This window comes from Lolium perenne, chromosome 6 (genome assembly GCF_019359855.2).
Source record: "Lolium perenne isolate Kyuss_39 chromosome 6, Kyuss_2.0, whole genome shotgun sequence".
In the NCBI taxonomy this organism is placed as follows: Eukaryota; Viridiplantae; Streptophyta; class Magnoliopsida; order Poales; family Poaceae; genus Lolium; species Lolium perenne.
Window position 1 is genome coordinate 169,642,928 of NC_067249.2, and position 144,179 is coordinate 169,787,106.

At 45.0% G+C, this 144,179-nt stretch overlaps 5 protein-coding genes, 3 long non-coding RNA genes and 1 pseudogene across 10 annotated transcripts in view; 4 read left to right on the plus strand and 5 right to left on the minus strand.

Annotated features, from left to right (window-relative positions):
* Window positions 1-38,146: 38,146 nt before the first annotated feature.
* On the plus strand, window positions 38,147-55,020 carry LOC127306961 (receptor like protein kinase S.2). Its single transcript, XM_071822336.1, has 22 exons — window positions 38,147-38,810; window positions 44,578-44,698; window positions 45,017-45,275; window positions 45,381-45,609; window positions 46,382-46,532; window positions 46,644-46,850; window positions 47,568-47,654; window positions 49,753-49,795; window positions 49,904-50,233; window positions 50,335-50,563; window positions 50,650-50,773; window positions 51,044-51,724; window positions 51,875-51,922; window positions 52,057-52,118; window positions 52,256-52,310; window positions 52,414-52,453; window positions 52,552-52,883; window positions 52,983-53,120; window positions 53,226-53,377; window positions 53,491-53,559; window positions 53,899-53,984; window positions 54,445-55,020. The coding sequence occupies exons 2-22, from the start codon at window positions 44,579-44,581 to the stop codon at window positions 54,651-54,653; spliced, it is 3,651 nt and encodes a 1,216-aa protein (XP_071678437.1). The 5' UTR covers window positions 38,147-38,810; window position 44,578; the 3' UTR covers window positions 54,654-55,020.
* LOC139832554 (uncharacterized) lies at window positions 42,159-43,547 on the minus strand (annotated as a pseudogene).
* Window positions 55,021-55,139: 119 nt separating the features above from the next.
* On the minus strand, window positions 55,140-58,631 carry LOC127306963 (vacuolar-sorting protein BRO1-like). The gene is made up of 2 exons (XM_051337660.2): window positions 57,960-58,631; window positions 55,140-55,849 (listed from the first exon to the last, which is right to left on the minus strand). The coding sequence occupies exons 1-2, from the start codon at window positions 58,557-58,559 to the stop codon at window positions 55,406-55,408; spliced, it is 1,044 nt and encodes a 347-aa protein (XP_051193620.1). The 5' UTR covers window positions 58,560-58,631; the 3' UTR covers window positions 55,140-55,405.
* Window positions 58,632-62,601: 3,970 nt separating this feature from the next.
* On the plus strand, window positions 62,602-66,441 carry LOC127306960 (uncharacterized). Of its 3 annotated transcripts, XR_007854996.2 has the most exons (4): window positions 62,602-63,011; window positions 64,053-64,228; window positions 66,098-66,245; window positions 66,305-66,441. It is a non-coding gene; the product is annotated as an uncharacterized lncRNA (long non-coding RNA). The 3 variants fall into 3 exon arrangements; XR_007854997.2 differs by lacking the exon at window positions 66,305-66,441 and having other exon boundaries at window positions 62,603-63,011; window positions 66,106-66,299; XR_007854995.2 differs by lacking the exon at window positions 66,305-66,441 and having other exon boundaries at window positions 62,604-63,011; window positions 66,098-66,299.
* A 3,837-nt stretch (window positions 66,442-70,278) lies between these two features.
* On the minus strand, window positions 70,279-72,310 carry LOC127306958 (uncharacterized). The gene has a single exon (XM_051337656.2). The coding sequence runs from the start codon at window positions 72,152-72,154 to the stop codon at window positions 70,790-70,792; it is 1,365 nt and encodes a 454-aa protein (XP_051193616.1). The 5' UTR covers window positions 72,155-72,310; the 3' UTR covers window positions 70,279-70,789.
* Window positions 72,311-103,238: 30,928 nt separating this feature from the next.
* On the plus strand, window positions 103,239-104,785 carry LOC127306956 (BTB/POZ and MATH domain-containing protein 1-like). The gene has a single exon (XM_051337655.2). It carries the CDS (start codon window positions 103,383-103,385, stop codon window positions 104,445-104,447), a length of 1,065 nt encoding a protein of 354 aa, XP_051193615.1. The 5' UTR covers window positions 103,239-103,382; the 3' UTR covers window positions 104,448-104,785.
* Window positions 104,786-123,631: 18,846 nt separating this feature from the next.
* LOC139832839 (uncharacterized) lies at window positions 123,632-125,732 on the minus strand. The gene is made up of 3 exons (XR_011747442.1): window positions 124,560-125,732; window positions 124,397-124,483; window positions 123,632-123,822 (listed from the first exon to the last, which is right to left on the minus strand). It is a non-coding gene; the product is annotated as an uncharacterized lncRNA (long non-coding RNA).
* Window positions 125,733-125,764: 32 nt separating this feature from the next.
* Window positions 125,765-126,898, minus strand: LOC127306957 (uncharacterized). The gene is made up of 4 exons (XR_007854994.2): window positions 126,752-126,898; window positions 126,314-126,414; window positions 126,026-126,121; window positions 125,765-125,936 (listed from the first exon to the last, which is right to left on the minus strand). It is a non-coding gene; the product is annotated as an uncharacterized lncRNA (long non-coding RNA).
* Window positions 126,899-142,453: 15,555 nt separating this feature from the next.
* Window positions 142,454-144,179, plus strand: part of LOC127310245 (BTB/POZ and MATH domain-containing protein 1-like) — a 2,017-nt gene continuing 291 nt past the window's right edge. Inside the window, exons 1-3 of the mRNA XM_071822337.1 lie at window positions 142,454-142,587; window positions 142,902-143,177; window positions 143,743-144,179. The exon at window positions 143,743-144,179 is cut by the window's right edge and continues 291 nt beyond it. Coding sequence (XP_071678438.1) covers window positions 142,512-142,587; window positions 142,902-143,177; window positions 143,743-144,179 — 789 coding nt within the window. The 5' untranslated portion in view covers window positions 142,454-142,511. The remainder of the gene's footprint in view (window positions 142,588-142,901; window positions 143,178-143,742) is intronic.

The window sequence follows — 144,179 nt, forward strand, 5'->3', positions numbered from 1 at the left end:
TCTTACGGCTAAATCAAAAAAGTACTGAAAAGCTCGAGTCGCCATGGCTAGGCCCTTACATCGTCACGGAAGTAATCGAAGGAGGCGCATACAGGATCAAGGACAAGAAGACAGGGGTTCCCGAGAAAAACCCCGGGAACATGGCGCAGCTCAGGCGATTCTACGCCTAGAGTCGAAATATAGTCCTACTCTGTAAAAATACAATGTACTGAAACGCCCGCGAGTTTTCAGACGCACTCTTTTCCTTTTCAGGGCATCGAGTGGGGCCGGAAAGGTTTTTAATGAGACGGGCTCGCGGTGCTGCAATATAATAAAGATAGTGGAGATATACTTCTTGTTCTTTCGACATGCTCGGGGGCTAAATGCCTTTAAGGGTACAAAATATACACAATATAGATGAACTAAACTTACAAAAATATTTCGCCTTGGTACAGAATACCTCGCCAAATAGAAAACCAGGGGCTAACACCCATAAATATAGTATCAAAATTTTATCGCTTTGGTTCAAAAACCTCGCAACAAAAATATAGAACGTCGCCACCAAGACACTCGGGGGCTTGATGACGAAAAATAGAAAAAATATATACATCGGTGACAGCTTTACAATATAAGATCATGACGCACCAAGGAGAAAATACAGCAAAGGAAAAACTCTCAGCGGATGCCTAACACATGGTCTATGGTTATTCGTTCATTGGAAGAACGAGTACTATGCTCAGCATAGCTACCCTTCACAAAGAACTCAGCATCCATCCGAAGAAGTTCATCCATCATATCTTCGGCTAGAGGAGTCACAAGATCATCAATTTTGCTCATGTTTCTCTTCCTTTTTGACATCTTGGCCAGGCACTTGGAAACAATTTGATCCATGGGCAATTTCGGATAGCAAATCTTTATCATCATCATAGCAAATCTTGCGCCAGCTGAGAGTTGAGCCCGCACAAAGCCATGGATCCGAGGAGCATCTCCAAATTTTTTCCATCAGAGCAGGAAGAGTTTCTGGCATCTTGTTGCGAGGGAACATGGTTCCATAAACTAAAAACAAAGTCTTCGTACAGAAGTCGAGGAAATCACGGACCTGAGCCGCGCGATCTTGGAATCTGACAATTTGGCGGGTACGTTCAGGAGTAACCCAAAAGTTAGAACCATGTTGTGCAGCAAGTCTGAGCAGAACATTGGCTCGGGCTTCAACACGTTGATCTTCGGCAGCAGTATCCAAAAATGAGCCTGGTCCAGCGAAGAAATTGTCAAGGAAGGAAAAATAGCAAAAACAACATTAAGCATGGTTATGAACAGGAAATATACCTGTCATGTCCAGGCTGGCGTCAGTCATTAGTTGAAGCATATAATTTTCTCGAGAAGAAGCTTCGGTAGCCTCAGCAACAGCAGCATCCTTTGCAGCAATGGCATCTTGAGCCTGTTAAAAAGCAAGTTTTTCTCTCTCCGAAGATCTTCGAGACTGTTCCATTAGCACAAGCATCTGTTTCTTCATGGATTGAAGTTGTTGGCGAAGTTCTTGCAAATCTTGCGACAAATGTTTACTTGAAGAACCTTCGATAAGGTTATTATCGACAAGGGTTTTCTTCGAGAAAGAAGAAGCAGGCGAAGTATCGGCAGAACAAGGATTGGCGGAGTAGTTATCAAATATCAACTGGAAAAGAAAGTCTCAGGATCAATGATAGTGCAAGATAAAATTTCATTGATCTTCAGAAAATTTACATAGATATTACAGGAGAAGTTCTTCAGAAGGGCTATTGCGAATATTGTCTCCAAAGCTACTATGGCGACAACAGCAAAAGAAATAGGAAAAATAAAAAAAAAGAAGGAAAAAGAAGAGGCATTCAACTAGACCTCCGGCTTCGATGAGCTAGGAGTCGAAGATGGCTTGATTCCGAGATAGGCCAGGATTTTCTTCGTGTTGGGCTTTGCCGCCCTGATCAGCGATCGCCATTTTGTGGTCTCCATCTGTTCTGTGTCGCCTACTTTCGTCCAGTCGATAGTTTGCTGGCTGTCAGCGACCAAGGCGATAGTGCTTTCGACAGCAATCTTCATATTTTCTTGGCGCATCTTCAGTCCAAGATCTTCTGGTGGATTGAAGTCCTTGGCAAGAGCAAGAAAAGTCTTGGGTTCCGTTTTCTTCGGGAAGAAGTAAGGGAACAGCCGTGACAATCCTGCATCAGCCTGTTCAATGCCTTCACGAGTTTCTGTTCCATGAAACTCAAGGACAGAGAGTGCGTCGAGAAGAGGATCGTTGTCGGGATCTTCAAGCTCAAATTCTTGGTTTGTTTTACCTGTCGAAGAAAATATATATTGGTCAACAAGCAAGCAAAGAAAAGCAAGGTTAAAAACGACAGAATAGATCGAAAAACTTACTGACAAAGCGCCGATTCTGCGAGTTCAAGCGCTTGATGATCGATTTTTCACGAGCAGCCTGTGCGGCCTTGTGCTCGTTCAAAGAAGTTTCGGCAGCATGCAGCCTTTTCTGCAGATCTTCGACACCAGCAGCTTCTGCCTTGGCCTTATCAGCCTCTGCTTTAGCTTTGCCAGCATCAAGTTCGGCCTTCTTGCGAGCCGCCTGCTGGCGTGTAGTTGACGTGGGAGTTAGAGATCTTTGTGGTGTAACTTTTCTTCAGATCCCCGGCAACGGCGCCAGAAATTTTGCTTGATGCGCGTGGTTGACGTATTGTCTTTTCGTTCGACACGCGTCCGTTGGGAACCCCAAGAGGAAGGTGTGATGCGCACAGCGGCAAGTTTCCCTCAGTAAGAAACCAAGGTTTATCGAACCAGTAGGAGTCAAGAAGCACGTTGAAGGTTGATGGCGGCGAGATGTAGTGCGGCGCAACACCAGGGATTCCGGCGCCAACGTGGAACCTGCACAACACAAACCAAGTACTTTGCCCCAACGAAACAGCGAGGTTGTCAATCTCACTGGCTTGCTGTAACAAAGGATTAGATGTATAGTGTGGAAGATGATTGTTTGCAGAGAACAGTAGATCGAGTATTGCAGTAGATTGTATTTCAGTATAGAGAATTGGACCGGGGTCCACAGTTCACTAGAGGTGTCTCTCCCATAAGATAAACAACATGTTGGGTGAACAAATTACAGTTGGGCAATTGACAAATAAAGAGGGCATGACCATGCACATACATATTATGATGAGTATAGTGAGATTTAATTGGGCATTACGACAAAGTACATAGACCGCTATCCAGCATGCATCTATGCCTAAAAAGTCCACCTTCAGGTTATCATCCGAACCCCCTCCAGTATTAAGTTGCTAACAACAGACAATTGCATTAAGTATTGCACGTAATGTAATCAATAACTACATCCTCGGACATAGCATCAATGTTTTATCCCTAGTGGCAACAGCACATCCATAATCTTAGAGGTTTCTCTCACTCCCCCAGATTCACGGAGACATGAACCCACTATCGAGCATAAATACTCCCTCTTGGAGTTACTAGCATCAACTTGGCCAGAGCATCTACTAATAACGGAGAGCATGCAAGATCATAAACAACACATAGATATAAATTGATAATCAACATAACATGGTATTCTCTATTCATCGGATCCCAACAAACACAACATATAGAATTACAGATAGATGATCTTGATCATGTTCGGCAGCTCACAAGACCCGACAATTAAGCACAATGGGGAGAAGACAACCATCTAGCTACTGCTATGGACCCATAGTCCAGGGGTGAACTACTCACACATCACTCCGGAGGCGACCATGGCGGCGTAGAGTCCTCCGGGAGATGATTCCCCTCTCCGGCAGGGTGCCGGAGGCGATCTCCTGAATCCCCCGAGATGGGATTGGCGGCGGCGGCATCTCTGGAAGGTTTTCCGTATCGTGGCTCTCGGTACTGGGGGTTTCGCGACGAAGGCTATTTGTAGGCGGAAGGGTAGGTCAGGGGGCGTCGCGAGGGGCCCAGGAGACAGGCCGGTGCGACCAAGGGTGGGGCCGCGCCGCCTACCCTCCTGGCCACCTCGTGGCCCCACTTCGTTGACTCTTCGGTCTTCTGGAAGCTTCATGGCAAAATAGGACCCTGGGCGTTGATTTCGTCCAATTCCGAGAATATTTCCTTACTAGGATTTCTGAAACCAAAAACAGCAGAAAACAGCAACTGGCACTTCGGCATCTTGTTAATAGGTTAGTTCCAGAAAATGCATAAATATGATGTAAAGTATGCATAAAACATGCAGATATCATCAATAATGTGGCATGGAACATAAGAAATTATCGATATGTCGGAGACGTATCAGCATCCCCAAGCTTAGTTCCTGCTCGTCCCGAGCAGGTAAACGATAAACAAAGATAATTTCTGGAGTGACATGCCATCATAACCTTGATCATACTATTGTAAGCATATGTAGTGAATGCAGCGATCAAAACAATGTAAATGACATGAGTAAACAAATGAATCATATAGCAAAGACTTTTCATGAATAGTACTTCAAGACAAGCATCAATAAGTCTTGCATAAGAGTTAACTCATAAAGCAATAATTCAAAGTAGAGGTATTGAAGCAACACAAAGGAAGATGAAGTTTCAGCGGTTGCTTTCAACTTATAACATGTATATCTCATGGATATTGTCAACATAGAGTAATATAACAAGTGCAATATGCAAGTATGTAGGAATCAATGCACAGTTCACACAAATGTTTGCTTCTTGAGGTGGACAGAGATAGGTGAACTGACTCAACAATAAAAGTAAAAGAATGGTCCTTCAAAGAGGAAAGCATCGATTTCTATATTTGTGCTAGAGCTTTGATTTTGAAAACATATAGAGAGCAATAAAAGTAAAATTTTGAGAGGTGTTTGTTGTTGTCAACGAATGGTAGTGGGCACTCTAACCCCCTTGCCAGACAAACCTTCAAAGAGCGGCTCCCATTTTATTTTATTTTTGTGTGGCACTCCTTCCAACCTTTCTTTCACAAACCATGGCTAACCGAATCCTTCGGGTGCCTGCCAACAATCTCATACCATGAAGGAGTGCCTTTTTATTTTAGTTTTATTATGGTGACACTCCTCCCCACCTTTGCTTTCTCAAGCCATGGCTAACCGAATCCTTCGGGTGCCGTCCAACAATCACATACCATGGAGGAGTGTCTATTTTTATTAATTAATTTGGGACTGGGAATCCCATTGCCAGCTCTTTTTGCAAAATTATTGGATAAGCGGATGAAGCCACTAGTCCATTGGTGAAAGTTGCCCAACAAGATTGAAAGATAAACACCACATACTTCCTCATGAGCTATAAAACATTGACACAAATCAGAGGTGATAAATTTTGAATTGTTTAAAGGTAGTACTCAAGCAATTTACTTTGGAATGGCGGAGAAATACCATGTAGTAGGTAGGTATGGTGGACACAAATGGCATAGTGGTTGGCTCAAGTATTTTGGATGCATGAGAAGTATTCCCTCTCGATACAAGGTTTAGGCTAGCAAGGCTATTTGAAACAAACACAAGGATGAAGCGGTGCAGCAAAACTCACATAAAAGACATATTGAAAACATTATAAGACTCTACACCGTCTTCCTTGTTGTTCAAACTCAATACTAGAAATTATCTAGACTTTAGAGAGACCAAATATGCAAACCAAATTTTAGCATGCTCTATGTATTTCTTCATTAATAAGTGCAAAGCATATGATGCAAGAGCTTAAACATGAGCACAACAATTGCCAAGTATCACATTATCCAAGACATTTTAGCAAATTACTACATGTATCATTTTCCAATTCCAACCATATAACAATTTAACGAAGAAGAAACTTCGCCATGAATACTATGAGTAAAGCCTAAGGACATACTTGTCCATATGCTACAGCGGAGCGTGTCTCTCTCCCACACAAAGAATGCTAGGATCCATTTTATTCAAACAAAACAAAAACAAACCGACGCTCCAAGCAAAGCACATAAGATGTGATGGAATAAAAATATAGTTTCAGGGGAGGAACCTGATAATGTTGTCGATGAAGAAGGGGATGCCTTGGGCATCCCCAAGCTTAGACGCTTGAGTCTTCTTAATATATGCAGGGGTGAACTACCGGGGCATCCCCAAGCTTAGAGCTTTCACTCTCCTTGATCATGTTGTATCATCTCCCTCTCTTGATCCTTGAAAACTTCCTCCACACCAAACTCAAAACAACTCATTAGAGGGTTAGTGCACAATCAAAATATACATGTTCAGAGGTGACATAATCATTCTTAACACTTCTGGACATTGCACAAAGCTACTGAAAGTCAATGGAATCGAAATATCCATCAAGCTTAGCAAAACAGGCAATGCGAAATAAAAGGCAGAATCTGTCAAAACAGAACAGTTCGTAAAGACGAATTTTATTGAGGCACCAGACTTGCTCAAATGAAAATGCTCAAATTGAATGAAAGTTGCGTACATATCTGAGGATCACTCACGTAAATTGGCATAATTTTCTGAGTTACCTACAGATAATTTTGCCCAGATTTGTGACAGCAAAGAAATCTGTTTCTGCGCAGTAATCCAAATCTAGTATGAACCTTACTATCAACGACTTTACTTGGCACAACAATGCACAAAACTAAGATAAGGAGAGGTTGCTACAGTAGTAAACAACTTCCAAGACACAAATATAAAACAAAATTGCTGTAGTAAAATAAACACATGGGTTATCTCCCAAGAAGTGCTTTCTTTATAGTTTATAGCCATTAAGATGGGCTCAGTAATTTTAATGATGCACTCCCAAGAAATAGTAGTTGAAGCAAAAGAGAGCATCAAGAAGAAAATTCAAAACACATTTAAGTCTAACCCACTTCCTATGAAAAGGAATCTTGTAAATAAACAAATTCATGAAGAACAAAGTGACAAGCATAGGAAGGCAACACAAGCGCAACTTCAAGATTTTCAGCATATAGAGAGGTATTTTAGTAACATGAAAACTTCTACAACCATATTTTACTCTCTCATAATAACTTTCAGTGGCATCATGAACAAACTCAACAATATAACTATCACATAAAGCATTCTTATCATGAGTCTCATGCATAAAATAATTACTACTCCCAACATAAGCATAGTCATTCTTATTAATTGTAGCGGGAGCAAATTCTACAAAGTAGCTATCATTATTATTCTCATCACCATAATCATCAAATGTAGGAGGCATATTGTACTCATAATAAACTTTATCCTCCATAGTAGGTGGCACCAAAATACCACTATCGTCATAAATGGGAGGCAAAGTATCATCAAAGTAAATTTTCTCCTCCATGCTTGGGGGACTAAAAACATCATGCTCATCAAAACCAGCTTCCCCAAGCTTAAACTCTTCCATAGCATTAGCAATAATAGTGTTCAAAGCATTCATACTAATAACATTGCCATTAGCACGCATATAAAGTTCCATAGGTTTTTTAATTTTCTCTTCAAACACCTCATGTCCTAACTCAAGATAAATACTATAAAGATTTCTAATATTTTTGTTGTTTTCCATTAAGCCTAACTAGTGAAATAAAAACATGCATGGAATTAAGTAAAGTAAAACAAGTAACTATTTTTTTTGTGTTTTTAATATTGAGAACGCAAACAAGATAGTAAATAAAGTAAATGCAAGTAACTAATTTTTTTGTGTTTTTAATATAATGAGCAAACAAAGCAGTAAATAAAATAAAGCAAGACAAAAACAAAGTAAAGAGATTGCGATGTGGAGACTCCCCTTGCAGCGTGTCTTGATCTCCCCGGCAACGGCGCCAGAAATTTTATTTGCTGGCGTGTAGTTGACGTGGGAGTTAGAGATCTTTGTGGTGTAACTTTTCTTCAGATCCCCGGCAACGGCGCCAGAAATTTTGCTTGATGCGCGTGGTTGACGTATTGTCTTTTCGTTCGACACGCGTCCGTTGGGAACCCCAAGAGGAAGGTGTGATGCGCACAACGGCAAGTTTCCCTCAGTAAGAAACCAAGGTTTATCGAACCAGTAGGAGTCAAGAAGCACGTTGAAGGTTGATGGCGGCGAGATGTAGTGCGGCGCAACACCAGGGATTCCGGCGCCAACGTGGAACCTGCACAACACAAACCAAGTACTTTGCCCCAACGAAACAGCGAGGTTGTCAATCTCACTGGCTTGCTGTAACAAAGGATTAGAAGTATAGTGTGGAAGATGATTGTTTGCAGAGAACAGTAGATCGAGTATTGCAGTAGATTGTATTTCAGTATAGAGAATTGGACCGGGGTCCACAGTTCACTAGAGGTGTCTCTCCCATAAGATAAACAGCATGTTGGGTGAACAAATTACAGTTGGGAAATTGACAAATAAAGAGGGCATGACGATGCACATACATATTATGATGAGTATAGTGAGATTTAATTGGGCATTACGACAAAGTACATAGACCGCTATCCAGCATGCATCTATGCCTAAAAAGTCCACCTTCAGGTTATCATCCGAACCCCCTCCAGTATTAAGTTGCTAACAACAGACAATTGCATTAAGTATTGCGCGTAATGTAATCAATAACTACATCCTCGGACATAGCATCAATGTTTTATCCCTAGTGGCAATAGCACATCCATAATCTTAGAGGTTTCTCTCACTCCCCCAGATTCACGGAGACATGAACCCACTATCGAGCATAAATACTCCCTCTTGGAGTTACTAGCATCAACTTGGCCAGAGCATCTACTAATAACGGAGAGCATGCAAGATCATAAACAACACATAGATATAAATTGATAATCAACATAACATGGTATTCTCTATTCATCGGATCCCAACAAACACAACATATAGAATTACAGATATATGATCTTGATCATGTTCGGCAGCTCACAAGACCCGACAATTAAGCACAATGGGGAGAAGACAACCATCTAGCTACTGCTATGGACCCATAGTCCAGGGGTGAACTACTCACACATCACTCCGGAGGCGACCATGGCGGCGTAGAGTCCTCCGGGAGATGATTCCCCTCTCCGGCAGGGTGCCGGAGGCGATCTGCTGAATCCCCCGAGATGGGATTGGCGGCGGCGGCGTCTCTGGAAGGTTTTCCGTATCGTGGCTCTCGGTACTGGGGGTTTCGCGACAAAGGCTATTTGTAGGCGGAAGGGTAGGTCAGGGGGCGTCGCGAGGGGCCCAGGAGACAGGCCGGCGCGGCCAAGGGTGGGGCCGCGCCACCTACCCTCCTGGCCACCTCGTGGCCCCACTTCGTTGACTCTTCGGTCTTCTGGAAGCTTCGTGGCAAAATAGGACCCTGGGCGTTGATTTCATCCAATTCCGAGAATATTTCCTTACTAGGATTTCTGAAACCAAAAACAATGAAAACAAAGAATCGGCACTTCGGCATCTTGTTAATAGGTTAGTTCCAGAAAATGCATAAATATGATGTAAAGTATGCATAAAACATGTAGATATCATCAATAATGTGGCATGGAACATAAGAAATTATCGATACGTCGGAGACGTATCACCGCCTCACTTTGCTCTAATTTCTGAGCAAGCGTTTCGGCAAGTTTGTTGGCCTCTGCAAGTTTTTCTGCCAAAATAGTCAAAAATAGTCAACATATCGATAACATAGGAGCAAGAAGACATGAACAAAAGCAAGCAGGGAGTCATTACCTTCGGTCTTGCTGGCGTACTCGCGATACCCAATGAATTGGGCACCGATGCGAATAAGTTCTTTGATCATGGGCTGTCAAAGAAGGAAAAAGGAAAAAAAAAAGCATAGGTATGAGAAAAAACACGACGGCACAAAGGAGCAAATAAAGAAAAGATAGATAATAACAAGAAAGAAATTACGGACTTACATCATCCAAAAGAGGACTTGAGGAGCTACCCAATTGCAGGGTAGGCTCCGTGATTGTTTCAACCCTTGTCCTTTTTGGTGAAGGGACAAGGGGGCTTGAAGGAGGAGTAGGAGCGTCGAGGTTTTGTTGAGGAGGCGAAGATTCTTCTCCTTCAACGTGCACCTCGGAAACAACCAGAGTGTGCGACGTACTTGTTCGAGCAGTCGCATCAAAAGCTGGTACTTCTTCCTCGTCATCACTACGATTAAATGGCGGCAGCATAAAAAGCAAGATAGACAAAAATCTTCGAGTACAAATATAAAGGGAAGTAAAAGGTGACTTACGAGCTGATGAGGGCCTCAAGGTATGGATCATAAGCTACCTTCTGACGTGAAGGAGCAGCTTCTTCGGCTTTGGAAGTGCCGGAATCTTCGACATTAGCCCTTTTCCTTTTGTTCCTTGGAGAAACAGCAGGAGGAGGAGACTGTGCCGACGTGGTACCCTCCGATTCAGCTTCCTTTTCAGAAGAACCCGCAGATTTGCGAGAACCTGCGGGTTCACTAGCAGGGACAGGAGCATCTTGGTTGTCTTCGTTGACAACAGCACGTTCTTCGACTTCCCCACCTTCAGGAAGGGGAGGAAGCGAGACAAGATCTGGATGGTTCTATATGAAAACAAGGGGATATGTCAACAAAAGAGATATGCAAAGGATGGCAAATCAAAATGAGTAAAGTCGACAAAAGGTTACCTCGGGGAGCGCATTGGTGGCGCTGAATGGTTTTACGCGACAAGAAGAAGGGACAGGATCTTTTTTGCTGAGGGAGGAGATTTTTCGGACAAGCTTTTCTAAGTCCTTGACCTCTAAATCCGCCGACAACCGATCCGCATCCTTGTCGCCAGCATACTTCCAGAGAGGGTATTTGCGAGCTTGAAGGGGCTGCACTCTGATTCTAAGGAAATACGCCGTGATTTGGATACCTGACAGCTCTTTGCCGCGAGTGTTTTGCAACTCGTGGATGCGAGTCATCAGTGCCTCTGTCGATATTTTTTCTTCCTCGGTAGCCTCTGCATCCCAGGAGCGGCGGCGATAGATTTTCTCGGCACCGTCGAAAGGAGGAATGTTGTCTTCAGCGCATCCATGGTTCTCCTCCTGAATGTACAGCCACTTCTTGCGCCACCCTTGAACTGAGTCAGGGAATTTGACGTCGAAGTAATCGACTTCGGGGCAAACAGAGATAACAACGCCGCCTATATTATAGGCGATATTGGGAGAGCCATTGCGGCGACAAAAGAAAATGCGCTTCCATAGCGCCCAGTTAGGTTGGACGCCAAGGAAGGCCTCGCAGAGGGTGATGAAAATGGAAATGTGGAGGATAGAATTGGGCGTGAGGTGGTGAAGCTGTAGACCATAAACGAAAAGCAATCCTCTAAGGAAAGGATGAATGGGGGCAGAAAGGCCGCGGATGAGATGGTCGATAAAACTTACCCGATACCCCATTGGAGGGGTTGGGTAGCTTTCTTCACTAGGGAAGCACAACGCCTTGGGCTTCTTGCTGATCCCCAGTTTTTTCAAGAGGTTGATGTCCTGGGTGGAGATCTTGGACCTCTCCCACTCCGCGCTTCCCAGATCTACGGCAGCCATCGACGATTCCGGCGTGCTGTGTCTGGTCAACCTACGCGGTGGCATTAACAATGGCGCAGGAATGCAGCTTGGAGAAGATGAGCTCAGGGAGTTGTGGGGCGCAGGAGGAAGTTTTGCAGAGGAGAGCAGGAGAACGGCGCGAGCGGAAGTGCTCGAGGAAGAAGAAGGGGATCTTATATAGAGGTGCGGCGAAGCGGCGGACCATTGGATGAAAAAAGTGTGTGCGGCAGATGATAACCACGTGGAACAGGGGTAAAAAAGTATTTTAACCTTGGAGAAGTTACAGTACGTGCGCCAGGGAAAGCGTAGGACGTGTGTCCCCCACTTGCACGACGCGTCAAGATAATGGATAATTTGGGCCCGCAAGGCAGCGGGAGAAGACTTCTCGCGATTTTCGGACTTGCAATTGTGGCTATCGTCAGCAATAACGTCACTTTAGTAGGAGAAAAATTCGACTCAGCAGCTTCATAAAAAGGCGACATGGAAAAATATTGGAGAGCCTTTGATCAAATACAAGTTTTTGATCAAATGCTCGGGGGCTACTTTGGAAAAATGAAAAAAATCAAGAAAGACAAAATAGAAATGGCGTGAGCCTATGATCAAATACAAATATTTGCTCATAGCCTCGGGGGCTACTCCCATCGGGAGCGCTGTTCGCGCACCCGAGAAATTTGAAAACTTCGGGAGAAAAAGAAAATATAGCAGCATAAGGCGTGGAGCCTACACCCAAGCACAAGTCCTTGGCTGTAGCCTCGGGGGCTACTCCCATCGGGAACGCTGTCCGCGTGCCCGATGAAAATATAAGAAAAAAGAGAGAAAGAGATGGAGAAAAAAAGAAGAAAAAGTAAGCATATTTCGAGTTATATGCATAACTCTACATATACTCCCATCGGGAAAGCAATATAAGTCATCCGTTGACTCAATAAAATGTGCCATTCCAACAGCCGAATAAGCACTCGACAATATATTCTCAGAACGCCAAAGTTGCGATCAATTTCCGAATGCCGCAAATTTGCGAAGGTAAGACCCCAGATCCGTTCTGTGTGGCGAGGCGCCGTCTCTGACGTCGGTTTGCTACTTTTATCCGTATCAACAGATACGAAGAAAAATCCTAACGGACGCGTTAGGTACCCGATAAATATGACTGGGAATCGACAGAATGGTAAGACCTTAAGCGGCACATGTCGAAGTTTACACCAGTATCCCGAGATCATGTCCAGGGACGTGATCTTGAAGTAGGTTTTTGAGGATTGCCACTAGAGCAGTTAACTAGTACCTGATTCGTCAGATGAACTAGCCCCAACTACCATTATCCCTGTACAATATAGAAATTCATATAAAGAAATATAGAGAAGTTTTAGGTTGTCGAGTAAAAATAAACAATGGAGATTTTCCCTGACTCTGCGATTCAAGCAAAATCTCGGGGGCTACTGACATAGGCATCCACAATGGGCCTGCCGAAGATAGTACCCTGGGTTTACTGAAGGCCCACGACCCGAAGAATATGAAGATTCGGAAGCCCAGGTTGATATTAAGGAAAGTTAGAATTGTAATAGGGGTGGTGTTTGTAATCTTGCGGGATGAGTTGTAAACCTTCCCGGACTCTGTAACTTGTACAACACGAATCCCTCGGCTCCACCTCCTATATAAGGGGGAGTCGAGGGACAAAGAAAGCATCGAATCATTGTCTCTCAAACCCTAGTTTTCATAATCGTCGAGTACTTTTTGGCTGAAACCTTCGAGATCTACTTGCCCTCTACTTCCAACGAAACCCTAGTCTACAACCCGTAGGCATTGACAAGTTAATCCCTTGTCACCTAGGGGAAGCTAGCCGGATCCATATGAGAGAAGGTTAGGCGGATCCGTAGCATGCACAGCTGGAAAAGCAACTTGAGTTTTGATTCCGCTATGCTTAGCCAGCACCAACCCTTGGGGGCTGCGATTCAAGCTCAGGTGAAAAGTGTGTTTCCTTTCGAGTATCAGTGCTAGAAATTTCCGCCTAGATGCTTGGGATTTATGCTATTCCTAAGTCACATAAAAAGATAAAGCTACTCTAAGAGCTCCAAGCCGGATTTTCAAGTAAATTCACCTTGGCGCTCGGGGCTACATCGATGAAGTTCTCTTAGGAGCAACAAGCTGAAAAAATTCCACCTTGACGCTTGGGGGCTAAGTTTCTGAGCATCGAGTCTCCTTGGAGAAAGCCGACTCAACGCTCGGGGGCTACATATGGTTATGTCAAGAAAATTTAGAAGATGGCGAAAATCCGGCTAACTAGTCGGATCCGCACCTGAATTTTGGGTTACCGGATCCGAGCCTATATTTTTGGTAGTCGGATCCGCACCTTGATTTTGGTAGCTGGATCCGCACCTGAATTTTGGTAGCCGGATCCGCACCTTGATTTTTGGTAGCCGGATCCGCACCTGAATTTTGGTAGCCGGATCCACACCTCAACTTTTGGTAGCCGGATCCACACCTATATTTTTGTTAGCCGGATCCGCACCTATATTTTTTGGTAGTCGGATCCGCACCTTGATTTTGGTAGCTGGATCCGCACCTGAATTTTGGTAGCCGGATCTACACCTTAATTTTTGGTAGCCGGATCCGCACCTATATTTTTGGTAGTCAGGTCCGCACCTTGATTTTGGTAGCTGGATCCGCACCTAAATTTTCGTAGCCGGATCCACACCTCAATTTTTGGTAGCCAGATCCACACCTATATTTTGGTAGCCGGATCCGCACCTACATTTTGGTAGTCGGATCCGCAACTATATTTTGGTAGTCGGATCCGGACCTATATTTTGGCTAGTCAGATCTGAACCTACATTTTGCTAGTCGGATCCATACCAAAGATTACGTTGGATGGTATCTCCGAAGAATCTGACCATTGGATCATGAAGTTTCCGACCAATACTTGGTTGGAGATATGAAATTTGGAGTCCTTCAAGATTCTCTATTATTCGTTCAAGCCAAAGGATGAAGATACCTGCGCAAGCTGAGCTGGATGGAAGAACGGTGAATCTTGGAGAACTCCGAGGGCTACTGTTGTGGATATACTTCATAGGTATACCATCGACATGGTCCGATTCCGGCAAGACCTGGTGGCCCACAGAGGATGGCATATGGCCCACCGGGCGGCCCAGTTGTTGTTGATCAAGAAGGAAGACGTCCAACCCAGGAACAAGGAGCTGGATCCCAACCGACCTATGAGGTAGCCGGATCCGAACCGCCTTACGAAGGTAGCCAGATCCGAACCGCCCTACGAAGGTAGCCGGATCCGAACCGCCCTACGAAGGTAGCCGGATCCGAACCGCCCTACGAAGGTACCCGGATCCGAACCGGCCTACAGAGGTACCCGGATCCAAACTGACCTACTGAGGTAGTCGGATCCATGAAGGCCCATGAAGGTACCCAGATCCGAAGAGGTCTAGGCCAGGAGTCAGATCCGTGAAGGCCCATGAAGGAAGCCGGATCCATGACGACAAGTTAGGAATAGGTGGATCCTTGACGTACACGGCAAGATATTGTACCGTAGTTAGGCAACCTGTAATCCGGCTAGGACTCTCCATGTAAACCCTAGATCCGTGAAGCCGGATCTCGGGAGCCCTAGAGGCACAACCACAACTCATTGTAACAACGCGAAAGCGCCCAGATAATTCCAGACAAGCAGCAGTAGGCCCTGTCATCGAGCAGGTGTTCCGAAGCTGGGTAAATTGCGTACCACCGTTCCGAGTGCTCTCCGCCCTATGGCCCCTACTTCTTCTCCCCCTTGTGAGGATACCTCCTCCATGGTATTGTCGAATAGGCAACGACACCGACGTTCCACAGTGTAGCTTGTACCGGTAATCCGGTACCTTCTTAGCCTATTCCGGTATACCCCTCCTAGGATACCGGCACGAGTCCACTTAGCCATAAGCTTAACTCCATTGTTCTTGAATAATCATTAAACCGGTACCTTACCAGCCTAAACTAGGCAAGTCTGGCATGCCCTTGGCATACCGGGGGTCATCCCCCCAACAACGGTGCCGAATCTCACACTTATAGAGTCTTCGACAAAGTCTCGGCTATTGTCATTGAATCTTGTAGTGTGACATTCGAAGAAAATGATGGCTCCCAAGTGGGGCAAGTTGATGTTTGTGCAGATGATGAAATACCTCAAGACGCCATAGTAAGAATGGGGACGGGAATTCACCTACCCATTGAGGGACACGGTGTGGACCCTCGGGAAGGACTATGCTCTACTCAAGTGGAGCCCTCATCCTCACAAGCTCAACAAGCTCCGGATCTTGTGGACAATGGTACACCAACCGAATAACAAGCTCAAGACCCTCCCTCTCATGAGCAAGATCAAGGACAAGATCAACCTAATGAGATTGATGGAGAAGCACCAAGTGTTGAACAAGAACAACCCAATGATGATGGTGCAACCCCAAATGATGTCCAAGATCGACCTCATGATAAAGAGCAAACTCAAGAAGTTGAGCAAGCTCAAATTGATGGTCAAGACGAGGATCAAAATAGTCAAGAAGACCAAGTGATGTCTCAAAGATCTTTTGAAGACATTGAAGCCTGTCGCAAAATAATAGTTGCAAGAACTTTGGAACTTCGAGGTCACACTACTGACAAAGTTGTTGGTGACTTGAGGAAGCAAATGACCACCCGGAGACAACTAGCCAACTTTAGTGATCATCAAGCTTATATCTCCATGGTGGAACCAAAGAAATTCTTTGATGCACTTGAAGATCCGGATTGGTTGGATGCTATGCATGAAGAACTCAATAACTTCAAGCGCAACAAAGTATGGAGATTAGTAGAGAAGCCCAAAGATTGCCGCAATGTTATTGGCACGAAGTGGATATTCAAAAAAAAAGCAAGATGAACATGGTATTGTCATTCGAAACAAGGCAAGATTTGTGGCTCAAGGTTTCTCTCAAGTGGAAGGAATTGACTTCGGTGAAACCTATGCTCCCGTGGCTCGCCATGAGTCCATCCGTATCCTTCTTGCATATGCTTCACACCATAACTTTAAATTGCAACAAATGGATGTTAAAAGTGCTTTTCTTAATGGACCTCTAAAATAATTGGTCTTTGTTAAGCAACCTCCCGGGTTCGAGGATCTCGAGTTCCCTAACCATGTCTATCAACTCGACAAGGCACTCTATGGCCTTAAGCAAGCCCCACGTGCATGGTATGAGCACCTTAAAGAGTTGTTACTAGACCGTGGATTTCAACTCGGGCTAATCGATCCCACTCTTTTTACTAAGAGGGTTGATGGGGAGCTTTTCATTTGCCAAATATATGTTGATGATATTACCTTTGGCTCTACTAATAAGGCTTTCATTGAAGAATTTTCAAAGCTTATGACCAACAAGTTTGAGATATCCATGATGGGTGAATTGAGGTTCTTTCTTGGATTTGAGATCAAGCAATTGAGAGAAGGAACATTCATTTGCCAAGCCAAGTACATTGAAGACATGCCCAAGAGATTCAATATGAAGGACTTGAATGGTGCAAAGACTCCAATGGCAACCAATTGCCATCTTGATCTTGATCCCGGTGGTAAGGACGTGGATCCAAAGCATTAGACAATGGTAGGATTGCATTGCTCCAGTCCCACTATGTGGAAAAAATATTGAGTCTTTTCGGTATAGCGTATACAATTCTTCTCCAACGTCTTACGATTCTAGTGTGCCAATTCGAGAGAATTCAAGAATTGCTAGGATCACTCGCGATCTTCACATATGATTGGCTCGCTTATGTATTTAGCCAGCGCCATGAGGCCTAACATCTCTTTGGCCGTGAGAAAACTCATTTGATTTGTATCAAATCCTGGTGATTTGTATCAATGCCGTGAGAAAACTCATTCGAGACAGTTTTGCGCTTTGAAAGGCACTACGAGCTATGGTATTCACTATACTAGGTACACAAGGGTACTTGAGGGTTATAGTGACTCAAATTGAATATGTACCTGATATGGATGAGACTAAGGCCACAAGAGTGGTTATTTGTTTACACTTGGTGGCGGCGCTGCTTCCTGGAAGTTGCAAGCATACCATCTTAACGAGGTCAGCAATGGAAGCAGAATTCAAAGCATTAGAGACAACCATTGTTGAAGCAGAATGGCTACGTGAGCTCTTGATGGACTTACCTGTAGTTGAGAAACCAATACTCGCTATCTCAATGAACTATGATAATAAAAATGTGATCATCCAAGTGAACAATTCTAAGGATAATATGAATTCATCAAGGCATGTGAAGAGGACACTGAAATATGTCAGAAAAGAGACTCCAGAGTTATTGCGCTGGATTACATCCAAACGTCTAGAAACTTGGCATATCCCTTCACAAAGGGTTTATCATGCAATGTAATAGAAAATGCATCGAGCGAGATGGGTTTGAGACCCACACTATGAGTTTCCATAGTGGTAACTCACTCTATGTGATCGGAGATCCCGTGAATTAGAGTTTGAAAGAAAAACTGTTGGTTGGCTAGGAGGAGAGTATCCCTACATTTAATTTACCTTTCCGTGAAGATGCAGTACTCTCCTAATCTGCATGACATGAGTCTGATTGTTAAACATCGTAATCTATGTGAGTTGGTTGCTCCCTAATAAACTCATGAAAGGCCTCAGAGTACGAATATAAGCTCCAAACTGCACGAAATCCTCACGGAAGCCATGTATTGGTCTAGGCTTTGTGTGAAGCTAATGCACATGAAACCTGTAGTTCAAGGCATAGTCCATTATATATTGAAGTTGCAACCTAATGTAATATAAAGTTTTATGTGAAAGTTCAACTTTACAGTCTCCACTATGCACTGGTATATAAACAATGTTCTGAACATAATTGTGTGGTACAAATTCTGAAATTCTTCTTGGCCCATTCATGTATGGCAATGGGTGTGACTAAAGTTTAGTCCACACTGTTAGTTCAGAGAGATGTGGAGTGGTTTACAAGGGGGTGTTCTAGTCCTTATAACTGAGTGAGAAGAGCGAATCCTCGCGTGCTCCTCCTCCTCCAACGCCCACCTCGCCACACCTCGCCATGACGCGGGTTGCAGAAATCCACTCGAGCCGAGCTTATATTTTTTTGTTGAGGAGATTAACCATGTTCTTGATTACAAGTCATTACAAACGCGTTAACGCAACCATTTCGTTCTAGTTTTTTTTTTGATCGTGAGTGTCCCGACTCGGATGCGGGTCTCACGACCTTACCAATCCGCACTACATAAACTCGGACGCAAGCCTGAACGACACATGCGTGACCGCCTCTTTCCAGAACCTTGCCCGACCGCCTTCATCTTCCTCGTCCCGTCCTTCAGCGTGGACCGACATACGGGGCAGTAGGACTCCGGAACCCGTAGAAACACGACGTCAACTACGGGCAATACGGCGTCATTCGATGATGAGTTCCCGAATGACAGACTTCTTCCCAGACATCTGTTGGAGATATGCCCAAGAGGCAATAATAAAGTGGTTATTATAATATCTTTGTGTTTATGATAAATGTTTGCATACCATGCTGTAATTGTATTAACCGAAACATTGATACATGTGTGTTATGTAAACAACAAGGAGTCCCTAGTAAGCCTCTTGTATAACTAGCTTGTTGATTAATGGATGATCATGGTTTCGTGATCATGAACATTGGATGTTATTATAACAAGGTTATGTCATTAGTTGAATGATATAATGGACACACACCCAAATGAGCGTAGCATAAGATCAAGTCATTAAGTTCAATTTCCTATAAGCTTTCGATACATAGTTGTCTTAGTCCTTCGACCATGAGATCATGTAAATCACTTACACCAGAAGGGTACTTTGATTACATCAAACGTCATTGCGTAAATGGGTGGTTATAAAGATGGGATTAAGTATTTGGAAAGTGTGAGTTGAGGCATATGGATCAATAGTGGGATTTGTCCATCCTGATGACGGATAGATATACTCTGGGCCCTCTCGGTGGAATGTCGTCTGATTAGCTTGCAAGCATATGATTTTATCTTAAGAGATGACATACCGCGGTACGAGTAAAGAGTACTTGTCAGTAACGAGGTTGAACAAGGTATGGAGATACTGATGATCAAACCTCGGATAAGTAAAATATCGTGTGACAAAGGGAATTGACATCGTATGTAAATGGTTCAATCGATCACTAAGTCATCGTTGAATATGTGGGAGCCATTATGGATCTCCAGATCCCGCTATTGGTTATTGCTCGGAGAAGAGTCTCGACCATGTCTGCATAGTTCGCGAACCGTAGGGTGACGCGCTTAAGGTTCGATGTCGCATAAGTAGATTTGAATATGGTATGGAGATGAAGTTTGTTCGGAGTCTCGGATGTGATCCAGGATGTCAAGAGGAGGTCCGGAATAGTCCGGAGAATAAGATTCATATAAGGGAAGTTGATTTCAGGGTTTCGGAAATGTTCGGGATTTTTCCGGTGGTTGACTGGAAGGTTCTAGAAGGTTCCGGAGGGGTCCACCATGGGGCCCACGACCTAGGAAGCCTAGCATGGGCCGAGGGGATGCTCCCTGGCCTAATGGGCCAGGGGCACATGGCCCCCAAGGCCCAGGCCGGCCAACCCCCTAGGGTTTCCTAGGGGGGGATCAACTTGGGGGAGGGGAAAGCCCTCTCCCCCCTCTTGGCCGCCGCCCCCACCCCCCAACCCTAGATGGGAAGGGGGGCCACCTTGGCCGGCTGGCCCCCTATATAAAGAGGGGAGGGGGTGGCCGGCCACACCCCCCATCCATTGCCTCCTCCTCTGGCCGCCTCTCCCTCCACCATACGCTGCTCCGGCTTAGGCGAAGCCCTGCAGCTTTTCTTCCTCCACTACCACCACCACGCCGTCGTGCTGCTGGAATTTGGAGGAGATCTACCACACCTCCGCTGCCCGCTGGAACAGGAGAGGAAGGAGCTTCATCGACACCGTACGCGCGACCGAGTACGGAAGTGCTGCCGGATTGCAGCACCGGGGACGATCGTCTACACCAACAACGAGATTAATCTCGTAGGCTTTGGAATCTTCGAGGGTTAGTCTCATCTCCATCTCGTTGCTTCGATCTTGTAGATTAGATCTTGGGTGTTCCATAGATTAGATCTTGGATTTATTCGTCTTTGCGGTAGAATTTTTTTTGTTTTCTATGCTACGAACCCCATCAGTGGTATCCGAGCCATGTCTATGCATAGATCTGTTGCACGAGTAGAACACAATGGTTTTGTGGGCGGTGATGCTGTTGTTGCTTTAGTTTGTGTACTTTTCTTCTTGCGGGATGGTGGGATGAAGCGGCCCGGGCTAACCTTACATGACCGCGTCTCATGAGACTTGCTCCACGCTTGACATGCAACTTGTATTGCATAAGTGGCTTTGCGGGTGTCTGTCTCTCCCACCATAGTGAAGATTGTAATTTACACTTCTATTGTCAACACTAGTATCACCGTTGTGGTTCATGTTCGTAGGTAGATTGGATCTTACTCGAAAACCCTAAACCACGTAAAATATGCAAACCAAATTAGAGGCGTCTAACTTGTTTTTGCAGGGTTTGGTGATGTGATATGGCCATGATGTGATGATGATTATATTTGATGTATGAGATGTTCATTATTGTATTATGGCAACCGGCAGGAGCCTAATGGTTGTCTTTAATTTTTGTTAAAGACCTGCGAGTCTATTCATCATGTAATAGCTTTATTTCAAGTAGTTGTTATAGTAGCTTTAAGTGATGGACAACCATGAAGCGGCGCCACTGACCTTGACGCCATGCTGGTGATGATGGAGATCATGTCCGTGCTTTGGAGATGGAGATCAAAAGCACAAAGGAGAAAGGCCATATCATATCACACATTATGAATTGCATGTGATGTTAATCCTTTTATGCATCTTATTTTGCTTAGATCGCGACGGTAGCATTATAAGATGATCCCTCTCACTAAATATCAAGATAATAAAGTGTTCACCCTTAGTATGCACCGTTGCTAAGACTTGTCGTTTCGAAGCATCTCGTGATGATCGGGTGTGATAGACTCTACATGTGCATACAACGGGTGCAAGCCAGATTTGCACACGCGGATACCAAGGTTGCCTTGACGAGCCTAGCATGTACATACATGGTCTCGGAACACGGGATACCGAAAGGTAGAGCATGAGTCATATGAATGATATGATGAACACTTTGAGTGTTCGCCTTTGAAGCTACATCTTTTCTCGTGAAGATCGGACTTGGTGTAGTGGATTTGGTTCGTGTAATCACTAAGACAATGCGAGGGATGTTGTTTTAAGTGGGAGTTCACCTAGTTAATTTCAAAATTAAAATTGAACTCAATTTATCATAAACTTAGTCTAAACTCTTTGCAAATATGTTGTAGATCATGGCACCCCCCTCCATCAATTTTAACCAGTTCCTAGAGAAAGAAAAGCTTAAGGGCAATGGTAGCAACTTCACTGACTGGTTCCGTCATGTGAGGATTTTCCTCACTGGTGGAAGCCTGCAATATGTGCTCGATGCACCGCTAGGTCCCCCACCACCTCCTGCAGTGTCCGAGGACATAAAGAATGTTTATGAGACTCGGGCAACTCGGTACTCCAAAGTTCAGTGTGCCATCTTGTGCAGCTTAGAGGCAGAGCTCCAAAAGCGTTTTGAGCACCACGACCCCTGTGAGATGATGAGTGAGCTCAAACTTATCTTTGAGACTCATGCGGCCGTGGAGAGCTATGAGGCCTCGAAGCAGTTCTTTACCTCCATGATGGAAGAGGGCAGCTCCGTTAGTGAGCACATGCTTGTCATGTCCGGGCATGCGAAGAAGCTCAATGACTTGGGGATGATGATCCCTAACCAGCTGGGTATTCATCGTGTCCTTCAATCACTACCACCAAGTTACAAGAACTTCGTGATGAACTACAACATGCAGGACATGAATAAAGATTTACCTGAAATCTTTTCCATGCTGAAATCTGTTGAAGTAGAGATTAAGAAGGAGAACCAAGTGTTGATGGTCAACAAGACCACCAGTTTCAAAAAGCAGGGCAAGCCTAACAAGGGTAACTTCAAGAAGGGCGGCAAGAAAGTTGCACCGCATCCTGAGAAGCCTAAGGCTGGTCCTAAACCTGAGACTGTGTCCTATTACTGCCAGGGGAAGGGGCACTGGAAGCACAATTGCCCCAAATACTTGGCCGATCTGAAGAGCGGCCACGTCAAAAAGAAAGGTATATTTGATATACATGTTATTGATGTCTATCTTACTGGTTCTCGTAGTAGTGCCTGGGTATTTGATACTGGTTCGGTTGCTCACATTTGTAACTCGAAATAGGAACTGCGGAATAGACGAAGCCTGGCAAGAGACGAGGTGACGATGCGCGTTGGAAATGGATCCAAAGTCGATGTGATCGTTGTCGGCACGCTCCCTCTACATCTACCTTCGGGATTAGTTTTAAACCTTAATAATTGTTATTTGGTACCTGCGTTGAGCATGAACATTATATCTGGATCTTGTTTAATGCAAGACAATTATTCGTTTAAGTCTGAGAATAATGGTTGTTCAATTTATATGAGTAATGTCTTTTATGGCCATGCACCTGAGCTGAATGGTTTATTCTTGTTAAATCTCGATAGTAGTGATACACATGTTCATAACATTAATGCTAAGCGAATGAAATTGAATGATAATTCTACTTATATGTGGCACTGTCGTCTTGGTCATATTGGAGTGAAGCGCATGAAGAAACTCCATTCCGATGGACTTCTTGAGTCACTTGACTTTGAGTCACTTGACAGATGCGAAGCATGTCTAATGGGAAAAATGACTAAGACTCCATTTTCTGGTACAATGGAGCGAGCTACAGACTTATTGGAAATCATACATACCGATGTGTGCGGACCAATGAGTGTAACATCGTGCGGTGGTTATCGTTATGTTCTAACCTTCACGGATGATCTGAGTAGATATGGATATATTTACTTTATGAAACATAAGTCCGAGACTTTTGAGAAGTTCAAGGAATTCCAAAGTGAAGTAGAAAATCAACGTAACAAGAAGATTAAGTTTCTGCGTTCTGATCGCGGAGGTGAATATCTGAGTTATGAGTTTGGCATGCATTTAAAGAAATGCGGAATACTTTCACAGTTGACACCGCCGGGAACACCACAGCGTAATGGTGTGTCCGAACGTCGTAATCGAACTCTCTTAGATATGGTTCGGTCTATGATGTCTCTTACCGATTTGCCGTTATCGTTTTGGGGTTATGCATTAGAGACAGCCGCATTCACTTTAAATAGGGCACCATCTAAATCCGTTGAAACGACACCGTATGAACTATGGTTTGGAAAGAAACCTAAGCTGTCGTTCCTTAAAGTTTGGGGTTGCGAAGCTTATGTAAAGAAGTTACAGCCTGACAAGCTAGAACCCAAAGCGGAGAAATGCGTCTTCATAGGATACCCTAAAGAAACAATTGGGTACACTTTCTATCACAGATCCGAAGGCAAAATCTTTGTTGCCAAGAACGGATCCTTTCTTGAGAAGGAGTTTCTCAATAAAGAAGTGACTGGAAGGAAAGTAGAACTCGACGAGGTTAATGAACCTTCTCTCATAGATCAGAGTAGCGCAGTTCCGGAAGAAGTTCCTGCACAGCCTGCACCGATAGGAGAGGAAGCGAATGATGATGATCATGAAACTTCGAACGAGGAAGCTACTGAACCTCGCAGATCGACGAGGGAACGTACCACTCCTGATTGGTATGATCCCTGTCTGAATGTCATGATTGTGGACAACAATGATGAGGACCCTGCGACGTATGAAGAAGCAATGATGAGCCCAGATTCCAACAAATGGCAAGAAGCCATGAAATCCGAAATGGGATCCATGTATGATAACAAAGTATGGACTTTGGTAGACTTACCTGATAGCCGCAAGGCTGTCGAGAATAAATGGATCTTCAAGAGAAAAACAGATGCTGATGGTAATATTACTGTCTATAAAGCTCAACTTGTCGCAAAGGGTTTCCGACAAATTCAAGGAGTTGACTACGATGAGACTTTCTCACCTATAGCGAAGCTAAAGTCTGTGAGGATTTTGTTAGCAATAGCTGCATTTTTCGATTATGAAATTTGGCAGATGGATGTCAAAACGGCGTTCCTTAATGGTGATATTGAGGAAGAGTTGTATATGGTACAACCCAAAGGTTTTGTTGATCCTGAAAATGCTGACAAGGTATGCAAACTTCAGCGTTCCATTTATGGACTGAAGCAAGCATCCCGGAGTTGGAACTTACGCTTTGATAGAGTGATCAAAGACTTCGGTTTTATACGGACTCATGGTGAGGCCTGTATTTACAAGAAAGTGAGTGGGAGCTCTGTAGCGTTCCTGATATTATATGTAGATGACATATTATTGATTGGGAATGATATAGAACTTTTAAGCAGTGTTAAAGGTTATTTGAATTAGTGTTTTTCAATGAAAGACCTTGGTGAAGCAGCATACATTTTAGGCATCAAGATTTATAGAGATAGATCAAGACGCCTAATAGGCCTTTCACAGAGTACATACCTGGACAAGATTCTAAAGAAGTTTAGAATGGATGAAAGCAAGAAAGGGTTCTTGCCTATGTTGCCAGGTAAGGTCTTGAGTAAGACTCAAGGTCCAGCTACAACAGAAGAAAGAGAGAGGATGAGCAAGATCCCCTATGCTTCGGCGGTAGGCTCTCTCATGTATACCATGTTGTGTACTAGACCGGATATCGCACATGCTGTTAGTTTGACCAGCAGATATCAAAGTGATCCAGGAATGGAACACTGGACAGCGGTCAAGAATATCCTGAAGTACCTGAAAAGGACTAAGGATATGTTTCTTTGTTATGGCGGTGACCAAGAGCTCGTTGTAACCAGTTACACCGATGCAAGTTGGAACACCGATCCTGATAACTCTAAGTCTCAGTCTGGGTACGTGTTTATATTGAATGGTGCGGCAGTAAGCTGGAGCAGTTCCAAGCAGTGCACGGTGGCGAAATCTTCAACAGAATCTGAATATATAGCGGCTTCAGAGGCTTCATCGGAAGCGGTATGGATGAAGAGGTTCATTGTTGAGCTTGGTGTGGTTCCTAGTGCATTGGACCCGTTAGTCATTTATTGTGACAACACGGGTGCCATCGCCAATGCAAAGGAACCAAGGTCACACAAGAAGCTGAAGCATATCAAGCTGCGTTTTCATTCGATTCGCGAGTACATCGAAGATGGTGAAGTAGAGATTTGCAAAGTACACACAGATCTGAATGTTGCAGATCCGTTGACTAAAGCTCTCCCTAGGGCAAAGCATGACCAACACCAGAATGCTATGGGTGTTAGGTACCTTACAATGTAATCTAGATTATTGACTCTAGTGCAAGTGGGAGACTGTTGGAGATATGCCCAAGAGGCAATAATAAAGTGGTTATTATAATATCTTTGTGTTTATGATAAATGTTTGCATACCATGCTATAATTGTATTAACCGAAACATTGATACATGCGTGTTATGTAAACAACAAGGAGTCCCTAGTAAGCCTCTTGTATAACTAGCTTGTTGATTAATGGATGATCATGGTTTCATGATCATGAACATTGGATGTTATTAATAACAAGGTTATGTCATTAGTTGAATGATATAATGGACACACACCCAAATGAGCGTAGCATAAGATCAAGTCATTAAGTTCAATTTCCTATAAGCTTTCGATACATAGTTGTCTTAGTCCTTCGACCATGAGATCATGTAAATCACTTACACCGGAAGGGTACTTTGATTACATCAAACGCCATTGCGTAAATGGGTGGTTATAAAGATGGGATTAAGTATTTGGAAAGTGTGAGTTGAGGCATATGGATAAATAGTGGGATTTGTCCATCCTGATGACGGATAGATATACTCTGGGCCCTCTCGGTGGAATGTCGTCTGATTAGCTTGCAAGCATATGATTTGATCATAAGAGATGACATACCACGGTACGAGTAAAGAGTACTTGTCAGTAACGAGGTTGAACAAGGTATGGAGATACCGATGATCAAACCTCGGATAAGTAAAATATCGTGTGACAAAGGGAATTGACATCGTATGTAAATGGTTCAATCGATCACTAATTCATCGTTGAATATGTGGGAGCCATTATGGATCTCCAGATCCCGCTATTGGTTATTGCTCGGAGAAGAGTCTCGACCATGTCTGCATAGTTCGCGAACCGTAGGGTGACGCGCTTAAGGTTCGATGTCGCATAAGTAGATTTGAATATGGTATGGAGACGAAGTTTGTTCGGAGTCTCGGATGTGATCCAGGATGTCACGAGGAGGTCCGGAATAGTCCGTAGAATAAGATTCATATAAGGGAAGTTGATTTCTGGGTTTCGGAAATGTTCGGGATTTTTCCGGTGGTTGACTAGAAGGTTCTAGAAGGTTCCAGAGGGGTCCACCATGGGGCCCACGACCTAGGAGGCCTAGCATGGGCCGAGGGGATGCTCCCTGGCCTAATGGGCCAGGGGCACATGGCCCCCAAGGCCCAGGCCGGCCAACCCCCTAGGGTTTCCTAGGGGGGGATCAACTTGGGGGAGGGGAAAGCCCTCTCCCCCCTCTTGGCCGCCGCCCCCCCCCCCCAACCCTAGATGGGAAGGGGGGCCACCTTGGCCGGCTGGCCCCCTATATAAAGAGGGGAGGGGGTGGCCGGACACACCTCCATTGCCTCCTCCTCTGGCCGCCTCTCCCTCCACCATACGCTGCTTCGGCTTAGGCGAAGCCCTGCAGCTTTTCTTCCTCCACTACCACCACCACGCCGTCGTGCTGCTGGAATTTGGAGGAGATCTACCACACCTCCGCTGCCCGCTGGAACGGGAGAGGAAGGAGCTTCATCGACACCGTACGCGCGACCGAGTACGGAAGTGCTGCCGGATTGCAGCACCGGGGACGATCGTCTACACCAACAACGAGATTAATCTCGTAGGCTTTGGAATCTTCGAGGGTTAGTCTCATCTCCATCTCGTTGCTTCGATCTTGTAGATTAGATCTTGGGTGTTCCATAGATTAGATCTTGGATTTATTCGTCTTTGCGGTAGGAAAATTTTTGTTTTCTATGCTACGAACCCCATCAACATCAAGACCTCTTCGGGAACCTCAACATGAGCGACAACACCGACGCGACTGCTGTTGCTGCTGTCGCCACAACCACAGCCAATGCCAGCGCTGCAACGTATGTGATTCTGTGTTTCGTGATTCAGTTTTTAGTATAATTTCATGTGTTCTGATATTTGTGGTAGATGGAATCGGTTTATCTTTTTTAGATGCGGTTTGTTCATCTACTTTCCTTATCTGCATGATTATTTTACTTGTTGTTTCCATACTCATGGTTTATCAGTTGTTTATTGGAATTAAATCATATAGCAATTTGCTTATATATTTCAACAATATACACAAAAAATTATAGAGTTTTTTTAAAATTTATTTGAGTAGCAAGTTATATATTGAAGAAGCTCTATCTAAATTTATTGTCTGGATTCCTCTTCAGTCTCTTTTCATAACCAGACTTACACACAAAACACAGACACAAAATTACACGAATTATGACGTGAGGTTGAAAGTTGGAACAAAAGCACTTTATGAGTGAAGGCTTGAACTTTGACTGATTGTTTCTGCCACCGCAATCTGTTTATGACCAGCCGCGTCGGCCTACCCTTGGAAGCCTCGACGCTAAAGATGGAGATTTGGTGCACATAGGCACTAGTAATCTCGTTTTTTTCTAAAAAAATTATATTTTAAAATTTTAAATGAACCTGAAAAAAATTTCGTATATAGCCAAACATGAAAAAAAAATCAATTTGAAATATTTTATATTTCAAGCTACATAAAAATGACAAAAATGTAGATCTGAGTAATACACTTTTAAATCTCCAAAACATATCAGATTTTGTCATTTTTGTCTAGAACAAAAGAAAAAGAAATTCGGGGTTGAGATTTTGCATGATTGTGAGACAATCTCTAAAATTATTTTCAGATTTTTTGTAACTTACTAAAATATTCTTTAATTTTTTAAAAATGGCGAGAGCACTAAACAAATGATGCCTAACAGGAGAAGCCCTTGGCAGTTTTTATAGTAGAATTAGTGAGTAGAACCTGGTTGCGAGTAAGGAGACTCAAACTCTTACCGGCAGGCATGCATCAACCCATACCCACCATCCGGCTATGGCTTGGTTCTCAAGAGCACTAAACCAAAGGCGCTTTCCGCTGACGCCAACCCTTTGTTTACCTCTTTGTGCATTTTCCTCTCTCGAGCAAGCCGGTACACAGTACCAAATCGATGAAGGATTGGGCAGATCAAGAACAATTAAAAGCTATGGGGAATATGTTAACCATACTAAATTTGGGAATATGTTAAATGTAATTACCTGGCTTTTATTTCTTGAATCACACTACTAAATTTGCCCAGATAAATCCCTTCCATGCTCTTAATCACCACAAGGCAGTCTGAGGCTAGTCTCACACATGACTGATGGAGGTCTAGTGCCAGCGCCATTGCCTCACGACAGGGACAGGCCATGGCCTCCAGAACTGCTGGCGCTGGGTCACTAATTCCTTGAACAACTACTGCCGAGGCTCCTAGAAAACGCCATTAGAGTCACGGCAGACCGCAGCCACTGCCCCTGCATTGCCTGTTGTCTTCACAGCAGCATCTACATTGATTTCCGCTTGCCCCGGAGGTGGTGCAATCCACTTCTTCGAAGCTACCTCAAGATCATGCAAAAACGACTCCACAAATAAGTGTGTGGACAGAGGACTCTGGAAAATTCCTTCGTGTATGGCTCTCCTCCGAGCGAACCAGACTGCCCATAGAGTAACAAGGCATCTCATTAAATCTTCATGTTTGAGTGTTCATCATCGCTGTTAGAGATATATTTGGTATAGGTATATTAGGTAGTCTAGGATTTGTAATCTCTACCTACCATATCTCTAGGAGAGCTATCTTAGCCTCCAAGTCTGTACCACTATATATACTCGCCCATGAGGCGCAATACAACATCCATCATATTCCGCCAATCTCTCTCCCTCTCTATCCTTCTACATGGTATCAGAGCGGCGCCGATCCTAACCTAGCCGCCGCCCAAGCTTCCGCGCCGCGCCGCCCCCGGGGAGGTCGATCTCCATGATCTACTCCGGGGGCCGCGCAACCCGTATGAGGGTTCGTCCGCCGATCCGTTGATCCGCTGCCCTCGAGTCTTTTTTTTCCAATCCGTAGATTGGTTTTCTTTTTGCTCCGCCGGTCGCTCGACCGGTGTTTTCATTTTTTGGTTTTGCCGATCATCGATCGGATTGAGTCGCCCACCGCCGTCGTCATCACGCGCCTCTACTCCAACCTCGGCATCGACTGCACCGGCCATCTTCATCAACCGCGCGGCACGGCCGCACGCGTCACACACGGGATGCCTACGTGCGACGCAGCAGACTGTCTCGCCCGCGCGGTCTCCATCGCTGGTCCGTCTTCGCCGTCATCGCCCAGGACATCCCACGTCGCCAACGACTCCAATCTGCGGCACGTCGTCCACGCCATGGCGCGTACAACGCCGCCGTCGGTCTGATCAACCGACCGCGCGCACGTCTCCGCCAAGCACGTCCCCGAGCACGCGCCTACCACCGATCGAGCTACGGGCTGCCGCTGCGTCGCCCCTTCGGGCCGCAGCGCCGCCGCCTTTGGTCCATGCTACCGGCCTCCAACGCGCCTTCCAAGGCGTGTACGTTGCTGGTGGCCTCCCGCCGCTGCATCGACTCGCGCCCTGCAGCTACGCCGGCCCCTCGGGCCGAGACGTCGCCGCATGCAGTCTCCTTCGCCGTCCCCGCGCACCGACGTTCCAGGCTACTACCGCGCCGCCCCATCGGCGCAGGTCGCCACCGTCAGCGCAAGGTCTACGTCAAGCCGCCGGGTTCCTCCTCGCCAACTTCGAGTACCGCCGCCGCACCTCCACAGGTACCCTGCATGACCACTCTGGTCGTCGCAGGCCTCGCCGACCACCTCTACAGTCTAGGCATCCAGCATGGTCACTCCTGGTCACCACTGGTTTCGCCGCCTTCTACGTCTCCGTCCACCATGACCTCGCGGTCCATGATGGTCCCTTCCCTCGCACGCCCGGTATTGGCAACACCGACGCGTGCCTTCGTCCCCGACGCGTCCCCGAGCCTGGCAAGCTCGGGCCAGCGCCTCGTCTTCATCGGCTTCGACAACGTCTTCATCGGCATCGACTCTTCTACGACTGCCTCGACCGCGTCGCCGACTTCGTCTTTGCGTACTCGGTTCTGGCAAAACCGGAGTATGCCTTCGTTCCCGACGTGCGCCTAGTTCTGACAAAACTAGGGCAGCACCTCGTCCTCGACGGCTCGGACTGCATCGACTTCGGCATCGACAACCTCCACGACTGCCTCGACGCGTCTCCGTCACTCTCCTCGCGCACTATGCGCTTGCGGCTTCATGTGCGGCTACCTCGACACCGGCACCCGACCACGACATCGACCACGGCATCCCCTCGCGCGGCTACCCCGACCAAGGTTGCAGCACCCACGCTCTCGGCTACCTCGACATCGGCATAAAGGGCTACCACCTCGCTTGCGCCTCACCAGCCTCCTCTCCAGTCCAAGCATCCGCGACGCAACTCCGTCCACGACGCTCCCGCTACGACTGCGGGGGAGTGTCAGCCTTCTGGGGTCCACTTCGGTTTATCTCCAGTCTGACCGTCCGCGACGCTACTGTTGTTCACGTCACTACCGCTACGACTGCGGGGGAGTGTTAGAGATATATTTGGTATAGGTATATTAGGTAGTCTAGGATTTGTAATCTCTACCTACCATATCTCTAGGAGAGCTATCTTAGCCTCCAAGTCTGTACCACTATATATACTCGCCCATGAGGCGCAATACAACATCCATCATATTCCGCCAATCTCTCTCCCTCTCTATCTTTCTACAATCGCAAAGAGCCATAATGTTGGATCAGATTCAGTGGTCCGTTCCAAATGTGTCCGGCTGCAAGCCCGGTTAAAGGACTAAAATTGTTGTACTATGGGCTGGCTTTCTTGTAACGTACCTGCGTGACAGGGTCGGGCCTGGTGAAGAACAGGGAGCTGACGTGGTGAGAACGCCTCTCTGTCCTGGATGGCGGGGCTTCCAGCGCCCACTGCCGCCGCCGCCGCCGCCGCCTTCCCTTGGCCCACGGGCACCCCATCGCTGGCACCGCCCTGCATCGGCGCTGCTGCTCTCAGCCTCGGTTCATCTCCTCTACGGCTCTATCGTCGTCTTTTAAACATAATGCCATCGGCCCGGCTTTATATATATAAAGCCATACGGCAACCACATAGTTCGAATAGCATACACGCAGGTTCCTGGGACCAACACAACTCACATCTCAAGTCCACACATCATCAGCTAACACGATACAAGAGGCCAACTCACACACACACGGCACCACCGAGCTCGGGTATAAATCCGTCTTCATCCGTCTTGTGCACGCGTCGTCGTCTGGAGCCTCCTAACCCCTTCCATCACCACGTCCAGAGTCGCACGGTCCCTCTGTCTGATCAGAACCCTCCAGCGCTGCATATAGGAGTGCATGTGGAAGAAAACATCAGCGGGGTTACTAATAAGCTTTCCTTCCATAGCTAGTTTGTTCCTAATATTCCAAAGCGCCCAACATTGGGCCGCGAAGGTGAACCAAGCTAGCCTACGTAAGGACCCCGAAAGACTCTGAGCTAGAGCGATGAACTGCCCAGCCCCTGCTGGGTTCCAGTTACACTGCAGGAGCTCCCTTGCCCCCGCCCATGCCAGTTTGGCAAGGTGGCATGAGAAGAAAATATGGTTACAATCCTCGTCCTCCCCACAGACAGCGCATGCCCCGGACGTCGGGCCATTCCTCTTAGCCACCTGCATCCCAGACGGAAGGCGGTTCCTGATGAGCTGCCACAGGAAAACTCTAATCCTGGGCGGAACTCTCGTCTTCCAAACCTCTTTGAAGTGCGTCACCACCGCCCCTTGCGACAGGCGCCCGTAGATGGACTTGGTGGAGAAGCATCCAGACGGCTCAAGGGCCCAGGATACCTCATCCTCCCCGGTCGAGAAAGGGTGGGGGTCGAAAATCCTACATAGGTTCTCCCATTCCACCACCTCCGCTGTACCGAAGGTCCTCCGAAACCTGATGTGCCACCCATTGGCATCCCTCACTCCCGCAACTGTGGCAAAGTGGTTGTCACAACATTGGAAGAGGCGAGGGAACAGGAGCCTCAGGGGACCCTTCCCCGTCCACCAATCGAGCCAGAAGTACGTGCGTCTCCCGTCCGCAACCTTGTGTCTCGCTCCCAGCTTGAAGTACCACTTGATCTTCTGTATGGCATTCCAAAACTGGGATCCCTTCGTCGGCACAAGTGGGGAGAAGATATCATTCCCTCCCAGGTACTTGGCTCGGAGCAGGTCTGCCCATAGACCCTCCGCTCCCTGGTAGAGCTTCCAGATCCACTTCAACATCAGCGAGATGTTCATGAGTTTCGTGTTGAGGATTCCCAATCCTCCCAACTCCTTGGGTTTGCACACCGTCGCCCAGTCGACCATATGGTACTTCCTCTTGTTCCCAGCTCCCTCCCAAAAGAAGCGGGCTCTGGACTTATTCATTTCCCCATGTGTCGCCTCGTGGAGAAGATAAATCCCCATCGCGAACATCGGTAGGCTCGACAAACATGAGTTAGTCAGCTCAAGCCTCCCAGCCGACGCCAGAAAAAGCCCCTGCCATGGGTCAACCCTATGACCCACTTTCTCCGTCAGGAAGTACCAGTCAGACACCGATAACGCCTTGTCCGAAACCGGAAGGCCCAGGTAAGACATTGGCAGATTCCCTAGGTTGCAATTAAGCAAATCCGCTATTCTACGCCTCTCCGCATCGTCAACCCCTGTGACAATCGCTTCACTTTTTGTGAAGTTGATCTTGAGACCCGACATGTTCTCGAAGCAAAGTAAGAGGAGCTTCAGGTTCGCAATCCCAATCTCCGAGGGCTCAATCATGATCATCGTGTCGTCAGCGTATTGTAGATGGGTGATTCCCCCTGGAATCAGGTGGGGCACAACCCCCTGAATGTGCCCACTCTCCTTGGCCCTGGTTAGGATAGCTGCCAGGGCATCCACCATGAAGTCAAAGAGAATGGGGGACAGGGGGTCTCTCCTTGGCCCTATCGTCGTCTTGGTCGCCGCCGCCTCGCCGGCGTCTTCTTGGTCTGCACTTCTTCCTCCCGCTTCAAGGAAGAGGTAACCGTTTTCTTGTTCACTGACAGCTGAACATATCTATCCAGACCGAATCAACACTTGCAGTCCCAACATTTTGTGTTGCCATATTCCTTATCAGCAATAGACCTGAAGATGTCGGCGGTGCGGAGTTCTCGTCGCGGCCGTAGTCACTGATCCTATACAACCTGAACCCGACATTCTTTTGCTTCTTCTTGCTTACTTAGTCGTAATTAGAGATGTCCCATCATGCGACCATCAGTACTGCTATTGGCAAGGAAAGGACTGCAAACTTACAGATTATTTACCTGATACTTCAGTGAATTTTATTTTACATGAACATCTATCAACTAGTATTATTATACTTAAACACTCAATTGGTTTTTGGAGTCTTAGGCCTCGTTCGCTTAATCCCACCCTGGCCGGGATCTGAGTTCAATCCCCGTGGGTCAGCTGGGATCTGACTGGCCGGGATTTAATCCCCGCACTCGCGAAAAATGTGTCCGGTTAACCGCTGCCAGGATCCCACCCCTGCCAATTCCATGCCGATCCCGTCCATTTTGCGGGGATTTAAAACATCTAGCCTCACCCCGTGGAATGCCCCAACAAGCCCTACCAAATTTTTGGCATGACCAAAATTTTGATAAGGTCTTGTTGTTTGGATTATAGCCATTTCTCTTCCAAATTTTTGGTAGAATAGTGCCTCTGTTTGGTTTGCAACCAAACTGACTTGGTATGCATTAACAATTTAAATTGGCTAGTGTATGATTTGATTTCAGTTCAATCAAAACAAGTATTAATGAACTGTTTTTTAAGAATGCAGACAAGAAGAAAAAGGTCTTGAGCCAGGAAAATCATAAACGACTATTGCAGTTTTTTTATGGGATGTTTCCTGGTACGAGTAGTAGTTAGCAGAATGCTTTAACAAAAACAAAAAAAACAGCCCTGGATCATTGTTCGCCTATAGCAAGGAAGGAAAACACACTAATTACATAGGGCCTACCTTGGAGAGTCGGGTGAGCGGGGCTGCCAATATTTTGCCGCAGGATTTCCGCGCCGTCAGCTCGCCCTCGCACGGGGGAATATTACACAGGCGAGCTCGGGTACATTTTGGCGAGCCAATACCTTGGCGTGAGTCCAAACTCGACCAAATTTCGTGGGCTTGCCAACTTTTTTGGTATGTTAGGCATTGGCTATAATCTGAACACACCTAAGTGCCCCTGTCTGCCTCCAATTTCGCTACCAAGAAGGCAAGAATCTTGATGGATGAATCGGTAGCTTTTCCTTGTTCATGCATATGTGGTACTGGAGATTGGGGATCTAGTGGAGAGTAGCGAGGCATACCAGTATTCTAGATTCCTCTTGCCTCTCACGAATAATCCAAAGTACATGATTTGGGAAGCAAGGTAGCTACCCATACATGATTCTTGTTCTTTATTCTACTTACTAGTTATTACTTCCCGTGAGAACACGCTGAGAATTCTTGATTTCTCTTGGCACAGGTTAAAAAATGGATAAATGATTATGCAATAGGAAGTTCTCTCCATGTTTCATCAGTTGACATGTTAACAGTTTACTAGTTTGGAGTTTTCTCCATGTTTTTTCAATCGACAGTTCATTTGTTTCTACCCACTTTGTATTACCTGCTGAGACTATCAACATGTGATACTCAAAACTAGGCTGTCAGGTGACAAACTTCCCTATAAGGTATCTTGGTCTACAGCTCGCCCTTAGGCCTCTCACAAGGGCGGAGTGGCAGCCACTATTGGACTCGGTGGTGCACTTCCTCCCAGCCTGGCAGAGAGGTCTCATTGCTAGGGCGGGGAGGCTTATGCTCATCAAGACGGTCATCTCGGCACGCCCAATTCATCACATTTTGGTGGCGGAACCCCCGGCTTGGCTCCTAGAGGAGGTGGTCAAGTACATCAGAGGGTTCTTCTGGGTTGGGAAGAAGCAGGCGAATGGCGGCCATTGTCTCGTCGCATGGGACAACATCTGCAAACCAACACATTTTGGAGGGCTGGGAGTGAAAGATCTCCGGCTGCACGGTCTAGCTTTGAGAGTTCGTTGGGAGTGGTTGCAGAGGACTGATCCGAGCCGTCCTTGGCAAGGTCTGAAGATGATGCACGATACGGAGGCTAGCAAGGTCTTTCAGAGCCTTACCAAGATTACAGCAGGCGACGGTTCAAAAGTATGGTTTTGGCGGGATAGGTGGATTAATGGAAGAACATTGGAGGATATTGCGCCTTTGGTGGTGCAGCTAGTGCCTACGAGGAAGAGAAACTCCAGAACGGTCGCGCAGGCCCTTTTGGAGAACACATGGATATCAGACATCGAGATGAGCCTGACAGTGGAGGGATGCGCGCAATGCATCAGGTTGTGGGAGGAGTTGGAAGGGCTTCAAAGGGACACCCAACAGCCAGATTCTTTCACTTGGATCGGATCCACTTCGGGGCTTTACACGGCTAAGGATACATACAACTTGCTCTGTCAAGGAGGAATCGAGTTCAACATGCATGGGCCACTTTGGAAATCCTTCGCGCCGCTCAAGTGCAAAATATTTACATGGCTTGCTCTCAGAAACCGACTTTGGACTTCGGATAGAAGATGGAGACATGGGCTGCAAGATCATTCGGAGGCTTGCTTCACATGTTTACAGGGAGAAGACACGGTGAACCACGTGCTGGTGCAATGCCCATATGCCAGGCAAGTCTGGTTTGGTTGTCTCATCGCGGCTGGGCTACACATCACGGAGCCAACTACAGACTGCACGTTGGAATCCTGGTGGGAGGCCGCTAGGAGGTTGGTCAGGAAAAGAGACAGGAGGAGCTTTGACACCTTGGTCATCCTCTCGGCTTGGTCGATTTGGAAGCAGCGCAACGCAAGGGTCTTTCACAACACAGGCCATTGCAATCCCCATCAACTGATTGACAAGATCAAGGCGGAGTTCATACTTTGGAAATCTGCCAAAGTCGGAGGGAGTTCAGTCATGCCACGAGAGTAGTTCATAGTGTGTGAGTGGGGAGTTCACCAGCTGCGCCGTTCGCGGCGAAGTTCTGGTTCTTGTAAAAAAACTTTTCTTGCCTTCTATAAAGATCTGGTACGCCTTTGGCGTACCCTCGAAAAGATACTCAAAACTTATACCATGTATGGAAGAACATCACGGTCATTTATGGTCAGGCTCTGAAATTGTCCAACAATGTTTTAGGATATACATTACTCCCTCCGGCCATTTTTAATTGACTCAAGTTTAGTACAAAGTTATACTAAATCCGAGTCAATTAATAGAGACCGGAGGGAGTATATGATATATTTTGAGGCGAACAACACTTCCTGGGTGTGGCGAACATCATCGCAAGCATAGAGAATGGTAGTGCCAGGACTAAGATGGCAGTCAGTTGAGGTTAACAGTAAAGCTTGGTGATTAAAACCAGACCCTTTGTGATTGACATGTCAATGAATCATTATCAAATCGAGACCTTTGTTCTATGATGAACTTGTGTGATTCAGAATGATGAAGGATTTCCCTCTTACTCCCTCCGTTAGGGATTATAAGGCCTCCACGTATCCCTATGTCGTAAGTTTAACTGATGATGTAATAAAAGATATATATTATAAAACATATATCATTAGAAAGCTTAGATGTTCTACTTTCTAATGACATAATTTTTGTATAGTACAATTCATGTTATGTTAGTTAAATTTACGACCTAGGGACACGTGGAGGCCTTATAATCCCTAACGGAGATAGTACCTGGTAGCAGCTGTTGGTAAAAGTATTTGCACAAAATATTGTGAGGCCTCAGATATTTTTATGATGTTAACTATTGCCACAGACGCAAGCCATGGAGCTACCTCCGTGACGTCGTGCATGTCACCAGTCCGAAGAGGCAGCGGCAAGCCAAACATTTCTTTGCGAGGAACATCGACGTGCAGCTGGCGCCCTAGCGCTCAAGCTCTGGAGCATCGAGCCGCGCAACGATTGCATCCTCATTTGGGAGCCATACATGGCGGTGCACCATCGCTGAGATGTCGGCGGTGGGCGATCGGGATGGAAGACATGCACGATGTGCTCGTGGCAGCATACTCGTTGGGCATGAGCGACAGTGGAAGGAGGTGTCCGGCCAAGGTCGGGAACAGGATCCTGATGGTGATGTTCCAAGACACCTCGAGATACATGGGAGGATCACGGAGCAGCAAGGTGTTGCTTTTCAATGGCAAGGTGAACCGAAAGAGCTTGGTGATGGCGCGTTCACCGGGGCGACAAAGATTCAGAGGCAGAGCATGCCAATAATAGGAACTGCACATGGAATGCTTCTAATGCTGATCGTAGGTAAAAAAGATCCGAAACCAAACAGTAGCTCAGGCATATGCTATATTCGATGTGAGTTGTGACTGTGAGTATCCAAGCTATACAAAAGTGATGGTCTGTGGAGTGTAGTGTGTCACTGTTGAGATACAATACAAGGAGGCGTTGAGGTTTAACCGAACGATACATAATGGCAGGGATTATGGCGGTAAGGGAATAGTGGCGATTGGGGGGTTGTTCCCTGGGTGGATTGGATCCATAGCAACAAACGAGGCCTTAGAGGTAATAATACTCTCCACCTACAACACAGATAAAACAATTGGATTTTCTTTAGGTTTTGTTGTTTAGATGGACAAGCTAGGTAGACTTGATTGGTATACAAAGTCTTAGTTTTCAATTTACAATGTCACGTTTCCAATAAATATTTTTGGCAATGCCACCAACCGCCATTATATGATGGTGTTTGGCAGGTATAAAAGGCTCTACTCCACATGCACGTTACTAGCCATAGAGTAGGTGGTGATTAAAAACTAATCCATTCTATCTCCTAGTCAGCTATAGGGCTGGTCAACATCGCACACATCAATAATTGGCACGTATGAGGATGTTGTGTAATGTGCAATATATTGTAAAGAAAAAGCAGAAAGGCAGTAGAAACGACAGCTTTTCCAGCATGATGCCAAGTAGCCCGAGAAATAATGGAATGAGAAGCTCGGCCTCGTGTGGGAGCTCCAAATAAATATGGCCGTCTAGCTCTCTCCGGCCGGACGGTGAGCTGGTAGCTTCATCTGCATACACAGCGTGCTCTGCTGCTCTCCTGGACTTACTGGTAAGTGCCTAGTGCTGTTTTTTCAGGTGGCATAATTTCAGACATATGCTAGATCTGAAACTAAGGAGTCCACTACAGCTGTATATTTTTTTTTGTAATTGGCATAGATCTTCAATAATTACTTGCGACTTTGTTCTATACTACGGTTTATCGCCCTGTGATTTATTTCTTACGAAAAATATAAGTATTCCTCTTTAGTCGACCGGTAACTATTTCTGTGCCTTTGGGAGTATCAGCGAAAGAAATGTATTTTAGCACCCGCCCAGTCTATCGGCTGTTCTTGTTTGCCTGTTCCTTTGCAATGCAGCTGCTCCATTTCCAGGTGTTGAGAGATATAAAAATAGGAGCCAGCTGCAGCTTGTTTTTGATAGGAATAGACAGCTTGTATTCCACAGGGGCCAAAGGCCACAATATGTAGTACATGTACAGGTGGAAATATACAGGAAAACCCCCTAACAAGTGGGGAAATACAATATACAAATATAGCTCTAACACCCCCCCTCAAACTCATGGTGGATCCACAACACTGAGTTTGGAGAGAAAGAAATCATGTTGTGCGCGAGTCTGTGCCTTTGTGAAGAAGTCTGCCACCTGCAACTCTGAAGGCACATAATGAGGCGCAACAACCTGATCCTGTACCTGAGCACGTGTATAGAAAGCATCAACACCAATATGCTTGGTCAGCTCATGCTTGACCGGATCACGTGCAATACTGATAGCACCTGTACTGTCTGACAAAAGTGGAGTGGGTGTCGTAACAGAGACCCCAAAATCTGCAAGCAACCATCGTAACCAGGTCACCTCAGCAGTCACCGAAGCCATAGCCCGCAGCTCAGCCTCAACACTCGAACGAGAAACCGCTACCTGTTTCTTCGTCTTCCAAGCAACAAGCGAACCACCAAGAAATACACAGTAAGCAGAAAGGGAACGACGATCCGTAGGATCACTCGCCCACGTAGCATCAGAGTAGCACTGGAGCTGGAGAGAACTGGAGCTGGGAAAGAATAGACGACGAGTCATCGTGCCACGAAGATAACGAAGGACACGAAGAAGATGACTGTAATGAACAGAAGTAGGAGCTGAGACAAACTGACTCAGAATATGAACAGGATAAGAGATATCAGGTCGAGTGACAGCAAGATAAACAAGACTCCCAACAAGATGGCGATAACGAGTGGGATCAGAAAGAGGATCACCATCAGAAGAGCGAAGCTTAACATTAAGCTCCATAGGAGTCTCAACAGTGCGCTCATCCACAAGAGCAGCACGAGCAAGAAGATCCTGAATATACTTTTCCTGAGAAATGGAAAAGCCATCAGAAGTGGAGGAAATCTCAATCCCAAGAAAATAGCGAAGAGGACCGAGATCAGTCATAACAAACTGATCACGGAGACGGGCCTTGACAAAGGCAATATACTCAGGATCATCACCAGTAATGATCATATCATCAACATATAGAAGGAGAAGAGTGCGACCACGAGTAGAAGTATGAACAAAGAGCGCTGGATCATGAAGACTAGGAGAGAAACCAGCAGCAATCACAACAGAGGCAAAGCGCTCAAACCAGGCACGAGGGGCCTGTTTGAGGCCATAAAGGGAGCGTCGAAGACGACAAACCATCCCGTCGGGAACAGAATATCCAGAAGGAGGCTGCATATAAACCTCCTCACTCAACTCGCCATTAAGAAAGGCATTCTGAACATCAAGCTGGGACACAGACCAGCGTCGAACAGAAGCAACAGCAAGAAGAGTACGCACAGTGGTCATATGAGCCACAGGAGCAAAAGTCTCATCATAGTCACGGCCTTGCTCCTGCTGAAAACCACGAGCCACAAGACGCGCTTTATAGCGCTGAATAGATCCATCAGAGCGGGTCTTAATTTTATAGACCCACTTACATGTGATGGGACGAACACCAGAAGGAGGAGAAACAAGATCCCATGTGCCAGTGCGCTCAAGCGCAGCGATCTCCTCAGCCATGGCAAGCTGCCATTCAGGATGGCACACGGCATCCCGATAAGAAGTCGGCTCATAGAGAACAGAGAGACCGTACTGACTAGGGGAGTAACGGTTGGGAGCACGACGCAGACGAACAGGCCGTGAAGAGCGGTGGTCATCACCAGAAGACAACTCATCAGAGGAGGAGGAAGAAGGATCAGCGGAAGAAATGTCCGAAGCAGGAGAACGAGGAGAACTAGGGGAACTAGACGGAGGAGAAAATGGTGCCGAAGGCACAAGAGGCGCATCAGGATGAGGAGTAGGATGAGAAGAAACAGCGAGAGGTGTGTCAGGAAAAATAAGAAAGGAGAGATCATCCACCGGGTAAGTACCGGAGGTGGGACGAGGATAGAAAGGACGCGTCTCATCAAACGTGACATCACGAGAGATGCGCATCCGACGACCAACGGGATCCCAACAGCGATAGCCCTTATGCTCATCACTATAGCCGAGAAAAACACACTCAACAGACTGAGCGGTGAGTTTGGTGCGTTCGCGAGGAGGAAGAAGGACATAGCAAACACAACCAAAGGAACGAAGATGCGAGTAGTCTGGGCAAGTACCAGAGAGACGCTCAAGAGGAACACCACCCTTCAGAGCAGCAGAAGGCTGAGTGTTAATGAGGTAAGTCGATGTAGCGACAGCCTCAGCCCAAAAATGCGGCGGAAGAGAGGAAGCAATCATCATAGCACGAGAAGACTCAAGAAGATGACGATGCTTACGCTCGGCGACACCATTCTGAGCATGGGCGCCGGGACACGAGAACTGCGCAAGGGTACCCTGCTCAGCAAGAACACCACGCAGGTGCTGGGAGATATACTCGCCTGCGGAGTCAGCACGAAACACACGAATAGGCGTGGAATACTGAGTACGAACCATGGCTGCAAAACGCTGATAAATAGAAAGCACCTCACTGCGAGAGCGCATAAAGAACAACCAGGTGTATCGTGAAAAATCATCAATAAACAAAATATAGTATCGATGACCCCCTTTCGAAGGAAAGGGAGCCGGACCCCAAACATCCGAATGAACTAAATCAAAAGGTCGCTGAGATACAGACGCACTAGTAGGATAGGGAAGCTGAATCTGTTTACCTAACCTACAACCCTGACACGAATGTAAAGACACATCTCCTGAGACAGACCCCAGAAGGCCACGACGAACTAATGACGATAAACGGGAGCCACAAAGATGACCCAGCCGATGATGCCACTGCTGAAAAGAGCCAGTGACAGAAGCAGCAACCGCAGGAGACCTGGCAGAGGAAGTGGCAGTGGAGGGAACGCGAAGCCAGTCTAACTCCCATAGTCCCGGAGACTCAATGCTGTGAGGGCCAGCTCCAACCAAAGCCTAGGTACGACGGTCCTGAACAGCACAAGAATCAGCATCAAGGATGACACGACAACCAGAATCAGTAAGCTGACTAGCAGAGAAAAGATTCATCTTAAGACTGGGAACATGAGAAACATCAGGAACAGTAAAGGAGGAAGTAGAAAGAGTGCCTCGACTAGAAACAGGAAGAGAGGTACCATCAGCCGTGATAACACGGACAGGAGAAAAAAAAGAGCGAAGAGCAGAAAGGATAGAAGACTCAGAAGTCATATGAAAAGAAGCTCCAGAATCCAGATACCACGGGGATGACGTACCTGACTGTGTAGAAGGTGGTGGTCGCGCTGTGCCCGAAGAGCTAGACACAGAACCAGCAGTACCCGACGAGGAAGAGCCTGTAGCAGCAAGCAGACCACGAAGACCACGGAGAATATCCTGATCAGACAGCGCAGCAGCAGAAGAGCCTGAAGCAACAGCAGAAGAGCCAGATGAACCACCCTGTCGACGAGCAAGATACTGCTGACGGAGGTGAGGATGCCTCGTCCAGCAGCCAGAAACATCATGTCCAGGCTTGCCACAGTGAGCACAAGGAGGACGAGGACCACGAGGCTGCTGAGGCTGGCTGTGACCCTGGGTCGGCGGGGCAGAGAGCAGTGGCGGTGCTAGAGAGCGCGACGAAACAGGAGGACCACGAGCAGCAAGAACAGAGGGAACCTCAAGCAGACCAGCACCACGAAGACGAGTCTCCTCAGCACGAAGCTCAGCCAGTACCTCAGAGAGCGGAACACGACCACGTGCCACCAGCTGGGCACGACGCGGCTCAAACTCCGGGCGGAGCCGCGATAAAAACTCAAAGACGCGCTGAAACTCCAGATCAGCGCGCACAGCCAGGCAGCAGGGACAGGTGGCACACACAGGTGTACGAAGAGAGTCAAGCTGACGCCAGATAGCAGCACTCTGAGTGTAGAAAGCATCAATAGTGGAATCACCCTGCTGAAGAGCATGCTCCTGACGAACCACAGACGGATAAAGTGCATCTCCGTACGGCTGATAGCGCCGGCGAAGATAAGCCCATCGAGCAGCAGTGGGAAGAGCCATGAACTCAGCAGCATACTGGGGCAGAACACTAGAAGTGAGAACAGCAGCAGCACGAGCATCCTCATCTATCCACTGAGTGTAGTCGGTCAGATCCAGCCGGTAGGTCGCAACAGCAGTAGAATGCTCCTGAACCTTCCGGACATACTCCTCCTGAGCAGTAGCATCAGCACTCTGAGCGGCATCCTTGACCGCCTGAGTGGCATCAGGAGCAAGAACAACAGGCGTCGGAGCAGTAGGCGCCGTAGGCGCAACGGGGCGCGGTGGACAGGAGACCTCACCGGAAAGCACACCCCAAAGGCGAAGACCGCGCATGTGGACGCGCATGAAGGCAGCGAAATCAGGATAATTCGCGCCATCAAAAATCACCGGGCAGCGAGGAATCGCGACGTAGCCCGATGCAGAAGACATCTCTTTCAATTTTTTTTTTTTTTTCAATTTTTTTTTTTTTTTTTTTTTTTTTTACAGACGGACGGCAGAACGGGCCGACCGGGGCCGAAAGTGGGCGAGAGCAGAGATCGAAGATCGATCTCGATCTCGATCGGCAGTCGACGGACCGACGGGGAGACGAGGCCGGCGGGGCGGCAAAGGTCGGCGGGGTGGCCGGCGGCGAGAGCAGCAGGAGGCCGGCGTGACCGGCGGCGGGAATCGGTCTGGCGGCGGCGGGGCGAGGCCGGCGGCGGCGGGGCGGGTCCGGCGGCGGCGGGGCGGGATCGATCCGGCGCGCGGGGGCAGGCGGAGAAACGAATCCGGCAGTTTTGGCGATCGGGGAGCTCGGGTGTGGGGATTGCGTGGAGATTCAGAGCTGGGGGGCGATTTTGGTGGCAGGGGATCGGGTGAGACGAAGACGGCGGCCAAATCGGGAACCGGTGAAGAAGACCGGGGCGAGCTGACGGCGGTCACAGGAACCCTAACGTGGGCTCTGATACCATGATAAGCTTAGTCCGAACTGATGGAAAGGGCTAGACAATCTACTTTATACATGTCAACACCCCCTCTCACGTGTGACGGGGAGACGAGAAGACAAGTCAACACGTGTAGAGAGGCAAAGAGACAGCGGAAGGCCGGGACCACACGGCAGGAGGCTGCGGGGAGAGGAGATAATTTTTAGAATAAATTGGGAAAGCCAGGATTTGAACTCGAGACCTGGGGCTCTGATACCATGATAGGAATAGACAGCTTGTATTCCACAGGGGCCAAAGGCCACAATATGTAGTACATGTACAGGTGGAAATATACAGGAAAACCCCCTAACAAGTGGGGAAATACAATATACAAATATAGCTCTAACAGTTTTAATTAATTAGCACACGTCTTCATTATTTAACTTAATTTGTACATGCAGCATGGAGAACAAGGGGCATCATGAGCCAAGCAGGCTACCATACCAATTGTTAAAACAGGTTACAAATGATTTCCATGAGGAGCGATTCATTGGAAGCGGTACATTCGGAAAAGTTTACAAGGTATGAACAAGACAATGTTTGCCTCTAGTCTACTACCCATGCCAAATCTAGGTGTAGAGTGTAATATGTGAATTTTTCAGATCACATATTAATACATCATTTCATAGGAAAATCCACTCACAAATACTGCATGGTATATTTTTGTTTCTAGGTATTACGAAAATGTAGTTACCTCTACAAGCATAAATAGGAAAAAGATGTATGTTGAATAAGACTAGATAGAGCAAATCATATTGCTTGTAGTTCCTACATTTCTAAATTATCATCACTGCTATATCACAAGAAGAACGACAGGTATTAACTAGACATGTCGGACAGGGTGTGAGTGAAAATGGTGCACAGATTGCCGTGAAGGTACTACATAACATTTCAGGACCAGATGATAAGGAATTTCACAAAGAGTTTGACAATCTTAGGGGGCTCAAGCATCCAAATATTGTAGAGTTAGTGGGCTTCTGCAATGAATCGGAGGAAGAACTTGTGGTGTTTGAAGGGAAGCAAGTTGTTGCTGAACGTTTGCGTATGGCGCTCTGTTTTGAGTATGTGCACAATGGTAGCCTTCAAAAGTGTATTTCTGGTAATTAAGTCGGTCCACATGTGCATCAATATTTATTTCGCATGTGAACATTTATTCTTTAGATTGCATTGTTTGATCATAATTGTTTACTTTGCTTTGTTGCAGATGCAAATATGGGATTTAACTGGCATACACGCTATAGGATAATCAAAGGAATATGCGAGGGTTTAATGTACCTTCATCAGGGACTGGAGTATCCCGTAATGCATTTCGACTTAAAACCAGATAATATATTGCTAGACAAGAATATGATACCGAAAATCGCAGATTTTGGTTTAGCAAAGCTCTTCGGCGAAGAAAACACAAAAAGGACGATGAATTCTGTAGGTACATGGTAAGCATTCTATCCAGCAGTTGGGCCTATCTAAATTTAGAAGTTTTCCGCGATGCTTATTTTTTTTATCCTTTTATTTTGAAAAAGGTTATATTAAAGAAAATATTAAATGCACCTATGATCATTGAAATAGTCTGTCTCACTCACTTTGTTCATTGTATTTAAAATACACAAATTACAATCAAACCCTAGGTATGAGTGAACGAGATGGAGCCTGTAGGGTGTAGCAAGCTAGCCAGTAAAATTGGATTTATTTTTTCCTGGTAAAATAGTATAAAAAATATTATGAAGGAGAACCATAATTAAGATAAAGTGTTTCTTCCCACCTAATATCCAACTGCATCTAATCTTCAATTTGATTAGCTTTCTATATATGTTGCTTTAATATTGGTGTTTGTTTCTAAAAGAGACTATTGAGAAGCAAATATCTCATTAATGTGCTGATTAGCTTCATTAGTGTTTGTTTCTTCCCACCTAATATCCAACTGCATTTAATCTTCAATTTTATTAGCTTTCTGTATATGTTGCTTTAACATTGGTGTTTGTTTCTAAAAGAGATTATTGAGAAAAAACCCCTCATTCATGTAGCTTCATTAAGTGTTGCACTTATTTATTCCATTTCTCTTTGACAACTTGTTGCTTTTTGCAAAAAAATTAATAGTCGTTACACTTGTTAGATGCATTTGCTTGATGTACAATATTTTTCTAATGAAATATGTGTCTATGTTGTTGTGTCTATCTAACAAGTTGTACCATACATGATGGCATGCAGTGGATATTGGCCGCCAGAATACATAAAACATCAAATTATATCAAAAGAGTTCGACATATTTAGTTTGGGTGTTATCATTGTAAAGATAATGACTGGACATGAAGGCTACACTTGTATTGCCGACATGACAACCTGCAAATTTGTTAAGCATGTAAGAACATTTTTATCTTTTTGCCATTTTCAACAATCTATATTCAAAAAGCTCGAGGTTATATTTTACCTTTTGTGCTATCTCATTCTAACTTCAGTTCCAATATTGGAGGTACATGAAAATTGGAGGAACAAGCTATGTCAAAAATTGAGTCACACATCATTAGAAGTATACTGCAATCAAGTAAAGAGATGCATTGAGTTAGCACTAGATTGTTTGAAATCAAACCGACAAGAAAGGCCTACTATACAAGATATTGTTTCTAGTTTGAACGAAACAGAACCCATGATAAGTGACCAAGGACTGCAGATAGAACAGGTGCCATCACTTTGTGACAGATATAATTCAGAAATTATGTTATATTTTATTACAATGCATACTGTGATATGTTTATCATCAACAGGGACCTCACCTTCAATTTTTCAAGCTAACCATTCAGATCAAATTGGCAAACTGTAATTATTTCAATGGGTCTTTTTTTGTACCCATTCCTTTTTTGCAATTTTTTTTATACCCATTCAAATGATTAGCTCTCGCGAAGGATTTTTAACTACCATGTCACCCAATTAGTTTGTCTTTGATCGAGTCTTGCCATTAACTTACTGTTGAATTATTGGTACAACTCGGAATGATTTAATGGTATACTATCCCTTAAAAAAATGTATGGATGACTTTCGCTACTTTTTTTAAATTATAATATGCTTAAAAATGGTAAAATAATAAGTGAGTCTAACCCACTTTGGTTAAGAGAGTGGATGTACAACTCAATCACCTCGGGTTCTAGCCCTCACAGATGTTGTGGAGGCCTGCTCCTAAAGTTTCTTCATCCGCATACTTATACACATGCTAGTGGTCAGAATTCTAAGATTGCAACTACACGCATATAATTTTTTTAATACTAGTGGTCAAAGTTGTGAAGTGTTCACTATACACCTTATATTTCTGAATGGACGGGGTATGTGATAATTGCAACAATAGGATGAGCTCAGATAACATTATCACTTATGTCCTTGTTTGCTCTCTCTATGTATATAGTTTTATAAAGAGGATGATGGTGAACCCGCCTTCTCTTCCAAAAGCAGCAGGAACAACACCGCCATCAACTCGGGCCTGCTTCTACAAGTTAGTGCTACTTTTAGCAAATAGTTGCAACAAATAAGGTCCATTCTAAACCAAAAACTATGGTACTTAATCAGATTTGATACTTGCACTTGTCAATTAAATCCTCTAATAATGTCTTGGTGTGAAAAAAGAGACGTGTAAAAATAATTGAAGGACATTATCCACACTCTTCATTCTTGTGCCAAACTTCAAATTGGACATGTATTTTCAAATGGAAGGGATGTTATTTATCCACCTAATAAGAGTGTAATCTACTACAAGTCAGTCCATGTGACAAGAGTTAAATTATAGATTTCCATAAACAATTAGATTCGTCTACATTGTTATAATCTAAAACCACCACAATCGATGGTGCAGAGAATTTTTTTCGAGAAAATGCGAAGGACCTTTGCAATTCATTTCATTGAAAAGATAGAAGTTTTACAATCATCCTAGGAGGTGGTTACAAGTGATTGTACAGAAAACTAATGAACATCCCAGGTTGGCGGCATGATGACGCGCAGGCCCTGGGCGCCCGCTCGAGACCAAGGCCTGGCTTCCTCCTTGATCAGGGCAACTCTAGTGTTGATGGACGGCTGGGCCTTCTCGAAGATGCAGTTGTTGTGCTGTTTCCATACCATCCAGGGTATGAGCAAGGTTGCAGATGCCAGACCCTTGCGCATAGGCTTTGGAGTTCTCTGACAGGCATCCATCCACCAGTCCAGCAGGGAGGCAGTATCGTGGCTTGGCGCGTCGCATGGCAAGCGCAGCCAGGCAAGGGCCTCGTGCCAGACTTGTCTGGTGAAAGAGCACTCGACAAGCAAGTGGTGTATCGTTTCTGGGGCCTGATTGAAGAGGGGGCATGCAGCGGGATGTTGCAGTCCTTGTCGAGCAAGCCGATCGGCAGTCCAGCATCGGTCCAGGTCGGCAAGCCAATGGAAAATTTTGACACGCGGAGGTGCCCAGCATTTCCAGATCATCTTCCAGGACGGCGATGAGGCAGAACCGTGGAAGGATACGAGGTAGCAAGACTTGGCGGTGTAAGTGCCACTCGTAGTCCACTCAGTGGCGGACCTAACCGTCCCTAAGCCCGGGAACGCACCCAGGCTTTCGGCCGGCCGTGCAGCTTATTTTGATGAAAATTAGATGAAAATTTGACCGGGCTTATAGTGCCCAGGCTTGATAAAAATCTTGGGTCCGCCACTGAGTCCACTTCTACAGCAGGTTGTCCGACACGTCTGTGAGTAAGGTGTGCTCAACAGCGTGCCATAGCAACAAGTATTACCCGATTTCGTGTATTCCTAGGACCCCATGAATGTCTATGGCCCAAGTATTTCCTCGCAAGCCATCCGAAACAGTTCAGATCTTCGTGCATCGCCTGGGAATGCACTCATAGAGTGCAGGTGCTATCTCCTTGACAGCACGTCCGGCGATCCATCGATCCTCCCAAAACAGAGCTTGTCTGCCGTTGCCCAGCGACATCGTGGTGTGGAGAATACCAGCACTAAAGCACCGGATCCCATCAGAATTCTGATGGTGCAGAGAATAGGTCCTACATAAATGAAATGTGATGTAATTTTATCTTGTTCACTCCACTCCAAAAAGAAAGGCTTATAAATTTAGTCAAAACTCAACGCTTTGTAAATTTGAGCAAATTTATAGACAAAATATGAACATATGCACTACCAAATCAAAACCATTAAATCCACTATAAAAGATTTTTTTAGTGTATTTATTCGATATCTTAGATGTTGGTATTTCTTTCATATATCTGGGCAAACTTATTGAACTTTGACTTTTGACCAAATTTATAGGCTTTATTTTAGGAACAAAGATAGTACTCCCTCCGTCCATTAATACATGTCCGAAGGTTCGTCCAAATTCAGATGTATCTAGGTACTAAAGAGTGTCTAGATACATTTGAATTTAGACAAACTTTTGACATCTAAAAATAGTCAGAGGTAGTATCATTTTATTGACATATATAATAGGTGAGAGCCTACAAAAGTTTCGTGCGGAAATGTGATCAGACGTGTCTTTTAAAAAATAGACAAGGCGCAGACTAGTTTTTCTTTTATGTACTCCACCAAGTTAATTACTTAATTTGTGAATTGACCAGGTCACGGTGGAGCTAGCAGATCGTACCATTTGGCTGTGGATATGCCATTGAGCTTACTAGAAGAGATTACAGATAATTTCTCTCAAGAGCGAGTACTTGGCAACAGTGGGTATGCGGTGGCTTACAAGGTATGTGCTATTTACATTTTCAGTCCATCGATCGAAAGATTACTCCTCTTGTTTGAAAATCCGTGTAGTAAGACAGCGATGCCAAATTAATTTGCAGGGAATCTACGAGAATGGACAAGTCATTGTTGTGAAGAAATTTAGCTCACCACGAATTAGTGATACAAGGTTTGCTCGGGTGATTCAATGCCTTATGAAGGTCCATCACAAAAATATCGTACAATTCATTGGCTACTGCGTGGATACACAAGAAAATAGGGTACTGTACCATGGAAGACTTAGATTAGCTAATATTCAAAGTAGGTTACTATGCTTCGAGTACTTGCCAAATGGAGCAGTTGACCAGTATATTTCAGGTACATAAGACAAGGCAGTACATGGAGGATATCAATAGTAATATTTATTTGTAATTTCATAGAAAAATGCTTCTTGATACAATTTTTGTTTACTTCTCCAGCAATAAGCCCTGGACTCGATTGGCATGCACGCTACAGAATAATTAAGGGCACTTGCGAGGGCTTAAGATACCTCCACATGGAACGAGGCCTTGTGCACAAGGATGTAAGACCTGGCAATATATTGCTGGATGAGAATATGATGCCAAAAATAAATGATTTTGGTATGTTAGTGTTTTCAAGTGGGGCCGATGAACGTGCCAAGGCCGGTGCTACTAAAATTCGATCGATGTAAGCAAAAATGCCTCTCATCTTGTATGCTGAGGTGAAAATGCATTTTCCTGGCACTAATCCTATTTCATGGCTCTACAACACAGCGCATATATGGCACCAGAATTCATTCATCGCCAAGTAATCTCTTTCAAAAGTGACATCTATAGCCTGGGCGTCCTAATCATTGAGATAATGACAGGAGAAAAAGTCAATCTTGACACCGAGCTGGTAGGAAAAGTTTAACTAATGTTGTGTACGATACTCATGCATATACTATTATACTCCCTCCGTCCCATGAAACATGTCTTAGATTTGTCTAAAATTTGGATGTATCGAATATGTGTCCGCTAGAATTTCCTTACGAGTTGAACTTAGATAGAGATATGATAGCCATGGTAGTTGATAATTTGGAAACATGCATGGTTACTTTTTTCTGGAAAGTCATTAATTGCGTCAACGTTGTGTATGTATGTGTATTCCATCCAATTTGCTGCGCAGGTGAATGAAGCCTGGAGGAAGAGGCTACAAAAGGCAGTCAAGGGCATGCTATTGGAAGGATATTGCCAACAAGTGAAGAAATGCTTGGAAATAGCTTCCTTGTGCGTACAGCACGACCCGAGAAAAAGGCCCTTCATGGACAATATTGTCAATATGCTGAACGAAACAGAAACCTCCATTCAAGAACTAGCACTGGTTCGCTCTGAACTGCTTGATGTTCAACCTCTAGAGCTCTGCTTCCTCCCATTCATGCCGTCATTGGAACCAAAAAAGAATAAGGTCATGAGTTCCTCTTCTAGCTGCTCCCTGCAGCTAAACAACAAGGGAGACGACCGCGTCGCATTCATGCTTGTGGCCAACAGCCCCAAGAGGTACTTGACAAAGAAGCCGCTCTGCGGCGTTGTGCCTCCAAGGTGTGCTTACACCCTTACTCTCACAATAATGGCCAGTAATCAGAAGCAGCCACCCTCATCTTCAGACAGCAGTGACTTCTTCACACTATATAGCGTCATGTTGGGTGGATACGACCTCTTGGATGTGGACAAACATCACGTCATCGCCGAGTATGACAAATTCTTTAAGAGTAAACAAACGGCTAGTGGTGATGAGTTGCAAGAGGTAATGCTAAAGGTTATTTGTGATCAACCAGCTGCCGAATCTGCAGGGGCATCGTCGCCTGAGGTAATCTTTTATTTTATTTTATTTTAATAAGGTGACCTAGCTAGCTAAGCAGCTAGTCTGCTCTTTGGTCAAAGAAACCCCGATGTACTTGTTTGTTTATTTTTTGTGACATCAAAACGATGTAGTTGATATGTTCCATTGTATTCTTAGTTTCCTTGTTGTCGGGTGATCAGGCAGCCAACTCAGCCGAAAGTTAAGGTGATTTTCTTTATGTCATTCTCTTTTTGGTACCTTAACTTCCTTCGTGTACATGTGTGTTGCAAATAGAAGCCTTAATTGGATGGAGAGGGATTGATCATGTTATGCTGGCTTTCCTTGGATAATAATTTCAGATCATAACCACACCTGATGCTCAACAAGTATCATCCATAGATGTGCACCCAATGGAGAAATGGTGAGTGTGTGTGTGCACCTCTAGATTTAGCTAATAATTATACATTACATTGCAAAATAATAATGTACCACCAAGCCACAACGAACTATATGTTTTACGTTGGCAAGTAATAATTCTTGGTAAAATAATATATGCAGGATTATGACGACGAATCACGTGGGAAGCCTTCGTGTTTGGAACTACCAAACAATGGTATGGTAGTCATAATTTTGCTTCAAAAGTATAATATTACTATGTATGCACGTGTATACTCAAAACTGACTCAAGTTACTACGCATATGTGTCTCCGGCACAGACAACGTTGAACTCTTTTGAATTAGCGATATATGAACCAGGCAAGCATGCATTCATAACTTTTCGTCGACTTGAACTTTTTGTTGCTCACACATCACCATATATATGCTAAATGATCTCACATATTCTAGTCATGCAGTTCATGCAGCTAAATTTATTACACGAGAGAAATGGCTCATCGCTGGTGATGAAAATGGGTGCATCCATGTGTACGATTACAGCAAACAAGAAGGTGTTGAGAGCTTTGATGCTCATGATAGTAACATCACAACTTTGGATGTGCATCGGACGCATCCTTTTGTGTTGTCATCTTCGTCCGATGATGACCACATGATTAAGCTTTGGGATTGGAACAAGGGTTGGGAATGCACTCAAAAATTCCAGGGGCACACTGATAGAGTGACACAGCTGAAGTTTAACCCAAAGGACGCCAGTAGTTTCGCCAGTGCTTCCTTAGATGGCACGGTCAAGGTTAATTTTCTTTATATCTTCTTATTTATTTATGTTAGTTCCTTTAAATTTATTGATTTATTATTTTCATATGCACTTATAATTGGTATTAACTGGTAGGTATGGAGTATTTGTTCCGATGAACCCAATAACATCATGACGTTGGATGGCCAAGTGGAAAGCCTCCTCTGTGTTGATTACTTCATACGCCTTGACCGCCCTCATCTGATTGCTGGTTCTAAGCATAAGACTGCACAGGTAATCTTAATATCCTACATATATAGTACATATAGTCATGATAAATTATTGTAATGATTCTTGTTACCCACTCTGTTTTCCTTCTTTGTGTGTGCATTGAATCAGATATGGGATTTGGGGATAATGGAAGGATGTGTTCATGAGCTAGAAGGGTCTGCAGACCGGATCACAACCGTCAATTTGCACCCGGAGCTTCCTATCTTAATTACAGGTTCACTTGATGGAACCGTACGCATATGGGACTCCACAACCTACAAGTAGTGATTCTGCCCTGGCCACATATATAGCTCTATGTATTATCCATGTGTAAATTTTAAATAGTGCTAGTACATTACTTAGTTAACCCTGCATGTTCTCCCTTACCTTGCAGGCTTGAGAACATAATCGGTTTCAACCTTGGTGCAGTTCATGCTTTTGGATGTATAAACGGCTCGACAAGGTGATGGGCAATTAATTTCATGTCCTTTCTCTAGTTTTCTAGTTTCAAAATAGTAATATGGCATATGCGTGTGTATATATTATGTTGGCGAACTGTAAGTTACGAGAAATCAATTAAAGGTGATCTGTGCAAACTTTGAAGTTCAATGTAGAAACACATAACTAATAGGCATTCAAAACTTATCGTGTCATTAGCCATATTGATATTTGAACTTTGCTCACCTTGTATTTAGTATTCGTGTCATCTATCCTCTCATATATTCGATCCACAGATTATCTCAATTCTTTGGCTGCACGAAATTTACTGGTGAACTCAGGACGTACTGATTGATTTGTGTAGGATCGTGGTTGGGTGTCACCAAGGAATAGCAATGGTGGATATTTCTTTCCCTTCCCTGAGGGACCACACCTCCGAGTACAAATATGGTACGTCCCACACCTCCTAAGAGCATCTCCACTCGTCTCCCCGCAGAGCCCCCCACGGCCACTTTTTTTCATCCGGACGGCGAAAAACGGCCCAGTCAGGCCCCCGGTTCCTCGTTTTGATCCGGATTTGAGCCTATTTTCGTCCGGACTCCCCATGCCATCCCCGGCCCCCCGGGGAGCGCTCGGGGACTCCGGATGAAGCTAAACCAACCGCCCACGCCCACGTGTCTCCTCTTTCGTCCGGATTCCCCGAGCCGTCCTCTTTTTCCCCGAGAAACGCCGCTTGGGGAGCACACGACTGGAAATATACTGCCCCCCACGCCAAATCTTCCTCCAATCCGGACAAAAATTTCGCCGGATTTGGGCGTGGGGAGCGCCAACGAGTGGGGATGCTCTAATATCGTCTTCAAATTCCATATCCCGCCTTTCTTCCCATCTCTCACCCTCTCGCTCCCTCTAGAACGCAAGAAAATGGCACGTAAGCGTAGGCTTCGGCACCTACGGTCAAAGGATTTAGTTGCCAAACTACATCATAGCAAGAGGATTGCCATAGCCGAGGCCACAAGTCAGATGTCATCCAGGAACTTCATGGACGCCCTCGTGTTCGCCCTCAGATCTGATGGTGCGCCCTTTCCGGCAGACGATAGCTGTGCTGCCTGGTTCGACTAGCCAGACTCTGACTCCCCCCGTTCTCCATTGACACCGTCTCTGGACTCGCCAACCCCATGATCGATCAGCTCCAAAGAGGGACATATATCAAGACATTTATCGGAAAAAATCACCACGCTTATAATCTTATCTGGGTTTAAGCTTGTGTTGAACTGAAGCTGCATGCACATTTGTCTTGGTACTAAGGACGAATGAGGTATATCGATCCTGAAGCATGATGAATGCTAGTTACTCAATGTAATACATGGGAATGTAAGAATATAATCCTCAATGTGCTATAAGTCATGAGGTAACCAAAGATAGTGATATCACTTGAGCAAAGCATACCTTACCAGATGACTCTAGATTTAACTATGACGGTCTAATCGACTGATACATATCCATAAACTTCTGAAGTGAAGTTTACTCAACTAGATCATTGAAGTCCTACATATCGCCCCAACATGTCTTGATGACAAGATCATCTACCACACGGATTTCTTGTGCTAAAACATGAAAACTGGCCACTTACTGAAATGTATTATTCAGATGAACACTTCACTGCAGCACAAAAAGGGGCAGCCCAGGGTAACTCCAGCAGTAAGAGACTCTTACCATATCATAAGGCTCAACGAGAATGGTCCTGGCTTGACAAGCCAACTGACACTGGCTACAATACTAGATACAAGACCCAATATACAAAGACTTCTGCCAGAATCTTTGTTTCAGCAGACAATCTTTACCATGCTTCATGGCAGCATCACAGCATTCAGTTATGAGGATTGAATGCCAGTTTCCGTCTTCGCATCCAAGACCTCACTCGTGGAAGCAGACCGGACAAGCGAAGCTGCCGGCAGAGGAGACAACGTTTTGGCTGCTGGGATTCGCATAAGATAGATGCGGTTGTTCTCATTCACTGCCCTCTCCAGGCTCCGGCTCATTTCTTGCTCTAGCCTGGTAACAGAATCGTAAAGGGGCGCAGGGGTTCCCCTGGCAGTTCTCTTTGCATCAGCAACTGCATTGATCCCAACCTGTAGCCGCGCTATCTCCTCGCCGATTTCTGTCTTCTCGTGCAGTTCCATAGCGTACCTATAGCAAGCTTCTGCATTGAATTGAGCTGCCTTCAACTGGATGTGAGATGACCATGATCTATCGAAGTGGTTCTGCAGCGGAGGGATAACCAATGCAGCATAAGCTTCTTCGTAGTACAAGGCAGCCTGTATAAAGAGAAAGGCCAAAGGTTATGGTACTTTGTGCTGTCAATTTTTTTTTACTATGAATGCAAACAGAATAAAATTAGAAACGACCAGCTATGCAAACAACTATGTGTACTATTATCTGTGCCACTCCAATAAAATGATAGGAAGAAGTATCTGTCAAAACAAAATGATAGAAAAAAGTTGTATCGATTCAATAATATAAACTCCCAACCTTCCTGAACGTACTGATACAATCCTAATACTTTTATAGCGTATCACAACAATTCTCTATAGTTCAGTGTTTTGCTAATCCAAGAAACATACTCCAGCATTTTCCTCATGTGGCGTGACATCATGCAAAAAATATCTGCCACGCAAAATCACACCAATCATGCACTCATGTAGCTAATATTATTGAGAGTCAAATCTCTTCTGTGCCTACTCCGGAACTCACCATTCACCTTGCAACAGTTATGTGGGAATAGACCTACCACTACCAGCAGCAAAGGTGCTGCAACATCACTTTGGTGCCAAAAAGGTTATCAACCTCCCCCTCCCATCAACATACCAAGGCTGCGACCCTCATCAACCAGTAACATCAGGACATGTTACAATATCCTAACAACCCCAACATGAGCAACACAAGGAAGTATTAAGGTCGGGTCTAGTGGCAAACTGGCAACCAGGACCTGTGATAAATTGACAGAATTTGATCTGACAAATAATTCTAATATGATCTTAATTTTTCGTTCAGGAACCATCTAAATCTAATATGATTGGATGAAAGCTCCACCAATCTGCATTAATACTAGATGTTCTGACTTGATTGGTTGGTTGGAACTAGTTAAAAGGTTTTTTTTTATTTAGATCTAATACTCCCTCTGATAAAAAAATAATTGTCATGAAATGAGCGAATTTACACACTAAAACGCATCTAGATACATCAATACATGCATTTTTGAACAAGTATTTGGATCGGATGAAGTAGCTAAGATGGAGGGTGACAAGACAAGTTATGAGCTCAGACATGCAATGTAATGCCATGACAGTTGTTGTAGTTTTTGCGGAGCCTGTAAAGCTGCTTCTCAACTTTCTTCGGAACTGTTTTTATGTTTTCCTTGCCTTTGGACTTTGGAGTATTGTTAGGAGATGTATGTTCTTGAATATTGTTTTGTATCCCACAGTAAATGGCCTCAGAGTCCGAAACTCTAGCGATATGGCAATGGGAAAGCAATCACACTTAATATACTACACTAAAGTTCTTAGCAATTCCTCGAATAAATATACTAATCCAAGATCTATTGTGGTTTGTGAGAGTACTGTCATTGAAAAGAAATCTAAGATGGCAAAAGCATTAACCAGAATCACAGCCTTACCTGCATAGCAGAAATAGGGGCTTGAGAGAGTTTGATACTGTAATTGGCACAAACCTAAAACTAGTTCCTCAAAACCTCAACTTGGAACCATCTAGCAAACCTAGAACAATCCCCACAAAACATCCGCACACACTCTATATAGATGATAACATAATACATATTCTATACAAAAATAAATACAGGTGAACCCCCAAAAGGCGGCAGGCACGTATCACCACAATGCCACTGCGGAACACCAAGCAGAAGGATCCTCCTCGACTTTTATCCGATTTAAAAAATATATTTTCTTTATCTTTTCATATTGGCAGATCAATATTCTTGAAAATTAATTTGTATTCCACAAAAGACCACCTTGAAGTCTGAAACTCAAAACTGTTTCGCCATGGCAGTGTTAAAGCAATTATGGGATATAGCATAATACACTGAATGCCTAGCATATAGAGGTTCTAGAAAAATATTATGCAAGTTATTTCATCTACTAATCTAAGTTTGCCTGTGTTGGGGTCCTATGTGAGAGACATGGAGAGGAGCTGGATACTTCAGTTGGCGCAAACTTCAGATCATTACCTACCTAGTACAACATCACCTTGCAGCAAAACATTCTCCTGGATACTGCAATTTTGCCTTTGTATGTACACTATACAGATCTGGGATTTGTTTACAGTCAAAAACCCTCGAAGGGCCACGGACACGAATCAATGCAATGCGACTTGGGGAAAACGCACAGGCCAAGCAAGGGCAGCAAATCTAACCTGCCTGGCCACCTTGGAGCAGGCCGCCGGCGAAGTTCCGGCCGCGAGAGCGCGCTCGAAGCAGCACTCCTGCGCCTGCGCGAGCATGAGCCGCTCCAGCATCGCCGAGGCCTCCGGGCTGATATCCACCGTCCCCTCCTGCCCCTCCATCATCTCCCCGACCGCCCGGAACGCCCCCGCGGCGCGCTGGAACTCCCCGCACGCCGCCTTGACCCCGCCCTCCGCCGCCCGGTCCACGGCCGCCGCGATCCTCGAGGAGGCGGCGCCGACGTTGAACACGACGGCGGCCTTCTCGAACCGGAGGAGCGCGGAGGTGTGCTTGAGGTTGGGCCGGAAGGCGTCGTGCCAGGTGAAGGCTAGGTTGTCGTCGAAGGCGCAGGGGTCGTCGCGCGCGGAGTAGAGGAGGCGGTGGTACCGGAGGAGGAGCGCGCGGCTGGATGAGGGCGGCTGGGTTTGCGGGCTTGGGACGGAGAGGCACGCGCGGGCGTCGCGTAGATCGGCGAAGAAGGGGGAGTTGAAGAAGTGGCGGTCGCGGAAGAGCTCGGCGGCGGCCGTCTTCTTCTCCGGCACGGAGAGCATCGGCGGCAGCTGGTGCGACATGACAGGCCTGGACCTTGCTTGGATGGCGAAGAGGAAATTTTCTCAGTTTTCCCCTTTGTCAAAACAAAACAAAAAAAAAGTCGGTTTTCCCCCAAGTTCTTTTAAGTAATAAGTAGTACTCCGTATATGCAAATGTCCCTTGAATTCAATTTGACATCGCCTAACTAACATAGATTTTCCCTTAGTTCTAGACATGGAGTTTATGAAAAATAATGTGTAGCGAGATTCGTGTTTCTAGCTAGACGAAGTTCAACTGTCGTGCATTCTGAATTTCTGCATGAACCAAAACCATAGAAAAGTTTCAAGCACGTCTCTTGGGGCTTACACAGGAATTACACACACGGATGGAAGCCAAATGATGGTGGAAGATAAAAGATGTGGGAAGAAGTGTATATATAGAAAGATTTAAGCTTGGTTTGAAAAGTTGTCCTAATATTTTTTGGAACACAAAGTGGATGTGGATGTGAGGTAGTTTGATAATGTGCTCTATGTGTTTGTAAAAAAGATACAAGCCCATTTTAGAAAACAACATATTTTGTTGTATCATAATGTCACACAACGTGAAAAAGGGATGGAGATTCAAATGATGCTCACTGCCTTCAAATAACGTTCTTGGACGCAATTATGCTTGTTAGAACATCTCCACCCGCGTCTTCCAAAGCGTCCCCAAAGGGATTTGGCGTGCGCCGGACCAAAAAACCGTTCCAGCCGCGTCCCCCAAAGCCCATTTTTGTCCGGCGCGGCCCGATACGGTGTTCGGCGCCCCGAGCCCGTCCCCGTCCCACAGGGGACGCTCCGGGGACGCCGGACACACCGAAAAGCGAGGCGGGCTCCCACATGTCGGCGACTATTTGCATAAACCGTTGGTTCGCGCCTCTTTTCTCGTCGCTCCTTCCTTCCCACGCCTCCCACCCCACCGCCGCCGCTGGATTTCCCGGCCGTTTGGGCGTCTGATCTCTGCTGAGAGTCGGCACCGTTGTCGCGGCTGGGGCTCCCGCCGGTCGTGCCGCCGCCGCCGCTTCGCCAGCGCGTCCCAGAACGCGCCGTCAAATCCGCCCCACCTCCACGCACAGAAGGTGCTCGACGACTTGCCAGGTAGGCGCGATTGGCCGCTGTTTGTTGCGTCGTCTGCCTCGGCGCAATTTTAACCATTGATTTTGCTTTAGCCATGGACATCGACGATGAGATGCTTGCCCTGCTGCTGGAGGACGAGCAAGCCTTCGACGACGACCTGCGGGAGCATTTGCTGATCATCGCGTCCCTTCAGGACATGGTTGACGCTGAGGCGGAGAAGAGGAAGAGGCCGCGCCGCGGAGGATCAAGGCCGGGAAGAAGGAAGTCGAAGCCCCGGCAGAGGATGGAGGGGCATGTCATGCTGCACAACGACTACTTCGCCGATGATGCAACACATGCAGACAATTTTTGGCGCCGATACAGGATGAGCAAGGGGCTGTTCGTGAATATCCTCCATGGAGTTCGAGAGTTCGACCCCTACTTCAAGCTCAAGCTCGACGCTGTAGGCGTTGTTGGGTTCTCGTCCATTCAGAAGTGCACCGCCGCCATGAGGATGCTTGCATACGGAGCACCTGTCGATACACAGGACGACTACCTTCGCATGAGTGAGTCTACTGCCATTGAGTGCATGTACAAGTTTTGCCGAGCTGTGGTGGGAAAGTTTGCAAATGCTATTTGAGAGGGCCAACTGAGGAAGAGACTGCAAGGATCATGGCACAAAATGCTGCCAGAGGATTCCCTGGAATGCTTGGAAGCATCGATTGCATGCACTGAGCATGAAAGAACTGCCCGTTTGCTTGGAAAGGTATATACAAAGGGCGTCATGGATATTGCAGTGTGGTGCTTGAAGCTGTGGCAGATTATGACCTGTGGATTTGGCATTCTTTTTTTGTCATGGCGGGATCACACAATGACATCAACGTGTTGCAGCAGTCTCCGGTGTTCAGCAGACTAGTGGAAGGGCATGCTCCACCATGCAACTATGAGATCAATGGCCACGAATATACCAAAGGCTATTATCTAGCCGATGGTATATATCCAAAATGGGCCACTTTTGTCAAAACAATCTCGAATCCATCAGGTATGAAGAATTCCCACTTTGCTACGTGATAGGAGGCTTGCAGGAAGGATGTCGAGCGGGCATTTGGTGTGCTTCAAGCATAATTTGCCATTGTCCGGTACCTGCTCTAAGCTGGTCTCACGACCAAATGTGGGAGGTGATGCAGGCTTGTGTGATCATGCAGTCTCCGGTGTTCAGCAGACTAGTGGAAGGGCATGCTCCACCATGCAACTATGAGATCAATGGCCACGAATATACCAAAGGCTATTATCTAGCCGATGGTATATATCCAAAATGGGCCACTTTTGTCACAACATGATCATCGAGGATGACCGCAAGAATCATGCTAGGTCACATGTTGGTCCCTATGAGTGTGAAGGCCCTCTTGCGGAGGTTGATCATGAGTTGCCTGCAGATTTTGCTGATTTTCTCGCCATGCACGCAGAGATCCGTGACAATAATGTTCATGATCAACTTCAAGCTGATCTCGTTGAGCATTTGTGGAGGATCAAAGGAAATACCGTGGCACCTTGATGTAGCATCTAGCCCTATTTACTATATTTGTTTACTTGTTTTATTGTTTGTTGTAATTTAATTTGAAAACAATCCTCGCAAACATTTTTATTCGTATGCTATATTTGATTCTGTGTTAAAAAGAAGTATTTTAAATGTTTGGGGGACACGGCTGGGGAGCGACGTCCCCCCAAAACAGCACGAACAAAACACGTCCCCCAAACGCTCAATCCGACGCGGTTTGGGGACGATTTGGGGAACGCGGCTGGAGATGCTCTTAGAGGGTGCAAAACCCCCTCATTTTGGCCCCTTGATATTGCCGAGCTAATGTACCTACTAGGTGGATACCCATGGGTCACATTTTTTTATGCGAGTGATACCGTTAGATGTGACAGTGCTTTGTAGGTCGGGGTAGTTTGGGGTCTTTGTATCATTCTACGAAAGACGCTCTCTCCAGCGGTTGAAGCTTGCATGTGCAGCCTTCTTGGACAAGGGAAGGCTTTCCTGTGTCAAAAGGATCGAGCAACATTAATAATTTTTGCGATTCACATAATTGTTTCTTGCAGCATGTATGTTTTACCATATTTTTTTTTGTTATGTACTTTCTATGTGCATCACCTTGTAAACTTGGTTGAGTGTGGCTTATTAAATTAAAGTCAAGCTTGTTTTGAGCCTTCTAAAAGCATCTTGTAAAGAATGACTAATCACAAGGTTTTGATCAACACAACAACTATAAGCATCATCCCATCGCAAAGACGTAAAGAGTTAGAGGAAATATGGAAGTGTGGCGAGTGTTAAGGTTCAATGCTAGTTTAACAATGAAGATTTGCTAATCCTAGTGTGGACGGTATTGTACTATGATCAATTAGCACAAAGATTTGCTAATCCACTAGTTTGGGATTTGCTAATCTTGGCTGAGCTCTGAAGAGCGGCTGGGTTGTTCAGAGACGGCCTAGCAGTAGTGGATAAGTGGAGATGCTGTGAGTAGTCCCATAGCGTGTGTGTGCTGTCTAGCGGCAGTATGGGGTTGCACTTTGTGGCGCTTGTGCCTAGAGTGTGTTGTAACGCTGGCCTTCTGGCCTTTTCTTCTATGAAACCGATATGTCTATCCATGACGTATCCTTGAAAAAAAATGATCAATTAGCACCAACTTCTAAAGTCAATTTGAAGTAAAATAGTAAATTGTCTTATAAATAAGGTTTTAAATGACCTTCATATATTTTTCATCTTAACTTTAGATGAACTAGCAGGCGGTGGCGCGGCGCACGCTGCACCCGTGGCCATTTGTTTGTAGTCGGTGAGCAGAAGATTAACAGCGTATACACTTTTTTTTATTGGAATTACGACATATAATTTTTTTTTAGAGAGCCATTGTTCGTTTTGTTCACGACCGGCCCAGCTTCTTTTTGTTCGGTGGCTACGGTAAGGCTCTTTAACTGGGCCGCAGCAGTAGATCCGGCTCTGATGGAGATAGTCGATTCGGGCAGCAGTAGCATCTTATCGGGTGGGGAAAAAAACTGGATCGAAGAAGAGTGGGCAGAAAAGCGGTGCGGTAGCTGAAGGAAGAGGGCGGAGGTCATAGGGACGGTGGCGGACAGCACGGTCCCTCGTCGCTTGGCTTGCCTCCAGTTTTTTTCACGATTCGGCCGTGGATGCAGGGGACTGAGCCACGGCATCACCGATTGGCTTGCCTCCAGTTTGCAAGCGCGGAGGTGAATTGCTACCTGAACAGGGGTGGTTCGTGCAGCCGGGACCAATGGTGAGCCTGAGCGTGGAAGAAGCTCCGTGCGATGGGAGCTGATGAAACCTGCCGGCCTGGCGCAGGTGACCAACGGAGCAACCATGGGTTCAGGCATGAATAGCTGGTATGATACCCCTCTCTGTACTGGCTCAATAGAGGCAATTTTATTGGCTACAGCAATTGCGTGCACCTAAACGGGGATTCTTATGCGGACGAAACTGAAGCGATAGGACCAAAAGCACGAATTGCTGACGGCACCTTGGACGCATAGGTTACTTTGTCAGAAAGAGGCAAAAATAAAGAAGACAATTTAGCCTAGGCGAGCTGTACAACACGCATTGATTGAATCAAAGATACAACATAAGAACAGACACCCCAAAAGCTAACTTCTTATATATCTGCTTATGTCAAACACAGGGTAAGAAGTATAGCACAGAGTAGACAACATGTAAAATTAGGTGATAAGAGAATTCTGGCCATATGCGTCTGTCATACAGCCTAAGAGAGTACATGGCTCGAGATTTCAGGCTGCCGTAGGTAGTATGTAAACTTAGAAACCATCTCTATTGGCTTTAGCGTCTTTATGCTAATCAGTCATGCACACTGCTAAACCTGCAATTATTGCCATGCGGTGAGAGTCGAACTCATGAAATGTAACAGGAATAGCCAAATACAATACAAAGTGAGAAGGCACCATATGAGTGATAGTACAGAGAAAGGGAGGACAACAGTATAGAAGAGAACTGAAATAACCTGACACATAGTCTATGAACAATGGAGAGTGGCGGCAGCTGGAACAAATCGATGGTTGCCCGTTTCTAAAGCCACATTACATAGCAAAAAGTATCTACTGATTCACACGGTCTTATATCAATATTCAGTTACGTCGTATCTATGGACCATATGACTGGAAAATGTTGCAATGAAAGATATGCGAAAATGTTACCTCGCGGGCCGTTATAACTTTATGGTAAATTAGTAAACCTCTGCCCTCTGAGTAATAGAATAATACATACCCTATACCTCTCGGCTAATGCGAGAGGCTCGACTATGCAGCAGTCCTAATGCACATGAAACCTACTAATGTTTCTATTCACTGTTGTCTTATAAGTATATACTAATCTCCTGATACCTACGTTGCTAAGTTTTTTCCATCAAAATGCAGACGGAAAACCGAATACCTAAGTTTAACCGAGAGCTGGACATGGGCAGCCGCCGGTAGGCATCAGTAGCTCAAACCGAGCCCGGCCTGGCAGGCGATTGCTCGGATGAGGTGCTGTCACGGAACCAGATGAGTTGTGGATAACCAAAAACATGCAGTAGTAAAAGCCAATTCAGAAGGTGCGCTCTCTTTTTGTGATCTGTTTCTCTAGCTTAGATGAGTTATTGCTAGATTTGCATGGTTATGACACCGGTGATCGAAGTCTTGGCCATTGGTGTTTTTAGAATAGAGGTTGCCCCCCTGGTTCTATTGCCACGCAACCAGAATATGTCTCATACATCATTCAATTACAATTTCTGTAGTGTAGATGCATCTTAACTGAGTTTTTATGGATTTAAGGTAATAGTGTCAAATAATTTGAGATGTCCATTAAAGTTACATCATAATCAGTTGTTGATCGATTTCTAGTAATGTATTTAGCAAAAAAGAAAAGGAATGGATGAACTACTTTTCCACCTTGGTTAGCTTATATACAATATAACATAGCAGCGGACTATTTCATCCAATGTTTTCGTAAATGGAAAAACTTAACTGGAAAGTAGCAACATAGACCTTCTAATAAAATACATAAACATCAACTGATAAACTCATGAAAGAACAAATTATTAATAATAACACCACCTTGGATCAGCTCTGGCCAAATATTATCAAATTATCAATTCAAGACTTGTATGCTATCCATGGAAAATAGCATTCGTTACTGAAAATAACTAACTATTTTGAGGGAGGGAAAAGTAAATACACACAGATATATATTACTGCTATTTTACCATTTGGTTTATGTGGAAGTACAAATGTGCTATAAACTTCAATTAGTTTTCCATGGTTCCTCCATGTTTACACACTAATCCCAAATTTCCAATAATACATAATAGCTTGTTATGATAAGATATGTCAGATAGAAAGGACTTCAATTTGATCCTGTTATATGATTGCTTCAAATAGTAGATATTGTTTGGGCTGAAGATTGTTAATTAATTCACTATTTTGGATGGTCGGTGCAAATAGTGATAACTTGGAATGTGCTATCAAAGATTTGTTAGTGTAGTTTGGAGCACTCCTAGCCAAAGTTCTCACATTTGATTTCTCTATTCTGTATTTAGGAATAGTACCTTGAGGATTTAACTTGAATTTTCTTATGTGCTCTGGACGACTTTAGGAAACATTATTCTTAAAAAAAAAATAAGGTATACTACTGCTGTTGTATTTTTAGGTATGCCATTGTACTTCTGAAGTCCCAGTTTGCTATGCCTTCCATAGAAACCCCCGTAATTTTTCGTACCACTTTTTATTTCAAAAAAATCTATGACAGATTATAACAGTAGCTTTGCTTCTCTTGTCTAGTTATTATCGTCTCATATCTTCTCAAAGTTGGCTACCTGGGTTCAACCATTCAAGGGATCGCCAGGTTCAACCATTCAAGGGATCGCCAATAAATAAAATAATCTCTAACCATATCAAGAATAAGCTATACTTTACAAAGCTACAGATTGGCCTCCACTTAGGTAGGTCTCCACTTAGGTAGAACGCTGGGCCTGATGATGTGTTCCCTACATCCTAGGTACAGGTTCTGTTAGCAAATTCATGAACTGAACCCCGTATTACAGAAAGTAGGTTGTTACAACACTTCATATTGGATAATTACTTCTATATTGTTTCACAATCAGAGTTACCACATGTGAACAAACGATGGAAGGAAAAAAACATAAACTATTAAAATACATATATGTACAAATACTGCAATATGGAAAATAAAAAGAGAAAAGAGCTTACCAAGGGTATTGATTTAACTCATTTTATGATCTTGAATCCAAACAGAGCAATTGTTGATGAATCTTATTCTTTCCAGTACTCAAAATCTAGATTTTGAGGTCACCAATAAAAGGAAGATCAGCTTGTAAGCAAACTAATGCATTGTTGAAAAAAATTCTATCATCAATATACGGAAACTTGCAATAGGAAATACAACTCTCTGAAACTTGTTGCAGTGTTGCAGGTCTGGAACCCCGCATTGGCCATCTCCATATTTTTTGCTAGTATATGCCAAAAACCATGGCGCGGAAGCAGGACGACCTGGCCGGCCAACAGCAACAACGTCCACCCATCAAAGGCCTGCATGAAGAAAGACATTGAGATGTAAGTTTGTTCTCGGTATCCGACGGCGCTAGCCTTGCACGCAGCTGCTTCACTGACAGGGAAGACGCATTCCACGGGAGGACAGGCATCACGGCGGCAATCGGTAGTATGTGGCCGTGGCTGTCTTAGTTGCAGGACTCACCAGGGACACACAGAGCGGGGGCTCCTCTGTTGCCCTTCCACATCTGAGGCACGGTGCTGCTGGCCACGTGGCGCCGTCCATGGCGGGGCTCTTCGGCCGCCGTGCCATCTAACGAAAAGAGACCCAAGCATGGGAGAACCTAGTTGATCTTTCCCACAGCTCCTAACCGCCGGCGACCATGTCTGGCTCCCGCGTCCAGCGCAGGCCGCCTCAAGAAGGGACGGGGATGGGAGGCAACCAACTTGGCCGCGGTCTAGCAAATCGGGAGGCCGAAACTGCTCCCGTTCAGCCTTGCCGCCATGACCCACCAGCAGCACCACACGGTCGCTGTTGCCCATCCATGGCGGTGGCGCGGATGATGGAGGCGGCGCGACGGCTTGGGGAAGGAAAAGAAGATAACATGACAAAATCAAATCGCTTTAGAGAGGATCTAGAACGCCATGGGAGAATCGCTGTGGAGAGGGCTCCGGAACTCCATGGGAGAAGCGATCGAGAGATCCTTATTCTTCACGATTTTTCTGTGAAAGCGGTGCGGCCGTGGGGTAAGAAAAGTGGTAGAAAGTGGGTCCATCCCGTAGATTTCTCTGGAGGGAGCACTAACCGGAAGTTGCCTAACAAACCGGTAGCCGGTATCCACCCACGCGAGAAAAAAAAAATCCAAACAGGTTAAGTGACCAAGTGGTAAAAGATGAGACTACGTGTCAGCAAACAATCGGAGGAAGAGTTGGATAAATAGCAATCTACAGTAACTGAAACTCTGAGAGCGTGAAAATTTGTTTAGCTTTTATATAGTGTATAATTAATATTTTTTATATTCATAAAATGTTGGAGATCATTTGGGTAATATTCTATTTATTGCATTCTCGCTTTCATTTCTGGAGATTAGGCGACGTTGTTAGAGAGGAACCATTTGGAGGACATGGGCTTTTGAAGAATTTGTTGAGCCATGCAAGCACCCACTTTGACAATGTTGAATCCCATATTTTTATGGATGATTTAAAGTAATCATAAATTTCATGTTACTTTATAGAAATGATTATTTAACTTCTTAGTTGATATGTTATGCCAAAGCTATTATAGTAGATGCATCCATAGGTTTATTTAAATCCTATCTCTTATAAGTTCATTTAACCTTAGATACGTGTTGTGGCGATCAGGACCTTGGTGGTCCAGATCTTGTGATGTGCGATAGTCCCTACATTAAGAGCATCTCCAGTTGTCGGAGGCCCCCGGGCCACAATCCGGATGGAAATTCGTCCGGATTGAATCTATTTTTGGCATGGGGAGCAACGATTTTTCAGCCGTCTCGGGGAGCGCTGAATCTTCACTTACACGCGGACCAGAGCGCGGAATTTGCTCCATCCGGAGTCCCCGGTAGCACCCCGGGAAACCGAGGATGGCCTGGGGAGTCCGGACGGATTTAGGCCCAAATCCGGACGAAAACGAGGAACCAGGACGCGACTGGGCCGTTTTTGTCCATCCGGATGAAAAAAAGCATCCTGGGGGCCTCGTCGGAGAGACTGCTGGGGATGCTCTAACTTACTAGTGTGCATATATGAATTAAACCAGAAAGTCACATATAAAAATAAAAGATAAAAGCAGTCCACAACTCCATCAAACTTTTTAAAGTTTGACTAGCTAATAAAAAAAGTGTTGACATTTATATTTCCAAATCAGTATAATCAGAACCATCATGAATTATATTTTTCATATCATGTTGATATATTTTTCAATAGAGTTAGTCAAATTCAAATTAGTTTGACTTTGACCAAAATTTATATGCATCCTACTCTAGGGAGGGAGTACCATACCGTTCTATGTTTGGTTTTGGGGGTATTAAGCTTCCAGATATTATATCGTTCTACTGAAGACACTCTCCCGCTCTTGGAGCTTGCAACTTGGCATATGTGGCCTCCGTGCCCCAACATAAGGCTTGGCTCTCTCAAAGGGATGAAGCGAACATTGATAGTTTTGCTATTCGGTTAATTTTGCTTGGATCATATACATTTTACAACATTTTGTAGTTGTACTCTTTTATGTGCTTGTAATCTAAAGCTGGCAACCTTATGCTTGGCTGAGTAAGCTAAGCTTGTTTTGAGACATGTAATATCATGTTATGAAACACTAATCACAAGGTTTCGTTTAACAGAACAACTTTAAACATCATTCCATCGCAAAGACATAAAGAGTCAATAAGGGTTTGAAATAAACTCGTTTGACGGCTATAACCCATTTCCACTAGCCAAAGAGCAATTCATTTCTTCGAGTCGATGCCTACTCTCTCTCTCTCTCACTCCCATCTGAGTGACATGTACTGGTGTTAGACATGTATTTGCGCCATATTTAGGTCAATCTTCTTATTTTAATTTTAGAGCGCCCATCCCCCAACCCTCAACCCTTCGCCCCCATCCCTCCGCCCCCAACCCTAACCCTCCGCCCCAACCCTCCGTCGCCGCCGCCGCCTGTAGCGCCGCCGGGGCAAAGTCCCTCGGGGCGTGGCGGCGGCGGGGGCCTTTCCTCGTCGCCGCGTGGAGATCGGCGGCCGGATCCCCACCTCCTCGATGCTTGGCGGAGCAGACGCGCGTGGGATGGGTGACGGCGGCGGCGGCCCTCCTCCCGTCTGCTGTCCCCTGGCGGACCGGTCGGCGCGGGTGGGATGGGCGGCGCTGCGGTCTCCCTCTTCTCGTCGGCTTCCCGCAGCACTCCGGCAGGGGTTGGTGGTGGGCGGCGGCCAGACCCTCGGTCTGCACCATGCCATCCACCCCCGCCTCTCGTTGGTGCGTGGAGGCGATATCGGGCATCTTCCGCGACACGAGGGCGCCCGGGGCAGCAGCCTTGGGTTTGACGGAGGAGGTGGCCTCTTCTGATCTATCATCGCCATCCGGCGGTGAGATGGAGGTGCATGGAAGCCGGCGATGGTGTCGCCGGTGGAGGGTTGGGTTGGCCAGCCCGGGATGGTTGCCGACGTGGGGGTCTGGCCTGAATAAAGGCGGCGGTCCTAGGGCCTCTCTTGCGTGAAGAGGAGGACCTACCGGAGGCCTGGCCTCGTGATCTGGCCGGAGGGTTGAGTTCCGGAAGGCTCCGCCGGCGAATGTAACAGCGGTTTGCCTGGAGTTCGCTGGATCGAAGGTATTCGGTCGTGCGCACCCATGCGTTTATTCCGACCGTTTGGTTCTGGAGGGAGCGGCGCGAAGCTCTTTTTCTGTGTTGACATCAAGTGACTATGGATCCATGATGAAAGTCGGAAGAAGAGAATTTCATGAAGGCCGGAGGGGAGAACTAGCTAAGGGAGGTTCAAGTCTCCGCGCTGTTGAGGGGCTTGCTTGATGTCCGGGCTTCACAGCAGCAGTATGAAAGTGGGGGCGACAACACATGTGAAACGCAGAGTCCTACCTTTCAGGGTGAAAACCCAAGGTCTGGCCTTAACTGGTTGAGCCTGGCAGTGACCTTGGTGGAGGCATTGTTTTGAGAGTGGGGACTATCTTCAGGGTGAAAACCTAAGATCTTTGATCGGACGACGACGTGTTGGAGCACTGTTCCCTTCTTGGAGGCGTTGTTTTTTGGAGAGTCTGCAATTCAGGTGTTGTCATGGTGGTGGATGTATTGCTGTTGTTAGGTCCGTGATACTGTAGCGGGACTTTTGTTTCTTAGTTTTTTTTTTTGGATGTGTGCATCCGTAGTGCCATTAGGGTGGTGCGTTGTTGCAGAGGCTGGGTGTAATTGGTATCTCTCGATATTAATATATTCCCTTTATCGAAAAAATTTAGGTCAATCTGAATGCAACATCATGTCACAAAAACAGTATGAAACCCTTGGTTCTTCTTCTGAAGTCTGAAAATCTTCTGCTGCTCGAATATGTGGACACGGTGAGTTGAAGACGAAACAGAAGAATCCAACAAAAGAAATCAGGAGCTATCAATTCACCAATCATGGAACCAATGATACACATATAGAAGTACACATGGTACAGTACTGCATACGGAGTAAAACACAATTTTCATGGTAAGAACAAGAGGAGAGCATAAAATTCGTCTCCCCTTCCCAAACCTTTATTGGCAATCCCTAGAGCCATACATAACATCTTGAAAAATGCAGGAAACAGTTGATGAACACTACTAAGCTAGCTACTACCTAGATCTAAAAACAATCATCAGGAAATGATCTACAAGGACGGGAGCTGAAATATAGCCCATCCTTGTCCCAGCCTAAAAAATGCAGCCGGGGGCTTGTGATTTTCAGGAGAAAATCGATCAGAGAGATGAAAGAAAAGGTCATGAGATGTTCCTATGGCGTGATGATGCCGCAGGCTGTCTGTTAAAAATCTGCAGCCTGCGGGCATGTCACAGCTTAGGGAAGTTTTGTGTGTGTGGAGATGTTCAGAGATGGAAGGAAGAAGGGGTGTTCAGTCCTTCCAGCAGAAGGGAGCACGAGGAGGAAGAGGAGAAGGCGCCGGCGCCGGCGCCATGTGGACTTCCGGCGCGCCGGGGACGTACTCCATGCCGGCCGCCTGATCGCCGGCGAAGCGAGACTGGAGGAGGAGACCGTGCGCGCTGTCCATGTCGTAGTCCCAGACGGAGCTGCCGGGGCCCCACGCGCTGAACCACGCGTCGTCGGCCGGGCCCCAGACGCCGCCGGGCGTGGATGGAGGCTGCTGCATCATGGCCGTGTTGTTGCCGTCGCCGCATTGGTGCCCTGCCTTGAGGAGCAGCGGGTTTCGGTCGGGTTCGAGGTTGACGTTCTGCTCTGCCGCGGAGAGCAGAGGTTTCGGATCGGCGTCGGATGGCTCGTCTCCGCGCTGTTGGTGTTGTTCGCTTAGAAGAAGCTGGGTTGTTTGCTGTATTTGGGCCTCGTCCGGCATCGACGGAGCGGGAGCGGACAGGGAGGAGGGGGAGGAAGCCGAGGCCGCGGCGGCGCTGGCAGCGCTGGTGCGTCCGCTCCCGCCGGCGCGTCCCTTGCCGAGGAAGAGGTCGGGGAAGTTGAGCCTGGCGTTGTCGCCGCGCAGCTTGAACGCCTCGCGGTCGTACGCCATGGCGGCGTCCTCGGCGGTGTCGAAGGTGCCGAGCCAGAGGCGCGTGCGGTTGCGCGGGAGGCGGATCTCCGCCACCCACTTGCCCCAGTGGCGCTGGCGCACGCCGCGGTAGAGCTTGGCCGGGCCCGGGCCCGGCGCGGGCCCCCGCAGCAGCAGGTGCTGGTACAGCGCCGGCGGCACGAGCGCGCTGCCGCCTCGCGGGCTCAGGTTCAGCGCCTGGCTCCAGTAGCGCAGCGCGTCCGGGGACATGTACTGCGGCGGGACCATGGAGGCCGCCGCCGCCGCCGCCTCGAGCTGCTGTTGTTGTTGGTGGTGCTGGGCGTCGCCGAAGGATATCATCTGCGGATGCTGCGGGGGCGTGTGTTGCTGTTGTTGTTGGTGTTGCGGTGGCAGAAGAGGGGACTGCTGGTAGAGGCTGGAGGAGTAGTGCAGCAGCTGCAGCAGCCTGGGCGCCGCGGCCGGGGACGGGTCGTACGCGAAGGGGAATATCTGGCGCGTGGACGCGGGCGGCGAGATGGGGTTGGAGACGGAGGAGGAGTCGGGGGAGGCGGGGGCCGACGAGAGCGACGACGCCGAGCGGCGGAGGCGGCAGTTCTTCTTGAGCGGCCGGAGCAATGCGGCCGCTGGCGCGTCATCTAAAACTGGCGCCAGCTGGTGCTGCTGCTGCTCCGAGCTCACGGCCTTCCCCTTCCATCTCCGCCCGCGGGCGCCGCCGCAATTACTCGTCGACGTATCCATTGCAAGAAGGCTCCTCGCTCCCGCCGCTTCCACCCCAGCTCGCTCAGTAGCTAACAGTTCCAGCGGCGGAGAGAGCAGAGCACGAGAGACGCGGCAGGCGAAGCGGGGAGCGGGAGGAGCCAATGGGGAGCGGGGTTCTGATCTGATTCGGCGATCGTCCGGCCGGAACGGGGCTTATAAAGGTGGGTCGATCGCCGAAGCAAAACACGGGGCCGCGACCGCGCGAGATCTTTCCGAGCGTTCGCGGGTGTTCCACGGGGAAGAAAGGAAACGAAAAGGCAGCTGTCGCTGTGTGGCCGGAACGGATCGTGGTCGGCGGGCGGGCCCCACGCGCATTGACCCGTCAGCGAGCGCCCCCTCGCGCCACGGCGGACCTCGCGATTCGTGCGACGGCTAGGGTGGCCGCGCACGGATCTCGAGGCGTGCGCTGGAACCCCCGGGGTAGCTTTCGGTCCCTTGTCGCGGGTCTGCACGGACGGCACTGCTCGTAGAAAAGTAGCCGTGGAGAGTTGGAGTGATCCGCCCGTTGCTTTCTTTCCTTGCACTCCAATCCAATCTCATCACCTTCGTTCCCCATTATTATTCTCCGCTGTCAGAAATCGCCTTCTTGTTGGCAAGCTGATCGGGCTGATTATATCTTCAGTTCCTGTTGGCTGGAGCTGAGAATATTTTAAGCTAATGGCAGAGGATATCAAATTATCAATACTTTGTGAGCTTACAATCAATGGGACGAAACCAGGTGTGTGGTCTGTAGACGACGGCCGATGGGAAAGATATTTTCGTTTTGTTACCCAGCACTGTTGCATCATTGCATGCATGATTAGGCTTATGTAAGGGCTGCATGCCGAAAGGGCAGCGGATAATTAACTATAGTAAATCACCTTATCGGGATTGAGAGAAATGGTTGAGGAATTTTCCGGTAGGTTAGGGCATGTACAGTGGTAGAGAAGGCACGCCTTCTCCTAGCTATCCACATCATCTAGCAGTGGCGGATCTAGAAATTTTTGTTAGGGTGGGGCAACTATACATACTCCCTCCGTCTTCGAAAATATTGCGAAACTTTATCTAGATATAGAGGTATGTATGGACATGCTGTTTCTGCTCCCGGGAGCACATGCACCTGGTTTTTAAAATTAAATTTCAACATATTATATAATGTCAAAAAAATCCGATAAAAAATGTTACGGATACATCTTGATGTTCTATGTGTTTGCAAAGTCGTTTCACGAAAAATCAATACTTTTTGTGTCATGTGCAAAAAAGTTAAAATTTGGTGCTAAATATAAGCTCTTCACAAGACGTTTTGCTTGTCATTTTTACACAGGACACCAAACCTACCGGTTTCGCGCGAAACTTGGCATACACATATGGATTGTTGACATATACGCGTGAAATTTGTGTTCGTATTTTTTGTGATATTTTAAAATGTTTTTCTCTGTAGCAGGAGCATATGCACCTGAGATCAAAATTGCATTTCCGGGTATATAAATATATTTTAGTTATAGATACATTCGTATATAGAAAAGGTTGATCAATTTTTTTTTAGCTGGGGAAGTATATCTTTTTAAGTACCTCAAATATAACATGAATATGTACACATTTTGAATTTACAAAAAAATCATTAGAAGTATATTCATAAGGTTGGAAGGGCATAATCAATTCAATTATCACGGTTAATATTTGCATAACCTAACACTACTTATCTGATACTATAATTTGCTCTTTTGTAGCAGCCAAGGTATCTTCTTTGCTACATGTTTCCAAAAAGAGATGCAATGACTCTCTTATTATTTACGATTTGAATTTTCTACAATGTACACTCTACGTGGCGTTTTTCTCCGTATATACTGTATAATATGGACTATTGGGCCAAATTCTTAGGGTGGGGCGTGCCCCACCCTTACGCCCTGTTGGCTACGCCCCTGTTTAGAGAGGACACTAACAATAACGTGTACAATGCATTGTCTCTTTGTGTTATCTCTTGCAATTAATGAGAATCAATTTATTTTGGTAGGAAAATAGGCTGCTAAGGGAAGACATGTGGTACAATGTAGCAAATTGTCTTCTCTTATTTTTTAAGGGATCATCCTCTAGCTAAGAGAAGGCAACCTTCTCTTTCTCTATTCTCTCTCCTCCAAATCAGCAAATATCCTACGTGGCGGCTCTAATGGAAGGCTGACGTCATCCCATTGTACATGCCTTTAGGCCATCTCCAACGGCCACCCACAAAACGGTCCATTTCGGTCTGGATGCAGCGGCACGGGGAGAAGGGAAAAAAGATGCGGTAATACGTGTCGTAGTATATTGTTTTCTTGCTAAAATTGTTGACTGACAATGTAACAAAGTGATGAAAGTAAAAAAACACGGAAAGGAATGCAAATAAAGTAGAACGGACCAAAGTCTCCAAAGAAGAAAAAATCCGGGAACAATTGAATTTTGGGAAATTGGCAGTTGTTTGGACTATGGTATCAAGAGAATTGGAGTTACTTCCCTGCAATATAGCTTATGGGAATGATTTTGTGCAACCAATCGCGAGGTGAAACACTTAAAATTTATTCATCAAATTTCCTTAACTTTTGATACTTTTTCCTACTATGTACGCTCACACATTGTTACTAAGAAAATCAAAAGTTAAATAAAAAAGAATAGAACTTGAAAGACATACGTTTTTTCCTCTTTAGATTTGTTAATTCTTTAAGGAAAAAAAATTATAAATGTTGCACCCACATTACATGCGACTCCGAGAACAGTAAATCCAATTGCAACATACGTGCCTTGGTTTTGAAAGTTGAATGTCTTGCATCTACCCAGCGCAAATCTAGAGGTATAACTTAGGATATAATCATATCTTCATTCCGGATCAAGACATGCTTTGATCTCCTTTACTAAAGCCCACGCGTGCTAGAGTCTCATCCGTTTGCGCAAAACCTGGGCTCGACAACCCATGTAAATTAAATCGTGGAAATTCATGCTTGGATGCACCACATATTTTTTCGTATTTTCTTTACTTTGCTTCCCAATGCATTGCATATAAATTTTCATCAGATCCAAAATTTCAAAAGTTTGATCACACATATAGTAAAAAGTATCGGTGCCTAGATACAAAATCAAATACTCCCTCCAACAGATATTATTAAATTAATCTGTTCTGCTTAGAAACATAGTAAAAACCGTATCGACTAATTTAGGTTGGAGGGAGTACATATTATCAATATTTCCGCATCTGATATTATCAATGCTAATGCTATTTTCCGTACTGGGTCAACTTCACGTAGCCTGACTTGACTAACGTTTGTACGCAATGTATGTACCGTGGAACAAGGTAGTACTGTATGTCTTATAAGTATTGTCTTCTTTACAGATATTAATATATATAGTGGGTGTTTTATTTCTCCGGGAACTACGGTTTTCTAGAGCAGTTTAGAGTGTTCTTGATATTTCGATTGCTATGCATGTATCCCGAGATCACCTGCGCAAAAAATAAAATGTTTGCCGTTAATAACAGGACAAGAAACAGTGCGACACTGGTCACCTTTTCGCATTTATGCGAGCAGCACGCGCGCGCCGTGACAAACCCACCCGGCCGATTCATCACGTCCCTGCAGCCAGCCTCACTTTCGGCACGCACCACTCCAAAACTGCTCTCCCGCTGTACCGCTAGCAGTAGCGATCCAAAGTCCACGACAAGGAAGCCAGCCACGGACCCACCGCCACCGCCACCGCCGGCCGGCGATCACCGCGTGACGACGGCCCGCCGCCCAGCCCCCACCCACCAAACCCAGTCCACCAAACCCCTCGCTCCACGACCTGGGCTCCCCTATCCCGTGTGGCTGACTCGCGGGCCCCCGTGAGCCCTGGCCCCGCACGTCACTGGGCTAGCAGCTACAAAGTGGGCGACGAGCTGACTTTCGCAGCCGCGAGACGTCCAGCGTCCCGGCGCGTGGAGCCGTCGACACGTGCCCGCGACGCGCTAATCATGTTTGGGCCGGGTCAACAACGTGGCCCTACCCACGGAAGCAATTGAATTTCAAAAGCGTTTCTGGTGCAGATATTTATCATCGGGTGCGCATGAAAACGACCAGCCAACGCAGTTCAATCAAAAGAATTACGTAGTAAAAACAACCGAGTTCGCTAGTGCGCGAGCTATCCATCCGGCTTCCAGAACCTTCCACTCCAGTCACCGAAAGACCTGCTAAGCAATCACCTTGCTTGACAAAACCAACCATTACAATATCACCAAGGATAATCTAGAATAGCAGAGCACCAGCAAAAGATGCAGCATTGTACGTACTCCCTAGTATTTTGTTTTAAGAAAAAAAAAATCAAGACCGAGTTCCTATGGATTGGGTTGCAGCGTGTTGTTCTACTCAGCTTGCTGCTTAAAAACATCATCTCGTGCTGCCTCTTTTGCAATTCAGGAATATTACAGTTTTTTTTTTGTTAAAAGGCAACCACTGTCCAACTTTAAATTAATAAATCCTTTGATAGTCATGAATATTACAGTTCAATTTCAAGCTGAACTCAGTAACTTCATTCGAACGAAGAAGAGCTGGGCCGGCTTTGACATGCGCCTGTTTCCTTCACAATTTTTTTTTATCACGAACCCTTCCAAGTTTTAAGTTCCGCAGAGTTACAACGACGCTACATATGATCAAATGTACCCGGTTTCAGAAAACGCTCTCGTTTCGAACCGAGTGTAACGTTTTGCTATGATGAAATCACAAGACCGCAACTATTTGAACTAGTATTTCATAAAAGTTCAACCGGAGAAAATTATATCAGAAATTTTGGGTATGTTGTTTCGGAGAATTCAAACCTCTAGATTTAGCCAGCTCGCCATTGATGCCAACAACCTCGGCCAAAAAGTTAGGTGCCACATGGAACGAAAGGCGCTTCTTGTACCGGACTTCAATCGAACCGTTTGGAACTTTTCACATTCTCTATCATTTTGGCAAAACAAAAATGTTTGGGAGAAACAAACTTATAAAGACATGAAAGGTTTCAGTACTCCAAACTACAAATAGTGAGTAAACGCAATTTTCTAGCCCACTTTCCCAAGTCATTCGGAAGTTACTTTGGTTTTTTCACTTTGTATCAAACTTTTAAAAAATTCGGAAGAAAGTCCAGTAATCCAAACTAAATAATGTGATTAATCTAGAAAAATCATGAGTCCATTTTTCCTAGCTGTTGAATGTTTATGCAGGTTTGATAACTTTCAGCTAAAATTAAATCAATTTGGAATCTTTCCTAGTTGTTGGATGTTTATGCAGATTTGATAACTTTCAGCTAAAATTAAATCAATTTGGAATGTTCCTAAAATATATACTCCCTCCGATTCATATTAATTGACTTCAATATGGATGTATCTAGAACTAAAATGTGTCTAGATACATCCATATTAGAGTCAATTAATATGAACCGGAGGGAGTATAAAAAATACAGTGGTTTTTCCTATTATATTACTAAAACAAGCATTTTTTTCTTTTGCAATTCAGGAGGATATTCAACTGGTAATAAAATCTAGTTTCAAACAATACGGGCTGATCTATACATCAATAGGTTTGTGACCCATTTTTTCAGAAATTTTTTAAAAGTTATATAGAAAGGTTCTTAGGTTCTAAATAATTACAGCAATATTCGTTCATGTAGGTATCAGGTACTTCAGGAAAAGTGTCCGTTTTGGTTGCTATCTAATATGTAGAAACATGGATTTGTTCTTGTAATTTTCCAAAATGAAAATGTTTCTGTAAGTTAAGAGGGATCAAATGTATCTGGTTTCTTAAAATACAGCATCGTCTGAAACAAGGTATTAGATGAACTACAAAATAGTACGGCCTCATGGTTAAAATACATTGTTCATCATTCTTTGGCTATCTGAGTTGTTTGATGAACTAGTTGCTGAATGCAATCCAACACCTAGGTAGCAGTACGTATAGCACACCAATGGCTGATTTCACCCACTAGGTTTCTGGAGAAGAAGATCAACGGTTGTTTCCAGGACAATTGCTCACAAGTCACCAACAAGCCGCGAGGAACCGATCAAAGTGACCAACACGCAGACCCTGGATCCAGTTGCCCACCCTCGCAAGCGATAGATTAAGAAACTCACTGGTCGTTCTCAGGTCCTAATTAAACTCTCAACGCAAGGCTACGCAACGCGCAATGATGCAGGTTTGCCGTACCAGCGATAAGGTCCGCGCATAGATACAAGGCAATGATTGTGCATAATTCTGCCGCTTTGCATTGTTTAAGTTACCTGGCTGGATTACCCCTGCATCAAGGCACGTAAAGATCGAGCTTATCAAAGCCAGCCGCCGGCCTCTGAACGATTCAGTTCGTTAGATTAGGTTGAGCTGAGCTGCTGAGGTCAGCGATGGGGATTTGCTGCAACGAACTCCTGTAGCCGAACGGATCAACTCGGGGACTTTGTTTAATCCGTAAGTGCATGCTTTTGTTCAAGTGGTAATTGCCTGCCATTAGCGTGCCCGTGTAAGATAATGAGTGTTGCTTTGGTAGTATATTTGCTGTGGTGCAAGTCAACCGTAGTGCGGGGGCGGCGGAGATGGTGTCACTGCGCTTGTGCTTATCGACTTGACCTCACCTTTTTGTGGGACTTGTGTGAAATAACCAAGAGAATGTTCGCATATTCGTTGGTTGCAGCAGATTTGTTCATGGACTCACAAAGCATCCTTGACGATGGTGTTTTTTTTTAGATCTTACCATGATGGGGGCTCGGTGTCTCCTCCTGTGTTCGCCTCGGCGGCGCTAGAGTTAGGCGGCGGCCGCTGGCTATAGTGGTTCCAGGAAATCTAGGAAACGTTTTGTATTTCTCGATCTTTTAGGATTTTATCTGCAAATTCAGGATAATCATTTTATCTCGATTTGTTTTTTGATTTCTACATGTGTTCCTTCATGTAACTTGATTTTCGATTAATGAAATATATGGTTGCTCTAAAAAGAAACGAGGTTTCGTGTATATTTATGTCATCAATTTACTGCTTCAAAATATGGGCCAAGCCGCTCGATTCTATTAATATTTATTTTGTTTCAGTTTCATCAAACCGTTAAGACATAATTATACATGACAAAATATTGCACCAGAGGACGGGACAATCGTCGCTCTCATCAACTGTGCACATATTCTGGAGTATTTAATTTAGCAATTTGACTATTGTCACAACCCATTTTTCACAACATGCATGTTTTCAAGTCTTGAAAAAATTAGAGCCAACAAAAACTTTTATTTCTTGTGACTATGTGTGTGCTTAGGATAGAATCTTGCATATGATTTTATGTAGAATACTTTCTGTGTGCAAATCCATCTAAAACCCTAGCACCAAAGTTTGACACCAATTTGAATTATAAGGGTTTCCCCCTCCCTCATGCAACCTCTCCCACTCTAATTTGTTTCTCTAGATCAAAACCCTAGTTAACCCTAACTCTAGACCCCAAACCCCTCCCAGATAAGAGGGAACACTCCCCTCTCTTATTTTGATGGAGATACCCTTATCTTATGTGACACCATCACCACCACCATAACACCACCTTTTTATTCTTTCTCTCCAACCCTTGTGCACTTTACTTTTTCCAAATTTTGGCACATGCAACTCATGGCATGGCCCCTCTCTTCCACCCCTACCCCTCTATTACTCTCTATCTTTCTCTCATTTTTCCTGGATGGGAGACATGAGAGGGGACACTTCCCCCTCTCATTCTTCTTCTTTTCCCTCCCTTTCTTTTTTCTCTCTGGATTGGGCCGAGGCCAACACCACCTCTTCCCCTACCCTGGACCAACCCCAGCACCCCCTCCCCTCTCTCCTTCACATCCCAGTGATACGTCTCCAACGTATCTATAATTTCTGATGTTCCATGCTTGTTTTATGACAATACCTACATGTTTTGTTCACACTTTATAACGTTTTGATGCATTTTCCGGAACTAACCTATTAACAAGATGCCGAAGTGCAAGTTCCTGTTTTCTACTGTTTTTGGTTCCAGAAATCCTACAAAGGAAATATTCTCGGAATCGGACGAAATCAAGGCCCACGATCTTATATTTCACGGAAGCTTCCAGAGCACCGAAGAGGGGCCAGAGGGGAGCCAGGAGGGCCCCACCCCACAAGGCGGCGCGGCCAAGGGGGGGCGCGCCCCCCTACTGTGTGGGCCCCCCAGGGCCCCTCCGACTCCGACTCTTCGCCTATTTAAGCCTTCGTGACCTAAAACTTCGACACCAATAAGCCACGATACGAGAAAAGTTCCAGAGCCGCCGCCATCGCGAAGCCAAGATTCGGGGGACAGAAGTCTCTGTTCCGGCACGCCGCCGGGATGGGGAATTGCCCCCGGAAGTTGGGCAGTGTTGGGCCTCCAAGAGCAGAGGTTTGTAGAACAGCAGCAAGTTTCCCCCGGTAGATTATTAAGTGCCATTATCATGTAAACATACTTCCCCGTCCCGGCGGCGTGCCGGAACAGAGACTCCTGTCCCCCAGATCTTGGCTTCGCGATGGCGGCGGCTCTGGAAGGTTTCTCGTACCGTGGCTTTTCCGTATCGAAGATTTAGGTCAGGGACCTTTAAATAGGCGAAGAGGCGGAGTCGGAGGGTCGACGAGGCGGCGACACAGTAGGGGGGCGCGGCCCACACCCTGGCCGCGCCGGGCACACGTGTGGGGCCCACAGGGCCCTCCTCTGGTGGCTCTCGGGTGTTCTGGAAGCTTCGTCCAATTTTAAGACTCTGGGCGTTGATTTCGTCCAATTCCGAGAATATTTCCTTACTAGGATTTCTGAAACCAAAAACAGCAGAAAACAGGAACTGGCACTTCGGCATCTCGTCAATAGGTTAGTTCCGGAAAACGTATAAAATCATCATAAAGTGTGAACAAAACATGTAGGTAATGTCATAAAACAAGCATGGAACATAAGAAATTATCGATACGTCGGAGACGTATCAGCATCCCCAAGCTTAGTTCCTACTCGTCCCGAGTAGGTAAACGATAACAAAGATAATTTCTGAAGTGACATGCTACCAACATGATCTTAATCATACTATTGTAAAACATATGAACTGAGATCAAATCACTCAAAGCAAATGTCTATATTGATATAAGAGATGATAATGCAAGAGTTAAATAAGCTAGAAGTTTTCATGAACTATTGCTTCAAAGACATGAAACCGTACAAAGTTCATTAAAGATGTGTTAAGTATTCAGCGTAGAAGTTCTATCCTTCATTCCAAGCATCAAGTAAATTTTCAAAACATAAGAAGGATTCCGTCAAGTAAACATAAACATGAACGTCATGAATCAACTGTTTCGAAGTCTACTCAACTGGTGAGCGCAAGCATTTGGTATTAGCACCAGGATGTTATGGCATAAAGAACGTTAATGGGGGTTGGAAGGCCAAATGGAAGAAAGGCTTGCAAAGCTATAAGTGACCATTAACAAGAGGAAGCCTTATGATCGAAGCTATGCAAGGAGTAGTGATTGCCATGCAACGGATGCACATAGTGCTATATGTGTATGAAAGCTCTCCAATGGAACTAGTGGGGGTGCATCCAACTTGGTTGCTCACGAAGACCTAGAGCACTTTTGAGGAGGCTCATCATTGGAATATACAACCCAAGTTCTATAGTGTAAATTCCCCACATAGTTATACTAGTAAAACATGAAAACTCTCTCATATGGAATATAGGTGCTAAACATGAGCACAAATGATGACTATGAATACTGAAGGTGCTAAAACATGAGCACAAGTGTGGATAAAAGATAGTAATGCTGCCCCCTTTTTCTTTATTCTCTTTTTCTTTTCTTTTCTTTTTCTTTTCTATTTTTTTTCTTTCTTTTCTTTTTCTCTTTTTGATGGCCTCCATGGCTCTTTTCACTTTTAGGGGCAACATCCTAATATGACAACACACCTTTTGGTACAAATAACACATAATGAATAAAACATGATGTATGAAACTGTCTGCCTCTGCCAGTGTAGCATGATGTGCAATGATCTAGCGTAACATGGGTAAACCACACATCAGCTGTATATGATCATGCAAAGCAATATATAAATAATAAATAACAACATGACATGTAATGTAAAATGGATGTTGCATGGCAATATATCTCGGAACAGCTATGAAAATGCTGTGGTAGGTAGGTATGGTGGCTGTTTTGAGGAGATGTATGGGCTTATGTGTAGGAGGACAAGAGAAAGTCCTCCCACGGGTTTGGATGTACCGACGAAGTATGCACAATTCTCAATGTGAGCAAAAGGCAAAGCACAGTACCGAAGAGGCTAGCAAATTTGGATGGTGGAAGTGCCAAAAATCGTAGCTTAACATTAGTCAAAAAGAACTCACAAGCTTATTGCAAACAACTAGCAGGTTCATCATTAAGAGCATGATTAAAATTTACTCCAAGGAGGGCCGTTCACGGTAGCACAAGTACCCCGCTAGCTCCCTCGACCTTCAGCACAACTTAGTTATTACGATGAACTCTCAGACATGGAAAGCTATCAAGTCCAACTACACCTTCAACTATTTAAATAGAGTTTGTAGTACAGCACAAGCTTTAAAGACAACAATCCACTACTAATTTTAACTTATTCATCCAGCAAGCTTTACCATCTAAATACCTCAAAACATTTGCAAAGAATCAAGTTATCAAAGCTCAATGATCTACAAGATTATGCAAGTGTTTCATTATACCACTACCACATGTAGCATTTCCTGAACCGACCAAATAACAATGAACGAAGCAGTTTCAACCTTCGCCATGAACATTAAAAGCTAACAACACATGCGTTCCTATGAACCAGCGGAGCGTGTCTCTCTCCCACACAAGCATTTATTCAAACAAAACGAAAAACAAGAAACATACAGACGCTCCAAGTAAAGTACATAAGATGTGACCGAATAAAAATATTGTTTCAAGAGAGGAACCTGATAAATTGTTGATGAAGAAGGGGATGCCTTGGGCATCCCCAAGCTTAGACGCTTGAGTCTTCTTGAAATATGCAAGGATGAACCACGGAGGCATCCCCAAGCTTAGACTTTTCACTCTTCTTGATCATATATCATCCTCCTCTCTTGACCCTTGAAAACTTCCTCCACACCAAACTCAAAACAACTCATTAGAGGGTTAGTGCATAATCAAAATTCACATGTTCAGAGGTGACACAATCATTCTTAACACTTCTGGACATTGCACAAAGCTTCTGAAAGTTAATGGAACAAAGAAATCCATCCAACACAGCAAAAGAGGCAATGCGAAATAAAAGGCAGAATCTGTCAAAACAGAACAGTCCGTAAAGACGAATTTCTAAGAGGCACCAGACTTGCTCAAATGAAAATGCTCAAATTGAATGAAAGTTGCGTACATATCTGAGGATCACGCACGTAAATTGGCAGAATTTTCTGAGTTACCTACAGAGAATTCAACCCAAATTCGTGACAGACAGAAATCTATTTCTGCGCAGTAATCCAAATCTAGTATGAACCTTACTATCAAAGACTTTACTTGGCACAACAATGCAATAAAATAAAGATAAGGAGAGGTTGCTACAGTAGTAACAACTTCCAAGACACAAATATAAAACAAAATTGCTGTAGTAAAATAAACACATGGGTTATCTCCCAAGAAGTTCTTTCTTTATAGCCATTAAGATGGGCTCAGCAGTTTTAATGATGCACTCGCAAGAAATAGTAGTTGAAGCAAAAGAGAGCATCAAGAAGCAAATTCAAAACACATTTAAGTCTAACATGCTTCCTATGAAAAGGAATCTTGTAAATAAACAAGTTCATGAAGAGCAAAATAACAAGCATAGGAAGATAGAACGAGTGTAGCTTCAAAAATTTCAGCACATAGAGAGGTGTTTTAGTAACATGAAAATTTCTACAACCATATTTTCCTCTCTCATAATAACTTTTAGTAGCATCATGAGCAAACTCAACAATATAACTATCACATAAAGCATTCATATCATGAGTCTCATGCATAAAATTATTACTCTCCACATAAGCATAATCAATTTTATTAATTGTAGTGGGAGCAAATTCAACAAAGTAGCTATCATTATTATTCTCATCATCAAATATAGGAGGCATATTGTAATCATAATCAAATTTACTCTCCATAGTAGGTGGCACCAAAAGACCACTATCATTATAATTATCATAAATAGGAGGCAAAGTATCATCAAAGTAAATTTTCTCCTCAATGCTTGGGGGACTAAAAAGATCATGCTCATCAAAACCAGCTTCCCCAAGCTTAGAATTTTCCATATCATTAGCAACAATGGTATTCAAAGTGTTCATACTAATATGTTCCATGGGTTTTTTTAATTTTCGGATCAAATCATCCATGTCTTAACTCAGGAAATAGAATAAAAAGCTCCATGTTGCCTTCCATTATGCCTTACTAGTGTAAAACAAGAAACAAAAAGATGCAATTGCAGGATCTAAAGGAAATAGCTTCGAGTACTTACAACGGCGCCGGAAAATAGCTTAGTAGCCGAGATCCGGAGTGTGAGTACCTTTTACCTTTCCTCCCCGGCAACGGCGCCAGAAAACAGCTTGATGTCTACTCACGCTTCTTTTCCTGTAGACAGTGTTGGGCCTCCAAGAGCAGAGGTTTGTAGAACAGCAGCAAGTTTTCCCTTAAGTGGATCACCCAAGGTTTATCGAACTCAGGGAGGAAGAGGTCAAAGATATCCCTCTCAAGCAACCCTGCAACCACAAAGCAAGAAGTCTCTTGTGTCCCCAACACACCTAATACACTTGTCAGATGTATAGGTGCACTAGTTCGGCGAAGAGATAGTGAAATACAGGTGGTATGAATATATGAGCAGCAGTAATGGCGCCAGAAAATACTTGATGCTACAACTGGCGTGTGGTTGATGGTGGTAATATTGCAGGCAGTACAGATGCAGTAGAACAGTAAACAAGCAGCGATTTCAGTATTTGAGAACAAGGCCTAGGGATTATACTTTCGCTAGTGGACACTCTCAACATTGATCACATAACAGAATAAATAGATAAATGCTATACTCTACACTCTCTTGTTGGATGATGAACACCACTAATTGTGTAGGATTACACGAACCCTCAATGCCGGAGTTAACAAGCTCCACAATATTCGATATTCATGTTTAAATAACCTTAGAGTGCAAGATAGATCATTGCAATTACACCAAGTACTAACATAGCATGCACACTGTCACCATCACACTATGAATGAGGCATAGATCACATCAATACTATCATAGCAATAATTAACTTCATAATCTACAAGAGATTACAATCATAACCTACGCCAAGTACTACACGATGCACACACTGTCACCATTACACCGTGGAGGAGGAATAGACTACTTTAATAACATTACTAGAGTAACACATAGATGAATAGTGATACAAAACTCATATGAATCTCAATCATGTAAGGCAGCTCATGAGATCATTGTATTGAAGTACATAGGAGAGAGATTAACCACATAGCTACCGGTACAACCCTTAGCCTCGATGGAGAACTACTCCCTCCTCATGGGAGACAGCAGCGGTGATGAAGATGGCGGTGGAGATGGCAGCGGTGTCGATGGAGAAGCCTTCCGGGGGCACTTCCCCGTCCCGGCGGCGTGCCGGAACAGAGACTCCTGTCCGCCCGCTCTTGGCTTCGCGATGGCGGCGGCTCTGGATGGTTTCTCGTACCGTGGCTTTTCCGTATCGAAGATTTAGGTCAGGGACCTTTAAATAGGCGAAGAGGCGGAGTCGGAGGGTCGACGAGGCGGCGACACAGTAGGGGGGCGCGGCCCACACCCTGGCCGCGCCGGGCACACGTGTGGGGCCCACAGGGCCCTCCTCTGGTGGCTCTCGGGTGTTCTGGAAGCTTCGTCCAATTTTAAGACTCTGGGCGTTGATTTTGTCCAATTTCGAGAATATTTTCTTACTAGGATTTCTGAAACCAAAAACAGCAGAAAACAGGAACTGGCACTTCGGCATCTCGTCAATAGGTTAGTTCCGGAAAACGTATAAAATCATCATAAAGTGTGAACAAAACATGTAGGTAATATCATAAAACAAGCATGGAACATAAGAAATTATCGATACGTCGGAGACGTATCAGTGTGCCAAGTAAAGTCTTTGATAGCAAAGATGATACTAGATTTGGATTACTGCGCAGAAACAGATTTCTTGCTGTCACGAATTTGGGCAGGGTTCTCTGTAGGTAACTCAGAAAAATCTGCCAATTTACGTGAGTGATCCTCAGATATGTATGCAACTTTCATTCAATTTGAGCATTTTCATCTGAGCAAGTTAAGTGCCCCAGAAAAATTCGTCTTTACGGACTGTTCTGTTTTGACAGATTCTGCCTTTTATTTCGCATTGCTTCTTTTGCTATGTTTGATGGATTTCTTTGTTCCATTAACTTTCAGTAGCTTTGTGCAATGTCCAGAAGTGTTAAGAATGATTGTGTCACCTCTGAACATGTGAATTTTTGATTATGCACTAACCCTCTAATGAGTTTGTTTCGAGTTTGGTGTGGAGGAAGTTTTCAAGGATCAAGAGAGGAGGATGATACAATATGATCAAGGAGAGTGAAAGCTCTAAGCTTGGGGATGCCCCCATGGTTCATCCCTGCATATTTCAAGAAGACTCAAGCATCTAAGCTTGGGATGCCCAAGGCATCTCCTTCTTCATCGACAACTTATCAGGTCACCTCTAGTGAAACTATATTTTTATTCCGTCGCATCTTATGTACTTTACTTGGAGCGTCTGTGTGCTTTTATTTTCGTTTTTTTATTTTCATTCTCTGAATAAATTCATGCTTGTGTGGGAGAGAGACACGCTCCGCTTGTTCATATGAACACCGGTGTTCTTAGCTTTTAATGTTCATGGCGAGGGTTGAAACTGCTTCGTTCATTGTTATATGGTTGGAAACGGAAAATGCTTCATGTGGTAAATGGTATAATGTCTTGAATAATTTGATACTTGGCAATTGTTGTGCTCATATAGATCATGTTTAAGCTCTTGCATCATATACTTTGCACCTATTAATGAAGAACTACATAGAGCTTGTTAAAATTTGGTTTGCATGATTGGTCTCTCGAGAGTCTAGATATTTTCTGGTGAGGTGTTTGAACAACAAGGAAGATAATGTAGAGTCTTATAATGCTTGCAATATGTTCTTATGTAAGTTTTGCTGTAGCGGTTCATACTTGTGTTTGCTTCAAACAACCTTGCTAGCCTAAGCCTTGTATTGAGAGGGAATACTTCTCGTGCATCCAAATCCTTGAGCCAAAAACTATGTCATTTGTGTCCACCATACCTACCTACTACATGGTATTTCTCCGCCATTACAAAGTAAATTACTTGAGTGCTACCTTTAAAATTCTATTCTTTGTCTTTGCAATATATAGCTCATGGGAAAATAGCTTATAAACTATCGTGGTATTGAATATGTACTTATGTATCTTATTTCTTATAAGTTGCTTGTTGAGCGGTAACCATGTTTCTGGGGACGCCATCAACTATTACCTTTGTTGAATATCATGTGAGTTGCTATGCATGTTCGTCTTGTCTGAAGTAAGGGTGATTTATCATGATCAATGGTTTGAGTATGCATATTGTTAGAGAAGAACATTGGGCCGCTAACTAAAGCCATGAACCATGGTGGAAGTTTCAGTTTGGACACTAATCCTCAATCTCTTATGAGAATATTATTTGTTGTTGAATGCTTATGCATTAAAGAGGAGTCCATTATCTGTTGTCTATGTTGTCCCGGTATGGATGTATAAGTTGAGAAAAATCAAAAGCGAGAAATCCAATGTGAACTTTCTCCTTAGACCTTTGTACAGGCGGCATAGAGGTACCCCTTTGTGACACTTGGTTGAAACATATGCTATGCAATGATAATCCATGTAAATCCAAGCTAATTAGGACAAGGTGCGAGCACTATTGGTAATCTAGGCATGAGGCTTGCAACTTATAGGATATCTTATACATAACACATATGCTTTATTACTACCGTTGACAAAATTGTTTCTATGTTTCCAAAATAAAAGCTCTAGCACAAATATAGTAATCCATGCTTCCCTCTGCGAATGGCCTTTCTTTTACTTTATGTTGAGTCAGTTTACCTACTTCCTTCCATCTTAGAAGCAAACACTTGTGTCAACTGTGCATTGATTCTTACATGCTTGCTTATTGCACTTATTATTCTACTTTGTGTTGACAATTATCCATGAGATATGTATGTTGAAAGTTGAAAGCAACTGCTGAAACTTAAATCTTCCTTTGTGTTGCTTCAATGCCTTAATTTGCTTTGAATTTATTGCTTTATGAGTTAACTCTTATGCAAGACTTATTGATGCTTGTCTTGAAAGTACTATTCATGAAAAGTCTTTGCTATATGATTCAGTTGTTTAGTCATTATCTTTACCATTGCTTGGAATCACTTCATTCATCTCATATGCTTTACAATAGTATGATCAAGATTATGTTAGTAGCATGTCACTTCAGAAATTATTCTTTTTATCGTTTACCTACTCGAGGACGAGTAGGAACTAAGCTTGGGGATGCTGATACGTCTCCAACGTATCTATAATTTCTGATGTTCCATGCTTGTTTTATGACAATACCTACATGTTTTGTTCACACTTTATAACGTTTTGATGCATTTTCCGGAACTAACCTATTAACAAGATGCCGAAGTGCCAGTTCCTGTTTTCTGCTGTTTTTGGTTCCAGAAATCCTACAAAGGAAATATTCTCGGAATCGGACGAAATCAAGGCCCACGATCTTATATTTCACGGAAGCTTCCAGAGCTTCCAGAGCACCGAAGAGCGGCCAAGGGGGGGGGGGGCCCTACTGTGTGGGCCCCCCAGGGCCCCTCCGACTCCGAATCTTCGCCTATTTAAGCCTTCGTGACCTAAAACTTCGACACCAATAAGCCACGATACGAGAAAAGTTCCAGAGCCGCCGCCATCGCAAAGCCAAGATTCGGGGGACAGAAGTCTCTGTTCCGGCACGCCGCCGGGACGGGGAATTGCCCCTGGAAGGCATCTCCATCGACACCACCGCCATCTTCATCACCGCTGCTGTCTCCTATGATGAGGAGGGAGTAGTTCTGCCTCGAGGCTAAGGGCTGTACCGGTAGCTATGTGGTTAATCTCTCTCCCATGTACTTCAATACAATGATCTCATGAGCTGCCTTACATGATTGCGATTCATATGATGAGCTTTGTATCACTATCAATCTATGTGCTACTCTAGTGATGTTATTAAAGTACTCTATTCCTCCTCCATGATGTAATGTTGACAGTGTGTGCATCATGTAGTACTTGGCATAGGTTATGATTGTAATCTCTTGTAGATTATGGAGTTAACTATTACTATGATAGTATTGATGCGATCTATTCCCCCTTTCATAGCATGTACTTGGTATAATTGCAATGGTCTATCATGCACTCTAAGGTTACTTAAATATGAACACCGAATGTTGTGGCGCTTGTTAACTCCGGCTTGAGGGAGCTCTTGTAGCCCTACACAATGAATGGTGTTTGTCATCCAACAAGAGAGTGTAGAGAAAGTAGCACTTATTTATTCAGTTATGTGATCAATGTTGAGAGTGTCCACTAGTGAAAGTATGATCCCTAGGCCTTGTTTCCAAGTATCGAAACACCGTTTATTTACTGTTCTGTTGCATGTCTACTTGCTGCCATATTTATTTCAGATTGTTATTACCACTCATATTCATACATATTACTTGTATTTCACTATCTCTTCGCCGAACTAGTGCACCTATACATCTGACAAGTGTATTAGGTGTGTTGGGGACACAAGAGACTTCTTGTATCGTGATTGCAGGGTTGCTTGAGAGGGATATCTTTGACCTCTTCCTCCCTGAGTTCGATAAAACCTTGGGTGATCCACTTAAGGGAAAACTTGCTGCTGTTCTACAAACCTCTGCTCTTGGAGGCCCAACACTGTCTACAGGAAAAGAAGCTAACAGTAGACAGCACCCAGCACCGCCAACCCCCTCTCCCGCCAAAAACCCTAGCCACACACGCGCGCTGGCCACGCCCACGCGCCGTCATGGCGCCAGACGCCTCGCGGGCTGCGTCGTCGCCTCGACTACCACCCGCCACCTCGTCTTCACGCGTCAACACGTTGGACGCCACCCACGCCACCTCGTCTACCCCGCTATCCCCCTCGTCTGCCGCGCACGGACGATCGCGCCGTCTCCCGTTGGGCACGGCTGATACGCCTGTCCCCCTCCTCTCCCTATAAAAACCCCGCTCCAATGCTCGCCGCCCCCGTTCAGCCCTCTCTCACAGCCACACCACCCTCTTCGACACACAGCAGCGCGGGTCGAGCTGCTGCTGCACGAAGCCGCCGCCGTGGTCACCAGGACGGTGACAAGGTGGAGCTGCACGTCGCCACCACCCCCTGCCTCTTCCCCTTGTCCATCGTCCTCCCCAGCTCCTGCAGCACCTAACCGTCCCCTGTCTGCCCCTCCTTTGCCCATATCCGCCACAGAGCCGCGACGCCATCGACACGCCGATGTCGCCCGTGAAGCAGTTGACGCCGAGCGAGGAGGAGCAGCAGCACCTGGACGTCGCCGAGCCGCCCACGCACGACGCCACCACTCCACCAACACGCCTACATGTCGCCAAGCCATCACCTGCCACAGGTAAGCCACGCCGCCGCTCCCTTTCTCTCTGTCGCCACGTGCGATGTAGACGTGCCGAGGACGATGGCCTCAGAGCCGCCAGATCTTGATCTCGTGGCTGCATGGGCCATGCACGCCACGGTGGACATGCAGGCCTGGCCCACCACGGGCCCCGACCTCTTTTATTTTTATTTTTCTACGCCACCTGGAAACTCCCCTGGGCCGGCCCATCTCGGTGCACCTCGCACGGCCCAAATCCTTTCCCGCCCAAATTAAATCGTTTGAAAATTTAAAGTTTATGTTAAAATTGAAATATATCTGTGAGCCTTTTTGTGAATAGCTTGAGTTTGGTACATCCGTTTTAAGTGAAGCCAATTGCATTAGAACCATTATGAAATTACCTTTCAGATGCCACTGACCTTGTATTTTTAGGATTTTTGTGCATTTTTATACAATTTAAACTTTTTATATGTATTCTGCATAGTCAAACTAATTCCTAAAACTGTAGATTTAGTATTTTTGAGAAAATCTAATTCTGTTAGTCTTGTTTCAGTACTGACTACCGAGATAAATTAGTGTTAGTCTCTGTTCACGACTATTTGGTACTGGTTAGGAATAATGGTGTGTTACATGCAATGTTGAACCCAAAATCCCTATCTCTTTTGTTTAAAGCCTTGTCTTCACCTTTGTTTAAAATGGCCAAACCATGTTTTGATCTTGCCAAGCAAACACCCCTGCATATTTTGTCATGTTTTATTTAAAACTTGATTCTTGAGCTATGTGTTGATAGTATGTATCGTTTATTTTTGCGACGCTAGATACGAGGGTGATGTTGAAGGAGAGGATTTTGGAGAATGTTTTGAAGAAGACCAGGGACAAGCCAACCAAGGCAAGCCATCTTTTGATCTCTGAATGTTGTGTCACACATTGTTGTTTCCATGTTGTTAATCTTGTCTCTTGATCTATCGGATGTTAGTCTTCTCCTGTGTTGATACATGCGTACCATGAGCATGATGGAGCCCCTCCAAATACCTCACTTATACACCCATAGTGGTAGAGTGGATTGTACCATAGTCGTGGGTGTGCCTTTCTACTCATTGTTGGAGCATGCTTACCTTAAGCATGATGGTTCCCTTTTGTCACCTCACATACATCCCGAAGTTGAGTGATGGATAGCATCATGGTCATGGCTATGCCATTCTACTTATGTCATCAACGCATGCTTACTTTAAGCGTGTCGATCATTTATGACACCTCACATGCACCCCCCTTTTTAGTGGAATAGTGGTTATCCCGAGGATATTGTTGTATCCCTCTTTTTATGACGGCTAGGTATACTTTCCGTGAGTATATATGCCGACCTTTTTGACACCTCCACACGTCCACTAAGTGGCATGATGAATAGCATCACGGCCATGTTGTGTACTAGTCCCTTCATAAAACTTTAGGTTGGGAACCCCTCAAGGCTTATCTTGTTGTAAAAGTTTTGCTAAAACATTGGGTGAGTTGACCTTACCCAAGTGTGTGTTTATGAAAGGAAAGGATCTTGACAAAGATGGTTGGGAAGAGGAAAATATTGTTTTCTGAAAACATTGGCGCCTAAGTATTCACCCATGCCAATTACTTAGCGCAACCACATCACCCAAAAACTGGGCACGGGCTTAGTCCGTAGTATGTTGAAGCTGGCGTGAGACACTTCACAACTCTCTAGGAAGGTCACGACGACCTTTGACGCCGGGTTGCGCTCTGGAGGAGGCAATACACTGTAGTTGCCTACAGCCGGACGATTATTGAGGGCCTTCTGTCGTGGTGCCGAAGACATGCTCAAATAGGGAGATGTGCTGCCGGGGTGCCGGGACGGTTAAGCCCACAGGGAAAGACCCATGCCAGGGGAGATAAGCGAAAGACTTTGACTGATTATCCGGGGCTCGGATACCCTTGTATGACGAACCAGGGATGATCCCGGCGGATTTATCGGTTCTTGTGGGGAAAGTGCGCACACTCTGCAGAGTTAAATCTATTCGAATAGCCGCCTTCGCTGTCATGGACGGTTGGAATGGCCGTTGCTTAGCCTGATGAGTTTTGGTTTATAAAATTGTTTGACAAATGAAAGGAAAGAACTTGTTTTGAAGTACCAGAAGGGTATGAGAAAGATTGTGTTGACCATATGGAGATGGTCGAGAAGGAATTTTTTTTTTGGGTTAGCCCATCGTAGTGTTTTATGTTGAGGAACTCTTTTGAAGTGTCTTCTTCAACAAAGATATAGAAATGTCATAGGATATCTTTTGAAATATCTTCTTCAACAAAGATATAGAGATGTTATAGGATATCTTTTGAAGTATCTTCTTCAACAAAGATATAGAGATGGCATAGGATATATTTTGAAGTATCTTCTTCAACAAAGATATAGAGATGTCATAGAACCCCTCTTAGTGTCCCCTTCAACTGCGAAGTTGGGATGCTATATCCACAAGAGAAACTGATTCTCTTCTACATGCTATATCCATAACTAAAACTATTCTTCCTCTCTTGTCTTCTTAAGTTAGCTTTTGTTAGCACCTTCTTGATGGTTGTGAGTATAATTCCAAATGTACTCACGGCTTTGTTCCTCGCTATTAACTTGGTCAGACTATGAGGAGTATGAAGACGATGGAGGTTACCAAGACGACTATGCGACCTAGGACGATCTCCCAGTCAGGTGCCTCTAAGTCTAAGGCTTGACTTGGGCCCGATGCCGTTGATGTGTATCCGCTGCATTGTTGTGATGAACTTGCCCGAAGTGGCGTTTATGTAAGACTGGATCATGTGACCCGTTTATTGTAAGACTTATTTATTCGGTACTTTGTAATGGATGATGTAACTCTGGATATTCAGTTCGGTTATGTGTTCACGGCACACTGATGATGGGATCGTGAGTTGAATGCATAACAGGGTATTTCGGACACCTAATCCGGTGTCCCCACAACTATGGCATGCGATATAGCTAGCAAATGAAAATAGCGACACCAAGTGTGATATTAGTGCATGGTAATGGGAGGTGGCGTTTTGGCACACGCGTGCATATGCACCCATTATAGAAAATAAAAAAATCAATTTTAAAAATGTCAAAAAAATCTGACATAAATTTTTTGGTATACATCGTGACATCCTATGTTCATTCATAAGTTTTCATGGAAAAACAACATTTTGTTTGGTGTGTACAAAAAAGACAAAAAAAATGTTCTGTACGTAGTCGTGTTACAGCATCAAAATTTGTCTTTTTTTACGGGAGCCATAGAAAAATGTTTTTTTTTCTGAAAACTTGTGTACCAACGTAAAATGTCTAGATGTACATGTAAAAATTTAGTTTAGAATTTTTTGACACTTTGGAATGTGGATTCACGTAATGGGAGTATATGTAATGGGAGTATATGCTCCTATGAGCAAAAGTGCATTTCCCATGGTAATGAAGTATTTTTGATAGGTTGCCAAGAAAACTTGCAAATACATTCTTAAGCTTCTAGAGCTAGTGTAATTGTTTCTTTTAGCAGACACACACTACCCGGCATTTCAAACTTTTCAAGAAGTAATATGGCCTAGCTGTCTATGTGTACTTATTTTGTGGAGCAATGTTCTGTTTTTTCTACAAAAAAAATACTATATATATGTGGTTTCTAACTGGTACAGCTGTAGTAGTCGTTATCTGGTCAGACAACAAGACCAGCTGGATTGTTGACTCTCGGCCGAAAATATCTAGTACTAGCATTCAGATATTTTCAGAATCAGCGAAACGTCGGCACGCTTTACATTTTTTCGTACAGTACAATGTTGTATGGTAGCTGGCCTAACCACACTAGCTTACAACAGCAACATATACTAATCGAGGGATGCAACAAAAGGAAACTTCATATGACAGATGTTTTTTTTTCAAATGCAGCTTAAACCCTTTAGTGTTCGTTCCCTCAAAAAAAAGAAAACCTTTTAGTGTTCGTTCGTAGAAGCAGTTCATCTAACATTTTCTGAAAAGCAGATGTCTAATTAAATTACACGTGCCATCACAAGCAAGGTGGACTGGTGGGCCGTGTCCCACCATGAATTTTTGGAAAACAATTTTTTTTTCTAATATTTGGATTTCTGGCATAAATAAACTGAAGATGCAACATCACACTTTGACTTGGGGTAGAGCAAAATTTTCTTATGTGCACCTTCTATTTTCTCCTTGCGTCCCCCACAGATCCCAGGCCTTGCGTACTTGTTTATGAGATTAGCCGACCATGCCGTCCATATATCGTCATAACAGCAAATGCAGGGCGAGCATAAGCACAATGTAATAAGGTGTCGTCCTATTTTTATGGGCCTTCCCAAAAAAGTAACCGGCTTCAGAACTCTCTTCTTACCATAATATAATGTGCATTGGTCTGTGTGAAAGTCAAACTTCACTGACTTTGACCAAATTTGTTAAGAAAATTATCGATATCTACAATATCAAATGTATACCATATTAAAATATACTTCCTCCATCTCGGTTTAACAGGCGCGCACCTAACCCAAAAAATTTACTTTGACCATTATGTTGGTCAATAAAATATGAAATATATGTTAATTTTTTATATCATTTGAAACCTCTTTCCAATACGAATCTAATGGTATAAATTTTGTAGACATATAATTTATATTTTGTTGATCAAATTAATGGTCAAACTTTGTCTTAAACCACTACGCGCCTGTTAAACTGAGACGGAATGAGTACTTCATGAGATGAATCAAATGGTATTGATTTGATACTCTGAATGTCAATGCTTTTTTTTGTACAAACTTAGTTGAATTTCACACGATTTGACTTTCAAAAAGATCTTATATGCACTATACTTTAGTGTAAAGGGAGTATTGTTTATACATACTATAATCCTTATCCACCAAAGCCTGGAAGAACCAAACTAGAGCAACCGACATCAGAAATTACATGTTGCCTCCGTTAGTTGAAAGATCAGAAGCTACGGTTTGCCCAACTCGTCGGAAATAAATTGCCCTACACATTGCAGATTGCAGAAGCATCGAAAGAAGTTGGTTAGGATCTTAATTTGAACTTTTATCTTTCTTAAAGGGTTCAGGACCCTTTTTTTACATGGGTTTAGGAGGCTTCTATATGGTCCATGTTACTACACTTTCTCTACTATCTAAAAAGGATCATGTTCCGTTTTCCGTAACTATGTCGTTTAGAGGAAGTTCTCACTCCATTGGAGCAACTCTAACAGAACCCGTAAATGCCGTTGGAACTGATTTTTTCTGACGGATTTACGGGTTCTGGCCGAAAGACGCAGGGACTAGAACCTGATTCGGCGGCCCGGCCCAAAAAACTTTCCCGAGGGCCAGAGAAACTCCGCGCGCGGCCCCTATTTAACCAGGTCGGAGAGGGGAGTTCGGTTTCGAAACTCTACTCCCCTCCGCCGCATGCGCTCCTCTGTTGCGAAAAACCCTCGCACTCTGGCGAGGAATTTCGGTCGCTTCCTCGCGATCTCCGCTTCGCCGCGACCTCTGCTCCGTTCCCCATGGCGCTCGCAGGAAGATGCGACAGGGGAGACGGCCGTATCGGCGGCGGAGGCCCGCCGCCACGTCCGCCAGTTTTGCGCTCGGAGGCGGAGCGCGCGAAGTGGATGCGCTCGGAGGGAGCGCGCAAGCGGGCGGCGCGCAGGTGGCCACGCAGGTCGGCGCGCAATGGGGACGGCGAGCTCCCGTCGGGCGGCTCATGCAGCCCGCCACTTCCGCCGCACCCCTACAGCAGCGACGACGAGGACGACGTGCCGTCGCTTCCCCTCATCAGCGGGAACTACGCAGAGGAGGCGACGGTGATCGAGCTCGCCGCCCTCGTTGTCGCCTAGGCGTCCTCCACCGCGCGTAGCCGTCCTACGCCACACGTAGAGGCCCCGGTGACTATCCCGGGGCCAAAGTTTGGTCAAATTAGGCGCGCGGTGTAGGATTAGTAGTTATTTTGGCTGTTATATGTAAATTATGTTTGAATGTAGCTCGATCGGAGCATCGAACTCATTGCATTTCGCATGTCCATCGCCAAAAATTTCCGGCGATGTTTGATTTCTTTTTTCAGTTCGTCTTTTCGGTTTCTATTCTGCGTCTCGACTAAACTCAACGAAACCGTAAAATTCGGGAGACTGAACTCGCCGTTTTCAGTTTTGGTGACTTCAGTCACCGCTAGAGATGCTCTTAGGCCGACGTCCCATCCCATCCCACTCATCCTTCACACCCCCAAATGGGCTAGGCCCAACACAGAACAATGTTTTTTCATGTTCGTTTCTGGAACTAACCTTAGTCCAACCATTCAATCAAGCAAATTAATCTCGCGTCTCCCTCGATCACGCACCAAATTTAGATTTACTGCCCAACATTTCAATTTTTCAAGAATTTTCTATTTTTTTGATAGCATCATACTCTTTATTAAGTAATAATAGAGCTTACATCGCTTATGAGAAGAGGTATGATAGATACAGAGGGATTCTCAAACCAAACCTGCTGCATTTGTCCCCGTGCCAACCTAGCTAATTCATGAGCTACAGAATTTGCTTCACGATAATCATGTTCAAAATGGATCTTCACAAACTCAGTCGCCAGATGGTAACAGTCATCAAGGATTGCCGCTGCAATTCCACTGGAATAGCCTCCATTATTCATTGCTTGGATCACGTCCATGTTATCAGAACAGCAAACGACTTTGTTGCATCCTAAAGATTGAGCCAGAATTAGGCCTTGCTTCAGAGCATGAATTTCCGCTGACATGCTATCATGGACGAACTCAATCCTGCTATTGCTTGCGGCGACAAAGTTTCCTTTACTGTCTCGAATTACCGCACCCGTAGTTCCTCGAAGATCATCCGCATCGAAAGAAGCATCAACATTGAGTTTTGGACCAGCCTTTTGTTTTCCGCTTCGCCTTGGGTGAGTTTGCCGTGGTGAAATTGGAGTAAATTGCTCCAATCGCTATCGCCGTACCCACAGGCTCTTTCACCTTCTCACCATGTGCGATTTGCCTTCTCTCCCACCACAAGTACCAGCAGGTAATTGCCACCAGTTCTGGTGTATGTGTCTGTCCCAAGATCGTTGTTGTTTGATTTTCAACACATAGCAGGTGCTCCAGAACAGCTTGTCCTGCATGGTCTATACTAGAAGCCCTCTCAATCATAGCATCCAAGCCAAGCTTTTCCCATATCTTTAGTGTCCTCCATACCAACCTCACAGATCGGACATTGGCCACTAATCTTTATGTGCATGTTTGCTAGTACCACTCGACATGGTATTGTTTCCTGCATTAGTCGCCAAATGAAAATCTTCACTTTGGATGGAACCCGCAGACTCCAGATTTTATCCCACATTGGATGCGGGTTTATACTTCCAGCTCCACCACCTCGCTGTAATTTACGTCTATACTTACTCTCCCACTCTGTATGATAGGCTGACCGAACTGAGAAAGTCCATGTTCTGGTTCGGCTCCAACCTATGAAATCCTCCATATTATGTGATGACAGTGGGATTGCCGTTCTATGTGCATCCACATCCAGAAACGTTTGGCCCACCAAATCAGCATCCCATGAATTTGTGATTGGGTCAATTAGCTCAATTACCTTGGTACAAACATTCTGCCCCTTTGGTGTAAGGACCTTACGTGAGTAGCTTCCAGCGATCCATTCATCTTCCCAGATGTTTATCTGATCTCCCTTTCCAACTCGCCATATGTGTCCTTTCTTGAAAGTTTGAATACCAGACCATATACTCTGCCAAGTGAAGGAGCTACCTTTCTTTAGAGCTGCATTCAGAGATCCCCCGAGGGAAAATATTTGGCTCTCAGAACTCTTGCACACATTGATTCCGGTTCAGCCAGAAGTCTCCACACTTGTTTTGCTAATAGTGCTAGATTAAAACATTCCATGTCTCGAAAACCCATGCCTCCCTGCATCTTGGGTATACACAATTTCCACCATGCCAACCAATGCATCCTCTTACGATCAGCACCATCACCCCACCAAAAATTTGACATCGCCGTAGTGATTGCTTTACAATTCTATGTGTACTTTTGTGGCGCAATGTTCTGTTTTCTTTTTCTACAAGGTCTAACTGGTACAGCTGAACTGGTCGTTATCTAGTAGACAACACGGCCAGGTGGACTGTTGACTCGGCCAAAAATATCTACGAGCGTGCAGATATTTTCAGAAACGGAGAGACGTCGGCACGCTTTACACTTTTTCGTACAGTACAATGTTGTATGATAGCTGACCTAACCACACTAGTTCACAACAGCAACATATACTAATCGGGAGATGCAACGAAAGAAATCTTCATACGACAGATGTTTTTCAAATGCAGCTTAGCCCTTTTAGTGCTCGTCAGCAACAGCCGTTCGTTTAACTTCTTCTGAAAAGCAGCTACTCTTAACTCTTTTTTTTTTTTTTGCGAATTGTAGCTAAATTACACGTTTCATCAAATCAGGTAGCATAAGATTAGCCGACCATGCCGTACATAGAACGTTGTAATAGCAGATGCACGGTGCAGCATAAGCACAATGCAATTAGGTGTCGTCTCTGTTTTCATTGCTCTTCCCAAAAAGTAGCCCGGTTTCTGTACTGTTTATTGCATGCAGTACATTCATACGAACAAGCCTGGAAGAACTAAATTGGAGCAATCGACATCAGAAATTAACTGCTGCTTCCGTTAGTTGGAAAGATTAGGAGCTAAGGCTTGTCCAACCTGTTAGAAATAAATTGCGGTACGCCTTGCAGAAGCATCGAAAGAAGTCGGTTGAAACTTCACTTGCAAGCAAAGTTTTAAATAGCCGCCTATAGCTTTTTTGTAGATCTGCTGCTGGGGCCACACTATTTCTTGGCTAAATGAGGAAAAAACTCTAATAGCATGTTATAGCCCTATTTAGTCCCTAAATAGTCTCTAATTTAGCCGCTAAACCTTATGTATTTTGAATTTCTCTTATATTTTTTATTTCTTGTTTTCTAAATTTGCGTCAATATGATTAGATAAAACTTGTGAGTTAAATAGCTGAATACTTGTTGGCCTTGAATAGTTGAATAAATTGTATCATGAATTGTGTTTGAGTCATAGTTTTCCTCTTTTTTGGTAAGATATGTCTGAAATATTCCAAAAAAAATTACAAAACGCTAAATGGAATAGCCCGCAATAGCCCGACTGTACCCTTTCATAGCCTCCAAAAATATTGCGGCTAAATGAAATAGCTCGCTATTTTAAACTATGCTCGCAAGTGATCGGCTCAGGATTTTAATTTGAACTTCTATCTTTCTTAACAGGGTTTAGGACGCTTTTTTACATGGCTTTGGCTGTTTAGGATTTTTTTACATGTGTTTGGTTGTTTAGGATGCTATTATTTGGTCAATGTTGCGACATTTTCACGAAAGAAATACACTCAAATTTTTTTCTTTTTGCAACTCACTAGAAAGCTAAGCTAGGTCGAATGAAGGTCTCTAAAAGGTTGATGTGTTTGCCGAGTTTGTTAACACGAACTGGACAGCCCATATTGTAGCTTGTGCGAAAAATATACTGCTTGTAACAAAAGAAGAAAGTATTTACCAAATATCACTCTCTAGGTGATCCCCCTACCAATAACTCACATTGTTAGATGAAATTTTCTTATTCATTTTTGTTGATTCCTCTTCCTCCCGTTTCTCTACTCTAAATATGGCGAGCTCGCATGAGCCTTGAAATTCACCAGTGTTGATGATGGGTTGGCGTCAGGATGCGGCGACCATCAGCAACAAAATAATAATGTTTCAATAAAGAGATGTGGGTATCAACAAGGGGGGACGCCTGGTACGAGCGCGTCGTACCGACGGATACGGCCGCACCGGTGCTAAACCCTCTGATGCTTCTCTTTGTGGCCTCTTTGACTGGGAGCTTTGGCAACATGAAAATCTTCATTAATTGCCCTTGATTCTGTCCTGAAAATGTCCACATCTACACATGGAGAAATAAAAGAAGAGATTTGCACATGTTTGCAATAATTGGTGATTAATGGCAAGTTGAGAGAGATATTTCATCAATTAGTTGACCAATATCAGATTTAAACATAGATAAATATGGTTGTTTTTTCACAGCCATCACTCCCCATACCCACTACGGAAGAGACTCTTCTACGACATATCTTCACATATTCATGATCACTATATGCATGGCAAGCTTTAAGTAAACTATCTCTTCGAGATGGCTTATCTTTAATTTGCACATCATTTCTTCTTTCTTCATAATGTTTATCTCTTGAACATACATGTGAGAGTTCACTCCATCTTCTTCAAAACATACTTGTCACTTGATCTTCTCCATTTTCTTCTTGTTGCAACCTTCAAGCCAACATATGGTTCAATCATTTCCTATGGACAAGTTCTACAAATATAACTCAAAGCAAACATTAATCCATATGCATTGCTATTAATTACCAAAACCACACACGGAAGCTCCCTTGAACTTCCACCAGTGGGCAGTGGCCCATGCCTGCTCCGGGGGCTCAACGACCGACATTCCCTATGGCAACTCCTTTGACAGTGTTCTTACTGGGTGCGCCGATGCCCAACTGGCTGTAGCCAATGCCGATGATCATGGACTTGACCTAGGAGAAGGACTATAGGTTTTCAACCTGTTTTTTTGTTTGACATTTTTTTTTTTGCGTCAGGCCGCTATGTTGCCTCCGAAAAAAACGTACAAGGCCAGGGCCATTCGTGTCCACGATCTGACCCAATCGAACCAAAATGGATACATTTGGTATCCATTTTGGGTCAGGGCGCTCGAGAGGGAGGTGCTATATAACGACCTATGCAGCTGGGAACTCGCGTCGTACACCCTAGGAAGGTGTGTTGGACTGGACCGCACTCCCTCTTTTTTTTTCTTATCTCTTTCTTATTTAGTTTTCTTTTTTTGTTTCCTTTCTCTTTCCTTTGGTGTTGTTAAAATCCAAAATTTATTAAATTTGACCATTTTGAAATCTAAACATATTTTATATTTGAAAATTTCATTTTTTAATATTTTTTAAAAATGAATTTTAAAAGTCGAACATAATTGAAATCTGATCAATTTTTAAAATTTATTTTTTTCGTGAACAGTTTTGAATCAAAACATTTTTTGAATTCTGAACATTAAAAAAATTTAAGCAACTTTTAAATTAAAAAATTACGAAAAAAATAACAGAAAGAGGAAACAGAAAACTAGATGAAAGAAAGAAAACCAACCAGGAAACCCGAAACAGGAAAACCGGACAGAAAAAAAAGACAAAACCAGATAATGGGCCTGGGGGTGTGCGGCGCCGGCCACTCGAGTTGCCTTAACGATTGTGTAGGCGAAGGATGGGCCGAGAGACGGACCGTGGATACGCCAAAGGGGGCCCATGAAAGGGTCAGTGGAGCAATGTACGCAACGGAATGCACTTTGAGTAGGCCCGATGACTACGGGCTCGTGCCTCATCGCTTTAGGGTGTGTTTGGTAGCCCGGGGCTACTCAGATTCTTCATCTCTCCTCAACTATGCTGACCCCAACTATGCTGAGTTGGGATTTTTGCCTTTGTTTGGTAGGTCGGGTGTGTTGAGAGTTGCTGAGTAGAGAAGCTGTTTGGTGCTCATGTATGAGTAGAGCCCGGCCACACAAAAATAAAACGCAATCAGGTCCCCAAATACAAGATACAAAAGCAATCGGGTCCCTCTGCAGGCCATGCCAGCCGTGGCTGGAGCTCGTGGACGGCAGCGCGAGGTTGTGGACGAGGCTGGAGCTCGTGGGCGCGGGAGGCCGTGGACGGCGCGCGAGGTCGACGCGAGGCTCGTGGCGGCGGCGCCAGGCCGTGGAGCGAATCCTGGCTGCGGCGGCGAACGAGGCCGCGGCGCGCGAGGTCGTGGATGATTGGCGCGGGAGGCCGTCGACGGCGCGCGAGGTCGGCGCGAGGCCCGTGGCGCGCGCCATGCCGTGGAGCGAAGCCTGCCGCGGCGGCGAACGAGGCCATGGCGGCGCGCGAGCCGCGGCGCGGCGCGCGAGGTCGTGGATGCGACGGCGCGCGAGGCCGTGGAGGCGATGCGAGGCGACGGCGCGCGAGGCCGTGGAGGCGAAGCCAGGCCGCGACGGCGCGCGAGGCTGTGGCTGGTGGCGGAGTCGGGAGCAGCGCTGGTGGAGGCGATGAGGAGGAGGCGGGCCGCGTGGGAGGGGGAATGGCGTGCGGGATTGGGTCTGGGGGGCGACTCGGGCCATGCTACAGTACTCTGCGGGATTAGCTCATCCCGGATGAGCAGCGAAGCTCGATTCGGGCTTCGCTCCTCAGCCCGGCTCTGGGCACTTTTCTGTATCCGCTCGGCAGTGTTGAGATGGGAAGAGCCGGTCTAACAAACAATGGATCCCCTCAAAATCTTGGTTGAGAGAAGAGAATCTGAGTAGCCCCGGGCTACCAAACACACCCTTACTCTCTTCCTCCTCCAGTCCTCCTCCCACACAATTTGCTAAAACCTACCGCGGCGGCGGCGGCGGCGGCGGCGAGCTTACAGCTGAATCCGCCGCGGTTAGGTTTACAGCTGAATATTTCCCGTAGCTAGTTCACCATGTCGGCCGTAGCGAGCAACAAGCCGTCGCGGTCCGCCTCCGCTATTGTCGCGTCCACAGTGAGCGGGTACCACCTTCTTAAGATCGATGGCTACTCCCGCACCAAGGGCGTCCCCAGCGGAGATAAGATCAAGTCCCGCGCTTTCACCCTTGGAGGTCATAGATGGCACATCGATTACCATCCCAATGGCATCAACTCGGAGCATGCCGACTACATATCTCTGTATCTTTCTCTTGACGACACTGTCACCACGGCGGTGAAGGCACAACACAGATTCTCCTTTGCCGACGAGGTGAAGGACCAGGCTCCTTCATTGACAACAGCACCAGTAAAGAACTACGCTAGTCAAAATGGCTGGGGGACATCGATGTTTATCAAAAGGGCAGAGCTGGAGAAGTCAAATCATCTCAAGGATGACTCTTTCACCATCAGGTGCGATATTGTTGTCATTCAAGATTACCGTGCAGAAGATTTCCCAGAGACCACTCCTACAACATTCGTTTCTGTGGCACCATCTGACCTGTACCAGCACCTTGGTGATCTCCTGAAGACTGAGAAGGGCGCTGATGTGGTTTTCGAGGTTGGTGGTGAGACATTCGCAGCCCACCGGTGTGTGCTTGCTGCCCGATCGCCAGTCTTCAGTGCGGAGCTCTTTGGCGGTATGAAGGAGGGCAACACCGCAGGTGTCGTGCGCATAGATGACATGGAGGCGCAGGTGTTCAAGGCATTGCTCTGTTTTGCGTACACCGACTCCTTACCAAAACCAGAAGAGGAAGATGTCATGTACCAGCATCTACTTGTTGCGGCCGACAGGTATAACATGGATAGGCTCAAGAGTATTTGCGAGGAAAAGCTGTGCAATTACATTACCGTAGGCACAGTAGCCACCATCCTGGCGCTAGCTGAGCAGCACAATTGCGAAGGACTAAAGAAGGCATGCTTGCATTTTCTTGGCACCCCTGCAAACCTGAGGGCTCTGTTGGACAGCGATGACTTTGATCATCTTAGCAGGAGCTGCCCTTCTATTATGAAGAAGCTGATTGCCATGTTGGCATTCAAATAGTTGTAAATGCTGCTTTAGCGATGATATTTCAAGGATTTGAAATTTTTATCATCGGGGTTTTCTTATTTTAGCAATGGTGCTTAGCTCCCAAGTTCGTTTTCAGACTTATTGTCAGGTAGCAATCATGAGTTCTTAGTGTATGACTACCAGACTTATCTATCAGGAAGTACTTTGCTAGAAGCCTAGAAGGCAGATGTGTCCATTGAAGCCAACGCATGGTCTTCTCTAGTTATTTTTTTTTCTCTTAGAAATCTTATGAACCAGGAACACAAGGTACTTGGGCTTTGTCTCTTTCTTAAGGAGATGTCAAAGTAGATTAATCTCTGCTTTGAAGTTTCTTGCCTGCATTTCTACGACCTCGCCTGCTAAATCAAAACATACTTTGTTATAAGATAGCTTGATTTTAGTTGTTCATTTCATGTCGACAATTATCCTGTTTGCCGGACCCAAAAAAATTGTACTAGAAAAGAGGGGATCTTATGACATTTTTACAAGTATCTGTATGAATTGTTGGAGTTCTGTAACGACCCAGGTTCTTAGGGCATCTCCAGCGGCGCGACGCAAACGGACGCTGAGCGACCGTTTGTGTCCGTCATGACCGGAATTGCATCTGGCACCCCCTCCAACGGGGCGACGCAAAGTGATCGGGCCGTCCGCGGAGACGCAAACCTGGCCCAAATATGCGCCAGGTTTGCGTCTCTGCGGACGCTCGGCGGACGCGCAAAGTGTTCGCTCGCTTCTCCACCGGGCCCGCCTGGCAGTGGCACAACTGATTCGTTTTCGGCGGCATTACTTCCGGGCGGCGCGCTGCAGCCTTTGCAGGGCCATGTTTCGTCAAGCGGACGTTTCGTCCGGCCCGCCTGGCAGCGACCCTGCGTCGATGCGTCTTCTCCACCAGTACTGGCAGCGAGGCATCGCTTCGGCAGTCTGCGGCCGTGTAAATGGCGATGCCTCGCGTGGCGCGGCCGTCGCCTACCTCTGCGCACGTAGTAATGGCGATGCCACGCGTGGCGCGGCCGTCGCCCTGTCTCCGACCTATATATACATGGGCGCGAGCATCTCATCTCATCCCCACTAAACCCTAGCCGTCGCTTCCTCTCAGCCTCCAGCAGATCCACCATGAGCAGCGCCGGACACGGCCAGGCTGCCGCGCATCCACCTCCACCTTCACCTCCCACTCCACCTCCTCCGGCCTCGAGCTCCTCCGAGGAGTTCGACTCCGAAGACAGCACGGGCGACCTCCTCGACCCGGTCAGGGACGCAGTGGCCCTGGCACTCGCGGCGCAGGAAGCAGAGGAGGAGCTGGCGGGCCACGCGGCGTTGGACGCCGAGCTGGAACAGCGCAGGCTCGCGGCCGCCGCTGCAGCAGAGGACTCCGACTCGGAGATATCTTGGTCCTCTGATGACCCTGATGCGCCGACGCCGGAGGAGAAGGCTGCAGAGTAGAGGGCACTCGTCGAGTCTTTCGAGACGCTCAAGGACGACGCCGCCAACGTGAGGCTAGAGCAGTGCCTGCAAGAGGACGCGGCGGCGCACCGAGCCATTGCGGCCGCGCGGGAGGCGGGGGAGAAGCAGGCGGCAGAGCGACGCAACGACGGTGCCGGCCCGTCAGGAAGCAAGTAGTCTAGGCCTATAGATCTGCTTTGTATAGTTTTTATGTACTACTTTGAATGTTTTTAACTATGTTGCAATTCAAAAAATGGGTCTCCCCGGTGGGAGCACACCCAGACGCAAACGGACAAGGGCGACGCAAACGGACGCTCGCGACCACTTTTGGCCGTCTGAAATGCGTCGCGCCGCTGGAGATGCCCTTAGACCTAGTTGAGAGTAGGACGTGTTTAGGGAGCAAACGGAGGATGGTTAGTCTAATCAAGCCCTCACTCTAAATGTGAAAAGTTTGCACACGGAACATTACATGCACATTACTACATGTAACTATTATTTTAAAAAGTCATAACTCATATACCGGATGTCGGAATTGTGATCCGTTTTCACCGTTGGTCCTCTCGCGCCAAGATCTTCGAAACTAGATATCATTTATATATGTTTCGATAAACTTTTTTTTAAGCAAGTTAGTGTTGTGGCAAAAACAACTTAGTACAAAGAGTTGCTTACATTATTATTTTTTGTATTTTGCAGTCAATTTGTCTTCCTAAATACTCACTTATAAAAAACAACCGGAAACTTCATAGTGCTAGATCTGCAACTTTATACTACTAGTTGCCTACCTACTTTCTAGTACCGTCAATACCAGAAACTTGATATTTGAGGTAGAAAACTTAGTAGTGATGGAAATATAACTTTACATTAATAGTGTACAAGTTGTTGTTGGTGTTGTTTTTGTTGCAGCCATCCTCACTAGGTTGAAACTAGAGAAGACACAATTGCTACATTATTGAAAATAAGTTGTTTTGATTGTGTTTCAGTTGCAGCCACCCATGCCCACTAGGTTGCAACTAGAGAAACCATCCTTGTCGGTGTTATTATGACGCCGCAACTGCCCCGCGTGGTTGGCCCTGCCCAGGCCGGCTCCATGTTTGTCAGGGTCCTTGGGCGAAGTCAACAAAAAGGCTCCTTAAGACTAACATATGTGTACGCATAATTAGATATATAACTGTATGTATACGCCTACTTTTACTTTATATGCATATCTGATAGAAATAATAATAAAATGGTTGGAAAATATAATAAGTATTTTCTACTAGTTTAATTATCTCAAATAAAACCAAAGACTCCATTAACAACTGTGCTTCAATGTTTCGCAAAAATGCTTCTTTGCAGCATCGAATATCATTGGAGAATACTCAAAGCACCTCTTTGCGTTTCAATGAATTGATTATCTAGTTTTCTCTTTTTCGCAGCACGGAATAATTGTTTTGACATTATAGCACCTATAATTATGAAGAAATTTACATGAAATTAGAACCCTAGTTAAATAAACAATCATGACTTAGACGAAGAATTAGACAAGAGATTTAATCATGAACTCATGGAGGGGCAGGATGGTAGGCAGGTCGGGCACGACGAGGCAATCTAAGAGACACAATCACATAGAGACAAGAGACAAAAGATGAGGCAGCAAGACCGAGACGAGAGACGAACAGACGAGCGGTTAGGCAAGACGATCGGCGAGACTAGAGACGAACAGACGGAACACTCAATCGACGTCTATATTTTTCAAGAGAAACGATTGAGGGAAGCAGCCAAGCAATGGCCTCGTGGTCGTGGAAGACTGCCAATCGGAGAATCGGGATATGAGCTACTTTTACTTCTTGCATCTTTTCTAGCTGGCCCTGTTCGCTTATTGTGGCGACCCCGGAGGTCGGGGCTAGGCAAACCCAGATCTCCATCTGGCATAAGCCTAACCTAGATCTCTAGGGCCTACAGGGTGAATCGGTAACACAACAGTGACTCTACGACTCAAAGAGTAATACAAGCTCATAACTGAGCAAAAGAACCAAAGTATTACAAGCAAAGGTCACTGACCTGACATTTCATCAATCAACGGAAGCGAATTTATGCTATTCTAAATAGCAAGATAGCAAAAGGTCTAAGAGGCCATGAGCATAACGGCGACGTGCCACCTGGGAATCCCAAGCTACTCGTCGATGTCGACCTAGAAACCTTCATTTGTTGGAGCGACTTCGTCTGAAACAAAGCATGCAAAGCTGAGTACAGGGACTCAGCAAGACTTAGTACAACCTGTTAGCAAAGCTGGTATGCGAGGCTTTATGTGGAGCTTATTTTGCGAAAAGCCAGTTTTCCTTTGTAAACAAGAGGGAGCAGAAGCTCGTCTATTCAGATCATTTTAAAAAGGGGATGAGAGAGCGATATCACTAGCTCTACTGATCATCATATTGAATCCACTGAATCTTCATCATATGCTGAACCTATCACCTAGGATCACCCCCTCGACACCCTGAGAAGGGATCCTTGTCACACATTGATTCCAAGTTTTACGATTAGGTTCAAGTTGTCTATGATCAACACGTCCTTTCCCAAGTTGTCCGTAACCGTGGACACGGCTTTTCGAAAAGATTTAACCCTGCAGGGGTGTACAACTTTACCCACACGCGCCGACCGACTCTTAACGCCACATGATTAACACACTTCCTTGGTGTGCCGGCAGAGGGTGGTCGACCAAAACCTTTCCCTTGCTTCGCCTATTCCATGAGTCAAACTAACTGGGGAGCTCCGTCATCGTAGGTAGCCATTATCCGAGGCGGTCCCGGTCATTGTGCGCAGGGGATCCAGTTCAATGCCTCCATCATCCTTCACCCCGGCCACGCCCTGTATGATGCACCTTTGAAAACCTTTTCCACGCCTTCGCCATGCAGAATGCCAAATGGAACTCGCAAACTAATTGACTCATGGGTAACCTAGGCAAGTTCGGGGCAAGGGGTTCCCATGGGCCCCGTGTGGTTGTACGCTCAGTCTTGGTTCCGAAGGCGAGAACCTCAGGTCCTAGTATCGGCGAGAACGAGTCAAATCACCACATCCCCATGTGGCGGCCCATCCAAGCCTTTAAACATGTTTATTAACATCACTGATCTTACCACGTCATCCTGCCATACTAGGTTCATTCGCAGCTCTGATTCATCAACCGGATGGATCAGAATTCGTCAACTAAGCATGGCTAAGCATATTCGATACAACGGCTCTAGCGATGCACACAAACTCAAACCTAGTCTTGCTGGGAGCAGTGGATCAGAGTATTTAGGCTACCAGGATGGTAAATGCAACACACATAGGATAACTATATCTGCCGATAAAACATATTGGAATCGTATGCAATATGTAGGAACCAGAAGTAAAAGTATTTCGAAATCATAATATGAACCATGCTAGGGCTTGCCTTTGTCCCTGACAAACCAATGTGGATCTTCGAAGATCCCATGCTTGAATTGTTCATCGGTGGACAAGTATTGAGTTGCGTCGTTGTCGATCTTCATCGTCTCGGGCACTTGCTCTATCGAACGCGAAGAAGCAAACACCGGAAAGGTAAAGGAACAATCAACACATGGCATCGATGCAATGCGCATACAAGAATGATGACATGACATGTTAATTAGGTATTGAAGTTAACCCTAATACATCATCAATTTAATTGAGGTTCGACGGAATCAGGGTTAGTAGTTCCGGAACCTCAGAGGGGTTGATTAAGTTCTTCTAAAACAACTAGGGTTTAAAGTTGTTTATAAATGCATGATTTTGTAACCAAGTTTTAGATCTCATTTTTCTGAAAATTTTGATATATTATACATATTTTTCTGATTTAAAATGAATAAGTTATGAATTTTACAAGTATTATTCATTTTAAATCATTTCTGAAAATTCCAGAAATTATTAAAAGCCTGATAGGTTGGACCCACTGTCATAGATTTATTCTTATCCTAATTATTTTTGAAAATAATAAAAATCGGACAGAGGGGTCCACATGTCAATGCATTTTCATTTACAGAAATAAAGCAAATAGAAAAAGAAAAGGGGCGGCGGGACCCACCTGAGTCAACCACCGGTCAACCGACGGCGACTGGGGGCGCGCGGGCTAGCGCAGCAGGGCGCATTCGACGCGCGGCTTCGCGCTGAGCCGACAGGTGGCGGCGCCGTGACCTAGAGGTCGCCGGAGCCTTGCCGGAGACGAAGCCCGACGGCGGCTGGGGCAGGTGGTTCGTGGCGGCGGTGCTAAAAGGCGGGGGGGCGAGGTGAGGGCATGGGGAGGAGCAGCAGCTCACCCTGAGCGCGTTGGAGAGGTCGGCGGTGGCCGGGGATGACCGGAGCGACGGCGAGCTTCGGTGGAGGAGGCGGCCGGTGACGGGGAAGACAGGGATGTCCCCGTCGATTGGGGGCCTCCCGGGCCGATTCCTTCGGCCAGGAGGGTCGGGGTGGCGAGGCGGAGCTCCCAGGCATCACGGCGGAGCTCGGGGGTGGCCATAGCGGCGGCGATAGACGTCGGCCGGACCTACTGCGATGGCTAGGGTTTCTATTTCGCGAAAGAAACCGATGGAGAAGGGGAAAAGGGGTTCCTAGGGTTCGTTGCGGCGGAGGAGGGGTCTTTATAGGCGCTAGGGGCGGCGGCGAGGATCTTGACGCCGGCCGGCAGCGGAGGTGCTGCCACCGAGCTGCTTCCCCCATCGTGGGTTGAAGACGATGAGGTGTTTTGCAAATACCCCCTAGGGGTGCGGTTGGGCCAAAAGAGGTGGAGCTGGGCCGGCCTACTGGGCTGTGCAGGGAGGGGAGAGAGGGGGAAGAGTTGGGCTGCGGCCCAGGGAAGGGAGAGAGGGTTTCTCTCTCTCTTTTTTTTCCAAAATTTGTTTCTATTTTTGTTTCCAAACTCTTTTTGGTATTTGAAATCTGTTTGAAGTTTCAAACTTCTTTAAAATTTGGAAACTATCCATGGCCTTCAAAATATACTTATGGCCATGTATTTTGTTTGAAAACTTTTGGAAACACTTTGGAGAATTTGAATTTGAGAGAGATTCAAACCAACATTAGGGTTTTCAAAATCATTTCCTTATGCAATTTTCTTAGGAAAAATAATCATGATGCTCATGATGCACAATCAAACCCTAATTAGGTTTAGCTAAAAGAGGGGTGATACACTTATAGTCTTGTTTTACCTTTTTTCTTTTCAGTCCATAGTAAACAAAAGCCCCAATCTTGGGCCCCCCAACGGCCTGGGCCCTAGGCAGCCGCCCATAGCTGCCATGGGTCAGGGCCGGCCATGGCCCTGCCCTAACCCGCTTGCTGAAGTGGCTAATCAACTTAAACTGAAGTGGCTAAGCAACTTAAACTGAAGGAGCTAAGCAACTTAGCATAAAGTAGCTACCACTTCTTGAAATAAGTTGCTTCCACTCTGGTGTAGAGGTATAAACAACTTCACCTATAGGGTATGCGACTTAGCACTAGGGGTATACGACTTAGCAATAATAGGTATGCGACTTAGCATATATCTGAAACAATAATTTATTCTCTACAAATACTTACTTAGCAAATGTGTGAGAGATAAATTTGGTGTATGCAAAATAGAACTTAGCTCATATGTGGAACCAATAATTCAACCGGCAAAATACAACTTAGCACATGTGTGAAGAAACAATTTGTTATCATGGTGGAAGTTGTCCCCGCGAGGTACAATTCCATCTCGATGAAAGCGGATGTGCCCGGTGCCGCGAGTCACTACACGAGGCGCATAGCCGTAAGAAGCCGAAAGGGACGCCACTTTGATATCACCGACGATGCCTACCCTCAGTACGATATACTAAGTTGCTTTTGGTGTAGGCTATAGTTGATGCCACTTCTTGGCATAAATTGATGCCACTCTGGTATGGAGGTATTAACTTCATGGATGTGGTATGCAACTTAGCAGTACAGGTTATACAACTTAGCAATAATCATGTATGCAACTTAGTACATGTGTGAAACAACAATTTCTGGTGTAAAAAGACAACTTAGAAAATGTGTGAGAGAATAATTTATCATGTGCAAAAAAACAACTTCGCTCATTTCTAGAACCAATAATAGTGCCGGTAAAAATACAACTTAGCACGTGCGGCCGTCTAGATCAGTGTAATTTGGCCATTTGGCCGCAAGAGCAAATCGAGCGAGATGAAACGGGGCTACAACATCGAGTGCACGATCTTTGGCGGAAGGGACTAAAATGCAACATTCAGCTATGGCCAATGGGTATATAACTTGATGGGTAATAGATATGCAAATTAGCATATGTATAAAGCAACAATTTACTAGGACAAAATAAGTTCCATCCATCCTTCTACATTTCTATTGTACAATTGTAAGTGGGGCCAGTTGCTCCCTCAAAAAAAAATAGTATGAATCATCTCTACTTTGTTTAAGCATTTTTCTCTCGTAGCACACATAGCCACTAAAAAGTACAAATCTGGTATGGATTAATCAACCCAATTAGAGGCACTGTCATATCACCAAGAACTTATACTCACTCGATCCCAACAGGAATATTACTTGGTGCGCTCCACGCTATGAGGAAAATGGCTGGGCAAACAGCAGCAAAAGAGGCTCCTCAGCAAGCCGACGGCCACGGACTATGAACCTCGTTTTCAGTCGGAGAGAGCAAACAACCACAGACTCAAGCCTAGGCGGCGGCATCGGCTATTTGGATGTTGGGCGTCAGAGGCAGAGGAGGAACTGACCCGTGCAAGCATCCACAGCAGTAATGGATAGAGAAAGGGGGAAGCCGCAAGGAAGACGGCCGACGGCGAGGGATCTGGAGGAGAGACGCGAAGTGTCTACCGGCGGCCGTTCTGGTGCTTTCGGGAGCGCAAGGCCAGGGGCAGTGGTCGGGGCAGTCCCTGGCTGGCCGCAGGCGATGGCGGGGCCCCGCAGCAGTGGCGGCGGAAGGGATTTTGCAGGCGGCGTTGCGGGAGGTTGGGGAACGGCCGACGGCGGCGTGAGTGCGCAGGACGATGGCGACAGCGCATACTACCGGGCCAGGCGGCATCGCATACTATCGGGCCAGGTGGCCTGAGGAGACGACGGTAGGAAGCTCTTGGAGGCGGCCGGCGGCGAGGATTGGGGGCGCGCAAGGTGGGTCGGGAGTGATTGCTGGGACAGAGCATGTGCGGCAGTTCACGTGGCCATGTCGGTGTGCGGTAAAAACGACTCACTCTGATCCTACGGATCCAACGGACGAGAATCGAGGGCTCGATGGAGCAAACCACCCACCGTGCACTTTTTAGTAATTGGGTACATCTAATACATGCTCATATTCATACATCACACTTGAATCTAAAATTAGAGGAACCTGACTGCATCAAAACAACAAATGCTCAACAATTGAACACGATCTGCTAAACAAAATAAGAAAATTATCATTACAAGAGTGTAATTCTTGCTTTGTACAAGTAGTCTCGTTGAAACTAAGCTGGATCGTGAGTGTCGGGTTTGCGCACTCGAGGCCAGGAGGATTACATGATTTGAAATCTACGTTTTTGTTTCAAAGGTTTTATTTGCAAATATTAAAGTTTCCCCTCTTGCACAATTTCGCTTATCTCACGAAGATAATCACGAGGGAAAAATAGCAACAAGTGGAAATTACATTATGCTATTCTGGAAAATGGTTTCTAGTAAAACATCTTTGTTTTTGAAAATATCCAACGGGCTACATGGATATGACCCCTAATTGGACAATGTAAAATATTTGTATTTTATACAAGAGAGCTGAATGGTGAAAATTATTTTTACTTATACCATTTGTCTAGTTAGCTCTATTTGTCAAGATTGTATTTGTAATGAGTTAAATAGCAAAATGTTTGGATTGGCATCAACCCATCATGAGGCAAACTTGCTTTACACAGAAGTACCTAAGCAAAAATATTGACTGTGGTTCAAAACAACCGAGAGTCACAAGCAGGTGAGTGGCCTGAGAGCATCTCCACTCGTCCCCCGACGAGGCCCCCGAGCGACGTTTTTCCCATCCGGACGGCGAAATTCGGCCCAGTCGCGCCCCCGGTTCCTCGTTTTCGTCCGGATTTGGCCCTTCATCCATCCGGCGAGCCCACGCCATCCCCGGCCCCCCGGGGCGCGCTCGGGGACTCCGGACGAGTGAAAAGCGGGGAAGGGCCCGATCTGTCGGTGACTCGACGCACGAACCCCACCGCCACGTCGCTCAAAATCTCCCCCACCCCTCGTATCTCTCTCGCCGCCGGCACCACCCCGCCGGCTTGTTGCCCAGATTCCGCCGCCCCTCCTTCCCCACCTGCCTATATTCTGCCGTCTTTGGACGACGGCCTATCTGGCTGCTCTTCCGCCGGCCTGTTTTCCGACTTTGGCCTGCTCCTCGTCGCTCGCGGCTCGGGTTGCCTCCACCACGCCCGTCAGGTGTTCGTCCATTTGCCTCGCCGGCCATGGACTCGGACGAAGAGGAGGAGCAGATGTTCGTCGAGCTTATGCAAGAAGAGATGACAGCAGCCGCCCAAGACGACGAGCACATGATGATCCTCGGTTGCTTGGCAAGCATGTACGTCGGACTGGCAACTGGTCGACGTGGTGGGTCGGCACCAGGTCGCCGGAAGTGCAAGCCGAGACAGCGAATGGAGGGCTACTGCATGTTGTAGGCCGACTACTTCGCCGACAATCCATTGCACGGTGAAAGTGTTTTCCGGCGTCGTTTTAGGATGAGCAGAAAGCTATTTCTGCAAATTGTGTATGCCATCCGAGACTTTGATCCCTACTTCAGATGCAAGGCGGATTGCACTGGTTTGGTTGGATTTTCGTCACTGCAGAAGTGCACAGTGGCTATGAGGATGCTGGCGTATGGAGCTCCCGGTGATAGTGCAGATGACTATCTTCGGATGGCGGAGTCCACCACCCTTGATTGTTTCTACCGGTTCTGCAGGGCCGTCATAGCAGTGTTCGGGAACTATTACTTGAGATCACCCACTGTCGAAGACACTCATAGGATCCTTGCAACAAATGAAGCTAGGGGTTTTCCAGGGATGCTTGGAAGCATTGACTGCATGCATTGGCAATGGAAGAACTGTCCGTTTGCGTGGCAGGGAATGTACAAGGGTCACAAAAAAGGCTGCACTGTGATACTTGAAGCAGTGGCTACCCATGATCTCTGGATTTGGCACTCTTTCTTTGGTATGCCTGGATCCAACAATGACATCAACGTCCTAAACTGCTCCCCGGTCTTTTCCAAGCTTGTTGAGGGTCATGCTCTCCCGGTAGACTATGTGATCAATGGTCGGCACTACAACAAATGATACTACCTTGCAGACGGTATCTATCCAAAGTGGGCAACATTTGTGAAGACTATCTCCAACCCTAGCACCCCCAAACTTTGCGAGTTTGTCAAGAAACAAGAAGCTTGCCGAAAAGACGTCGAGCGTGCATTTGGTGTCCTCCAGCAGAAATTTGCTGTCGTCCGGTTCCCCGCTATGACTTGGTCCAAAGATCAGATGTGGGAGGTGATGAACTGTTGTGTGTGCCTACACAATATGATTATTGAAAATGAGCGAAAGCATCCGGTTCCTCTGGCTGAGCAAGAAGCACCATATGAGAGAGAGGGTCCTCTTGCACAACCTAATCACCAGGTGCCTCCATCATGGGCCGCCTTTATTGCTATGCGCCAGGAGATTCGAGACTCTACAATGCATAAGCTGCTGCAAGATGATCTGGTGGAGCACATATGGAGACTCCGAGGCAACGCCAACGCCGACGCCAACTAGTCTGTCTTAATTTGTTTGAAAATTTGTGAAATTGTGCGCTTCATTTGTTTCAGCACTTGTTAAACATTGTACTGATTGTCGCCGAATTTGTTTCAGCAATTTTCGTACTCTTGGTCGCCGAACTTGTTAAATTTTATGTTAAATTTGTTTGAAATATGTCAAATGGTCGAGGTTGGGGGTTTCCTGCCAGGGAGACGGCTGGAACTTCGGCGCTCCCCACGCCAAATCTTCCTCCAATCCGGACGAAAATTTCACCGGATTTGAGCGTGGGGAGCGCCAACGAGTGGGGATGCTCTGATGCCATGCAACCAGCAGGAACTGGCAAGCTCTAGGATCAAGCCTTGTTGCACATGCGACGCACTGGTCCTTGTAAGAATATCAGAGTTAGCATGAGGCGACTTTGGGAAGGAAGAGACGTGACCAAGTAGTGCTAGTGTACCTCACCGTAGTAGCGTACCCCTGATCCATCCACCATCCCTATCGCCTCACCCTGAGAAACAAAGAACCGAACCTCAAAGCTGAGCCATGTCGGTGACCTAAGGGATCTGTACACCAGGACGAGAAGGTCGGTTCAGTCGCAAGGGCAGAGGACAGGAAGGCCAGGCAAAGGAGGAGTACACGACCGGTGGTCAGACGTGTCCGGAACAGAGTAGTGAGACTGTGAGAGCATCATGAGAGTTTAGGAAGCCAAATCACAACAAGTACTCATTTTAGACATCCATTAGTACAGGTAACACTCGTGTTGGTGACACCATGTTTGGTTTCATAGTAGAAATCATTTGACTGCTTTTGTGTTGTTACATTCTTGGTTCAAGTTTTAGTATTCTGAGTTTGGTATCCTTATACAGGAGCAACTTATGTTGTAGATATATGAATCGTTTTTGGTAGAAGTTCAGGTTTCAGTTAGTACATGTGCATTTGAGTGGTGTTTTAGTCAGTTGCAGTAGCTCGTCTCTGCCGCACGAAGGATATACATATCTTGAACTCTTAGCTCACGAGAAGCATTAGACCTTCACCGGTGCTAGTTCGTCCATTCTGTCCCACCTATCATATATACTAGATTTTGAAGTGCGCCTTGGCGCACGATCCCGTGAGACTCGTGTGTAGATAGGTAAGTGATAATATTTTTCTTATTATGTCTTAGAAAATATACCAAGCACTGAAGCATGGGAACTTATAAACGTAGTAACAAATATTTATATAGAACCAAAATATATTATGAGATTGAGTATTTTGCTAGAAGGAATCTTGATTACCCTTAGAGTTTTCTGCAGAAGGAAGTGCATGTGCAAATATTATGTAGCATAAATCTTGGAGGTCGGGCTGATGTTTTTTTTTTCTATAACGACAATAAAAAAAGTTGTTGTCAAATGTCAATATGATAATAGATTTCTTAGGTCTCACAAAACTTCTATGAACTATAGTACCTTATAGAAATTTGATGGGTCTTTTAAAAAGAAACCTGCTCCTAAGCAGGGGCACCGAAGAGGCCTTTTTGGTATAAACAATTACTATTAGTTGGTTAGAATATATATATATATATTTTTTATAGTCGATGAATGTGGTAGATGAAATTTAATTTTTCATAATGGTGGCATCGACTTGGATATTTGTTCGATGGGAGGTAAGATAGGCAATATAAAGGGAACGTAGATTTCGTGCTCCGAGCTCCAGTGCTCCTGGTTAGTTCAAAAAATTCAAAACCATATATGTGAGTCTTAAAAAATTTGAAAAAATATATTCGGATGTAGTTCATGAATTATCCCACAAACGTGTAAAATATCAATTCCAAATACTTTGTATTCTGAGCTGTAAAAAAATAACAAAAATGTAGATCTGTAGAAGTATGTTTCAAATCCCAAAATTTTATCAGATTTGTCATTTTTGTGTAGCCCACAATACAAAGAATTTCATGTCACGATTTTGCATGCTTGTGGGATACAACACTAACTATCTGCAGAATTATTTTCAGATTTTTTAAAACTTGTAAACCATGATTTTAAATTTATTTAAACGACGAAAGCACTGGTGCTCAGGAGCAAATGGTACTTTCCGATATAAAGGAGGTAGTAATAAAGTTGTAGTGGTAGTAGATATATTTACATTGGATTACATGGCAGATAATGTTGACAACGTCGGTAGACATTTCTACTGGAGTGAACCAGACGATATTGATACATGGATAGAAAGGAAGAGCTCCATATTTTTAATCTACACTAATGGTGACAGGCACAACTGATAGTACGCTAAGCTTGCATGTTGAATTGAGTTAAGCATAGTACTACTGGTTTGGTTCTACTGCTTCAAATCTATTAGTGGCTCACATCGTTGTCCTTCTCCATGGTCTCATACTCTGGCATTGGAAGGGCATGGGCAGCTTCGGTGATGGCCTTGTTCTTGATCTGGGAGGACGGAGATGGGAGATCCAAAATTTGGATGAGCCTTGCCATGTCCCCAGAGGGGGATGGTGCTTGGAGCCGAGGGGAGGTGGAGCTCGAAGCCATCGGAGGCTACCTGCTGCTCCTGCTCGTCATCTGAAGGCGCCAAAGGGGATCTGCAGCTCCAGCTCATCGTGGAAGAATTCATCAGAGTGAGTTGCGGCCAAGAAGAGGCGTGGGGCATTTGGATACTAAGAGCATCTCTAGTGGTTCCTCTAAATGAAATCCTCTATATCTCCATATAGATGACCATCTATAAAGATTCTTTTTTAGATGATCTCAGTTTTTCAGTGGTTCCTCTATATTTAGGCCATCTAAATTCTCTCTCATATAGTTTAGTAATATTTCAAACGGCTATATTTCAAACAGCTATATTTCCAACGGCTATATTTCCAACGGCTATATTTCCAGGTCCATATATACCACCCCTCCCACCTCTCATCCAACACTCCTCACTTTTCCTTCTCCCATCTCTCTTTTGAATTCCTCCGTCCAACACAGAAAAATGATGAATGGAGAATATTCCTCGTTGGATATGCTCATGAATTCGTCGTCGTCTTCATCTGATGACGACGAACTCATTCTTGCAGCATTTGGAGAGCGTGAGGAGGAAGAGAACAGGAACGCTCGACGCCATGGCGGTTCCAAGCATGGGCGTCAGACAATTGACCGAGCAAGAGATGCCGGATTTGTTCTCCTCTGAAATGACTACTTCAGAGAAAATCCTCGCTATCCCGAAAACTTTTTTCGGCAAAGGTTCGCAATTACTCCATTACTCTCTGTTTTTTCTATTTTCACCTCCCTATCTCATTTACTTCTTTATGCACAGGTTTAGGATGTCCAGTACTTTGTTTAAGCGCATATCCGATAGTATACTTGAACATGATTATGATGGTTATTTTACCCAAAAGAGGAGTGCTTGTGGACTTCTTGGGTTGCATCCATTGCAAAAGATGACTGCAGCAATGCGGATGCTAAGTTATGGAATAGCAGCTGATGGTGCCGATAAGTACATCCGGTCGGTAGAAGCTACTAATCTAGAGGCTTGCAAGAAGTTTGTGATCAAAATTTGTGAAATCTTTGGGGACGAATACCTGAGGTCTCCAAATGAAGATGATATTGCAAGATTACTTGCAGTAGGGGAGGAAAGAGGATATCCTGGTATGTTAGGGAGTATAGATTGCATGCACTGGGGCTGGAAAAATTGCCCAAAAAAATGGCATGGCATGTTTAAAGGCCATGTGAAAGAGCCCACAATGATCTTGGAGGCAGTTGCTTCAAAGGATCTTTGGATTTGGCATGCATTCTTCGGTTTACCAGGTTTAATATCTGCTGAAGACATCCACAAAACTTACTTGTGGCCGCTGAAATAACAGTGAAACGACAATTGACTGCATTATAATTACGCTCGGGCCATGAAGGGTCCTTATGCAAGTTGTAGTAATCTAAAATCTTATTCCAATAACAACTTGAGTTTTGATCTATCCCGGTCACCGCATCCAAACTAGTGTTTCCCCATGCCGCTATCAACACCTTGTCTTCATCGCTAGACCAATTTTTCCCTTTCGTCGACGGTGCTTTTGCCTTCTTTTGTTTTGATTTTGCAAATGCAGATGCAGAAACAACAGAAACATCCGGAGTTGACATCTTCTCTTGTTCACTGATTGGGCTAGAATACTGTGTGCCACTCCAATTCACTTCACCTGATCCCCCATTCAACATGTCTAAAAACCCAATGTCATCTGTCTGTGAGTTATCCATTTATCTAGCAAAACATGTCAAAATTCATTCAACAATTTAGTCTACAAACAACAGCAATTCAATCATATTCCAGTATTGGCAATTCAATCATCTGTGTTTATCTAAAAAAATTGGTACAGAAACTAGCTCAAACTAAACTAGACAACAGCAGTACAGAAAAAACTAACACAGACTTTGCCCCGTCCCCGTCCGCATCCGGAGAAATTGGCCGCGTCCACCGCGCCACCAGCCCCGCCCAGCGCCGCCGCCCCCACCCAGCACCGCCGCCCGCCCGAAGACCGCCGCTTCCCCGCCCAGCACCCGCCCGGCGCCGCTCGCCTCCCTCGATTTCGGTCGAGGCCGGCCAGCGCCGCCCCCGCCCAGCACCCGCCCGGCGCCGCCGCCCCCCCCCAGCACCCGCCCAATCTCGCTAATTCCCCGGGAAAAAAGTCGTACCTGGCCGGCGAGTGGAGCGACGGCGACGGAGATTTCGCGGGAGACGCTCCCGCCTCCTTTTCTGCTCTCCAGACGCGCGCGAGAAGAAAGCGCGGGCAGCAACTTCGCTTTCGATGGTCGTGGCTTCCTCCTCTATATTTGGAGGATGGAGCGACGATATGGCAGTCCTTCTAAATTTAGAGGATGGGGTAGAGAGACCACTGGGAACGTTTTTTAGCCTCACAATCCTCTAAATATGTTTGGATGGACCTTTAGAGAGACCACTAGGGATGCTCTAAGAAGCGTGGTGAGCAGCAAGAGAAAAATGGAGAAAAATACTGCAAACAATGGCAGGTGGAACCCACATGGGGATGATTTCAGTACACGGAAAAGGTAGAAATGCAAGCATATAATTGGTTGGTATGTTACCATTTCTTGTTTATCTACTACGAAGTTATACACTGAGACTCTTTGGCACTGAAAGGGTAAGAGATCGAAATCTGAAACTGAATCTATGATAGCATATGTTAACAATTCATGTTGCAATACACATTTAGAAGCAAATCTTTACAACTGAATTGCTATATCTGCGTGTTAATTAGCACCTCTACACTGGGGAGAACAAAGAAATAATACTGCATTGAAAAACTGTTATATTCTGCATTTCCATTTCAGTTTGATTGAGCTGCTAAGCTTTATCTGAGGCATCTTAGTAAAAAGCAATACAACAAAGGGAAGAAGGGAGAGGTAGTCCTTGGCACATACTAATTACAATTACCACTATATAGAAAAGCACGAAATACACAAGAGAACAACTGACCATAGCATAACATGAAACCAACTACTGATGAAAAATATGTGCAATATAATTGCATTACTATCTACATAGTGTTTTCTCAAAGTGGATTAGGTAACTTGAGCACAAAATGAACTGCACTACTATTTACTCCCTCCGTCCACAAATAAGTGTACATCTAGGTTTTGTGTTTAGTCAAACTCTTTAAACTTTGACCAAATATATAGGGAAAAGTAGTAGCATTTATGACACTAATTTAATATCCCGAGATTCGTTTTGAAATGTAGTTTCAAATTATACCAAAATCTCATTATATATGTTGCTACTTTTTTTTCTACGGTTGGTCAAAACTTAAAATGTTTGACTTAGTACAAAAGCTAGAAGTACACTTATTTGTGGATGGAGGGAGTACATAGTGTTTTCTGAAAGTGTATCATCTCTTGAATGTAGCTGTTAGAGCATCATCTTCGTCCTGCGATTAATCTTGAATGTTCAGCTCATGTCTTGTCTGAACAGATGGATATCAAGATGTTAAATAACGCATACAAACATCACCGCATCAATACAAAAACAAAAGACATGTTATCAAGTACTGACAATACTTACAGCTCAGTGTCAGTCATGTGAACTCTTTAGGAACCAAAAACTCGAATGCAAAAAGGGAACAGGTAACTATATGCTTTCAATAGAGAGTGAACCATAGAAAAAACGTCAGTGCCACTCATTTAAATTTGACCATATATTCTAAATGTTGCAAATATTTCTGAAATATTGTGTTTTACTTGCGATTATATGCACAACAACAATATTTTAAATGTGTTAAGAAAACTATGTATACATGCACTAATCTAAGCCTGGATGTGCTAAGCAAATTATGTTGAATGAGCTGAATCTGGTAGCACGCTTCAGTATAGAGCGCCACATACACTTCTGAGCAGAGTGGAGAGTGGGGAAGAAAATTAAGTATCCTATATAGCAAGCAAGACACAGATTCAGAGATAGAACTCTGAAAGTGGCAGTACTTTATTAATATAATTTCATGGACTGGGCAGAGCAATGTAATATAATCGTGAGTAGGAAAAAAACTTGATCCGTTAAAACATGCACCTAATAAGATCATTTTGCCATATGTACTTATTTATTATTGTAAAACAAAACATGCAAACTGGACTAATAGCTCCCTTTCACCTATCACATCACAGAGCAAGGATTTAATTAAAAAAGTAGTCCATTCACCTGAACTCTTCTGGCTGCATAAAAGTGGTATAAATTACAACTACAATAGAATCTGTGAGCAGAATTCCTTTCACTAATCACATCAAAGAGCAAGGATTTAATATAAGAAAGTAGTCCATCCATCCCTGAACTCTTATGGCTGCATAAAATTACTTTATAATCTGTGTACATAATTATCACAAGAATGAAAAGAAAAGCTGTATAAACACAGTGATGTATTGGCTAGACCAAGTGACAACACAAATGCAAAGAAAATATTAGGAATTAATGGTTGGGGCATCAGCTTTATAAGCAGGGTATCACCATCCAGCTTAACTAAAGTTTTCAAGTGGTGGGATAAATCAAAAGATTAAGAGAGAAAAATATCTAGTAATTCTTGGAAATTATCATGTTGTAAAAGAAAAATGTCACAATAGGCATGGCAGGGAGATCAGTAGATCACATATAAAATTTACAATTGTACAAAAATCATTACCTTATAGATCGTGGCATTTCATTCCCCGCCCTTCCTCTACCCAACTCTCCTCTGTCTCGGTCTCTCCTCACAATCTTCATCATCTTACCAATAATGTAACACCATCACAACCACATTTCACAAATACGAGGATACACAAAGCAAAGGAACATCACAAGCTCAATTGCATATGCAAGATACCATGGACACTTAATAAAGAGTGCATATTATAAGTTGCAGAATGTCACGAAAACACAACGTTTGAAGGGGAACTAATACAAACCAAATACATAGACAATTAACAAAAAGGGAAACCAAATACTCCCTCCGATCCGAAAAAGAGTCGGAAGGGATAGTCTAATCACATTTTGCAATTAACCCCTTCAAAATTAATCAAAACAAACACAATGCCACACGCTCGCCTCCGTGACCACGATTCCACGAACGCCTAGCTCGCGTCCTCAATCAGATGTACTCAGCGATCTGCCAAAGGACCTGAAGCTGGCGCCGTTCCCGCATCCTCACCGGCGTGCAGTAACCACGCGGGCGACACGGGCCAAGCCAGATGGACGGGGCGGCACGCTTGGACGCACAGACGCATGCTCGCGCCGGCGAACAGACCCGACGCGCAGCCATGGCTAGTGGGCGATCGGCGCCGCCTTTGTCGTCGTGGGAGAAGGATCCGGTGTGCCTGGCCTCGCGACCAACGGATCCAGCTCATCCAGCCTCGCAGTCAGCAGATCAGGCCTCGCCGGCCCCGGATTCGGCGATTCGTCGCCGGCTTGGATAAAAGTCAAGCTTTTTGGTGGATGAGGGCTCGCGCCGAGGCGATGGAAGGTGGAGGGGAGCTTGGCGAGGTGAGGGAAGGTGGCGCGGCGTAGCGAGGGGGGCACGGCGAGGGGAGCTTGGCGGCGACGCGAGGCAAGGGGCAGAGCGAGCGGCTTGCAGGTGCGAGTGGGGTGACCGGGTGAGGGTTTCGTGCGGGTGACGACCGCACACGATTCGGGAGTGCGGGTTGACGAAGGAAAAAACTCGAGGGTTGTTTTGCAAAAATCCTTTTTCGACTCTTTTTTTGGACCGGATGGAGTACATACATAAGTAAATAAAATATTAACCAAGAGCTACAGATCATATACAAAAAACATAGTAGTAGATATAAAGCATTGGCAGATGTATATCTATATGACATGTATATATGGCAAGGATAGGAAGTGGGAACCTATCTTATAAAAGAAATATGAAAAGGGAATAATGGATAGCACATGCAAACAAATTCGAGCATAAGAAACATTTCACACTGTTAACCGTCAGGATGGTCTTCTACATCCTAAATATCATCTTTGCAACTTCCTATTTAGTTGATAAAATAAGCATTCGGCAGTTTTTTAAATATATGAACTCAACAGTAAGTCGGTTACATTTAAAATACTACCACAGACCTTTGATAAAGGAGAAATTTTTGTGTGATGAGAAGTTATCATGTGCCAAGTTCAGTTTATAATGGGTAGGCGTATATATTTGTGCATGTACAACTTTTTACCATGAATCCGTAGTACAAAGCAAGCATGAACAAATCACAACCATCACAGGTCATACAATTTTTTAAGCAAAATTCAAGAAATAGGTCTAGCACATGGTACCTATATCTTTTGTGGTGGTCTGAGGCTGCATCAGCATTGTCACTCTAGCATTTTATCCCAACTAACATGGTCATACTACTTTCTGAGCTGCTGAAGGAAGAAGGGGATCGTCTCCCAACACACATGCACACACACACATGAAAACAGAGAGAGGGAGACGAACCTGCAGATCAACAACGCTGTTGAGGTAGCCCCAAACGCCGATCTCATGATAGCGGCGACATCCATCTCTAATTCATTTCATTTACAGTCATCAGACTTTTGTAAAGATCCATAATGAAAAACATGCCCTATCAAACAAAATAAATGCACAAACAAATCATCTTCTCGGAGTAGTATTTATCGGGGCCTTTGCACAAACAGCCTATGTGCACACATGTAGCATAACTATTTAGCAAATCCTAAAACACGTTATAGTTGCTAAAATATTTTTAGCATTGCACACGGGTAGAGATTTCGAGTAAAAATAAAGTAAATAACATGCCAAGACAGAAGACACATGCAAATAACATGAAATTTGTGGAGATCAAGGCTTGTATTATATTTGTTTCACTTATCAACTTTCCATATAAAATTTTGAGATTTCAATAGCAAATAAAATCATCAAAGTAATAGGTTAGCGAATCTCCAATGTCACAATTAAACTTTAATTCAATCAAAGAGACCAGACAGTTGGACCAAATCTATACAACATGGTAAAAAACCCCACACATTATGTTTTATCTGGGCACACACCTCAATTTCCCATAGCATCCTACCTTTTAAAACTTGCCAACTGAGAAGGTACTGGCTAGTTTGCATAGCTTGACCTATTGGGGGATTAAATAGAGATGGTCGATGTTAAACAGAAGGATCTACTTTGATGTAACATAGTAAATATAATATAATTGGTCGTGAGATAAAACAAGGTGGGAAATAATCACTTCAAGGCAGATCAGATGAACATGCATGTAAAAATCCTTTTGTTTTACCATCTAGCATGATGCCTGGATGATTCGTCAATCCAAGAAACTAATAGGGGATTAACTAATATATCTATAATCTTCTATATTAGTTCTTTAACTGAAAGCACAATATTTCATGTTCAACATATTATTTTCTACTAAAATCACTACTACTTACCCAGAGAGAAAGGTAAAAATAGAACTGTGAGCCTAGAGATGCAACAAAAGAAAGAAAGGAAAATACCTGATTTGCAGTAACACATGGAGACATAACGTATTCTGCGAGAGAACAGGAAAACATAAATACAAGCCTAGATGCAGTACAATCGAATCTGAAACAAAAGGAGAAAAATCGGTAGTATCTTCATATTCTACAGTTTCTTTACCATTGCTGCTCCTCTGAAGTTATCTACTTCCCATCTACTGCAAAGGGTCTTTATTTTACATATCCAAGAGCAGAACACACAAAAACTAACGAGGCTGAAAGTGATAGCCACTGAAACATACTGACTGAAACAATACTCACAAATGACAGCGTGAGAGCGCGAGACAACTGCTGATGGCGCTGCTTGCACATAAAATTAGGCAGGTATAATCTGCACATAGATGTTTTTAATCCACCATTAACTGTTAAAGATAACTGAGTACAAATAGGAATATCCGAAAGGAAAATTTAGAGTATTACCTTGCTGATGCCTATGGTAGCCTCACGTCACAGGTCTAACGGATGCTCTGGATCATCACTGTCATTCCGGGAACCTGCGCCAGGCCTTCACTCAGCCTGTAGTAGTTGTGGAAAAAGGGGGTAACATAGAAAACAAGTTGAATTATATCAAAGATTCATCAATAAAGAATTTATCCTAGATGAACTATATAAGAAACCAACACGTGGATAAAGATATGTGCAATGTTTGCTTAATCAAAGTTGGACCCACAACCACAACAATATTTACAAGCAAGAACCATGTCATACCTTTGCAATGGCATTAACAAACACAATATTGACGCCATTTCAGCATATTCAAGAACATCTGTTTTGCCTTAAATACATTGAGTCCTCGCATTCTCAGGAAGCTACATGGTGAAGATAGCAATCAGTTTTGGCTCATCTTCAATGCAAATCAGAAAACATCTGATCTCCTACAAGTTGAGGTGTAAAATATCTGTTTGTTATTTAGACAAACATACAAAATATTCTGGATAATGGATTAAGCTGGCATACTGTAGCACGACATGATAATCATCAAACTACTGTAGGAGCTAGTTGCTGAGGTGATTCCCTCGAGGATTGTACAGAGTGCTCTTTCTTCTTGGCATGAGGAGAGAAAGGTGAAGCGGGCGCATCCAGGTGCGTAATTTTTGTTGCCAGATACACTCACAAAGGTACGGTCTGGGCGTAACAGGCACATACCTCGCTGCAGCGGCCGTACGCATTGCTGAGTAGCCCCTGCCAAGCTCGGCCACCTCTTCCTCCTCCCGCCACAGTTGTGGCCCTGCCGCGGCCCCCCTCATCCTGCTCCCCTAAGATCCGTCACCAGCGAGTCCTGCCGCAACACAACCTCTTACACGGGCTCCCTCCGTCGTAATTCTCGCAGGCGCTGATACGTCTCCGACGTATCGATAATTTCTTATGTTCCATGCTTGTTTTATGATAGTACCTACATGTTTTGTTCACACTTTATGATAATTTTATGCGTTTTCCGGAACTAACCTATTGACGAGATGCCGAAGTGCCAGTTCTTGTTTTCTGCTGTTTTTGGTTTCAGAAATCCTAGTAAGGAAATATTCTCGGAATTGGACGAAATCAACGCCCAGAGTCTTAAAATTGGACGAACCTTCCAGAACACCCGAGAGCCGCCAGAGAGGGGCCACAGGGGGCCCACACATGGTGGCGGCGCGGCCCAGGGGGCGCGCCGCCCTAGTGTCTGGTGGCCCCAGACCCCTTCTGCCGCCGCCTCTTCGCCTATAAGAAGCCCCTGACCTAAGTCTTCGACACGGAAAAGCCACGGTACGAGAAACCTTCCAGAGCCGCCGCCATCGCGAAGCCAAGATCTGGGGGACAGGAGTCTCTGTTCCGGCACGCCGCCGGGACGAGGAAGTGCCCCCGGAAGGCTCCTCCATCGACACCACCGCCATCTTCATCACCGCTGCTGTCTCCCATGAGGAGGGAGTAGTTCTCCATCGAGGCTAAGGGCTGTACCGGTAGCTATGTGGTTCATCTCTCTTCCTATGTACTTCAATACAATGATCTCATGAGCTGCCTTACATGATTGAGATTCATATGAGTTTTGTATCACTATTCATCTATGTGCTACTCTAGTGATGTTATTAAAGTACTCTATTCCTCCTGCACGGTGTAAAGGTGACAGTGTGTGCATCGTGTAGTACTTGGCGTAGGTTATGATTGTGATCTCTTGTAGATTATGAAGTTAACTATTGCCATGACAGTATTGATGTGATCTATTCCTCCTTCATAGTATGATGGTGACAGTGTGCATGCTATGTTAGTACTTGGTTTAGTTATGTTGATCTGTCGTGCACTCTAAGGTTATTTAAACATGAATATCGAATATTGTGGAGCTTGTTAACTCCGGCATTGAGGGTTCGTGTAATCCTACACAGTTAGTGGTGTTCATCATCCAACAAGAGAGTGTAGAGTCTAGCATTTATCTATTTATTCTGTTATGTGATCAATGTTGAGAGAGTCCACTAGTGAAAGTATAATCCCTAGGCCTTGTTCCTAAATACTGCTATCACTGCTTGTTTACTGTTCTACTGCATCCGTACTGCCTGCAATATTACCACCATCAACCACACGCCAGTTGTAGCATCAAGCTATTTTCTGGTGCCGTTACTACTGCTCATATTTATTCATACCACCTGTATTTCACTATCTCTTCGCCGAACTAGTGCACCTATTAGGTGTGTTGGGGACACAAGAGACTTCTTGCTTTGTGGTTGCAGGGTTGCTTGAGAGGGATATCTTTGACCTCTTCCTCCCTGAGTTCGATAAACCTTGGGTGATCCACTTAAGGGAAACTTGCTGCTGTTCTACAAACCTCTGCTCTTGGAGGCCCAACACTGTCTACAAGAATAGAAGCACCCGTAGACATCAAGCACTTTTCTGGCGCCGTTGCCGGGGAACGAAGGAAAGCTACACCATTTCCTCCCTCGTCAACTACGCGCCAGTCCTGGACAACATCAAGCACTTTTCTGGCGCCGTTGCCGGGGAGGAAAGGTAAAAGGTACTCACACTCCGGATCTCGGCTACTAAGCTATTTTCGCCGTTGTAAGTACTCGAAGCTATTTCCTTTAGATCCTGCAATTGCATCTTTTTGTTTCTTGTTTACACTAGTTAGGCATAATGGAAAACAACAAAAATATGAGAGATCTTTATGAACTTTATCTTGAATTAGGACATGATGTGTTTGAAGAGAGAATTAAAAAACCCATGGAACTTTATATGCATGCTAATGGGAATGTTATTAATATGAATGCTTTGAACACTATTGTTGCTAATGCTATGGAAAATTCTAAGCTTGGGGAAGCTAGTTTTGATGAGCATGATCTTTTTAGTCCCCCAAGCATTGAGGAGAAAATTTACTTTGATGATACTTTGCCTCCTATTTATGATGATTATAATGATAGTAGCCTTTTGGTGCCACCTGTTATGGAGGATAAATTTGATTATGATTACAATATCCTATATTTGATGATGAGAATAATAATGATAGCTACTTTGTTGAATTTGCTCCCACTACAACTACTAAAATTGATTATGCTTATGTGGAGAGTAATAATTTTATGCATGAGACTCATGATAAGAATGCTTTATGTGATAGTTATATTGTTGAGTTTGCTCATGATGCTACTGAAAGTTATTATGAGAGAGGAAAATATGGTTGTAGAAATTTTCATGTTACTAAAACACCTCTCTATGTGCTGAAATTTTTGAAGCTACACTTGTTTTATCTTCCTATGCTTGTTACTTTGCTCTTCATGAACTTGTTTATTTACAAGATTCCTTTTCATAGGAAGCATGTTAGGCTTAAAGTTGTTTTGAATTTGCCTCTTGATGCTCTCTTTTGCTTCAAATACTATTTCTTGCGAGTGCATCATTAAAACTGCTGAGCCCATCTTAATGGCTATAAAGAAAGAACTTCTTAGGAGATAACCCATATTTTTATTTTGCTACAGTACCTCTATTTTATATTTGTGTCTTGGAAGTTGTTACTACTGTAGCAACCTCTCCTTATCTTAGTTTTGTTGCATTGTTGTGCCAAGTAAAGTCTTTGATAGTAAGGTACATACTAGATTTGGATTACTGCGCAGAAACAGATTTCTTGCTGTCACGAATCTGGGCCTAATTCTCTGTAGGTTACTCAGAAAATTATGCCAGTTTACGTGAGTGATCCTCAGATATGTACGCAACTTTCATTCAATTTGAGCATTTTCATTTGAGCAAGTCTGGTGCCTCAATAAAATTCGTCTTTATGGACTGTTCTGTTTTGACAGATTCTGCCTTTTATTTCGCATTGCCTCTTTTACTATGTGGGATGGATTTCTTTGTTCCATTGACTTCCAGTAGCTTTGAGCAATGTCCAGAAGTGTTAAGAATGATTGTGTCACCTCTGAACATGTGAGTTTTGATTATGCACTAACCCTCTAATGAGTTTGTTTCGAGTTTGGTGTGAAGGAAGTTTTCAAGGGTCAAGAGAGGAGGATGATACAATATGATCAAGAAGAGTGAAAGCTCTAAGCTTGGGGATGCCCCGGTGGTTCATCCCTGCATATTTCAAGAAGACTCAAGCATCTAAGCTTGGGGATGCCCAAGGCATCCCCTTCTTCATCGACAAATTATCAGGTTCCTTCTCTTGAAACTATATTTTTATTCGGTCACATCTTATGTGCTTTATTTGGAGCGTCTGTATGTTTTTGTTTGAATAAATGCTTGTGTGGGAGAGAGACACGCTCCGCTGGTTCATATGAACATATATGTTCTTAGATTTTAATTTTCATGGCGAAGGTTGAAACTGCTTCGTTAATTGTTATATGGTTGGAAACGGGAAATGATACATGTAGTAATTGGTATGATGTCTTAAATAATGTGATACCTGGCAATTGTTGTGCTCATGTTTAAGCTCTTGCATCATATACCTTGCACCTATTAGTGAAAAAATACATAGAGCTTGCTAAAATTTGGTTTACATGATTGGTCTCTCTAAGGTCTAGATATTTTCTAGTAAGGGTTTGAACAACAAGGAAGACGGTGTAGAGTCTTATAATGCTTGCAATATGTCTTTTATGTGAGTTTTTCTGTACCGGTTCATACTTGTGTTTGCTCTAAACAACCTTGCTAGCCTAAACCTTGTATCGAGAGGGAATACTTCTCATGCATCCAAAATCCTTGAGCCAACCACTATGCCATTTGTGTCCACCATACCTACCTACTACATGGTATTTCTCCGCCATTCCAAAGTAAATTGCTTGAGTGCTACCTTTAAATTTCTATCCTCTACCTTTGCAATATATAGCTCATGGGACAAATAGCTTAAAAACTATTGTGGTATTGAATATGTACTTATGCACTTTATCTCTTATTAAGTTGCTTGTTGTGCGATAACCATGTTTCTGGGGACGCCATCAACTACTCCTTGTTGAATATCATGTGAGTTGCTATGCATGTCCGTATTGTCTGAAGTAAGGGCGATTTACCACTAGTTGAATGGTTAGAGCATGCATAATGTTAGAGAAGAACATTGGGCCGCTAACTAAAGCCATGAATCATGGTGGAAGTTTCAGTTTTGGACAAATATCCTCAATCTCATATGAGAATATTAATTGTTGCTAAATGCTTATGCATTAAAGAGGAGTCCATTATCTTTTGTCTATGTTGTCCCGGTATGGATGTCTAAAGTTGAGAATAATCAAAAGCGAGAAATCCAATGCGAGCTTTCTCCTTAGACCTTTGTACAGGCGGCATAGAGGTACCCCTTTGTGACACTTGGTTAAAACATATGTATTGCGATGATAATCCAGGTAATCCGAGCTAATTAGGACAAGGTGCGGGCACTATTAGTATACTATGCATGAGACTTGCAACTTGTAGGATATAATTTACATGATGCATATGCTTTATTACTACCGTTGACAAAATTGTTTCTTGTTTTCAAAACCAAAGCTCTAGCACAAATATAGCAATCAATGCTTCCCTCTGTGAAGGGCCATTCTTTTACTTTCATGTTGAGTCAGTTCACCTATTTCTCTCCACCTCAAGAAGCAAACACTTGTGTTAACTGTGCATTGATTCCTACATACTTGCATATTGCACTTGCTATATTGCTTTGCATTGACAACTATCCATGAGATATACATGTTACAAGTTGAAAGCAACCGCTGAAACTTAATCTTCCTTTGTGTTGCTTCAATGCCTTTATTTAGAATTTATTGCTTTGTGAGTTAACTCTTATGCAAGACTTATTGATGCTTGTCTTGAAAGTACTATTCATGAAAAGTTTTTGCTATATGATTCAATTGTTTAACCATTGTATTTACCATTGTCTTGAATCGCTTCATTCATGTCATATGCTTTACAATAGTATGATTAAGATCATGTTGGTAGCATGTCACTTCAGAAATTATCTTTGTTATCGTTTACCTACTCGGGACGAGTAGGAACTAAGCTTGGGGATGCTGATACGTCTCCGACGTATCGATAATTTCTTATGTTCCATGCTTGTTTTATGACAATACCTACATGTTTTGTTCACACTTTATGATGATTTTATGCGTTTTCCGGAACTAACCTATTGACGAGATGCCGAAGTGCCAGTTCCTGTTTTCTGCTGTTTTTGGTTTCAGAAATCCTAGTAAGGAAATATTCTCGGAATTGGACGAAATCAACGCCCAGAGTCTTAAAATTGGACGAAGCTTCCAGAACACCCGAGAGCCGCCAGAGAGGGGCCACAGGGGGCCCACACATGGTGGCGGCGCGGCCCAGAGGGGGCGCGCCGCCCAAGTGTCTGGTGGCCCCAGACCCCTTCTGCCGCCGCCTCTTCGCCTATAAGAAGCCCCTGACCTAAGCCACGGTACGAGAAACCTTCTAGAGCCGCCGCCATCGCGAAGCCAAGATTAGGGGGACAGGAGTCTCTGTTCCGGCACGCCGCCGGGACGGGGAAGTGCCCCCGGAAGGCTCCTCCATCGACACCACCTCCATCTTCATCACCGCTGCTGTCTCCCATGAGGAGGGAGTAGTTCTCCATCGAGGCTAAGGGTTGTACCGGTAGCTATGTGGTTCATCTCTCTTCCTATGTACTTCAATACAATGATCTCATGAGCTGCCTTACATGATTGAGATTCATATGAGTTTTGTATCACTATTCATCTATGTGCTACTCTAGTGATGTTATTAAAGTACTCTATTCCTCCTGCACGGTGTAAAGGTGACAGTGTGTGCATCGTGTAGTACTTAGCGTAGGTTATGATTGTGATCTCTTGTAGATTATGAAGTTAACTATTGCTATGATAGTATTGATGTGATCTATTCCTCCTTCATAGTGTGATGGTGACAGTGTGCATGCTATGTTAGTACTTGGTTTAGTTATGTTGATCTGTCGTGCACTCTAAGGTTATTTAAACATGAATATCGAATATTGTGGAGCTTGTTAACTCCGGCATTGAGGGTTCATGTAATCCTACACAGTTAGTGGTGTTCATCATCCAACAAGAGAGTGTAGAGTCTAGCATTTATCTATTTATTCTGTTATGTGATCAATGTTGAGAGAGTCCACTAGTGAAAGTATAATCCCTAGGCCTTGTTCCTAAATACTGCTATCACTGCTTGTTTACTGTTCTACTGCATCCGTACTGCCTGCAATATTACCACCATCAACCACACGCCAGTTGTAGCATCAAGCTATTTTCTGGTGCCGTTACTACTGCTCATATTTATTCATACCACCTGTATTTCACTATCTCTTCGCCGAACTAGTGCACCTATTAGGTGTGTTGGGGACACAAGAGACTTCTTGCTTTGTGGTTGCAGGGTTGCTTGAGAGGGATATCTTTGACCTCTTCCTCCCTGAGTTCGATAAACCTTGGGTGATCCACTTAAGGGAAACTTGCTGCTGTTCTACAAACCTCTGCTCTTGGAGGCCCAACACTGTCTACAAGAATAGAAGCACCCGTAGACATCAAGCACTTTTCTGGCGCCGTTGCCGGGGAACGAAGGAAAGCTACACCATTTCCTCCCTCGTCAACTACGCGCCAGTCCTGGATAACATCAAGCACTTTTCTGGCGCCGTTGCCGGGGAGGAAAGGTAAAAGGTACTCACACTCCGGATCTCGGCTACTAAGCTATTTTCGCCGTTGTAAGTACTCGAAGCTATTTCCTTTAGATCCTGCAATTGCATCTTTTTGTTTCTTGTTTACACTAGTTAGGCATAATGGAAAACAACAAAAATATGAGAGATCTTTATGAACTTTATCTTGAATTAGGACATGATGTGTTTGAAGAGAGAATTAAAAAACACATGGAACTTTATATGCATGCTAATGGGAATGTTATTAATATGAATGCTTTGAACACTATTGTTGCTAATGTTATGGAAAATTCTAAGCTTGGGGAAGCTGGTTTTGATGAGCATGATCTTTTTAGTCCCCCAAGCATTGAGGAGAAAATTTACTTTGATGATACTTTGCCTCCTATTTATGATGATTATAATGATAGTAGCCTTTTGGTGCCACCTGTTATGGAGGATAAATTTGATTATGATTACAATATCCTATATTTGATTATGATTACAATATCCTATATTTGAAAGCTAAGGTTCTCGTTCATCAATTATGTCTTGCCTTATCATATATGTTGTTATACTTGGTTGATCAATCCATATCGTGCTTCTTATAAGGGGATGGAGAAACCTACTGCCAGGAAGAATCAGAGGACTGACCAAACGCCTTTAGATGCAACAGCAATCCAGCCAGAAACAGAAAGATTATCTTCTGGCCTGCCAGCTTCCACTTGTCCCAGCAAGAGTCCCAACAGAGAATTATCAATGGGAACACATGTTGAATGTGAAACAAGTAGTTCTGGAAGTTCCTCGCCGTAATATAAACGACGAAAAAACAGATCTTAGCTCAACGCTATGCAGATCCTTGCGTCCAGAACACTCTTTTGCTCCAGGTAAGTTCTAATACGAATTACTTACTTGCATTTTGGTTAGCTGCACGATGGCCTTTTTACTGACTTCTTCTTTCTAGGATGTAGCACAGTTAATGATCCTACTGCACATATCCTTATGGATATTGAAGTCTCTGGTAGTTCAACTCGGGTTGAAAATGTGGCTGAAGGCATGTTTCATGTATTTCTTTGTCTGTTTCCTCCAGGAGTAAGACCTTTATAATGTGTTATACTAAATAGTGGTATTTTATATGTTGATCCAGACGTCGAAGGAGACGATGTTCTGGAAATTGTAGAGAGAGTGGGAAAAGGACCCACCAGGTTGTCCGAATCTCCGGATGTCACACTTTTGGGTGTCATTCCAAAAGGGAAGACCAGGCCCTTGTCAGCTCAAATTGCTGCAAACATTGCGACTGAATGCAACAAGGCAGTCAGGAAATTCGTGCTTGTTCGTTCGCATTGGAGTAAGTACAAGGGGGACGATGGGCTTCTCTGTAACTATTACAAACTATTACAGTAAAGTTGCGGTAAGTACGGCCTTTGCACCACCTGTAATCTTTATTTGAAGCTGCTAATTTTGGGAGTCTATCATTCGTTTATCCATGCTCTTTCATGTCACTAGGAAAGTGGTAAGATGGACATAAAATTCTCACCAATGAAAAAGCATTGTACAAACCTTTTTCAGAAAGGCCTTCGGCAATGTCGGTACCTCCTTAAAAATAAGTACATTGACATAGATCCAAATGACGTGCCAAAAGAAAGTCCAGTTCCATCGATGAATAGCGATGAGTGGAAGGCGCTAGTAGACCACTGGAGGAATCCCAAAACGGTGGTCAGTTCCTTTCTGAACTCAAAGTTTTGCCTTTTACATTGTAATGTACACAATTAATAGATATACAATTCCTGCAGAAGATTGTAGGGATTCGTTGCATAGAAAACAAAAATTTTCCTACCGCGAGAACGCAATCCAAGCCAAGATGCAATCTAGAAGACGGGAGCAACGAGGGGATGATCAAGACTAACCCTTGAAGAGATTCCAAAGCCTACAAGATGAGGCTCTTGTTGCTGCGGTAGACGATCACTTGCCGCTTGCAAAAGCGCGTAGAAGATCTTGATCACCGGTGCCACGAACGGGCAGCACCTCCGTACTCGGTCACACGTTCGGTTGTTGATGAAGATGACGTCCACCTCCCGTTCCAGCGGGCAGCGGAAGTAGTAGCTCCTCTTGAATCCGACAGCACGACGGCGTGGTGTCGGTGGTGGTGGAGAAATCCGGCGGAGCTTCGCTTAAGCGTGCGGGATGTGGTGGAGGAGAGAGACCGCTAGGGTTTGGGGAGAGGGGCGCCGGCTAGGGCACCCTTGAGGGGTGCGGCCATGGTGGTGGCTTGAGTGGCCGGCCAGCCCCTCTCTCCCCTCTTTATATAGGTGGAGGCCCCAAGGTTTAGGTCAAAGAGTCCGAATAAGACCCCAACAAAACCTTCCAAGTGTCCAAACCTAGGGGGAGTGGGACTCCCCCCTTTCCTTGGTGGGGTGGCCGGCCACCATGGTGGGGAGTCCACTTGGGACTCCTCCTCCCTTAGGTTGGCCGGCCAAGGTGGGTGGAGTCCCTCTGGGACTCCACCTTCCATCCTTATTTCTTCCGGACTTTTCTAGAACCTTCTAGAACCTTCCGTAGAACCTTTCCGGATCATTTTAATTCACATAAAATGACATCCTATATATGAATCTTATTCTCCGGACCATTCCGGAACTCCTCGTGATGTCCGGGATCTCATCCGGGACTCCGAACAAATATTCGAACTCCATTCCATATTCAAGTTCTACCATTTCAACATCCAACTTTAAGTGTGTCACCCTACGGTTCGTGAACTATGTGGACATGGTTGAGTACTCACTTCGACTAATAACCAATAGCGGGATCTGGAGATCCATAATGGCTCCCACATATTCAACGATGACTTTAGTGATCGAATGAACCATTCACATACGATACTAATTCCCTTTGTCACGCGATATTTTACTTGTCCGAGGTTTGATCATCGGTATCACTCTATACCTTGTTCAACCTCGTCTCCTGACAAGTACTCTTTACTCGTACCGTGGTATGTGGTCTCTTATGAACTTATTCATATGCTTGCAAGACATTAGACGACATTCCACCGAGAGGGCCCAGAGTATATCTATCCGTCATCGGGATGGAAAAATCCCACTGTTGATCCATATGCCTCAACTCATACTTTCCGGATACTTAATCCCACCTTTATAACCACCCATTTACGCAGTGGCGTTTGGTGTAATCAAAGTACCTTTCCGGTATAAGTGATTTACATGATCTCATGGTCATAAGGACTAGGTAACTATGTATCGAAAGCTTATAGCAAATAACTTAATGACGAGATCTTATGCTACGCTTAATTGGGTGTGTCCATTACATCATTCATACAATGACATAACCTTGTTATTAATAACATCCAATGTTCATGATTATGAAACTAATCATCCATTAATCAACAAGCTAGTTTAAGAGGCATACTAGGGACTTTCTTTGTTGTCTACATATCACACATGTACTAATGTTTCGGTTAATACAATTATAGCATGATATATAAACATTTATCATAAACATAAAGATATAAATAATAACCACTTTATTATTGCCTCTAGGGCATATCTCCTTCAAAGATATGTGCTACCAACAAAAAAATCTTTCTAAGGTTCAATACCATCAATCAACTGGGTCACGAAGCTACGAAGTGCACTTGCAAATTTTGGTAAGAAGTGATGGATGTTTATAGTTTTGGTGGCCATTTTGATTTTTATTTCGCTCAGTGCATGTGCTCATTTATATGACCGTTCTATGTTATTGTATCGAGTTCTTGATTTAATATTGTGATGTACATGTTTCCATTAAACTAAACTCATCTTTTATTCGGTACCTATTTGTATGAACTTTTGTTCGCATCATTGCTTCCCTGCAAATCTGTATGTTATGTCTACATGTTTGATGCTTTGCAGTGTATCACTCTTGATAGTTATCCACATGAGAAACAAGAATTATATGAAACTTTGTGATCAGATCCCCATAGAACCTGTAAGAGCTAGCTTCATCTATGTGTTTGATTTCAGGGAGAGAAGTACAAATGTAAAGAACCCACTCCTCTAGATATATTCAAGAATACCCCTTTAGCCGGAAAAATGGCTTCTCCTCCACTGTAAAAGATGCAATCGTAAGTCAATTTTTATAGGGTAACCTTTTTTAAGTTGTTGTATCTTGGTGTATGTGGTAACCTGTTTGCTTCATTGCAAATGAAGGCTGAGATGGAAAAGCAGCTAACTATACCTACGGCAGATGGAGGACGCAAGACTGAGATCTAGGATTTTTCTAAGGTCCTCTCAAAAAATACAGCAAAACCTGACTTTCTTCGGAATGTGCAACTTATTATTCCTTCTGCGTCGAAAATAAGGAATCTAGCTGCAGAACTGGAGAGAGAAGAGGGGTAGTGCAAAGCTACAAGATGTTGTTAAGAACCTGCATGATCAAATGGTTGAGCTGACCAGTCAGGTACAAGAAGCAGAAAAAGCGGGCATACATGGACGGAACAATTGATACGTTGACTAAAATTACATAGCAGCAAAGCTAGAGATTCGAACTCAGAAACGTGTTGATCTGGTGGTGCCATGGTCATGAATTGAACTTTTGTATTTTCGCTAGTGCGTTGTAACTATTATTTCGATTTGCGGACTGACGCTGCCATGGTCCAGCACAATAGGTAGTTTTAGATAGTGTCAATGGTGCTTTATGATTAAATTATTTGCTTGTAATTATACCTGTAATTATGTCGCTTGTAATTTTTGTTTTGACGACTAGGCCATAACAGTGTCAAGTAAAACCCACTGGACCGTTGTCGGATGCATTGAAACAAATTTAGCCTAGTACTTTTTATCTGGACCTTAACAGGCGCTATATGTCTAGCCTGTACAAGCCCAAATGTGGCCCGTAAACCATCGAATCCTTGCTTGGGCCTCATTGTAAGTGGACGCATAATGTTATAATGGGCCCAAGAAGAAGAATAACGATAGGCCTTTCTTGGCGGCCTATAGATAGCCCAATAATGACCGACAACATCATGGGCTGCCCTAACCTATGGCAGTAAGACCGTAACATGGGCCTTGAAAATCATAGCCAAGAATAACGATATGCCTTCCTTGGTGGCCCGTATACGGCCCAACAAAAACTGACAACATCATGGGTCGCCTTTTATGGGCTGGCTTAACCCAGTTAAGGTCGTAACATGGGCCTTGAAAATCATATCCACGTTGGCTCGATGGGCCGTAGATGGCCCATTTGTGGTGTGCCATGTGGCACCTCCACATTCGACACGTGTCGCGTTGCGATACATCCACGTAGGTGCACGTGTCAAAAGCTGGATGAACATCTCGTACGGTGCAGGTTGCAGCTATGAAATTTTTTATTGGTCCACGTGGCAACTCTTTCAATGGGCCACGTGTCTGCATTTTATTAGTCCACGCGCAGAAAGCTGGGTCATGGTCTCCTCACGAGACGAAAAAAAACGACAATCACCCGACCAGACTGACATGTTAATCATTGACCTGATAGCCTGACACAACGGTCGCTGACAGAGGGGACTAGTGCTATGACGGATATGGCCGTCACGATGGACCGGGCCGGGTGGGTTTCGGGCTTGGGAAATGCCGTCATGGATCTGTGACGCGCCTCCCTAACCTTCATCCGGTCTATCTGTGACGCGAGGTCCGACACGGTCCTGCAAACCGTCCGGATGAGGTCTCTGTGACGGATTTTGCACATTCGTCGACGAACTAAAATCGTTATAGAGTAATGAAATGTTACTAGTGATGGGCATGATAGATACAATTCTAATAATAGAACTTAGCAACTATGTTATAACTTGAGAAGTAACTCAAACGAAAGATCATGAATAATTGGGTATTGAAAGCAACTGTTTGTTTATGAGCATAGAGAAAACATAGTAAAGTGGTACTCAACATGTCCTTTATGAAGTAGCAAAACATAAATGCTAGGACAGTTTTAAAGTTCAGAGGTGACTAGATACAAAAGTAATTTAAGAACAAGCAATAGCATAATCATGAATCAATCAATAATAATTTTGGGACTATCCACATTGTACTAAGAATGACAACTATGCTCTCTTAATTGGTGCATAAAGCAGAAGATGGAGACTCGATATAAGAATTCGGTTTTTGTTTCGTCCAATTCCGATAATATTTCCTGTAGAGCTTTTCTAAAATACAAAATAGCAGAAAACATGAAATTGACATTATGGCATATTGTTAATAGGTTAGTGCCGAAAAATGTATAAAAGTGCAACAAAGTATGAGCAAAACATATATAAATTGGTGTAAAACAAGCATTGAACATAAAAAATTATAGATAATTTGTGGTTGTTTGGATATCGAGGATTAGCTGATAGTTTTCACAAAACAAGTTTTAGCCTAATTCTTAGGAAAACCAAACCAGTTTTGCCAAAACTTCAGTTAAAAATAGGCTTACAGAAATCTGTGTTTGGCTTACGAAATTGTAAAACTGGTTTCTAAACCGAGGCGGAGATGCAGGCGAGCAGCAGCAAGACGCTTAAGACGCCCGCCGCCGTGTACACAATCGTCCGTAGCAGCAACAACGCACATGTAATTGACCTCAATGATATATGGCGACCCCGGTGTAGCGGCAATACTCGGCGTGAAAGCGAGCCCCGAAAAAATCAAGATGGCGTTTTGCGTACGTGCATACAGGATTAGCTCCTCGAAATAGGCTCCCCGCTATACTAATATAGCAACGAACTTATACAAGACAGAGATCACCGCTGGGGCAAACAGCAAAACAAAGCCCAAAATAAAACAAACAAAAAAGAAAAAAGAAAGAAAGGATGACAAAGTCGGATCGATGAAAACACTGATGATCCGCAACCGTTGCGCCCTCCGGAAGATACCCACCACGAGCTTAGCCCTCCTAAGCGCCGCATACCAAAGCATCACCTTCAAGAAGGGATGCGACGATGACGACGCCGCTGCCCGGACAAGCCTAGGATTTCCGCCGGTATGCGGAAGGGAAGTAGGAAGGGGAAACCCCGACGCCCCTCAAGAAGAAATGGTGGCGCCCGCGAGCGTCACCGCGTCGGTGCTGGCCATCGACAAGGATTTCTCCCGTCCCCCAAAGACCCACGACCCCGGACACTCCGTCATGCTCCGCCAACCTCGCCGTCCACCAACTCGCGCCACCACCGTCACGCAACCACCACCGCCGTCTCACCGTGGCCCACAGACGAAGACAGACGAAACCGATAGGAGTCACCCCGAGCCGAGGAGAGCCTGGACATCAGCCACGCGGGAGGGCGCAACCTCCATCGCCAGCTGCGGTGACAGACCGGGCGCAGCTACATGAGCAAACCAGGCTCCTCTGGCCCGCCGAGCCCGACGGGCTCGTGAAGCTCCCGTGGCCGCGTTGCAGTCCACGCGCCGCCGTCCTAGCCACACTCAGCAAGAGAAGCTCCACCAGCCGCCGGGAGCAGACCTCGGGATGCCAGACCTGGCCCACCCAAGCCTAGATGGGGCCCAAAAAGGCTCGGACTAGTTTAGCTAGGAATACATTGGAAACAAGACTCATACTAGCTTTCTCAGTGCTGCGACGGCACGTCCGGCGAGACGGATGCCAGAACTCGTCGTCCAGCTATTCCCGTTCTCCCTCGACCGAGCTCACTACTTCCCACCGCCAGATCGAACACAAGACCCCACCACCGAAGGCCCAAGCGAAGTCACGCGCTGCCGCCGCCGACAAGACCGTCGCCAGCGAGCACATTCTTGGGTGGCCGTGGCCCAACCATGAGACATGCCGACAGTCGGTGTGCACTAGGTGATAAACCTGCCATAGAGGTCGTCGCCGTCCCCCGAGCTGCCCGCTGGATGGGCTCGCTGCCGATCTGAAGCGAATACCACCCATCGTCCCCTTCTGGTGACGGCGATCCCGCGGTGGACATCATTACCTAGCTAGAGCACGACAGGATCGTGCCGCCCATGGGCGTTTGTGTTGAAGGTCGCAACCTCGTCTCCTATTTTTGTGATCTGAGTTTTGTGCAATCAGGTTTACAGAAAAACGAGTAATAGTGGTTTTTGCCAAAACGTATTTTCCCAGCTTTGTGGGAAACCTATTTTTCTCATTTCCGCTGCCGCACCCAAACAAGATTTTGGTTTGTTAGAGCCATGGGCGGGCCCAGAAGTTTGTAAATGGGTATTCAAACAAATAAAAAATACAAAGAAAATTGGAAAAAAATGGTGAGGAGGCCAGAAATCGAGCACAGGACGTGCATATGCAAGCCAGCTACCTCTAGCCAGCCGACCAACATACTACTGGTGTTAATTGGTAGACTGTATTCTATACAGTGTCATGATAATTGATAGCTGTATCATATGATTTGAAATTTTTGACAAATATTTTGGGTATTCACCTGCATACCCATGAATACAAGTAGGCCCGCCCATGGTTAGAGCATGTACAATGATAGGGAAGGCATGTTTTTTTTTAGCCTTCCACGTTATCTAGAGAAAATCCAGAGATAGCATTATCTCTTATTATCATGGAGAGCCACACCCATGCGTGGGTGTACAAAAGTATTTCCAATTATCATGCCTACCAATTAATGATAAATAATTAATTTTTAGTAAGAAATTAATTTGCTAAGGAGAGGTCACCCCATTGTACATGCCCTTAGACGGTTATTTAAGGTGACGGAAAACAAGTTCTGATAGTATCGCGTATCCAAACAAGGCCTTTGTGTAGGCCCGATGACTACGGGCTCGTGGTTCATCGCTTTACTCGCTTCCTCCTACAGTCCTCCTCCCCCACAATTCGCTAAACCCTACCGAGGCGGCGGCGAGTTTACAGCTGAATCCGCCGCGGTAGGATTTACAGCTGAATATTTCCCGGAGCTAGTTCACCATGTCGGCCGTAGCCAGCAGCAAGCCGTCGCGGTCCGCCTCCGCTATTGTCGCGTCCACAGCGAGCGGGTACCACCTTCTTAAGACTACCCACAATGGGAGTATCATAGGTAGTATCATGCATTCCATGCATGCAAAATGCTGATGTGGCAGTGCAATTAAGGATGAGAGAGAGTGTACTAGTATCATAGGTAGATACCGTATCATAGCACATACTACTAGAAAAAATAATGTCAAGTAAATCTTGTACACATATTTGCATTGAGATTCTACAAAACTATTAATATATGGAGACTATGATACTAGTATATGATACCATGCATTGTGGAGATAGTAACATGTAGTAGTATCATACGCATGATACTTCTATATGATACTATGCATTGTGACTAGTCTAAGATCGATGGTTACTCCCGCACCAAGGGCGTCCCCACCGGTGATAAGATCAAGTCCCGCCCTTTCACCGTTGGAGGACATAAATGGCACATCCGTTACTATCCCAACAGCTTCAACTCAGAGCACGCCGACTACATATCTCTGTTCCTCGTTCTTGACGACACTGTCATCAAGGCGGTGAAGGCACAACACAAATTCCGCTTTGCCGACGAGGTGAAGGAGAATGACCAAGCTCCTTCATTGACATCAGTGCCAATAGACAACTACACTAGTCAAAATTTTTTTTTCGAAATGGGGAATGGAACCCCGGCTTCTGCATCGTGATGATGCACACGGCCTTTTATTGATAAAGTAGAGTTACAAAATATAAAATATCTTAGGCATCGCCTAGAATTGATACAAGAATCAACCAGCGAAAGACAAAAAGAAGAAACGGACTACACATCATTGTATCCGTCTATTGTGCCGCCAGCCAGCCTGGCACAAGATATCCTGAGCGACCATCTGGAGCCGTGTGCATCCAGTAGCCATAGCATCCCGCTGTCCCTCTGGTGACAGAAGAGCCCACAACTGGACCCAGTGTGACACCATATGGATAACCTGCAAAAAGTGAAATGAAAGTTTCTTGTTAAAAATTATATCATTCCTTGTCCTCCAGATAGACCAGCATAAGGCAGAAACCCCAATACGGATGAAAGCCTTTGATTGTCTATCAACTCCATTTAGCCAGTTACCAAACATATTGGTAATACTGGTTGGAGGTGGGAGAGCAAAAGTAAAATTAATCGTTCGCCAGAGAATTTTTGCTAAAGGACAAGTGATGAACAAATTAATAGACAACTACACTAGTCAAAATGGCTGGGGGACATCGATGTTTACCAAAAGGGCAGAGCTAGAGAAGTCAAATCATCTCAAGGATGACTCTTTCACCATCAGGTGCGATATTGTTGTCATTCAAGATTACCGTGAAGAGGATTTCACTCCTACAGTATTCGTTTCTGTGGCACCATCTGACCTGTGCCAGCACCTGGGCGACCTCCTCAAGACCGAGAAGGGCGCCGATGTGGTTTTCGAGGTTGGTGGTGAGACATTTGCAGCCCACCGGTGTGTGCTTGCTGCCCGATCGCCAGTCTTCAGTGCGGAGCTCTTTGACGGTATGAAGGAGGGCAACACCGCAGGTGTCGTGCGCATAGATGACATGGAGGCGCAGGTGTTCAAGGCATTGCTCTGTTTTGCGTACACCGACTCCTTACCAGCAGAGACAAAACCAGAA

Bases quoted from the DNA above. Each gene is read 5' to 3' on its own strand.
- LOC127306961 (XM_071822336.1), top strand. From the start codon at position 44,579: ATGGAGAACAAGGGGCATCATGAGCCAAGCAGGCTACCATACCAATTG. The intron at 52,119-52,255 runs GTGAGTGTGTGT...TAATATATGCAG, and splicing joins GTGCACCCAATGGAGAAATG to GATTATGACGACGAATCACG. The intron at 53,985-54,444 runs GTACGTCCCACA...CGCTCCCTCTAG, and splicing joins CACCTCCGAGTACAAATATG to AACGCAAGAAAATGGCACGT.
- LOC127306963 (XM_051337660.2), bottom strand. From the start codon at position 58,559: ATGTCGCACCAGCTGCCGCCGATGCTCTCCGTGCCGGAGAAGAAGACG. The intron at 55,850-57,959 runs GTTAGATTTGCT...CTCTTTATACAG, and splicing joins GCTCCAAGGTGGCCAGGCAG to GCTGCCTTGTACTACGAAGA.
- LOC127306958 (XM_051337656.2), bottom strand. From the start codon at position 72,154: ATGGATACGTCGACGAGTAATTGCGGCGGCGCCCGCGGGCGGAGATGG.
- LOC127306956 (XM_051337655.2), top strand. From the start codon at position 103,383: ATGTCGGCCGTAGCGAGCAACAAGCCGTCGCGGTCCGCCTCCGCTATT.